The sequence below is a fragment of the Pinus tabuliformis genome, chromosome X, assembly GCF_031772625.1.
Source record: "Pinus tabuliformis cultivar Carrire ecotype Pingquan chromosome X, CPIR1, whole genome shotgun sequence".
In the NCBI taxonomy this organism is placed as follows: Eukaryota; Viridiplantae; Streptophyta; class Pinopsida; order Pinales; family Pinaceae; genus Pinus; species Pinus tabuliformis.
The window spans coordinates 778,295,145-778,439,323 of NC_142308.1; positions in this window are offsets into that span (position 1 = coordinate 778,295,145).

Consider the following 144,179-nt stretch of genomic DNA (forward strand, 5'->3'; position numbering starts at 1 on the left):
TGAAGACAAAAGGGAAGAGTTGTTCACTATTAGAGTCATCTCAAATCATACCAAGATTGATGCACTCTTTGATAGTGGATCACAAGCCAACCTGATTTCAGAAGACTTAGTTAAAGAGCTTAAACTTGAAACCATACCACATCATAAACCATACCCTTTGGGTTGGATAGTTAAGGATGCCAATTTACAGGTTTCAAGGAAATGCATTTTTAGATATGCTATTACTACAAACTTTGTTGATAAAGTCGAGTTAGACATTCTCCCACTTCACATTTCTAGAATTATCTTGGGAATTCCATATTTTTATGGCAGCAAAATTGTGTTTCATCACTGTGAGAAAAAATATCATTTTCCTAAAGATGGGGTGAAGTATATTGTGAGAGCTCATTGCAAGAAACTCAACATTTCTTTAGTTAATGCAGGGCAAATGAAGAGGCTAGTGAATGCAATTAGAACTTGAAATTCGTTATGATCAAACAAAGATATGTTTTGAATCATACTTTTCATAAATATGCTTATATTTGTAATGAGTTTTTTCAGAATGATAATAGATTGCCTTTGAAAGAAGGTGAAAAACATTTGCAGCGGCCAACATTGGTGTTGAGTGGTATTGAAAACAACATGTCGGTGCAAGAAGTTGCAAAGGGCAAAGAGAAGAGGACAAAGCAGCTTAGCAAAGAAGGCATGGGTTTCACAAATGCTCATTTTTGGTTTCCAAAAGGCACATTACAATGGCAAAGAACCTTGGGCAAGAGTCGACTCAAGTACAAGGCAAAAGCAGCTAAAAATCGCCATACAGACAAACTGCAAGGTGAGAAATATTCCAAGTTTCCTTTTATTGTTGACCAAGGTAGGAACAAGATGTTTTCTAAAAAATTAGATTGTTGTTCTGCAAATTCAGAAATACTGCAGCATGACGGTGTCAAAGAGAGCAATAGGTCATCGGAATCAAGGAAAAATTTGACTTTTTATGAAAAGCTCCAAATGATGAAATTAGGAAAATATCAATGGATAAAGAATTGAAGGATGAGGGAATAGTCCCCTCATCAACATAATCAGTGATTAAGAGAGATTTTGAGGTCCAAAAGGCTTCTAGTGGGGAGGAATGATCAGGGATCAATATTTTAGCTCAAAATTCAAAGTTCTCAGATTGGCTCAAAAATTGTATGGATGTGTTTGTTTCATTAAGACGATCGCAATGCAATTCATTTCAACGAAAATGGAGTCTGGATGAAGGAGAAAAGGCATGTTGTTCATTTTCCTAAATAGCTAAAAAAATTGCAGAATGGGACAAAATGATGACATGGCAATCTAGTCAGCAAGGGGAATCTTCTTCAGTTTTCACCCAATGGGGTTGTGACAAGTGTCGCCTCCAGATTCACCAGTTTGTCTCAGGGAAGGTGAAATTGGCTTATTGGCCTTTAAGGTGGAATTTGATATATATATATATATATATATATATTATGTATATATCATTATTATGTTATATTATATGATTTTTTAAAATTATATATGATAATATGATTAATATATATATTATATATTATATATTAATTTGAATATTAAATATTAAACCAAAGGTATATGTGCATTTCCTGAATTAAATGCCAAATTTTATGGCTGCATTAACCAAAGTTCGGAGGCATGTATTAAATGGTAAGTTTCGGTTGGAAAATTAAAATAGGAGCAAAGGGATGGGGAATGGAACCCACAACCTCCCCTTCCCCATGCCAAAGTATTACCATTAAGCCATGAGCACACAATTGAAAGGAGGGGCCGTGCGCATTTATTTAAAGCCTTAATTGTTGATCAACAGGGAGAGGAGGGAGCCAACCCCCTCTCCATGCGACCTCAAACACATGACCGAGTGCCAACTGTTAAGTGTGATTAGTGCCATTAACTTTGTTTAGCCTTAATTAACTAGAGTTTAGTCTGGTGGCAGTTTTGGCGACACCTCCAACTATGGTGGAATTCCTATTTTTGGAAATTTAATTGCCAATTCTTCCAGATTTGGTGGAGTAAATGTAGGAAAAAATGGCTTTGCCATAACTGAGGCAATTCTAAGCCAAATTTCGAAAATGAATAGTCTTTTTTGGCTAATTGGCATGCTAAGAACTCATTAGAAAAGGTTGCAGAGGCAAAAGAGGTCATCTACAAGTGTGTTTGGTCACTTGAATATTTTTTAAGCCTAGGGCCACCACGTGTTGGAGGCCATTCCCAAAGTAGTTCATAACCAAATTAAGTAAACAAATAGTCATTTCTGGTAGATTTGAATGTTCTAAACTCATTGTAATGGGTTCGAAGAGAAATGGATGAATGTAACAACAATTTTAGGACTATTGAAGCTCATACAAAGACCCACACTATTAAGCTGGACCAAGGAGATGTAGCCGAGGAGGGGTGAACTCCTTCAAAACAAAATTGTGTATTGAGCTCTGTTATTTGTGCTTGCTGTGTTTTTATATGTTGTTGTTCAACCATTTAAATTCATGCTTTTAAGTTCATGAAAAACACTAAATTTCACCAAGCTAGATGAATTGACAATCACATGCTCATGCATAAACTATTTATGGATAAGCAAACCAAAGTAAAGAAAATTTTATATCTAGAAATGATACTAGCACAACACTAACTAGCAATCAATTTAAGATCACAGATTAAAGATATAATTTCAATAATACACACAGGCATATTCATAAACAACGTTGAGACAAATGAATCTCTGAAACGGTTATAGGAATTTGCATTAACATGTAGACACTAATGAATATGTGAGGGAGCTTGAAATATTTCTAGCAACTATAATTGCATGAATTCAGGGAAGAAGCATGAGCATAAAAATGAGTTTGACAAAGATAAAACATACTGTAATACTTGAAGGGCAAATCACCATTGTTTTCTTGATATTCTAAAAAAGATTTGTATTACAAAGAGATACAGTCTAAAAATAGCATGCAGTGTTTTCTATAGAATTTATGAACCTTTTCTAAGTCTTACTTTCCCGTATTTATCTGGAGAGGGGAGAAAGAACATACATTACAACAAAAATATCTATGGTCCAGATTTAGCTGTCAGGTCGACTAGCTGTATTAGTAACGAATGGCTATGTAGCACAAAAGTATTACAAAATTAAATGCCTCCTTGGAAGGAAGAGATGTTACAAGAAAAAAAATAAGTAAATAACCAGATAGAAAAGTAAATGAAAGTATTTGTGTCCATCCTGTGATTGCCTCTGCCTCAGGCTGTCATTTGTTCACGGTATGGCATCCTGCATTGCTCAACTAACCCCGCTACTTCTGCCTTTACTGCTAGGATGCCTTGTTCTATGAAGTGGGGGTTGGGTCAACTGTAAGTGCCCACCGTGGTGGTATTTTGTTGTGTAGAGGGATGGGGTTCCATGCTGAGCCATTAATCTTCCTGAGTCCCATTATTGCTCCAATGCTACACCATGCTCCATGTTAGTGTCGGTCTTGAAGCCCTCCATCAGCGATCAAAACTCTTTGCATTTGCATAGGTAGGTGTCTCATCAGTGTCAAGTTTCGCATCCCGTTAGGCATGCCATAACCCTGATGGAGGAGCTAGTGTAATTATACCCCTCTTGGCTTTGCTGGATCAGTCATATCAGTCATTAAGCTCTTTCAAGCTTGTCTTGTTTTGTCTTGAGGTCAAAGTCCTAGGTCTAGGGTTTTGGTCATTTATCTCTGCAAGGTCATGTCTTTGAAAGTCCATGAGTGCTCAGCAAGCCAAAGGGAGGATTGTAAACATGTTGCTTTGATATTTTTATCTTGTACAGTGAATTTTCACCTTGGATTTAAAAACTTTGTTTTTTAAAGCCAAGGTCATTTTTTTTGAATTTTTGTAAAAAGTGATGAAATTTTCAAAAGACTGCAACAAACATCATGAAATCCTGGCCCCCTTGCCAAGATCCCTCAGATGATCTACCTGCAAAAAGAATCAAGAAAAAGCACTAAAAGAGTCAATTTCAGGACAAAGGAAGCCAAAAAGTCAGTTTTATAAAGTGTCAAAGATAAACTTTAGAAAGTGGGTTTGAGCATGAAATTTTTTCAAATGGAGGTTACAAAAGCTCAATTTCCCTCCTATTATTCTTATTATGCATCCAAGGCATCGTTGAGAGAGAGTGAGCAAGCATCAAGAGTGTTAGGCGAAAACTGGTCGAATTTCGGGCTCAGCACAGGCGCGCGACCCGTCAGGAGGGCGCGACCCGTCAGAGGCCATCCAACAGTTCAGTTTTTGAACGGGCGCGACCCGTTGGGCGTGGCGCGCGACCCGTCAAGGTTTCCCCTGCAAACTCGAAATAAAATCGCTCAAACTCCCTCAAATCTTCAAGATTGTTCGAGGTAGGCCCTCTACACTTCAGTTTGATGGTTGCTTATGATTGATGACCCTCATGCTTGTGTTTAAAAGTTAAATTGTGCAAGTGGATGAAATTTCAAATGACTGTAATGTTAATGTTTAAATGTGCTAGGGTTTGTGTTGTTTCAAGATATTTCCCTTGGTAAATTGTTTCCCTCCTTCCCTTTGTACTCATATTTGCATTCATATCTATTTTCCCCATGCTATGTTGTAAATAATTGCAAACCCTCCCCTCTCCCTAATCACCAAAAATACAAACCCTACCCCCCTCCCAAAGCATCAAAACTCAAACCCTACTCTTGCTTCACCATATGCATGCTATAAACATAAAAAATTCTTGGTGAATATGTGAAAGGTTTTGTAAATAAGTCTCCAAATGTTCCCTTGTTACATACATGTATTCCCTTATGTTCACTGTTTATACATGTATTCCTATATGCAGTGATTTTGTAAATGATTCCCTATATCCTTGTTATGTACATGTATGCCTGTATATATGCAAATATTTGTTTGCAATGTATTCCCAAAATTCCCTGTTATTCATATATTCCCAATTCCTTGTGCAAGAGGTCCCTCCCCTAACATTTCCCTCATGTCATTGTCCCCTTGAAACAACATAGAATTCAACACTTTTAAAGGCAGAAACAGCAGTACATTTTGTCCATTTTGCTCCTCAAACATGTCAGACACTGAAACATATGAGCAGAGTGATGACGATTCGTCATCTCCAGAGATTGAGGTACAGAGGAGGCCACATAGGGGTGGAAAAGGTGGCCATCACAGGAGAGAGGAACCTACTTCTTTGGCAGGTCTACAAGCTTGTCCTATGGCAGTTTCTTGCTTTCAGTACATGTCCTGTTATGAGTTTTGTGAGAGGATCTCTCGGATTCAGCATCACCGAGAATTGGCCCACCTCTTTGTCTTGCACTTGCATGAGGGTCATGTTAACCTTGCTGGGGTGGATTTCATTTTGACACCCGAGACCATTGCACAGGCTACAGGGATTCCAAATGTCAGGGAGATTTGGAATAAACACAAGGTATTGGATACAGTTCACTTTGAGCCTTTTGTCTGGCCACCATTCATGAGACATTTGGCTGGTGTGTTTCCTTTCAGGTTCCTCCGGAGTCAATATACCCCCATGATGAGACTCATTATGCTTTATTTCACCTGTGAGGGCAGATTTTCCCAGGTATACTCATATCACATTTGCCTCTTGATGCACTTCACTCGAGTGCGGATGATGAACATCCCGGTCTTCTTTTATCAGAACATTGAGAAGATGGTGTCCATGATGCAAAGGAAGAGCCTGGCACAGCAGTACATGAGCCTTTATCATTATGGTTTGATTCAGCTAGTGGTATTGCATCAGTTGACTCAGCAGGGCATCTCTTGGGATGAGTTCATCTCTCGAGATTTGTTCACAGCACCACCTTCACCACATCATGGGGTTATTCACGAGGAGGGAGGACCATCACAGCAGCATGACATCCCTGTCACTAGACATGTCAGCTCCTCACCTCTGGTTACATATCAGAAAGGCCCGAGGGTCTTATTTGCAGCAGCTAGGCGAGTACTATCTCCACAGCAGGTGGAAGGGGTCTCGCCTTCATCATCGACTCAGCGAGTGTTATATCCACATCAGGTGGAAGGGGCCTCGCTTTCTTCACCAGCACAGGTACCAGAGAGGGGCAAACAGCCCATGATTGATGAGGGTCCATCCGGAGTTCCAGATATTGAGCTTGTTGATCTAGAGGCTAGTTCTCCGAGCCAAGAAGCAAAGGAGACCATTCAGCATCTCAGAGCTGAAAATGATGCCTTGCAGAGGAGATTAGAGGGGGCACAATGGACCATCACTTACCTTGAGCAGCGCAACAAACAGTTAGAAGATGAGCAGGCACTTGATGAGTTATGGAGGATTCGTAGTGACCGAGTCTTGAACCGAAGAAGATCCGGTGATCCATTGCCCACTGACCGAGAGTCCATGCTCATCAAGGAGAACGCACACTTGGAGAGGTTGTTGGCTAAGGCCAACCAAGAGAAGAAATTGTTGAGGAACATGAAAAACCATTACTGGGCGAGAATGCATGTGTGCAAGGCCAAGATGAAAATGTTTCAAAGGCGGTTGTCCGAGGCCCTAAAACGGAAAAAGAAGACCAATCCACTCTGTATCTTGGCTGAGGCTTCCCTCAAAGATCAAGGCACTAATTAGCTCAGCCACAACACAAATCCCAAAATTTTTTGAGAATTTTGGGTGAATTTTGGCAATTTTTAGCAATTTGCAGGTTTTTCCCATTAACGGGTCTCACCCCGCGCGCGACCCTACATCATGGCAACTCAGTTTGGTAAAAACTCAGAATTTCTAGATTTTTCATGCAAATTTACATATGCCCATGGATGGACTTGAGATTTTGTGTAGTTTTGGTCCCCCAAAAGGTCAAAAAACTACCAAAAAATGACTTTCTGGCCCTTTTTTGAGTTGCAGAAACCAGTCTTGGGAGAATTACGTTTTGACAGGGAAAATGACCTCCAAATTCAAAAGTTCTAGTTGGGTTGGAAAGTAGACTCACAGACCTTTCCAACAAGCCAACGTTTGCTCAATTTGGACACTTGCAAGTGCTTCAAAAATCGCTCCAAAGGCGCGCGACCCGTCAGGCAGGGGCGTGCGACCCGTCAAGCAGTTTTTGCCAGATTGCATTGTACAGCCCAGAAAATGCAGTTTTGACCCAGTTTGACTTTTTGGGGTGGAAGATGATTATCTTTGATGTAATTATTGTAACTATAAGACACTTTTACTCTTGTTTAACACTTCTAGAAGATTCATTCATGTAAAGGGTAAATATTTAATGAATGGATTGGTTTCCTAGCTTATAGAGGCAAGTTGTTTTTACTACCTAGTTTGTAGTGCTTAGTTTAGAAGTGGTTGAAACAACTCCTAGGATAGTGATCTCGACCCATGGAGGCAGGGAAAGAGGTTAGATCATATATATTATGTACTTTCTTGCTCATTTTCATGGTTGGACTCTTGAGGGAGAAGCTATCATTGTATTATTCACTGTATCTCTGCAATTTTTGGCTAAGGAAGACCAGGGTTTTGCAGTCCTCTTTGGGATTATTGTGGACTCATGTGTTGATGGTGTGTTTCTCAATGTACTTGTAAGCTTGTTATGTGATTCATTTCCTTTCTTTTACTTCTGCACATTAAACAAATGAAGTGTTAAAGTATGAATTCATGCTTGCCATGCTCTGCTTTTAAGTTTGTTTAATTTCAATGTTTTCTTCTGTCTAAAGAGAATTCAAAGTGATTTTTTGCTCTCTTTAGCTCCTCATATTTCATTCCTGACCATTCACCTTAGTTAAAGGCATCAACTCTGTCTCCTACCTCGCCCCAAAGAACCACTTGTAGAAACTGTGTCCAAATCCCCGCACCCAAAATTGCCATCCCCTCAATCTGCCACCAAAAACCCAAAAAAAACCCCAAATCAACCTTTTTTATCAGTTTACTAGCCTAATATCAGTGTTACCCTATTGGTCATCTCATCTATTGAAAATTTTACGAGATAGACCGGAGAGAGCCTTCTCCTGCCCCGTAGGGCTAGCTACGAGGCTAAATGGTTTGATGTTGCCTTAAGGTTTACCTTTCTCAGCCTGAGGTGAAATTTCAAGCGCTAACACTCCATTTATGTCTTCTAGCTACCGTCCCATCTACCCATTAAACCTCTGTACTACACTATTGGTGTCTTGATGTATTGGGTGATATTCATTCCAGTCTAACAACGCAGTCTTGCAGGCATGGGATTTTTTTCCTCTAAAATAGGTGAAACTAGCATTTTTGATTTCCCCCTTAGCCCCCTTTATTATATCCCCGCATGTGGCTTTCCTCATATGACCAGGGGCTGGAACCAGGGGCTTAGTCCTCAGGCACTAAGGCCTTTAGATCCATGTCTAGAGCCTTTTCCTTTGTATTAGAAAATCCCACATATTGGCACTTTACCATGCTTTTGCCTTAAATTCTTCCCCAGACACTTGCGATCTCTAACCTGTGAGATCAAGCCCACCTAAGACATCGCAATTGCACTATAGGAGAGGGGGACCCTTTACGCTTTTCCTTAGCGTGGGCTGACAGTCTAGATGTGAGATCCTTATATATCATGTCGTAATAACTTATCGCATCTCGGGGGGACCTTTTCCCTTTGTTACTTGGAATATCACATCCTGATGCTTGATGTCCTTTTAACTTCAGATTTTCCCCTTAACATATGCGATCGTCGATCTGTGGGGTAATGTCATCACTGCCATGTGTCACCCTATGAGTTGTGACATGTGGCACCAGGGAATGACCCCATTTCACCCGTGAAAATGTTAAAACTCAGTGACACGTATCTCCTGTACACCCACGTCACTCTTTGTACTGCCATGTGGAGGAGAGAGAAAGGGGGCCATCTACCTTGGTTTGGCAAGCATTTCATTTTTTAATGAATTTCGTCCTTTCCCAGAACTTTTACACTATATTGTAGAATCAGCCCCTGCATGGTCTTGGAATGAAAACCCCATCGATTCATCGATATTGAGCAATGTGGGATGATGGGTGTGCAAGATTGTGCCACTTGGAGGAGAGAGAAGGGTGGTGGCCTGACCTTTGTTTCTCCATGCCTTCCTTTGCTAACTCTTTTCAGCCCTTCCCTGACTATGCAACACTATATCACAAATTAGCTCCTGCATGGTCTTTGGAGTTTATTGTTACTGCGGGACTGAGGAGTTGTTGGGATGCAGGGTTGTGGGAGTGCGGGGTTACGCCATGTGGAGGAGAAAGAAAGGGGGGGTGGTCTGCTCTTCTTTTGTTCAACATTCCATTTGTTAAAAAAAAATTGCCTCCCCTGACGATGTTACATTATACCGCAGAATTGGCCCTCGCAAGGTCTTTTAAGTTTAGAACCTGCTGATTCGCCAATATACTGAACTGCGGGACTGTGGGGTCGTCGAGATGCAAGATGTGGGATTGCAAGAGTGCAGGATTGTACCATGTGGAGGAGACAAAGAGGGGGCTGCTCACCTTGGTTTTTTCATGCTTTCCTTTGTTAACCTTTATCAGCCCTCCCCCGACGATTTCACATTGTATCGCAAGATTGGCCCCCACAAGTTTTGGATTTTTCTATGACTGAGGAACTGCTGCGATAGCTGATTTGCGGTATGCGAGATAGCCAAGTGAGCTCAAGAAGCCTATTTTAAGAGAGTTTCATGCAAAACCATATTCAAGTCATCGAGGATACCATAAGACATTGATAGTAGTGAATAATTTTTATCATTGACCGAATCTAAAGAAGGAGATGGTAGAGTTTGTGGCAGGACATTTGGACTATTAGTAGGTGAAATTAGAATGTAAGCATCCAAGTGAGCTATTATAACCAATTCTAATTCTAGAGTGGAAGTGGGAGGTCATTTCCATGGATTTCATCATAGGTTTATTGAGGACATCTAGGAAGCATGATTCCATCATGGTCGCCTTGGACGGGTTGACTAAGGTAGTGTACTTTATTCTAGTGAAGTCTACTTATTTAGCTATTGATGTGGCACATGTATTCATCAAAGATGTCATGAGGTTATATGGTGTTCCAAGAAATTTTGTCTTAGAAAATGATGCTAAGTTCACTTCCAAGCTTTGGAAGGAGTTTTTTTTACAAGTTTGGGGACAGACTGTGGCCTTCAGCACAACATATCATCCACAGAAATATGGACAGACATAGAGGGTCAACAAGATATTGGAGGACATGTTGAGGATGTATGTGATGCATCAGCATATGAGAATGGAGGAGTACCTTCTGTTGGTTGAGTTTTCTTATATCAATGGTTATGAGGAGTCAATGAGGATGAGTGTGTTTAAGGAACTCTACAGACAGAGTTGTAATACTCCCATTAGTTGGAGTGATCTAGTGAATAGGGTATTGAATGGACTGGATATGTTGGAAAAGATAGAACATGAAATGCAGGTAATCAAGAAGAATCTAGAGGAAGCACATGACAAATATAAAATATATGCATATCGGAACATGTTGTTTGAGTTTTAGGTTGGGGAACAAGTGTATTTTTGCATCAATCCCATGAAGAGCTCCATGAGGATTGGATCATGTGCCAAGTTGGCACCTTGGTTTTGTGGACCTTTCAATATCCTTGAGAGGATTGAACGAGTAGCCTATTGACTTGCACTGACTCTAACAGTGAAAGTCCATGATGTTTTCCATGTGCCATTACTTAAGAATTATGTTACATATATTAATCATGTGATTGGTATGTATTGCAGGTTGATCCAGATGGAAAATTCCATCTAGAACCTCAGTGTATATTGTAGAGAAAGATGCTCATCCTCTAGAACCAAGCAACCAAACAAGTTGAAATGCAGTGGAATCACTTTGGGCCCAACGAAGCTACATGGGATATGGTGGATCAGATGCAAGTTATGTATCCTTCTCTATTTATTGGTTGAGTGAATTGTTTGGGTATATGTTTTGGTGTGATGTTTTGGTATACGTACATATGTATATGGATGTAAATACCACTATGAGTTGTGTTATAAAGCTCAAATACGCAGTATGGGTGTCATGTTTTTATGGTTGTTATGTTTGTATGTGTCTTGTTGGTTTGCTTCTTAGCAGGTTGATCATTGTAAATACTACATCGAGCTATGTTCTAAAGCTTCATGGGCACTATGTTTTTCTTTTAACAGTATTGTTGGTTGTAGGTGTTATTGAACATAGAGAATGGTGTTCCCCCAAGGGGGAGGGTTCTGTAATAGTCCTGGTCAAAATTCCTTGTAAATAAAGTTAATAAAGGCAAAATCATAACCAAGGTCATGGGACATGTATTCCAAGCTGAATTTTGGGAAAAACGTCCTCGTTTTGGTGTTCATTTGGCTTATTATGGCTAATGAAATTGGCACAAGCAATGTAAAAGGCATTAGAAAGGAATGCGACATTAATTCACATTTTATTTCTGCAAATAATGGAAATTAGGAGAAAATGAAGGTGAAATGTCACAAGTTGTGTGTGAGGAGGAAAATGAAGGAAAATAATGTAAAATGAAGAAAATAAAGGCCTCATTAATAAAAAGGCTTCTAAGGATCAGTTGATACCTTTTTTCCAGTTCAATTTTAGAGCTCTCTCTCTATTCTCTCTCTCTCTCACCCTTGGACACTTAAGATTTTTCTTGGAGCACTCTAGTATTGCATTAAGAAAGAAAAGACCAATCAAGGAAGAGAACTATCTAATAGCTATAATAGGATTATTGTAGGTATCAATTTACATGTGTGATTTCCTTGCTAGTTTTGGCTTGCATGGTAAATTCATGTGTGTATTTGGTTCTCTTGTTGTCATTGGCATGGGTTTTTCCAGGTGTGACAATGTTCTTCAACCTTTCCTTTCCATTTCCAGATAGCCATGGTGTGATGGTTCTCTTGTATTTTTTTGATCTAGATTGTTGGTTGGTTTTTAATCTAAGTGGGGTGGTCTCTAAAAGAAAGAACACAATGCCTAGGAATCCCTAGGCTGGACTAGGATTGTGGTAAAGCCATATTCTGTGTGCCTATGTGGTCCTAGGAATCCTTGATTGGTGAATGGTGGGATATATGGTAAATCCTAGAGGCTTGTACCCTTGATCAAGCCTAGGAATCCTTAACCGGTGAATGGCAAGTTATACGGTAAATCCTAGACGGTGGAGTCTTGATTAGGCCTAAGAATCCTTGACTTTTGTATGGCAGGATATATGGTAAAGCCTAGAGACTAGGGGACAGGGAAATTCCTCATGGTGTAGGTGGAGAAATCGGTGGCATCCATGTTGTTTAGGACCTAGTGATCCACTGGGGATTGTGATAAAGCATGAGGAAATTTGGTTTGGTTTGGTTTGGTTTTGAGTCCCACATTCATGATTGGAATGTGGCACAGGGGTGATTGGCTGAAAGAAGGATTTGGTTAATCCAATCTATGGTCAAGTGGTTCGTGGAAGTCCCAAAGCTAGTTCGATTTGGAATTCATTAATAATAGTTCCTTCTACTTGATATTTCATGTGTAAATGTACTGGCTTATATGTGGATTATATGGTTGTCATATCCTTGTTATTTATGTTTGTTATATGTTGGTTGTGAGTATGTTTTATGAAAGACTTGAGGTATGGCTCTGTTGTAGTGGCTGCAACAGCCTCCAAAGTTTTGGTCTATACTCAAATTTCGGAGCCTATTATGGATCCTGTGATCATTTTTTCCTTAGTAACTTATTGGTAAGTTGATGATCTCAAGATCCCCTGATGATCCCAAGCTCCCCTTTCTCTCATCCATCCAGCTGATAGAATACTTACTTGTAGTTGGATGGATGAGAGAAGCATGTCCAAGAGCAAGCAAAAGGAACACATGCACATAACCATATTGCAAGACCAAGACCATTGAGAACCCCACAACATCAAGTCAAGTGGAGGAGAAGACAAAGCACACCCAAGAGTACATCCATCACTTAGCAGTGAAGAAGCTTAACATGGATACCACAGCTAGGCAGTACATGTCAACAATGTTATGTCAAGTTGTGTGGTGAGTTGTCAAGGCCACATCACTACTATGGGCCATATCTGTTGTAACCGAATGTAACTTAAAGTGTATGTCTAATGGACACACACATGAAGATGAAGAGTCATGTCAGTTGAAAAGTCATAGGAAGTTGAATAGTCATGAGGGTAGTCCAAGAGTCACACGGGTCAAGCATCACCCTTGGCTATATATACCCCTCCCATTTTATGAGCAAGGAATCTTCACCTTGGCTCCTCCCACATAGCCTTGAGAGTAAACAGTTAGTTCTTTGAGGAGCGAGGAGTGGCTCCAACATCCCACTACTGGGACTAGTGATGTATGGTGTACATATGTGTCTTGGGACTTTTTCTTAAATCAGGAGCCTGTTAAGGCCAACACGTTTTCATGCATGTTTTGTAGATATTTGTAAGAATATTCTTTCGACATTTGTAATGCATGTTTGTTTCACCTATACCAAGATAGCTGAACTACTTTAACTGTTTTAGTACTTAAATTATTGGGAATGTATTGTACTAGTTATTACCTTTGTCTCATCCCTGTGGAATAATCTGCGGGATACTAGGTAGACCACCTTTATGTATTGATTATCACTTCTGTCACATTCTTGTGGACTAATCCATAGGATACTTGGCATACCATCTTTGTTTTCTGGTTATAATGACCATCACATCCCTGTGGACTACTCTGCTCGGTGGTGTACATGTTGTCCCCTTCACTTCAGTTTTAACGAATATCGAATCCGTTGTGGACTATTATGTTAGATTCCAGATAGACCTTTCCAGTTCATGTGTGTCTCTTCCTGGGTGGTACTATTACCTCTCACTTAGAGGCTCACTTTACTCTTCCCCTTTGGAGTAAGAGAACTAAGACACAACTTACATTACACACTTAACAAGCACACTTACCTTGTTGTTTGAAGATACCACTGCAACACTCTCATGTGTTGATAGCTAGAGACAAGGCATATCTCTAAGTATATGTCAACTGGGCCTTTATACCAGATGGGAATCATACACCAAATGGTGTGAACTCTAGGTGTGACTTCATATCGAGAGGATACCTTGAATGTTGGTGGGTCTAGCACCATCAACATTTCTAGAGCTAGAAGAAGGGACAAACGATAGGTTGTGCCCATTGAGTTTGGTTTGAATCTCTTAATTTTAAAATGGATCTTCCCAAAATCATAATCCCTAGATGTTTTTCCAAAAATCTTAATTGTGCAATCCCTGTGAAACTCATGCATGAACTTAATTTTTATGGTGAGGATGAATCAAATTTTCATGAACATATATTTGAAGTTGTATGTTGTTGCTTTTGTAAAAAGGTATGTTCTGAAGATGTGATCACTAGATTAATGAAGAAATGGTGTCATACATTACCTGTTGCTTCTATCCATTTTCTCGCTCAACTTGCCAAGATTTTTTGTAAATCTTTTGATAAGAACAACCACCAAGATGTATGTAAAAGAATCTATTGTTTAAGAATGGATCCTGATGAATCAGCTGAGGACTTGTCTGAGTGGCTCCTTCACCTCTATTGTAAAATTCCTGACCAATTTTTGAACTCAGATTTCATGAGACAAGAGTTCAAATGCTTGGTTCACATTTCCAAATAAGGTGAACCTCCTGATTTACCTTCTTCCCCAACTCTTGCAGGTCATGAGGCACCTTAGGCTATAGAGGAGGGGCCCACTATCCCATTTGTTCCTTGTCCTCCTCCTTTTCTGATCCCGATGTGGGTGCCCCCTTGCAATGAACATGAAGCTGAGAAATTTGTGCATCAAGTCCCCATTTCGTCTTCTCATATGCCTCTCGCTTCAATGGAGGACATTCCAGAATGGCTCAGTAAGCCTAGTGTTTTGGAGTAGCATGATCTGGATTATCCACAATATTGTCTTTATTCTATCGACATTTCAAACCCCAAAGGAGGTCCATCATCAAGGAAATATCATTCATATTCTATCTTAATCCTGATGATGGACCTCCTTTGGGGTTTGAAACATTGACAGAATAAAGACAATACTGTGGATAATCTGGATCATGCTACTCCAGAAAACTACCACAGAAGCTTGAAATCTAACAAGCCTAGTGTTAGTGTCCAATAGTCACAGTGATCAAATGTACTCTTTCCATGTGGTTGATAGGGTCATTAGGTCACATTTTTATATTTTCAAATAAAATTTGATACCTCCTAGTTATCAAATGGTCATTAGTTAATGTCTAGGTCATTTCTACTCCCTCCACCTATTCAAGGTCGCCATCACCCATCATGGTAATGTCATCATCCCCTATTCTAGGTCATCAAAAGAGTTAATGTGTCATCATATAGGTCATGGTCTAGGGAACAAAATAAATCAAAGTAACATTTCCTTTTGAAGAAATAATGATGCATGTCAAATCAGTCAATTGTCATTTTCTCAAAAGCACACATGATGTCAAGTTTTCATCAAGCCAAAATCGAGTTTTTGAATTATAAAAGAGAAATGAATAATTTCAATCCTTCATTATGTTATCACCCTAAAATCTTTGTCTCTAAGCTTTGGAAAGATGCCTTGTTTCTAGTCATAGTCTTATAATTTTTGAGTCATCTCATCACAATTAGTGTCATTCTCATTTACAAACCCTTCTTCTAGTCATGGTGTTAAAGGGTCTCTAGGTCATTTCATAAGGGTTAGGTCATAAGGTTAGAAGTCTTTTAAGATCATATCTCTTTTCCAAATAATGTTTGACAGCCTCATTCCATGTTTTAGAAGTCTTACCAGGTGTTTATAAGTCATATCTCACATCATTTTGGAGAAATTTTTAAAGTAGCTACGAAATCACTGAACTAGGAGTTTTCGCAGCGCGCTACGAAACCCGTGTAGCAGCCTGTTTTAGCAGAAAAATTGTGTTTACTAGTTAACTTCCAGAAGCTTTCCTGAGAAAATGAGAACTGAATTTTGAAACATAAAAGAGGCTTTTCTTCCTAACATACCAAACTACAAAAACCCCTTTCAGTTTCTTCAAATTCGTTCTGAGGTGGGAGAAATTTATGGTTAAACTTGCGCTATGAAACTGCTGAAAGTCAAGCTTTGTCTTCTGGTTTTAGCAGCCTTTTTCAAGATCAGTTTCTAGTCACATGAAAGGGTATTTTGGAGTTCTGAAGGAGGTTTATCTTCATAAACTCTGCTACTACAATAACCTATCTCAATTTCTTCATAAGTGTTTTCAGTTGGGAGATAATAATCTTTCCTTGAAACCCTAATTTCAGAAAACGGATTTTTCCTGTTTGCCTTGTGTTTTTCAAGGACAGTTTCTGGACAGCTGGAGAAATTTTTTCAAAAACCAGGGGAGGTTTTTGTTCTGGAAAACATGGGCTACAAAAACCTCCTTCAGTTTTATAAAATGTGTCATGGATGAAGAGATAAAGGCTCTGTCCCACGTGCCAATTTTCAAGGATCTAAACCTAAAAACAGGGAAACATGTTCCCTAATTTCTAGGGTTTTGTCTTCAGCAATCAGATGACCACGTGGGAGGCTTCATCAAATTCGACTTCTTGTGGTTGCAAGTTTTCAAATAATGCTTTAAATGCTTAGATAATGTTGTTGAATCATGATAAGGAGTTACACTCCTAGTTGTATTAGGTCTCTAGGACTGCTAGTTAGGTGTCATTTGCATTTAATAATTAGTTTTATGTATCAATAGGTGTCATAGTAGGATGAATTCGAATTCCCCTCATGCTGGAGGAGGAATCTCATTTATGTAAAGAGCTCTCTATATAGAAGAAGATCTATTGTACAAAGGGTTGGAAATTTTATACAAAAGCTTGTATTTGGCTTATGTAAGACTCATTTTCAGTAATATATGCTTGACTTTACTTCTCAGGATTCATGAAGGATTTTTTATGTTTTAGAATATGTGATGTTGTCCTTTTCTTAATTCTTACAATGGTATGGATGTATAATCACTCAGAATTCACTGAATGTGCTCTGACTTCCTGTATACATCTATAAACTGTGTGGTCCCATATGAGTTTATGTTCTGAATGTTTAAATGCTGAATGCCCTGACTTCCATGTAAGGTTGATTTCATTGTTATATTGAGGTGTTGTTGACTCCATAAGCCCAATGGATGTTTACTGATCATGTTCAACCATTCATATTTTTCACTTGTTTCATAGAGTTAGCCATCTAATCTTTATCAAAATCATTAACCTTTGAGAGAGCCCTCTCAGGTTGAGGAGGCTAAGCCTCAGCCAAAAGTTGGTTTGAAAGAGTTACATAAGGTCTTCCTGATCAGCAGCCTATCAGGGGCATTATTTTGTGATAACATTTTGGTGCGTCTATCGGGAGCCTGAAGATTATTCATTCCCGAAATCAAGAGACTGAACTTCTGAAGGTAGGAGGAGCTCAGAAGAATTTTCGAGGCTGCAATCTACCTTGGCGACTCCATTGTTGAAGAATTCGAAATTCATACATTCATGGTGATTCCACTGGAGTTATGAAGGACCCAGATGCTACCATTCTTATTTCAAGGTATGCATGCATAGATTTTTCAGGAATTCATGGTTTCCCAAATCATTTTCCCAAGGATGCATATTTTCTAAGGAATGGTCCAAAATTCAACGGAGAAGATTTGAGTTTAACTTTGAAGCATATATCAGATTTTTGTGATTTTACATAGCTTCTTAGAGTTAAACATGAAGATGTTTGCATTATGTTGTTCTATGATTCATTTCAAGGGAAATGTAAACAATGGATTGAAAGCTTTCCTACCAAATCCATTAAGTCATTTGAAGACTTTTGGCTTATGTTTTTGGAGGAATGGATGGATAGATCAGATGCGGTGGCAAACTCTCCTTCAATTCAAGGTTTCAAACAGTGGAATGATCATCATATTAATGAAGAAATAGTCGAAAATTTTTCTTTGTCCTTGTCTTCTTATCTAAAATCATCTGACTACAAGGCAGAGGATAAGATGAAATTTTTGGATGAAGTTGCTAAAGACATTGAAGGTTTACAAGGTCAAATTCAGGCATATAGTCTTCATAATCATGGTCATTATTTTCAGAAGCTTTCTATGGCAGAACACAAGGAGAGAGTGTTGCTTCCTTTCTCTTTCATGATTGAGGAACTGTACACTGTTGTTGAAGATCAGTTTGCACAACCAGAAAGTTATGAGAATCATCAAACTAACCATGTGTTTTTTGACCCTATAGCTGACTACATGGAAAAGATTTACTGTTCAGGCTTCCAATTATATGTTCATCTTGAAGAACAGTTACACCTCATGCTTCCTTGGTTATTTCAGTATCTGGTTTATTTATGCTTCAAGCACAGTAAGGAGATCCAAGTTTCAGATCAGATTGATGATTGGCTTCATTGGAAGTTTCATGTTCCTTGAGCTACAATTGGAGAATGCAGCTGATAGGGTAGGTAGGAATGTGCAAATAAGCTCAGGGTAGGTTGACTAAGCATCTATTTCAGTAGGTGCAGTTTGAGTTCTTCGTTCAGAAATCATTAAAGGCTTGGGGAGAAAATTGGGCAGAGGTTTAGAGTTTTATTCTAGAGGATGGATAGTGGCACTGGAGCTACAAGTTCTTAGTATACCACAAGGGCACACTATCCCTAGTGGAGCCACTGTTATCACCCTAAAATCTTTGTCTCTAAGCTGTGGAAAGTTGCCTTGTTTCTAGTCATAGTCTTATAATTTTTGAGTCATCTCATCATAATTAGTGTCATTCTCATTTACAAACCCTTCTTCTAGTCATGGTGTTAAAGGGTCTCTAGGTCATTTCATGCTTTAAGGGTTAGGTCATAAGGTTAGAAGTCTTTTAAGATCATATCTCTTTTCCAAATAATGTTTGACAGCCTCATTCCATGTTTTAGAAGTCTTACCAGGTGTTTATAAGTCATATCTCACATAATTTTGGAGAAATTTTGAAAGTAGCTACGAAATCACTGAACTAGGAGTTTTCGCAGCGCGCTACGAAACCCCTGTAGCAGCCTGTTTTAGCAGAAAAATTGTGTTTACTAGTTAACTTCCAGAAGCTTTCCTGAGCCGCTGAGAACTGAATTTTGAAAAATAAAAGAGGCTTTTCTTCCTAACATACCAAACTACAAAAACCTCTTTAAGTTTCTTCAAATTCGTTCTGAGGTGGGAGAAATTTATGGTTACACTTGCGCTATGAAACTGCTGAAAGTCAAGCTTTGTCTTCTGGTTTTAGCAGCCTTTTTCAAGATCCTTTTCTGGTCACATGAAAGGATAATTTGGAATTATGAAGGAGGTTTATCTTCATCCACTCTCCTGCTACAATAACCTATCTCAATTTATTCATAAGTGTTTTCAGTTGGGAGATAATAAGCTTTCTTTGAAACCCTAATTTCAGAAAACGGATTTTTCCTGTTTGCCACGTGTTTTTCAAGGACAGTTTTTGGACAGCTGGAGAAATTTTTTCAAAAAAAGGAGAGGTTTTTTTTTTGGAAAACATGGGCTACAAAAACCTCCTTCAGTTTCGTAAAATGTGTCACGGATGAAGAGATAAAGGCTTTGTACCACGTGCCAATTTTCAAGGATCTAAACCTAAAAACAGGGAAACATGTTCCCTAATTTCTAGGGTTTTGTCTTCAGCAGTCAGATGACCACGTGGGAGGCTTCATCAAATTCGACTTCTTGAGGTTACAAGTTGTCAAATAATTCTTTAAATGCTTAGATAAGGTTGTTGAATCATGATAAGGAGTTACACTCCTAGTTGTATTAGGTCTCTAGGACTGCTAGTTAGGTGTCATTTGCATTTAATAACTAGTTTTATGTATCAATAGGTGTCATAGTAGGATGAATTGGAATTCCCCTCATGCTGGAGGAGGAATCTCAGTTATGTAAAGAGCTCTATATATAGAAGAAGATCTATTGTACAAAGGGTTGGAAATTTTATACAAAAACTTGTATTTGGCTTATGTAAGACTCATTTTCAGTAATATATGCTTGACTTTACTTCTCAGGATTCATGAAGGATTTTTTATGTTTCAGAATATGTGATGTTGTCCTTTTCTTAATTCTTACAGTGGTATGGATGTATAATCACTCAGAATTCACTGAATGTGCTCTGACTTCCTGTATACATCTATAAACTGTGTGGTCCCATATGAGTTTATGTTCTGAATGTTTAAATGTTGAATGCCCTGACTTCCATGTAAGGTTGAGTTCATTGTTATATTGAGGTGTTGTTGACTCCATAAGCCCAATGGATGTTTACTGATCATGTTCAACCATTCATATTTTTCACTTGTTTCATAGAGTTAGCCATCTAATCTTTATCAAAATCATTAACCTTTGAGAGAGCCCTCTCAGGTTGAGGAGGTTAAGCCTCAGCCAAAAGTTGGTTTGAAAGAGTTACATAAGGTCTTCCTGATCAGCAGCCTATCAGGGGCATGATTTTGTGATAACATATTATATCCTTCCAAAGCTTAAACATCTCCTCTCAGCCATTGTAACACTTTCCACAACCATCAAAAGTTCGAATTTGATCACCAATTGCTTAGTTTGTCAATCTGCTACGTTTTTGGAAGAGTTGTTGTGCTTTTGGTTTGAAGGTCGAAGGGAGAAAAGAAAGGGCTCATTCGTCACTCTACAAAATACAAAGACTCTTAAGCAAGTAATTAAAGCTTTCATCAACCCTCTGATGCAGTGTTTTCCCCCTGAAAGTTATAAAATCCCCTCTCCTAAGGTTTCTGGTGCATTTTTGCTGTGTTTTCAAGTTTTAATGGTGTTTGCTTCATTCCAAGGAGAAGATCCCTATTTTTCTTCCCATATACACGTGTATACACTTATTAAACCCTTTCTAACCATTTCCCATACCTATTTCTCTCATCCCATCATTTTTCCCCAAAAACCCAAGCCCTCGTTATGCTTTTGCTGTGTTTCTTGGTGTTCACTGTGTTTTTCATTTTTCTCCTTCTTCCCTCGCACATTCTAAGAAATTTCATTGCAAAAGTATCCCTAACATCTACCCTTACCCCTTAAATTTTCCCTAACTCCTATCCCCTCCATTTCCCTCCCTAAAATAGTTGCTTTGTTTCCCCTATTTGGCAGCCCTAGATCCCTAACCTTTCTCCTCTCAAACTAGGATTTTCAGTCAAGCAAAGCCAACAACATGGCCAGTGAAAAGAAGAAATACAACATGGGGGGACAGATCTCAACATATGATCCAACTCATATGCAAGATACCAATGCTTCAGAGTTCATCAAGGGGTCCTTCGAACAAGTAGGCTACCTAGGGTTTTGTGAGAAAGTACAAGAGGTTGGCTACCATTGTGAGCTGACTAGTCTATTTGCCACCAATTTCAAGAGGAACAAGACTGCCATATCAGGGATGCACTTCCTAGTCTTAGCATAGGTTATAGCTTCAACCACTAGTATCCTCAATCAAGGAGAAATTTGGTTTAATTGGATGGATTTGGACATTGAAAACTAAGAAGTGTTCCCGAAACCACAGTATAAGGAAACCTAATCTCGTATCTTTCCTAGCATGCAATTATTGGATAAATATACTCCTTTGATGAAGATGATTCTGAAATATTTTACTTTTGAAGGCAGGTTAAGTAGTTTGAATCAGTATCACATCAAGTTGTTGATGCATTTCACATCCATCAAACCACTAAACCTACCCAATTACTTGTTTAGAAGCCTGGTTAATATGACTGAAATGGTGTAGACTAAAGGGAGAGATCATCAAGAAAGCTTATTTCATCATGATTTGATCAAATTCATAGTTCTCCACCATCTCACATAGGTAAATATGTCATGGGAAAGATTCTTGGAGGTAGTTTCTCTCTTGCCTATCTCTCATCTATCCAAAAGACTCAATACTCCTACATCTTCTGGGCCACAAAGACCTAAGCCATCTAGTATACCATCAGTGACAAAAAGATAGCCTAGGGTAGACGTTTCAAAAGCATACAAGAAGGGTAAGAGGTTGGTTTTTTCCCCTAAGATAGAAAGATACATGCCCACTCCTAAGCCTATGACTAGGGCTCAAGCAAAAAGAGTGCCTAAGGAGGTTATTATTGAAGAAGTTCAAGTTGAAGCAATGAGAGATAAATCACCTAGGGATAGAGGTGATTCACTATTGTAGCACCATGAAGAGGTACCTCCTCGGGTAGATATGACTGATCATGGAGATAAGGAAGTGGAAGACATCATTAAAGAGTAGTAGGCGCAGATCAAAGAGTTATAAGATGGCCTTTCTAAATCCAATTTCATGATGGCTTTCTTGAAACAAGAGAATATGCAACTGAAGATAAGCCTAATGTAGCAAGGTAAATCACATGAAGATTCTATCTCATCTAACAGAGTAGATATTTTGACACCCAAGGACAAGGGAAAGGTTTTCATTGATGTAAAACAATAGGATGAGGACACATAGGTACATCCTAGGAGGCCTACAACTAAAGCCATGGTCAGACAGGGACAAAAAGCAGAAAATCCTTCTCCTCCTCAAACCCAAAACACCATTGATGACTCCATAGCTACTGAACTTGAGAAGGACAAGGAATATTGGCTTGAAAGGGTTAATGAGCATTTGGAGAATTTTTTGAAAGGGGAAAACAGGGATGTCACCATGCAGAGGAATATGGTTAGACGTTATTATGCAAGGAACATGGTTTCTAGGGTTAAGGTCATAAACATGAAGGGAACACTCAAGAAAGCCCTTAAGAAGCTCAAGGAGAGGGATATCCTTGACCTTCTAGTTGATGTATCCTTAGTGGCCTAAATGCAACTCAGAAAACAAGAAAAAGCAACAATTGTTTGAAATTTTGAAGATTTTTTGCACACAGTTAAAGGGTACTCTACAAAAACGTAGTGTGTGCTTGTTGTGCTTTTTCCCAAAGGATCCAAATGAAGATTGGAAAGAATATGGAGGTGGATTTTGATTAATACCTTCCATAAATCTACTTGGGTTCACTTTTCAACTCATGAATTTTCAAAAAAAGGCCAAAAACCACCTATTTTTCACCCTTCTACCATTGTTTTGGGTCACTCGTTGTGCTTCTAGAGTAGTTGTATTCTAATCAGTTTTGAGGTATCTTAGAGATGTATTTTTGGTGACCTAAAGATTCACAAGTGTACTAGATATCCTAAGGTACCTGTACCAGCCTTCAGAAAATTTTAAAGATCCCTCAAATTCATCAAAACATCTTGCCAAAGTTCGTTGTGCTTTTGCTAAATTTCCGTGTTTTTGTGAAATTCACTATTTTTTTTTGTTAGTGATGGTCAAAGGTCAAAATTGAGTGATTGAAATAGTTACTTCACGAAATCATTTGATGTAATTAGGCTTGTTAGGATTTAAATAGTAAAATAATTTTGTAATTAAGGCTTTGAAAAACAAACTCAATCAGTGAGTGTAAAGGAGGGAAGTGATTTGTAACTCCTCATGATGTGGCATGTTAGGTAGGATTAGGAAATCAGTTCCTAGGAAGCAGGATTGAAACCCTGAGAGGGGGAATTTGGTTTTGTATCTATATGTAGTCATAATGAACTCATAGAGAGGGTTGGATAGTGGAAACTCATGCTCTTGAACTAGTGTACTTGATATTGGCAGAAATATATGCAGTTGCAACTATTTTTATGGGATTCCTGTGTTGTGGTAGTGGCTTTCTTTTTCTCATGTATGATTTTATATTTGATTAGTAGACCTATTTAGAAACCATTTAAATTTAATCTTATGCTTTATCTCATGATTTTTAAACAGAAATCATCACCTGAATGCTTTGATTTGTTTGGGATTGGCATTTCAATGTGTTCCTCTAGATAAGTGAATTCATCATTTTGCTCACTTAACTCCTAATATATTATCCTCACTACACTACAATGAAAAATTTCTTTGAGTCAATGATTGCATCTACATTTCCCCATCTTATGACTGGAACTGACCTTTAGGAATACTTCAACTAGTTCTCGGATCTAGTGCTTTTATCTAGCAAACCCTAAATCAAACCCTACTATGCCAAATACCTAGCCTAAAATCCACATATTCTCTAGTCACTTCCATTGAATGTGAGGTTTTTTTATAGATATTCCTCTGTGATTTGGCAGGGCTAGCTTCCAAGTCCAAAGTTGGTCTAATGTTACCTTCTTGGTTTCCTTTCTTAGCCTTGGGAAACTGAGTGCTAACACCTACAATGAAGACTCGCTCCTCCATTCTGCAAGAGGACGTCACACGTTCATAACTCAAGTCTTGAATTTGATCTACATCTCTTCCATCCTCTATCATCTACATGCCATGACTCCTTGTACCATGTCTTGCTTGATCATTTTTCTTCACCAGCCATTTGTTTTCATTCTCTTGATTCTTGAGATGATGGCTCAACTTGCGATCAGGCACAAGGTAGTCACATTACACAGGAAAAGGAGAAAAGAGGTGATGACAATATCAATATTCCCTCTCTATTTCAAAATTGTCTGCATCAAAACAATAAGCTTCCATTCGTGAACGATTCTCAATCTGCTAATCTCGGTGGAACATTACAATCAATTCTTTCGATCAACCCCCAGTCTTGGGAGTTCATCACTCCCATGCTTCCATACATCGTGACAAATTCCCAAGCACATCATGTGATATTTCATTTTCTCATGAAGACTCTAACTCAGATCTAGAATGTGCTCCAGTTAAATAAGACGTCCAAATCGAAACTTCCTCCCCACCTCACTTTCCCTTCTGTCCTACCATTCTCAATGCATATACATGCCACAGAGATGTTCCATGTTCTTTTTCATCTTCATCCGATGAGATATCTCCTCAATTGACACAAGACGGTCAATTTGTCCATGATAAAATAAAAAACAATCTAATCACATAGGACCCTTTCCACCCCTCATCATCTCTTATGTTGCATGAAGACAACTCGTCAAATCATCCTGCTCATGCGAGCTCACCAATTCATTTATCTTTGGACGTACCATCAAAGGAACCTCCTCAATTGAGAAATTTGATTGTTGTTGAAACTTGTGACAAATGTGGCTACCATCTGGAAATTAGTTTTGAAATTAGCAGCAGCAACCAACCTCAAGCCATGCATGATCTGGTCCAAGCTTCAAAATGTGGTTCTGCAATTCTAGAAAGTTTCGGTACGTGCCAAGGAGTCAAGGCACTTCAACATTCCTTGATGGTTATGTCAAGACCTCATAAATCTCATAAACCCCCCGAACCAAATTAGATAAGGTTTCTCATGCACAATCCATCTATCTGCATGGTTGCACTCAATTTGAATTCCCATGTGAAAAATGTTTGGTATTCTGAGTGTGATCTCTCAAATTTTCAAAATTCCACTTATATCCAAATTCATGAATCTGTTACATCGTCGCTGTCTTCATGCACATCTCTCACATCAAATTCGAGTTGGGAATGTGTGTCTCTAGCGAAGTCATGGAACTGTGAAGTTGATCATTTCAAAGGCTATATTTTCCCGCAATCATACTTATCAAATTTTCCCCTTCATGGTTAGCTCGTCGGTCTTCTTGCAAACCTTGTACTAAAAATATGTCCTATCGTTACACCAGAAATCTCCCTCGGTGATGATGAACACACAAGTTATCACATGAATCAAGTTCCACTCCATTCACCATGCCTCAACTGGTTTCATGCATTCATAGTGCTAGAATCCTTTTTAAATTCTTGTGATGGCTATGATGCTTTCACAATTGGTAACTAGTTGAAGGAAGGTGGTCCGTCAAATATAGCTCATAGTGAACTTGATTTGATTTTTTATATCATTCACAACATTTTTCAAATGAATTTTTCTTTGTTCATTGCAAACTAGGAATCTGACGTCTCAACTAGATCATCTAATTATTCCTCTATCTTGGATGACTATCATTCGGCTTATTATTTTCCCATCAGCACATCCGATGACGGTGGCTTCTCACTCTCTAATATTCACAATTTAACATCTCTCTCTTCAGACTTTTGTTAAGCAGGTGAGGCACTTCCTACTTCGTTGATGGCTATGACATGTCCGCACTGTCTCAGCATGACCACCGAGAATTATTAGATCTATTTTTCTTTATAATATTCTCAGTGTGATCTTGTCTCTCCAATCGAAAATTTATCTTTTTAAATATCACGAGGCTTTCGAGACAACCATTATGAATTCTACGATCCAATAGTTGAATGGCTAGAACAATCTTAATTGGAAAGATCTTCTACAGACAAAAAGTTTCAATCCTTCCTTGCACTTGTTAAGAAGTTTGATGCAGACAAGGACGCACCCGCAAGAGGCTTCCGAGGTTTGTTGAAAAGAGGTATCCATCGAAAAGGTAAGCATGTGCATTGGTAAAAGTAGAGATTCCGATATGTATTTCTACCCACAGGAAAGGCCTTCCTTCCCATGTGCAACATTTTCAAGTTTATGTATTTTCTGTTGCACATCAGTTTTTATTTTTTTAATTGTTCATATCTTTATGGATGGAATTTAGGAATGAATACGGTGGATTCACTAGAAATTTCACTAAACGTAACCCCAACTGTCTAGATGTTAGGATAGGAGTAGGATTAGGTGCATCTTATTTTTCTTTTCCTTGTACTCATCTTGCACTCCTTCTCGGTATTTCATTATGGTTTTCTTATTCTGATCTTTCATCATGTTTGCTTTAGTCATTTTTTTGTCTTGTCTTTTTATTTTGGTTTCCTGGTTCTGTGTTTTCTTTCTTTTTGCTTTGTTTCCTTCCTTGTTCATTTTTCCATTTGTTTTCACTACACGAATAAGTTATGTGCCTGGACTTGCGTCCTAGCTTCTGAATGTGTAAGTGGTTGACATTCAAAGAGTCTTGTGACATTGCAACCCTTGGCTAGTCTTGTGTTCATCTTCCTTGTATTTTGTTGTAACTTTTGGTCGATGAAGTCTTGACAGAAAATATGATCCATCCATAAGGAGAGATTTGGCTAACCATGAGCATGTTTCTAGTCTAGGAACCTCATGCCTGTACTCAGTGTTTTGTTTTGGTTTGTTCAATCTTATCCAACTAGTAAAAATGGAGAAGGGGACAATTATAAATGAGAAAACCTAAATCATAGGTATTTACATGATTCTTTGAAGTAAAAACCTCTCCTTATCACAATAAGTCGGGATCCTCTTCCACCCCAAAAATAAACAAGTGCCTATGCGTAATTCTATTTCAAAAATAAAAAATGTGAAAGAAGAGAAAGGTTTCCTATGCAGAGAGGTGAAGCAAGCAACTCCATCGGGGTATTGTCCAGGCTCGCTGGTAGTGGATAAATTCTTGTGTTCCTGTGTGACTCTGCTGGGGTACTTTCTAGGCATGTTGGCAGAGGAGAAACACTGGAGATGAAAATTTATACTCTAAAAATATTAATCTTGCAAGCTAAACTACCCTTCTCAATTCAAAACACTGTGATCTGGATGAATATTGTGTTGTGTTCAACTGAGTTGGTACAAGGCAAACCATGTATGTCCATTGGGTAAGTGGGGAAGCCAAATTAATCTACATGATGAATGAATACTCCCTAATGGACCAAGGCCCTACACTAAATGAACCAAGACAAAGGAGCTAGAATTCAACCAATGTGTCACCAAGTGTTGTAGTCATTGCAACACCCTCCAAAATTTTGTCATGTGTTCAAATTTAGGAGCCTACCATGGATCCTGCGATTAATCATTCCTTAGTCAATTATTGGTAAGTTGATGATCTCAAGCTCCCCTTTCTGATCTTAAGAGTCCTTCATGCTTTTATTTTTCTCCAATTCGTGTCATCATTGGGGATGGTGATTATCACTTGTTATGCAAAGGGAAGTTTTTTTTTTCTTCAAGGGGAAATCTTCCCAGCCTCCCTTATCATTTGAAATTGTACAGTGGTTTCATCCAATGTCCTTCCCTTAGTTGGAACCCATTGTCTCTAGAAACTGCATAGTTTTGTCCCTCAGTTGCCTAGTCTAACTTGCATCCTAAAACTGTGTAGATGTGTCCTCTCAAGGCCTCATCCTGTAGCAATTTCTTGCATCTTAAAACTATGCAGTTGTTTCCCTCAACTGTCCTGGGGATGTCATCCCGCATTATTGCCTTGCATCCAAAAACTACAGAGTTTGTTCCCCAAATGTTCAGTCTGCCTTGCATCCTGAAACTACGTAGATATGTCCTCCCAGGGCCTCATCTCGCAACAATCATTGCCCACTAAAACTACGCAAATGTGTCTCTCAGTGATCACACAAAGGATGACATGCTAGAGGACTCTCAAGGAGCTGAGGAGGAAGAAAAGTAGACCAAGGAACCCAAGCTATGATGGAATATTAGGACCGCATGAAGACTGCATCTGATGCATAACCCTTTGGAGGGTAGTTATGGAAAACAAAGCACATCTTTTGAAATACACCTATTAGTGTAGATTGAAGGACTTCTTATCATTTTCATATCATTCTGTCTTCAATGTCATGCATGGTTGCAATCACTAAAAGTTATTCCATGTGTTGCCTCTATTTGTCTTGCACCCTTTCGCCTGTTGGATCAATTGTCATATTTTGACATGTCTGGTTGTTATGTCATGTTTGCAAATTGTTCTTGTGGCCATGAAGGTTTGTCTTTGTGCATACAAGTTTTCCTAACCATGTGAACACCTATCGCACTCATACACAAAGTTGTAAGCACTGTCACGCAAGTTTCACCATGGACGTCCAAAGGTCTATCCCAAGTGTCACACATATCACTTTCAGCACTAGAAAATCTCACAAAGGGTCATGCTTTGCTATGTTGTCCCAGTGGTCAGTGTGGTCATGTTGTCGAAGTATGCTAAACATGTGATCACAATGTTTAAGTTATCACAAGTTCACTTGCTTCTCACAGTTAGCCATTTTCTTAAAAATCTCTCTGACTGAACAACCCCACTTCACTGGACCCCAACTGAGCTACACTACCTAATCTCATCCCTCACTAGTGCTACTTTTCTACCTGGAACTGCGTAGTGCTTAAGGTTGTCATGTGAGTCAATTGCACTGTGAAATCCCAGAAGTGAGTAGCTTGTCTTCCTTCACAGAACTACACAGAAACTACCTCAAAGCCCAACCTGAACTGCGCACTTCACAAGATCAGTTATCAAGCCTCCTTCCTGCTTATTGGAACCCCACATCCCGTAGAGACATGAGCCTGCACTACTCCTATAAAATGTGTAGAGGTGTCCTTCTAGTGACCTCCCTCAGCCAGGACTTACTACTCTCAAAACTACACAGAACTATCCTCTGGTCCCTCTGTTATCCTTCCTTTCCTTCCCTCTGGAAACTGCGCAAAGGTGTCCCTCAAGGTCCCACCTTGCAAGTTTCCACTAGTGTCCTCAATTGTGCAATCCTGCCTCCAAGTGAACTCTACATAGTTTTCCTCGAAAATGAAGATTACACCTCGAAGTTCCTTAGCCAAGCCTTAGCTACGCTCTACACAATATTAGTGACCAGTCCACCTCCCTGTCACCTAGAACTGCGCATTGCATAGTTGCTTGGCCCTCTTCCTAGCCTATCATATGTCCCGAGCTTGGAACACAGAAGACAATGCATGCATCTTAGACTAGGAGGTTTTGGATTTGATGTTGTCTCGTCATGAGTGAATTGCATGAACATGTACACTAATGGATCACGGTGAGATCACGAAAGAGATGAAGAGGGATCGCACATGCTAGAAGACTTACTTGCATCTGGACAGACAAGAGAAGCGCATCCAAGAGCAAGTGAAAGGAACACATGCACACAATCGTCTTGCAAGATCAAGACCATTGGGCACCCCACAACATCAAGCCATGCAGAGGGGAAGACAAAGCACACCCGAGAGTACATCCATCACTTAGCAATGTAGAGCTTGACATGAACACCACAACCAGCTAGTACATGTCAACAATGTCATGTCAAGATGTGTCATGAGTTGTCAAGGCCACATCACTACTATGGGCCATATTTGTTGTACCCTAATGTAATGTAAAGTGGACATCTAATGGACACACACATGAAGATGAAGAGGCATGTCAATTGAAAATTAATAAGAAGTTGAAAAGGCATGAGGATAGTCCAACAGTCACAAGGGTCAAGCATCACCCTTGTCTATATATACCCCTCCCATTGTATGAGCAAGGAATTTTCAACTTGGCTCCTCCCACATAGCCTTAAGAGTAGATAGTCAATTCTTGGAGGAGCGAGGAGTGGCTTCACGTCCGACTACTGGGAATAATGACGTATGGTGTACAAATGTGTTGTGGGACTTTTTCTTAATTCATAAGCATGTTAAGGGAAACACATTTTCATTCATGTCTTGTAGATATTTGTAAGACTATTCTTTTAGCATTTGTTATGCATGTTTGTTTCACTTGTACTAATATAGTTGAACTAATTTGGTTGTTTTAGTACTTACATTGTTGGTAATCTGTTGTACTAGTTATCACCATTGTCTCATCCCTATGGACTACTCTGTGGGATACTAGGTAGACCACATTTGTGTATTGGTTATCACCATTGTCACATCCTTGTGGACTACTCCGCAGGATACTCGACACACCATCTTTGCTTTTTGGTTATAACAACAGTCACATCCATGTGGACTACTCCACTAGGTGGTGTATGTGTTGTCCCCTTCACTTCGATTTTAGTTACTGCCACATCCACTGTGGACTATTCTGCTGGATTTTAGATAGACCTTTATGGTTCATGTGTGTCTCTTCCAGGGTGTTACTATTACCTCTCACTTAGAGGCTCACTTTACTCTTCCCTTTTGTAATAAGAGAATTGAAACACAAGTTACATTAAGCACTCACTAGGCACACTTACCTTGTTGTTGGAAGACACCACCACAATGCTCCCATGTACTGACAGCTAGAGCGAAGGCATATCTCTAAGTATATGGAAATTGGGCCTTTATACCAGATGGGACTCCTACACCAAATGATGTGAGGTCTAGTTTGGACTTCATACTGGGGAGATACCCTAAATGTTGGTGGGTCCAACACTATCAACAAGCTCTCATCATCTTTTGATTAGGAATTGAAATTACGATGAATATATGACCTGATTGATGATAATGCAGTTACTGTGATATGGAAAATATGCTTCTTTACTAATCTCAGATAAGTATGAGACACCTATGCTTAGTTATGATGTTATGACCTGTAGATTGCATATTTGTGACATGTTTGATGAAATGGTTGTTTGTAATGTTCCAAGCTTAAACAAACAGTGATATGAAAAAGAAAAAATGATTTATACATAGAAAAAAATTAAACAATCAGCAAATGCTCAATACACTCCAAAAATGAGAACCGACTGAGCCATTTTATTAATGGAATGGAGCAGGTACAATAGTATGGAGATATGCACCTGGGCTTACCTCAAGGGAAAGCTTGACAGAACCTAGGTGATAAACAATAATCTCAAAGCTAGAAAATAATTTCTCCTCTACTACTCTACATTGTCCCCTAGAAACTACATTGTTGGCTGAAAAGGAACTATGTGAAAGATCATCTCTGGTCCTCAAAAAATGTTGAAACATTATATCTAGGGTCCTTGTTAAATACCTAGAAAAACCCAGAAATGGTTTGGCTGGATTTTGACCTCCAAAATTCGGCCTCCAATACGCCCTCCAAACTTCTTAAGGAATACGGCCTGCAAGGAACACCAATGAAATCTTCCTCAAAGCTTCAAAAATGCAGAAATCACCTCTCCAAATATTTCGCTTAACCTCCAAGGTAAATTTCATCCTCAAAGACTGATACTCTACCCTCCCACATGAGCACCCAGTCTTGCCTCTACGCTAGCCCAGGAAGTGCAAAAGTCACCTTGCAAGGTAGCACACTCCTCCAGCTCCAAAACTCTCCCAAATTCCAACAATCCTCCTATGCTTCCTCTTTGGAAAATATCTCACCCAAACTCCACTGCAAGACACCACAAGAAAGCTCGGCCTCCTCTTCACTACGTGCCCCAGTAATATACACCACCTAGAGATGAATGTAATTGCTGGAAATCAAATTGAGATCCTCCTCCTAATGAAATGAAGAAAAAACTTCCTACAGTAGCACTCAAAGTGCCCCAAAGAAAGGGTGAGTTCTTCGCTTGAATAACTCATGTTGAATAGTGAGTGACTCAGCTAAGGAGCTTGAGAAACCAAAGAGAAATCGATATGCCAAAAAGATGATGAAATGAGGAGATTTTTATTCCTTACATAGATCTCGTGGAGCACTTTTCCCTCCAATTTTTCCCTCCATCATGGGCCCTCACTTAACCATCAACTTTTCCCCTCCAAGAAATTTGAACTAGGGAGTTTGTATTCCCTAGTGTGGGTGGCCCCCACATAGAACTTAACCACAACAAAATAACTTCTCCTAAGTCTAATCTCATAATAAAATATAATGGGCCTTTCTATCTCCAAAATTGGCCCAAAATGAAATAATTAATCTTGTTCCAAATTAATTTAGGAAGGGACATGAGATTCCTCCCCTCCAAATGTTTCTTTTCCCAAAGCAACTTCAGTGTTGGATGCTTAATTATTTTCTCATGCTCCCAAGTAGAATCCTCATCTAGAAATCTCCTCCAATGAACCAAACATTGCTTGTCCTCAAGCAGTGCCTAAACAAGCTCCCTCTCTGATGATGGATCCCCATTGTCGCTACAAACTTCACCAGGGTCCCAAATATTCCATTGGATCATCCCTGATCATTGTACTAACCTATAGTTAATGAGTCCATCGATACCAGGATCCCAAGCCAACCTAATCAACGTGGAGCACCCCTTGATCCACTCACTATCCTTCCAACTAGGGGCATTAGAACCCCTCTCTCTACTGCCAATAAGTAGAGCATTCTGATTATGTAAAACACAGTCCAAATCCTCATGAAGCTTCCCTACCAAATAGTGTAGGTTTTAACCCCATACAGAAATTACCTGCATATGAATTCTAAAACACATAAAATAAATAGAGCATGACACATAAAACACATATACACAGAGATTTTCCCCTGGATCCCAAAACTGAGACTACCAGCTTGATTTTTCATTATGTTCATGTTATAATACATATTTATACATGCCGAAGCATCCAATACCATGGACCGAAAACCATCGTGTCCAAAAACATGTGCGAAAAACATGCACAAAACCATAGTTGGGTCTGCCCATCCTAACATAGGATCCAAAACCAAAAAAATTTAGGGCGCTGCCCCGAACCCCATAAAGTGGGGTTATGGGTACACCTCAAACCCCCTGTGATTCCCCCCTACTACACAATCGGCACAATGAAAGGGGCTCCGCCCCCCCCTCTAACCCCCTAGTTAACTACATGGGCTAGTTGTGGAAAGAATATAACACAACCCAACAAATAGTCCACCCCATGCACTCTGATTGTATGCCCTTGAAGATACAACTCAATCTCCATGTGAATGAAGCCTCTCTTGCATGAGCTCCTCCTAAAATCCTCTTGCTGGCCATTCTTCCATGTAGATGAAGTCTCCCACTGTTAGGCCCCTACACTAGTAGTATAGGGGCCTAACAGTGGGAGACTTCATCAGCCCCTCTGATACCAAATGTTATGAAACTAGCTTAAGAAGAAGATAGAATAGATAGATCAACGCCTTAGAATTCAGCCTCTCTAAGGGGGCAACCCCCTTTACATTACATAAATGAAAAATTCTTCAATGATAAAAATGAAAAGACCTCCTTTCTATATATAGGAGTCTAAGGGGTCATAACATAATCAGAGCCGACATAACAATAATAATGTAAGGGCACAATAATAACAATAGTGGGCTTCTATGGGGCACAATAGTAACAATATGGGCACTACATGGGTGCATCAATATAATAAGTGGGTTGTACTAATAACAATAAGGGGTTACACTAGTAGTATAGGGGCCTAACACCCACACCATCAACGAATCAAGGAAACATAGTGGAAAATCTGGATGAACCTATCTTGTAGGGACCAGATATGGGTAGTTGAACTGCTAAGTACTTTGATGTTAGAGCCCCCTTCCCAACATAACAAGAAACTATCATGTTGACCTCGTCACGATCTGATCATTATTAATTTTCTAGCATGCTCATATCATAACCTCCTCTCACATAAATCTTGGCCACAATTTATGCGATGATCGAGGTTAGGACCAACCTACCAAAGAGCCTCAATAGAGTTAGCGCCTGTCATCCCATGGCTAGCCCCAATCCTAAGCAACAATCTACCTCACCCTATGGTGAGGGCTTTGGTGATTCCCCATGTGTCTACCTGTGAATGAATCAGTTTGCATGTTATTCTGACTAGGCTCACTGAGGAGTGGAGTATTCCATCAATCCACTAGATCCATGGATCCCATAAGCATATTAGAGGTCTACAACCCCAAATCCTCTATGCCTGTTGTTGTGTTATGCTACTAGTTGTTGGGAGCCCTCTGGCCCCATCTCTATATCCTATAGGTATCTAAGAGGTAGACACCGAGCATCAATAACTTATGCCATGAATATCCATTTGCTTTTTGCCTGCCAAATCACATAGCGAGATATGTTATCCCAGCTCCTGCTGATGTGCTTGGGTACCGCGGGAAGCCTAGGCATCATCCTACCAATAAGGACTACTGTCCTCTGCACCTCATGCTCACCTAACACCCCGAGCTTGCCAATTGAAAAAGCACCATGTAACTCCCTCTCATTCACCTCCCCAAGTGTAATCCTAAGAGTGGAACATATGCTAACTCAAAAATCAGCCATGACATCCCTAAGCATGTATTCCTCAACTTGCGAACCTACCAAGTGTCTCAACTAGAGAGTCTCCACCTGGCTCATGACACGAGGTGTCTCATTCAACTGCCTAGGGTGAGCCTCCCAAGCCCTGTTGCATGAATGGAAAGTGTCAATGGGCAACAAACAAACACTCTACAACTGTAAACAACATCGAATGAGGATGTGTATTGTGCTCAATAGTAATCCTACGAACAACCCCATATTTGTCTCAAATCTATTGATAACCCCCTCAAAGCCCTGTCTTCACTAAACATGGTGTTCCCATATGCTCAATAGTGTCGTCATCGATCCCAGGTGGGATGCATCCAATGGTACACATATTACCCCTGCTCATAAGTCTCCTAGGAGGAAACACTCCAAATTCCCATTACGCCGCATCATCTGCCACTTCATACCACCCAGTGTGTTCACACTCCTCGACCTACCACTGTACACCGTAACCTATCCCGGTACATCACTAGATACTCCAGACTATGACTATACCATCATATACTATCCTATGTCCCACATGTATCACTGCACCTATCACTCCCTGTATGTACGCAATAGGATGTGAGGAACTCCCACTCCATAATGTATTCCAACATACTACGACACACCCCCATACATCTCCATGCCCATCTGCAGACCACTGCTCCATGTTAGATTCTCCTGCCCATCCTTGGATGTGATGGCCTAAAGTTGTGTCCATATGCGTTGGCCTACACCCAACCTGTATCATCACCTCCACCATCACATCACTATGCTCTCCGATGAGGGGATCTCCCCTCCAAATCCTCCCTGAGGGACCCAAGAAGTGAATCTCCCTAGGTACCAGTAACAATTACACCACTTCCTTTCTCCTCCATGTCCTCCATGCCCTACACAAATATGAAGAATCCCCAAGTCCATACAAGGCACTTTCAGGTGGCCTATCCGTGCCACCTCCTCCGACAAACTCCCACCAGAGTGTGACGATCATCGTGTGATCCCACACACAACTATCATACCAAGACAACCTAAGGAGTCTACCCGCAAGTTGGTTGGCTACTAGTACTGGCAAAAACTCTCCTAGAAAATGTGTGTTCTCAACCACTAGGACAACTACTACACCACCATAGTTGTAGTCAACTGGTATATTAGGAGAATGATAGGTAGTCCCACCTGGATCCAAATGCCAGTTTGGGCTTCCAGTATCCCCAATGCATGAAATCTCTTACTGAGCTTCATGTCAGTCCACTACCATATCCATAGCTCACTACACCTCTGAATCTCTTGCCATCCAACCCCAAGAGAGGGAACGAATATGTGAACTCTTATATGTAGGACAAGCTCTCCATCCGACGAACACTTGCACCCTGCACCACTCATATCAGCTCATCTCATTGGCCTAGTCAACACATAAAATATGTCAAAGTGGATTTGCCTCTATCCCTCCAAGGTGTAGAGGCAAACTACTAGCACTAGAAGACACATCTATGTATGTCTGAAGAGGGTTGCTTTGATGTTCTTAAGTGCACTCTGGTGATACCATTAGGGAATCCAATTTTCCCTAATGCGAGTTAGTTTTGTCATTGAATTGGAACAAACCACTCTCATGCCCTCCAACTCCTTGTTTTGTTGTAGAATGGCCTCTCATACTGTGGTGGCCTTCTCTCTCAATGCTAGAAGGTCAGCATGGAACTGAGGAAACTGTCATGTGTATTTATCACCTACAAACTCAATCAAAGCCCTTGATACCTCAAAAGCTACCAACATCTCATCCGTGGTTGGCTCTTCCTCAACATATGGCTCTACTTGTGTAGGCTCTATCCTCTCCACCAAGGTGTCAACTAGGGATATCAAAGAGGTCTCGAATAATGGCAGCTCTTGTGCCACACCAAGTAAATTGATGTGCTCATCACCATCATGTGGTCTCTCAGCATCATGCTCAACCTCCTCCTCAAGCTCCTGATATCTAAAGCCAGGCCTCCACCAGTAAAAGTTCCCCCTTGTCCCACCCTCTAATTGTCCCTGTCCTACTTACTCCTTTTAAGGATATCTGGTGCCTAGATTCTGTCGGCTTTCCCCACATGGTGTAGGTGGTTGTACTCCCATGGCTTGTGCACTTCTAGTGTCTAGTGGGCCCTCACTTAACCATCAACTTTTCCCCTCTAAGAAATTCGAACTAGGCAGTGTGTATTCCCTAGTTTGGGTGGCCCCCACGTAGAAATTAACCACAACAAAATAACTTCTCCTAATAAAATCGAATGGGCCCCATTATCTCCAAAAGTGGCCCCAAAATTCAATAGTTATTCTTGTTCCAAATTAATTTAGGAAGGGACATGACATTGTCATGGCTAATAGTGGTCCATTCAAGTCATAGATCAAGTGTTTTCATTATTACCTTTTTCCCATTGTCATTTATCATTTCTGAAAGTTTCATGAAGTTCTAGGCAGTGGCCTGAGTCCTGACCCTAAAAAAGTGGCACAAAATCTAGGGTCGTTGGCTTAAAACTAGCTTAAAAAAGTCCACAGTTGCTAGCATGCCCTTGCTATGGGAGTGACTAGAAGGCCTCAGTCGTATGCATGGCTTTTCATGGGAGTGGTTAGGGGTCTAGATCAATTAAATGTCAAGTTGTCTCAGGGATTGGTCACCTGGAAGGGTTGGTTGGCTCCTGAAGGTTCTATAGCATGTGTGGAAGGTAAAATTAATTTGGTTTTGTCAGTTCCACTCCCTTAACTGTACATGGGGAGTTGAATAACGTAAAAGTAGCCTTTCATCACATGTTTACCCCAATGGAACATTTGACTTGGGTAAATCTTGGAGGAAGGTGTTACACATTAATAGGTCGCATTACATACCGAAGGTATGAAAACCCAACCATGCATTTTTATTGTGATATATTAGAAAGTGGTGACTAGAAGGGAGTCACATTCAGGTCTAGTTTCAAAAACAAATTATTACAGAACTCTTGACAGAACAAGTGATGGTCTAAAGCATTTGACATATAGGGTGTATTTCATTAACAAGACTTACCTTTGTTGTTGTAGTCTTAACACTACACAGTTCACCCTATAGGTCCCATGATTTCTAGGCTCGTGCTTCTCCCTCCTTGCAACAATGCCCCTGACCTTTTCTTCCAATACCCTTCTTCTTGTCTCCATTGTGGCTTGTTCCTCCCTTCTTTTCTCTCCCATAGGCCCACGTCTTCTTCCTCCCCCCTCCTATTGTCTCCCTTCTCTTTTCTACAATTCCACTGCTCATAAAGGTTAGTTATATTCCATCCTCTCTAGACCAACAAAAATGTCACACCTATCCCTCCTAGCCTGTCCATTACTAATCAACCTTGTAGGAAAATAAATGTTGTTCCATTTTCCCCCCACCATTTGTCGTCTTCTCAAAACAGGTACTCGAGCTAACAAAATTTAAGAAAAGAAGAGAAACAAAATATGATCTGCTACCTTCTAATTGCTCTCGTAGGTGTTCTAAGTTTTCATGGCTATGCGGTTCAACCCAAATGAGGAAAAGAATGCACCCTCATTTTGGATGCTTTTCCTTTTTTAGTTTTACAATTTACCCATCGTTTGTTTATTAGTATAATCTTTTATTTGGGTTAAGGTAAGAGAATTCCAATAGAATAGTAAGGTTACTATCATAAGGTAAGACAACTCGACCTTAGTTAGCAGATTTTCGAAACAATCAAGGGTTATACAGATAGGTATAGTTTTATTAGTGTTCATAAACACTAGTGTGTATCACAATAGCCAATTAAGGTCCTCAATAGCCCAATGTGCATACTTCTTTTAATTTTTACAATATCCACACATGTTTATGTATTTATATATACTCATAAAGTCTAAAATAGCTAATGCAAAAATTTACACTAGCCATAAACATGCCTTTCACATTATTTTCAAATAATGATTACACATTTAAATCATGTTTCCATACACATATATGCATAGGTAAATTTATTATCTTCAACATGTACATGGTGTTGGGAACAGATTCCTCCGAGGATAGATTTTGGGGCTAAAAGCGCATATTTTGGGTCAATTTTGTAATAAAGTTGTAAAGTCTTAACATTTTTTGGTCGCAGGGCGCAAAGGTGTCAAGAGTCATAAAGGGTTGTCTACCCTTAGTTTGTAAAGTGTAAAGTCAGCTGTAAATATCCACCCATGGTCCGTGAACCATGGGATTGTATAAAAAGGAGATAATTTGTTGGGTGTGGAGCTTGATTATCTTCTGTATTCAAAGGTATTGCTGCATTGGACCCCAGTTCGTAATGGGGCGGCAACGCCACCGGTAAAATATTCGCTACAGGGGGTGTCGAGGGGGGGGAAGCTGTGACCTTTGGGAGCCTCCCCTGGTGGGGGGATTGGGGGCAGCGCCCCTAAAGCTAAGAATAGATGTAAAATTTCCTTGTAAAATGTTGTAATTTCATAATCAATCTGGGTCGTTCATTAGGTGTAGATCTGACGATAGAAGTTATGTTTAATTTAGGGTATTTTGCCCTAAAAGTAAACCACGAGCTATATATAAGGGAATTGTATTTCGTCTATGTATATCTGTATTCTGAGTGAGGAAGAGAGAGGAGATTGAGAGCAAAGAGGGAATTACAGCGGATCTACTATAGGTTGTATCTCTTCAGTTTGCTGGATAATATAAAAAGAAGGACTGGTTGTTTCTCCATGGATGTAGCCCAAACTAGGTGAACCATGTATATCTGTGTCTCTCTTGTTTTATGCATCTTATGTGTTTATATTTCTGCAATATTTTATGTGTTCCATTGCTTTGTAATATATAATTCTCTAACAACTGGTATTAGAGCCGAAGGTCTTTTTGGCTGATAAACTCGCAAGAGAGAAGGGTTCCTGGTTAGAGTGGGAGAAATGGTGGAAGATGGTAGGTTTAGGGTAGAAAAATTTAACAACCAAAACTACCAGCTGTGGAAGATGTAGTTGGAAGATTATTTGTACCAGAGAGATCTATGCCAAACATTGAGTGGAAAGACAAATAACCCGATGAGTATGACAGACATAGAATGGGATATTCTCGACAGAAAAGCACTTGGAACAATACGGCTATGCCTAGCGGCGTCAATAGTGTTTGATATTTCAATGGAAACGACAACAGAGGGTTTAATGTAGACATTGTCCAAACTATATGAAAAACCTCTCAGCTGCAAATAAGGTATTTCTTATGAAGTGTTTATTTAATATGAAGATGTTAGAAGCTAGATCTGTTTCTGATAATTTAAATGAGCTTAATACAGTTACCAGTCAGTTAAGTTTTGTAGGGGTAACTTTTGATGATGAAGTTAGGGCTCTGTTATTTCTGTGCTTATTTCCAAAAAGTTGGAATGGTTTAGTTATGTCCATTAGTAACTCTATCTCTAGATCTAGTACTTTAAAGTTTGATGATGTTGTTGGTGCAATCCTTAGCAAGGAAATGCGACGGAAAAACTCCGGTGAGACATTAGGTAATGCTTTGACCGCAGAGACTAGGGGGAGAAAATGGAAAGAGGAAAGAGCCCTGGATATCGCAGTAAGTCAAGAAAAGATAGATCCAAGTCCAAATTGGGGATAGTGTGCTAGAAATGCGGGAAGAAAGGAGACCTAAAGAAAGACTGCAAGTCTCGAAAGGGAAAAGATGGAGACATGCAGCAAGAAAATAATCATGAAGCGAATGTAACAGGTGATGTGTTGTAAGATGATTTTATTCTTTCATTAAAAAATATTATTGATGCCTGGGTGGTAGATTTAGGGGCCTCATTCCATGCCACACCTGATAGGAAATTTTTTTGTGATTATGTTCAAGGAGATTTTGGACAGGTTTGATTGGGTGATGATAAGCCCTATAAAATCATTGGAATGGGTACGATTTTCATAAAATATCAAAATGGAAATCAGTAGCTATTGAAGGAGTAAAGGCATGTTCCAGATCTAAAGAAAAATTTGATTTCAACAGGGTAGTTGGGAGGTGAAAGTTGCGTAACTACTTTCACAGATAAAACCTGGAAGGTCACTAAAGGATCCCTGGTTATAGTGAAAGGAGGAAAGGTTGGTACATTGTATTTATGCAATGCTATTTCTAATTCTGTTAATGCTTTAACATCTACAGGAGAAGATACGGCATTGTGGCATCATAGGCTTGGGCACATGAGTGAGAAGGGGATGCAGATTCTTCACTCAAGAAATTTGTTGCCAGGCTTGAAGCATGTTGATTTAAAATTCTGTGAGAATTGTGTTTATGGAAAACAGAAGAGAGTGAGATTCCTTAGAGTTGGGAAAGAAAAGAAAAGTGAAAAATTAGAGCTTGTGCATACAGATGTATGGGGACGTGCTCAGGTATCATCTCTTGGTGGCTCTCATTATTATGTTACTTTTATTGATGATGCAACCAGAAAAACCTGGATTTATTGTATTCGAAATAAATCTGATGTATTTGATATTTTCAAGAAATGGAAAGCTTTGGTTGAAAATGAGACAGGAAAAAGTTTGAAGTGTCTCAGATCAGACAATGGAGGTGAATATTGCAGAAAAGATTTTGATAGGTACTATTCAGAGAATGGAATTCACAGAGAAAAGACAGTTCCAAGAACACCACAAGAAAATGGTGTGTTAGAAAGGATGAACAGGACAATCATGGAGCATGCAAGGTGCATGAGATTGCATGCAGGATTGCCTTTACAATTTTGGGCAGATGCTGTAGATACTGTTGTTTATCTAATAGATAAAGGGCTTTCAATTTCCTTGGATGGTGGTATTCCAAAGGAGGCATGGACAGGTAAAAAGGTAAACTACTCTTTTTTAAAGACTTTTGGTTGTGAAGCCTTTGTCCACATTAATAAAGAAAATAGAACAAAGCTTGAGGAAAAATCAAAGAATGTACCTTTATTGGATATGGTGTTAATGATTTTGGTTATCGCTTTTATGATTGTGAAAAAACACAAAATCATTAGGAGCAGAGATGTCATATTCAATGAAAAGGTTTTGTATAAGGATCAACTGTAGGAAAAGAAACAGGAAAAAGGAAACAGAGAATACATAGTGCTTGACGAGATCATAGAAAAAGTGATGGTGCCCGAAAATCATAATGATGTGACACATCTCTACAATCTGAACTATGGCACCGAAGGTTTTCCCATCTTCATTATAAGGCTCTTCCCAATGTGAGACAGATGGTGAGAGGTATGCCAAAGTTCAAAGTAGAGCATGCAGGTATATGTCCGGGATGTGTCGAAGGAAAACTTACAAGGGGATCATTCCCCTCAAGTAATCACAAGACCACTGATATATTGTAGTTGATCCACTCATAATTTCTCCACCAATATAATAATATAACCGTCAAAATATAATGAAGCTCCCAAGGAAGAAGGTTTAGGTCCATCTAGTTCCTTAGAACATCCTGCAGATCATTAATAAGAGGGGCTTATAGATTCATTGGACCCAGTTGTTGTTCCTGAAATGGGAAAAGGCTAGCTTGGCTTAGATCTACTTTCAAGAAACATAAGGACATGCACCACCACATGGCAACAGCTAGAACAACCACCACAACAGCAACAAGCACCTCAAACACATGAAATTGGTGTTAGAATATCTACCAGGATAAGTAGACCCCCTGAATGATACTCTCCTTCATTATATTATGTATTGTTGACTAATTCTAGTGAACCAGAATGTTATGAAGAAGCAGTACAAGAAGAAACTAGGAAGAAGTGGGAGAAAGACATGAAAGAAGAGATGGACTCCTTAGCACATAACCATACTTGGGACTTAGTCAGGTTTCCTGTAGGGAAAACAACATTGCAGAATAAATGGGTTTACAAGTTGAAGGAAGAAGATGGAGGTAGAAAAAGGTATAAATCTAGACTTGTGGTGAAAGGGTTTGCACAGAAAAAGGGTATAGACTTTGATGAGATATTTTCTCCTATTGTTAAAATGACTTCAATTAGAACTATTTTAAGTCTAGTACCAGCTGAAGATTTGCATCTTGAGCAGTTAGATGTAAAGACAACCTTTCTCCATGGGGATTTGGAGGAAGAGATATATATACAGTAGTCACAAGGATATGAGGTAAAAGGGAAGGAGAAACTAGTGTGGAGGTTGAAGAAGAGCTTGTATGGCTTAAAATAGGCTCCAAGGTAGTGATATCTAAAATTTGAGAGGTTTATGTTTAAACAAGGTTATACTAGATGTCACTCTGATCATTGTGTTTATCTCAAAAGGCAAAATGATGGCAACTATATTATATTGTTATTGTATGTAGATGACATGCTTGTTGCGAGTTCTAACATGCAGGAAATAAATGTTCTCAAAAGAAAATTGGCAAACTCATTTGCAATGAAGGATTTGGGTGCTGCAAAAAAAATCCTTGGTATGAGAATAACTAGAGACAAGAATAATCGCAAACTAACATTGTCTCAAAGTGAGTACATAGAAAAGGTGTTGAAAAGGTTTAATATGTAGAATGAAAAACCAGTTAGTATACCTTTGGCTAGCCATTTCAAATTAAGTAAGGAGGAATGTCCCAAGACTCAAGAGGAAATGGCTCATATGTCTAAAGTTCCATATGCATCAGTAGTTGGAAGCTTAATGTATGAAATGGTCTACACAAGGCCTAATATTGCACATGCAGTGGGAGTTGTAAGCAAGTACATGAACAATCCAGGAAAAGAACATTGGATGATGGTGAAGTGTATTCTCAGGTATTTGAAAAGTACCACAAATCAAGCATTATGCTTTGGTGGTTCAAACATATCTCTACAGGGATATGTTGATGCATATATGGTGGGTGATAGAGATAATATGAGGAGCACAACAGGGTATGTGTTTACTCTAGGTGGAACAATTGCTAGTTGGGTCTCAAAACTGCAAAGTGTTGTTGTACTCTCAACAACAGAATCAAAGTATGTTTCTGCTACAAAGTCTAGTAAAGAAATGATTTGGTTACAAAGGTTTCTGGATGAATTGGGTAAGAAGCAGGAGTTGGGAAAGTTATACAGTGACAGCTAGAGTACTATACATCTTGCAAAGAACTCTGCATTTCATTCCAAAACTAAAAATATATAGCTCAACTACCATTTCATCTGGTCAACGTTGGAAGATGGACAATTGAAGCTGGAAAAGATACACACTAGCCAAGATCCTGCAGATATGTTAACAAAAGTTTTAACTAGGGAGAAACTAAGAATTTCTTAGTTTCAATTGGTCTTCAAGTATGATGAAGAGGATGAGAAACAACCAGGTCCAAAGTGGAGTCATTGTCCAGCAAATGAAGCAGCAGTGGAGTTGCTATAATCAGTCTCCAAGTGCGAGATTGTTGGGTGTGGAGCCTGATTATCTTCTGTATTCAAAGGTATCGGTGCATTGGACCCAAATTTGTAATGGGGTGGCAATGTTGCCCGTAAAATATTCACTACAGAGGGGGTCCAAGGGGGGTGGCTGCGACCTTCAGGAGCCCCCCCTAGTGGGGGGATTGGGGGCAACGCCCCCAAAGCTAAGAATAGATGTAAAATTGCCTTGTAAAATGTTGCAATTTCATAGTCAATCTAGGCCCTTCATTAGGTAGAGATCTGACAATAGAAGTTATGTTTAATTTAGGGTTTTTGCCCTAGAAGGTAACCCCTTGCTATATATGAAGGAATTGTATTGCATCTATGTATATCTGTATTCTGAGTGAGGAAGAGAGAGGAGATTGAGAGCGAAGAGGGAATTACAACAGATTTGTTGTAGGTTGTATCTCTTTAGTTTGCTGGATAATGTAAAAAGAAGGACTGGCTATTTCTCTGTGGACATAGCCCAAACTAGGTGAACCACGTATATCTGTGTCTCTCTTCTTTTATGTGTTTTATGTGTTTATATTTATACAATATTTTATGTGTTCCATTGCTCTATAATATATAATTCTATAACATAAGTAAGTAAGCTCTAAGTAGTTTTGAAGACTTAAGTCTTTAGTGAAGAACGAGTGAAGAGCCTTGGTATATAAGTCTAAGTTTTTTAGGTCTTAGTGTAGGTAGAGGCTCTATAGCTGAGTGCGCAGAGGTCTAGGGTGGAAGTCTGCAGCTGTGTACGCAGGGCAGATAGAGTTTGTAATAGTATGAAGCTATCAATAAAGAGAAGTATTCTACAAGTTCTGTGTATTTATTTCATGTTAATGCATCTGGTTATATTTCGTTTTGGGTTTGATTTACAATGCTTATGTGATGTGCGAATATATGTGATTATATTGGTTAATTGAACGCAAGTAAGAATAACAGTTTACGCGATGCTAACTGCGATTGTTTAGTAAGATAAGTAAAACACTTAAGATAACATGGGAACCTATACAATACACTATCATAAAAAGCACGAAAGTACCTGGATCGCGGATTAGGCTGCGCGAAGGTCAATCAAACACCTTCTCGAAGGTACTAAAGGGTGAAATAAAGGGCTAGACTGAAAGAGCCATAAAGCTTAGTGACTTGTGTGAAAGTAAGAATACAGGGTATAAAACAAGATCATGACCATATTAGGGTGTGGAAACTTGGTTCCAGCGTCTCCCCATACTGCTTAGGTTGAGACTTCGGTCCATGCTCCACAGGCTAATGTCGAAAGGGCTAGTAGTGTAGGGATTTGTTTGGCTAACTAACACTGAACCTAGGTCAAGCCTAACACAACCAAAAAATGGTTCTGTTGCTAGGATCATAATTTTCATGAGAGATGTGTGATGTCGTATCACTAGAATCCAACTAAGAAAGAGATCGAAGACTGGTTGGACAGGAAGATCCATGAATTTGAGGCATAGGAGAACAGAAATCCGCCACTGAAAAAGGAATAGTGGTTAGATAAGTACCTATATAAAGAAATCCATGAGATCTTTTTTAGTTACTTTTCGGTTGAGTTATACGAGTGAATTACAAAGCTAGAAGATAGCCAAGGAAGGTGGAGACTTTACGGTCCTATTGTTTGGACCCCGGAGTTAGTATAGTGTTAAAATTGGAAACTAGGGCCAAACTCCATGTGGGTCATCTTATTTATGGAAACTGATATTTTTATTGGATCCCTCTCATTGAGAGGTGTAGGATTGATCTAAATATCATCCGATTCTGATAAGTATTTATGAAGATATGAATTTGTTTAGATTATGGACAAATTGTCAAGTCGGCCAGCAACTTATGCAGGCTCAGAAACCCAACCATCATGTCTATTCAACCTCTACATTTTTAGTATAAATAGAAAAGGAATTGAAGTCATTTTATAGACACTTACTCTTCAAGTGATCTCCTCCTCTCCACGTATTTGGGTTTTGGTGAAGGAGAGACAACAAGAGAATATGTTGGCCTACAAATGATGCCCTAAATGTAGTGAAGGTGAAGGCCTTATACGTAGCCCTAAATTACAATCATGGAGCAGACACCAAGAGGTAGTTGAAGGGAGAGGATCCTAGCCATAGTTGAGGGAGATCTTGCCATACCCTAGCCACAGTAAAGCAAAGATTCTAGACACATATTGAATGCCCTAATCTGCTGTCCTAGAAGGCTTCCTTAAGAAGTCCTAAAAAAAAGTAAGATGTAGTCATTTGAAAGCTCTCATACACAGTCCTAGAGGAGAGACTTAGCCACATTTAAGGGTTCCCTATCCGCAGCAAATAAGGGTTCCCTAGGACATAGTCAACAAAGGTTTTTATGCAGAAAAAGAGGCATGTATACACAGTAAAGGAAGAGGCCTTATCCACTGTTATGAAGAGGCCTTATCCACAGTAAAGGAAGGGTTGATCAGTAGCCCTATACACGGTAATAAGGAGGCCCTGATACATTGGTAAGAAGGAGACCAGATCTGTTGTTCAAGATGTAGTCCAACTATGATTCTGTTGTGCCCTAGCCGGAGTAGAAGGAACCATAATACAACAATATTAAGGGAATGTTTTGAGCATCCCTGTTACAACTGTGTGAGGGTGGTTTCTTCTTGTTAAAAGGCTGATTTAAAATAAGCAGTGGAACAAACCTGTTGGGGTATCATTAGAAGAACAAGTATAACATTTATGTTTCTACAGGAAAACTGTGTGTTAGGTCGCAGGCCATAACACCACAATCAAGCATTTCGTATGGGTATTTGAGGGCTCATATTATTAGCATAATATATGGAGCTATAATGTATAATACTATTGAGATCTCAAGCTATTAGAGGAATGTATGATGTTTCTGTAACATGAGATGGACAAAGATATTGTCATGGGTTAGTATTACTATGTTGAGGATAAGTTAGATAACAAGGATGCAACAAAGAGATAATGGATGTTGTATGATGAAGTCATTGAGTGTAGATCATCCTCAATAATTGGAGCAGCTTAGTGACAGGAGCAACAACATGAAGTAAATAGAATGGTCATGATAAGTGCAGCATGGTGCCACACAGAAGGGTGCAACAAGTGGATGAGATGCAGCACTGTGAATGGTGAAGGAGTCATCTTGGAGAATTAGTTGAAGCAACATGTCTTCAACTGATCTCATATAGATATAGAAAATCAAAGTGTTGACCTCTGTTGTAAATGTACTATCTCTCTCTCTTTCTCTGCTGAACTATTGAAGAACATAAAAGAAGAATTGATCAAGGGTTTCCCCACATTGGGTTTTGTCCCTGGCTGGAACCACATCTTGTGTCCTCTTGTCTTGGCTTGTCTTCTGCGATTTATGTTTATGTTCTATCTATATTTTACTTTAATGTTGATGTGATTGCTAACTGTGAAAATTAAAATAAATTTCTCTAGCATAAAACATACCAAAATTAACATGGTATCAGAGTTGAGGTGAAGACAATGCCCAAGCAAGAGTGAAAGAGCAATCACCGAAGATAGTTGGGAAAGGACAAAAGGATCCGTGGATTCCTCATCCCTCTTCAAATTCACCAAGGGTGAAGTCAAAGTAGATTATATTATCAGAATGGTGCAACAGAAGTTTCTGATGGCCTACCTAAAGATCACTTCATCGAGAAGTTTAGATCTAAGGGTGGAAGGAAAGGTAGATGCCTTGGTTGCAATAAGTTCGGCCATTATGCGAAGGAGTGTCCATCTCTTGATGAAGATAGCAATCGTTCCAGGGACATCTTCAATGATCGAAGGAATGACAAGTAATGTAGGTCATCAAGGAAATGGTTGACTCTTCAAAGAAAGCAAGGAACCCTAGGTATGAAGAATCAAATGTTGTTTCTCATAAGATGAAGAAGAATTCTTGTATTGGCCCTGATTGTAGTGCTTCAAGGAACTTCATCAGATAGATGGGTGCACTCTCTAATTTGGTAGAGATGGAAATAATCATGGGATTATACTTGGAGTCGATGCCAAGTATCCGGGAAAGGGTGTAGGGAATGATACCCCTCAATTGAATAAGAGTAACTCGATTCATTTACAAAATCTCTTTCATGTACCTGATCGCAAGAAAAAACTGGTGTCCATTTTGGCAATGGAAGTCAAAGGTTATAGGGTGGTACTCATCGATGGAAAGGTAAAAATTTTTAAATATGTATTTGATTTTAGGTTTGTATCAAGTTGTAGGAAGTCCACTGGGACCATGTCCATTGACACATAACACCAGAGATCTATGAGTCAGATGGTGGCAGGGATGCCTGAATTCAAAAAGAGCATGAAAGTACATGTCTGAGATGTACCGAAGGAAAATCTTACAAGGGGACCATTCCCCTCATGTAGCAGGTCCACAGGTCTGGAACAATCCAAGGGGTTTGAGATTCATGATCAGGAATCTCACGTATGCAGGTGGAAGAAAGCCCTCAATGGCTTGAAGAAAAATTCCTCAGGTGTAGTATCAAAGGATTGATAGCTGTCAGATGAAGTTGAAATTCATTGAGAGTGAAGTTGATCCAAACCATTGTTTGAAGGTCATGGATGATAGACCTCTCTGTCAGGCGGAAAGAGTCGATAGTGCGGACACAACCAACCTCCCTAGGAGCCTAAGACTCTCTAGTGACAAACAAGACAAACAAGAGCAATCCTTCTCTAAACATGCATTTACTATACGAGAAATCAAGTGTTTAGATCCTACCTGTAGTCCAACGCTGTTGTAGCAGTCCAGCCTCGCCGATCCGGATGAGCTCCTCCTTCACTTCGCAACCTGCATTCACTAACAATCAAACGATTAAATAGCACTTGATAATCTCATAAAATAAAACATATTTAACATATAGACCAAGGAGTACATGAAACAACTCATAAATAACAAGTTATTGAGAAGAATGGACTCATTTGCATTAATAGGAAACAAAAGGAACAATTACAACCTGAGCCTTGATGTTGTGCAAGTCCCTCCCAGGGTCCATCAAGAGTTCTCCTTTACTTTGACAAAGATCACCCACTTCCAAATGAAACAAGAAAGGATGGGAATCTCTCCTCACCAGCTTCTAAATGGGAGTCCTAATTCCAGCAACATCTACCCTTAGAAATGTTTAGCTTTCAACCTCCCCTCCTTCTGGCCCAATGCCTGTATTTATAGTGCTCTAGAGGAAGTTATTCAGGTCCACCATCAATGGGATAAGTCCCTCTTTGGATGGGATAGCTCCCTTATTGATGGGATAAGTTCCTCTTTGGTAGGGATACATGAACCATCTGGAGGCGCTTCATACACGTCAAACATACTTCTAGAAGCCTCTAGAAATGACCACAAGTAACTTTTTTGGAGTGAAACTTGCGCCTTTTGACCTTTACAGGGGTACGCACCTGCCCCTTTACATACAGAGCGTAGAAGTACGCAAGTTTTGTGAACGTTAGGTGCGTATACGCAGGTAAGGCCGAGAGAATCTACGTACCCAGAGATAAACACATTTACTAAGACTTTCTCTCTTTTTGGAGTTTGACATGGAGAGCAGAGGCACAAGACTTGCCCAGGAGGATAGCATGACTGTTGATAGAGCCATACTAACTGTAAATAGCCATGGTGACATTTTTTAGTGTAACAGATTGCCCCCTAAAGTGCGAAGCCTGTAGTAGATTAGGGTTTTGTATTATCTAGGAAGGGTGAAGCGCTTTATCATTTCAAGGATTATCTTGTGGAAAGCCTGGTCAGAACCTATAATTTTCAACACAAAATACATGTATAAGATTATATCATCGCTGAGGTAGGCATTCCCATACTCAGATCAAAACTTTAACTAACAGACTAACTACTCTGATACACGAATGATCTTGCATTACATCATAATCATAGACTTGCGTAGACACAGTATGGACGTAGCCATCTGTTTATAATTGGTCTACTATATAATGAATAAAAAACTCCTCACAGCCTGGATGGTGGGCAATAGATCCAGGGTCTTCATTTCTACTTCCCGAATTGGTACGATTCTAGCCATGTGAATAAATGAGTTGATGTCGAGCATGGTAGAAACCACTTGATTACCAGTCAATGATGTAAACCGTTAACAAGTGTGAGAGAGACCACCAGTGATGTCAATGGTTCTCAAAGTACCCAGTACAATCCATGAAATGTGAATGAATGAATTGATGTCAAACACGTCACGGAGTCCTCTGATCGAAAGTCAATGATGTAAACTGTCGTCAAAGGCGAGAAACCTGCCATTGATGCATGCAGACTTCAAGGTATTGTCGATTTCTAAGTCATCTTTCCAGATAATGTGCTGATGTCGATAGAAAGTGACCCGTTGTAGGCAAGCCCACAACACGAAATCATTGTTCAAGTTGAAGAAATGTTGCTGTAAGGACTGACTCAGGGATGGTCAAATGGACGACAAGTATTTTGCATATGAATGGTTTATTTGCAGAGACCTCTTGAACACATAACGACATGACAGATGGTTTGGTGACAATTGACCCAAAGTTAATACCCGGAAATGGTTGAAGACTTTCAAAGTGGTTTGATCAACTTTTAAGGCAAAGGATTTCCCAACCCAGGTGAACGGAAAGTGTCGTGTTCAAGAGCGGTGATAAGGTTCTTCTGTAACAAAGGATGACAAATTGGTTCATTCTTCTCTCTTTTCCCCCACCATTTCTGGCAAGTACCTCTTTATTTTTAACAAGCTTGAGGAGGATAACATATGCTTGATTATAAGCTCATCCTTCGGATGAGTCCAACCTAGTTTTGATTCAAACCCTAGGAAGGAGTGGTTCGTTCCTGTTTGCAATTGAACAGGTCCTTTACTGTGAAATTTTAAAGAGCCTAGTATAGGAGAAACTCGGCGTTTTTCAATTTTAGAGAGTCTGAAAAACTTAAGAAGACTTCAGGTTGAACTTTTTCATAAATTTGTGTCCCCCAAGCCCGAAAAAGTATAAAATAATACCTGGGAGAACCGCTTGATCTTGCGACCAAGGAGTACTTTCATGATTAGTGTCTCTGACCTGAAAAGTAAAAAGCGATCAAGGACACGACGTTTTATTTCCGTATCGAGTTTGAAACGACAAAAACCCAGCAATCTTTTCCTGTTTTTACGGTCAGAAAGAGCTATAAGGGGACCGTCTTTTAATTCCGTTTTAACGAGTGTAAAAGAAACGCTCGGAAATCTTTTCATGTTTTAGGAGTCATAAAAGGGCTTAAAAGATGACTCTGATGTTTTGGTTCCTGAAAAATGACAATTTACCCTAAAGTCCCCTTGTCCTGCACAAAAACAACACTTTACTCATACCTGTTTAAGATGGGCAAAAATATCCTTTCATGGTGAAAAATAAACAAACTTAGCATTCATTCATCCAAAAAACCTATAAAAAGACCTTTTACCATGTCATTTTACCATTTTACTGTTGAGGTTGAGAAAAGGGCTTTTGACAAGAAAACTTCCTGTGGACATTGCGGAGAATCTGACCGTTAGAATCGAGCGCCGTCTCTTTCAGGTATTCCACAACATCCTCCTCTTCAATTTCATCCGTTTAAAATTCATTTTTAGGTTTTAGTTTGATTTTTTAGGGTGTTTAGGGTCTTAGGATATGTTTCTTGGGGTACGCAGGTGCCCTATGGGCGACCTGCGTACCCTGACCTTTTTTGTATATAGGAAAAAGGTCGGGGTACGCAGCCCGCCTTCAGACCAGCTGCGTACCGCCGCTCTGTGTTCTGAACGCGGGGTGCGTACCCCGTGAAACACGCATTTTGAAACCCCAAACTCCAATTTCAACCAACCAAAATTTTTTTAAATGAATTCTAACTATTGTTTTTTGGTGTGTAGGGCATTCACCATGCTAGATTGGAGAGAAAGAGAACACGAGGACGTTGATTTGGCCGCAATTGGTCATCAACCTTCTATTGATGCGTTAAAAGCATGCGGTTTGTACAAATACTGGGCCATACCTGGCATGAGGGGCCAGGTGCCATTCCTTGAGTGGCTGGTTGAAAGGTGGAACATTCAGGATCAATGCTTCTACATCAGAGAGAACCAGCTCGAGATAGAGCCCTCCGACATATATTTTCTCTCTGGCTTGCCAAATAGGGGCGAGCAACTGACTCTGTCCGGGACTAGGCCGGGTGGCCAATCCCTTGCTAGCCTCCAGCTAGAGTGGTGCAACAATCAGAACCAGGAGAAAGGGATAGAAATCAAGTACATATCCCTGCCCGAACTTATGGTGATAGCCTTTACTGTTACCAGACTCTGCGGCGCAGCCGCCTTACACATTGCCACCGGGTCCCAAATGCGGATGGCAATAGATTGCTACCGAGGCACCATTTTCAACTCGTGCGATGCTGTGTTGGCCAATATGAAGGGCCAACTAACCAGGGCAAAGAACGAACAACTGAAGACCTTTGGTTATGGGCCTTTAGTTGTGAGCTTTGCCTTAGAGAGAGTTCCAATGCTGATCCCCCAGCATCTTACTGTTCCAGTTGGGGCTCCTCGGGAGCCTAAGCTGACGAGATGGGTTGCGGTAATGGACCGACATCCTGATGAGGGCGTGACAGTTGTTCGATTTTCTGATGGTTACTTTCACTGGCTAGAGGGCCAGGTCTTTGCTATACAGGATTTTCCCTATGCCGGAATGGATTTTCGGAATGATCCAAACATGGTTCTTCCATAGGGAGAACAGTGGGACGACAGAGGTATTTCATTCTTCACAAGTTTTTAAATTATGTATTTTTTTTTGTTTTTATATATATCGCCTCAAAACTGACAGCACAAATTTTCAAAATGCAGATGTAGGTCCACAACGTCCGGCCAACCTCCGAGCTTTTGAGAGGAGAGTACCAGCTGTACCAGCACCAGCCCCACAGGATGCAGCCACAGAGACCTTAGCCGAGCTGGAACAGGATCTAGAGCATCTGACGGCGGGTATACCAGAGACCACCATAGATGACATTCCTATTCAACTTCAGCGCTATGTGGTCGCAGTCCCAGGACCTTTTAGGAGGTTCCTGTGTAGGGTAGCGCGGGCAGTGGTCTCATATAGAGAGCACCACCAGTGATTGGCTAGTCACTTTTGTAGACACATATGACATTTTTGGTTTTTTGTACTTATCATTTTTGCCGATCATGAGGTGTTTTTCAACCTATGATCAAAGACGATGTATATTTTTGACACACTCCTATCTATATATATATATATATCATTATTACCGGCTTATCGTGTTTTAACATATGTGATGAAATGTTTTTAAATTTACATGCATGATTATCGCAAATATCTATCCAACATTCGAGAAGCAATTGCATCTGCTAATGTATTTAAAGACCTTGGAATATGCTGATATTCAATGTAATCAAATTCACGTTCCAAGAGGCGCACTCTCAAAAACAACCTTAATAACATAGGATTTCTAATGGCATATACTCTATTAAGCTGTAATATAACGAGTTCAGAATCTAACCTCACTATCAAACGTCGAATTCCAAATGAAATAGATTCAGACAATAATTCAACCACTGCACTGTATTCTGCAATGTTGTTCGTCGTTTGATCGAGGCTCACCCCATGCATAGAAACTAACTCGTCAGAGGGCGAATAGATAACCCAAGCTGCGGAAGAGATATTCCGTGTACTACGACAAGCACCATCGGCAAATCCAATGTACGTTTGGAGAGGCGTCGACATCTGCAATATCGAGAGTAAAACCAAGATAAGCCAGAATAACGACGAAAAACACACTTTCTAAGCTAAGCACACTATCTAAACTAACAAACATACTAGCTAGAAAGAGAACCTAACCTAACTAAAAATTCTCCATACCCATCATTTAAGCATAATACCTCTTTAGGTAAAGTCCATTTCTGGGTTTACCCAAAGAGTCCCCATCAAAATCTACCAGCTCATAGGCCCCTTTTGCTAGCTTTCGCTTTACAATGTAGGGTCCATGTCACATAGGAACGAATTTTCCAACACCTAGCTTATCGTTAACTTGATCATATAATAGCACTAGGTCTCCCTCTGAAAAACTTCGAGGGGTCACATTTCTATCATACTGAGCTTTCATTCGCTTCGCGTGAGTCTCGATTGCCAATGCAGCGTCACGTCGAGTCTCTTCTAATTGAGCTAAGTATAATAAATGTTTCTCCTCTTCAGAAGTAGCTGGGAGTAATTCGACAGCCATTTGAAGTGATGGGATTTCGCATTCAAGGGGTAACACAGCTTCCAAGCCATAAACTAGCTGGAAAGGAGTGAACCCTGTTGAAGTTTTCATTGAAGTTTGATATGCCCATAGCGCTGAAAATAACATGTTGTGCCAATTCGACCGATGAATACCAATGATTCGTCGGATCATGATAACCATAACTTTGTTGATAGACTCAACCAAACCGTTGGCTTGCGGATAATAAGGAGTAGAGCTATCGTGGCGTAAACCAAGCTGGCTTGTAAGCTCAGTCATCATGATGTTTCGAAAATGGCTCCCATGGTTAGTGATGATTGCTTGCGGGACACCAAACCTAGTTATAATGTGATTGAATACGAAAACTACAGTTGTTTTGTCGCTTGCGTCGAATGTAGGCATCGCCTCGGCCATTTAGTAAAATAATCAACCGCGAGGATGATATATACGCATGCCCCCTGGCCGAGTGAGGGTTACAAGTAATAAAATCGATGCCCCATTTGGCGAAAGGACCAACGGCAATTATAGGATGGAGAGGAGCAGGTGGTGCGCGCATCTTGCGATCAAAAACTTGACAGTTGTGGCATTTTCGGACCGCAATGATACAATCTTTAAACATGGACAGCCAGAAATAGCCAGCGCGCAACACCTTCTGAGCTGTGTCATACCCAGACATATGACCGCCACATGCTCCAGAGTGACAATCATTCAAAACCCTCTCAGCCTCTTCGTGAGTTAAACAACGTCGAAAAACTAAGTCTGCCCCCCGGCGATAAAGTGTATCTCCAATAATTCTGTATTGTTGGGATTGAAACCGATTTTTTCGACGTTCTGACTTTAAAGCTTCAGGCCGAAAGGTTTGGGTTTGGAGATAAATGATTATATCCCCATACCACGGATCTAAAGTACTGATAAGAAACAAAGATTCGTCCGCAATGGACTCCTCTGCCACAGTTTCTGTGTCAGCATGCAGGAAATCACACATCAATTCCGCAAAAACTAAGGATTTCTTAGACTTGGACTTCTTGAACTCCAAGTCGAACTCTTGCAGGATAACGATCCATTTAGAGTATTTTCCCCCTAGCAGTTGTTTAGTCAAAATATAAATCATAGGGTTGCAATCTGAAATAACTGTAGTTTTACGGAGAAGAATGTAGTGACGAAAACGCTGGACAGCTTGAACGGCTGCCAGGGCCAATTTCTCCACATGCGAATATTTTAGCTCAGTGGGGTTTAACGTCCTACTAAGATAATATATCACATGTTCCGTTCCGAATTCATCTTCTTGGACTAACACCATTCCAATAGTGGAATGCGAAGCTGCGAGGTATAAGAAGTAGTCCTGGTTGTAGTTGGGAGGATGCAACAACGGTGGATGGGTCAACGCGTGCTTAAGTGCATCAAAAGATTGTTGGGCAATCTCGTCCCAAAAGAATTGAGCATTCTGTTTCAACAACCGTGTAAAACCTTTAGTGACCTCGGCGTAGTTTGGAATGAATCGGCGTAAAAAGTTTGCTTTCCCTTGCAAACTTTGGAGTTGGCGCAAACTCGAAGGAGGAGGCAATTTGATGATAGCTTCGACCTTCGAGGGATCGACGCGAATGCCGACTTTTGAAACAACAAATCCCAGCAATCGACCCGTTTCTATACAGAAGACACACTTGTGGGGATTCAACCGAATACGATAATGCCTACACCTCATAAAGATTGCTCGTAAGTGGACAAGGTGATCAGCTCGATGTAAAGAATGAGCAGGCAAATCATCGAGGTACGGTTGCACAATGTGCTTGATGTCATGAAATGCATAAGACATCGCCCGTTGAAAAGTGGCTCCGGCATTCTTAAGCCCAAAAGGTAATTTGCAGTAAGCAAATGTCCCCCATGGACAAATAAATGCCGTTTTTGGTTGATCGGCAGGTAGAATATTGATTTGATTATAGCCCGAAAAACCATCCATAAAGGAAAACATTTCACTTCCGACACAATCATCAATGATTTGATCGATATAAGGCGTAGGATAGTTGTCTTTTGGACAAGCTCGATTTATATCCCTATAGTCGATACATATTCTTATTGTTCCTTGTTTCTTGTTAACCGGAACAATATTCGATACCCAATCCGTTAACGGGATTGGATAAATGAAACCTGCTTTCAACAGCTTCTCGACTTCTGCTTTAATCGCAGCCGCTTTTCTAGGGTGAATCTGACGCAACCATTGCCGGATGGGTTTAGCATCCGGGTAGGTCTTTATTTCATGAACAACAATGGCAGGATCGATTCCTGGCATTTCCTCGTAAGACCAGGCGAACACATCGCGGAATTCTTGGAATAGGGCCTTGTAAGTTTGAATTTCATCTTCTGTACATGAGGCACCTATATGAATGTTTTCTTCAATTCCGGGCTTCACTGAAATGTCAATGGGAATAGTGCGAGAAATATTCCCTAAATTCAACTCTGAATCAGAATGTTTCGTTGGATTCTGAGCGTCTTTGACATATTCAGCGGTAAAAATAGATGAAAAATCGTTTTCAAAAGCATCATCCTCAGGTAAAAACGAAGATCTATGATGAAGATCTTCCCATGGTAGATCGTCTACACTTAGGATTTCGCGAAGTTGCTCGTCAGATGACACGACTTCGGGAAACGTTATCCGTTCTGAGGTTGATGTGAGAAGTGATTCCTCACTGACCACATTCATTTGGTCGATTTGGGTTGAACGCGAGTTGGTAACAGACACGACGGCTTCATAAGCAATTTCATATGGACTCAAAGGCATAACATCACCGAATGAGTCTATCTCAGATTCAGATGGGACAATCCAAGGATCGTCGTAAATAATGGTGTTTGATGTAATCATATGAATTGATGCAAATGAAGGGTCTGCGTTGATTGGAGGGAAAGGAAAAGTTCCCAGTAAACCGGAATCTTTAACTAAACCTACGCCAACGTCCCTATAAGGGATTTTCGTCTTACCGACATGCTGGATACTCTCTAAAGAGGCTGGGTCGGATGAAAAGTATGTTAGCTGATCAATTGTCACGATCTTACCGTTATGTGGAAACTTTATTACTCTGAAGACCGATGAAACAACCGCTGTCATAGCATATGACCAACTTCGACCCAAAAGAAGGTTGTAGTCTAGAAGGGCATCAACCACCTCCACATCCAGACTAACGGTTTTACCTTCTACCCCTATAGGCAATTCCTGTAGAATACCAAACGGACGGAACCCACGGCCATCAAAGGCCTTAAGGATGGTCGGGGATTGGTTCAGTGAAGGAGAACCAAGCGATCTCCAACACTGAATCGACATAATACACATGGAAGCTCCCTCATCAATTACAGTCCGATGAATAGGCCTGTTTTTGACTATCACTGGAATATGGAAAGCCATTTGATGGGGAAGGCACGGTGTACTATTTTCTAGATCGAAGATTATCAGATTCGGATCCTGAACATCAACAAGCTCTGATAGCCGACAAAAGTAATTTTCGTTGTGCTGGGCATGATTGCAGCACTTCTAAAGCCGACATTGCTGAGGGTGAAACAGCTAAGTCCTCAACAATGTTGTAATTCTGGGCCGCTCTCGCATGTGGATTGAAAGCAGACCTTCGAAGAACACCCTTGGCGGGCGGTTTGATTACTAAGTCCGGGTTAGGTTTTTCGATCTGTAGTGGATCGGAACCAGGAGCTGAGGTTGATGGATTAGAATGAGAAGATTCTGCTTCCTTACCATCAACAGGATTCTTACTACCATAATCTTGCGACCGAGTCGCAATCCTCACATGAGACATCATCAAAATGGGTTCTTCACTGGCAGTCGAGGAAGAACCTATCATCTTACTCTCCTGCTTTGGAAATGGATCTTTCAACACAGCAGGAGTGGGAGAACCTTTGACTATTTTCGCAACCTAGGCCCGATGAGGGCAATCTCTTGTAAAATGATCCTCTTCACAAATAAGACAAGGATATCGAGGTTTGCGCTTTTCGTCATTGGTTTCCGACTTTTATGTTTTCTCCTTCGGAGCCTTGTCTGCTTTAGCCTTCTTCTTTCCTTTCTTCTTTCCACCGTTTTTTGATTTGGCCGTAGATGACTCTACAGCATGAATATCGGCGGAAAGTTCAGGAGAAGACTCTCCTGTCGGGGAATCAGGCAAGGTGATTATAGGAGTAGTAGAATTCTTGGAAGATTTCTTCTTGCTATTTGTGTTCACCGTACCAATCATACCATCAGCGACATGAGATCCCGAAGGAGCAGCAGCGATTTGATTCGATTTTGGAAGATCTGGGATCTTCTCGTGTAACGTACCTGACTGAGTATAAACTAAGTCAAGGTACTGCGCCTGAGCAATGACTTGCTCCTTAGTAACTACTCCGGCCTTAGCTACATCTTCAGTAATCTTTGGTAATAATGATTTAATAAACCATTCAGCTAAGATTTGGTCTGGAATAAAAACTTTCACTAACCTTCTTCGATGTCTCCACTCATGAATGTGGTCAGAAATATACGTGGACATCGATTGTTTTAGTGAAGTTAATAACTCCGTGCCGTTATCGTATCTGACTGGCAACTGAAAATGAGTTAAGAACGAGGTAGCTAACTGGCTAAAATTGTAAAAAGAGGCCCGTGGTAACTCAATGTACCACTTGGCCGTGAGACCAATGAGTGTACGCTGGAAAAGACGTAAGCGGATCGAATCATCCGAGATAGAATTTGAAGCACACCAGAGGTGGTAAGTCATCACGTGATTGGACGGATCCTCTCCAGACTTACCTTCGAACTTGGGTATATCACTGGGCAACTTATTTGGCATTGGCGGCCAGAACGGAAGATATTGAATTGGATCGTTCATTAGGCGCGTCAAGTCTGGTAAATCCAAAGTTGCGATAAACGGTAATTGCCGGTTAGGATCTCTAAAACTCTGGGTGACAAGACCAGTCCCAGGAGGAGGATATCCAGGATAACTAGGAACAGGAATCACATTAGGGATATTATATCCTCCTGGAAAACCAGGATTAACCGGACCGTACTGGGGTTGTTGAGGTTGTTGATAAGTGTACCCAGGATACGATTGATACTGGTAAACCGGCTGCTGGACAGCTTGCCCATATTGGTACTGTACCTGGTACGGTTGATGAACAAATTGTGGTTGAGTAGTGACAACCGTACATATACCAGGCTGACCTACAGGCATAACAACCGTAGTTTGAATCGTAGATCCAGATAAGGGTAAAGATGTCTGAGGAGTAGTTACAGAGACAGTAGAAACAGGAGCTGTCGATACTCCAAAAGTAAGTGCGGCAGATGTTGCGGTAGTTGCAGCAGCCGTTTGAGATGGAGTACTAGGTGCAATTGGCGGCTGAGTAACTACCAAAGTTACAGAAGTTTGAACATTTGACTGGACAAGTTGCGGTTGCTGGGGTGGACCAGAAACTACGGGTTGTCCAGCTTGAGGTAACAACTGTATACTTGGCTGCAACACCTGTTGACCTTGTGATGGATCCCACACTATCATTCCAGGGTATTGACCCGTAACAGGTTGAGGATACTGAGATCCATAACCGGATTGAGGATAGGATTGATAACTGAAAGGTACAGTTCCCATACCTTGAACATATGACTGACCTTGAGGTGGTTGATAACCTTGACTCGAGTATTGACCTTGAGGTTGATAACCTTGGGGTAAATATTGATACTGGGGTTGACCTTGACCTTGAGGTTGATACCCTTGAGGTAAATATTGATACTGAGGTTGACCCTGGGGTACATATTGAGGCTGGGGTTGACCTTGAGGCATGTATTGTACCATAGGTACATACTGACCTTGAGGCTGCCCCCCAGACACAATTTGTGTACCTTGAGGTTGCCCCCCAGGCGTTAATTGAGGCTACCCCCCAGGCGGTAATTGACCACCTTGAGGTTGAGAAACGGGAACTGAACCTGACATCATGTAAATGTCCCCTACACCCAACGGTTTATTACCATTGTTTCTAGCTAATAACCCATGATCAATGGGTTGAGGAGATGCCCCCGCAAAGATACTAGAAAGTGACCGATACCCAGTGGGAACAGAAGGTCCGCCGTGTAAGAAAGATTCAGGAGATTGAGTGAACACAGACGACTGACCAGACATATTTACAGGAGTATAAATACCTCCAGGTGGAAAAGGAGTACGAGGTGGAGAAAAACCTACCCCGGAGTTGTCTAAATAATTGGTTAACGAGAGGTACCAAGTAGTACTTCTAGGAGGACTGTAAAAGATAGATTCACGCTCCCTTAGATCAATAGTAGGTCGATCTTCAAGGTTAGAGACGCCTATTTCTTCCTCTGGAGCAAGTTCTTCAATAGCAATCAAACCAGTAGGAAGATTTTCAGTGATAACGCGTTCTACTCTTGGTGAATCTGGAACCCTAGAAGTTGGAGTAACAGGTTCAGATATTTCAGGTTCTTCACCTATATCACTAGTAGATGAAAAGCTACCAGCAAGCTCGGAAACTGTAACAGCTTCGGGATTATAACCTGTCTCTAGACTTTGGTAATCTGGATGGACTACCAAGGAAGACTCTCCTTCTTCAGGTGAACCTACTCTACTGCCACTAGGAGGAGTTACAAGGACCTTCAATCCTTCGTACTGACCCGGGACGTCTTCAGGAGGTCCACCCCGTGATCTACGGAGTTTCCTCAACAAATCAGTTCCGGTAACAATCTCAGGTGACTTGCCCCGAAGTCTACGGGACTGTCTCGGTAATTCCACCACAGCTAAAAACTTTTAACTACTACACATGAAAACAAAGTAAAATCTCAAAACAAACCACCTAAAGTCTCTAAAGAACCAAACAAATTTGAATCATATGCCTAAAGAATCTAGGGCGTCAAACCAAACACAAACAGTAGCCTTCCAGACCGAAAATGCTAGTTGGAGATGAAACCCAACATCGCTGGATTCAGTACAGGAGTGGCGGGTGGAACAGTTACCCCGGCAACCTGCTTAATGAATAGACCGGCACAAGTTCCTCCACTTTAACCGTCTCGAGTGAAGTGAACCCCCCGGAAAATCCAAGTGAGTCTAGCCGACGTCTGCTCTAGGTATAGTGGGATCTTCCCTCCACCGTCACCTCGGTAGAATCCTAAAGATAATGGTCACTAAGGTTACCAATCGCAACAAATGCACCTGGGGGAACAGTCTACACTCCGACAGCACGCAAGGGCAGAGTATCAAGCTCAATCCCCTTATCGGTTCCTTGACAATAATCCAAGGTTTACTGATAAGTGACCCCTGGCTCCTCGACAATGGTTAATCTGAGGTTTACCGTTTGTAATACATGCGTGTCTAGCGTCATTCCCAACGAGGGAGGATTGATCCCCTCACTGGTTCGGACACGAGCTCATGCTTCTCCTTTAAGAGGAGCTTTCCCAGAGTACAAATGAGACAATTGGATTTATTCTATCACAAGATAAGCTACTTGTTTGGTTTTGTTGTCTTGGAGAGTTAATTACTCTCCTACTCCAAGACACTAGCCTGATCTAAATTGGTGTTTCAGAGCCCTAGTAAATAAAAGTTACTAAGTTGATTTTACTTTAAGCGTTAATTTTATGGTTTTTCTTAAAGACAAAAGGTAGCGGAAATGAAACCAATGGTGTGTAGACTCGACTCGCAACCACTACAAAGATGCACCTAAGATAATTTACGCTACTTTTCTTTTTCAATGAAATTCTTAGCTAAGAAAGTTTAGAGAATGCAAATTTATATAAAAACAATTCTCTTGGCAACGAAAATCAAAGAAATAAAACTCTTTATCTTTCCAAGCATATAAACATGACCACTCATTACGTGCACGAAAAATCCTTTCTCTTTCAAAACAAAACTTTTCAAAGGAGATGTTTTTGTATTTTTTTCTTATTTAATAAAGCATATAAATCTATTTTAACGAAAATCAATCTCAAAATCTATAAAGTCTATGAAAAATTGACTCACAAGCAAATCAAAAGGAAATTTACTCTAAAGCAAACCTAACGAGGCAAAAGCCTACAAGGATGATTCTAGGTTGTTTTACTTGACCACAATCAAGCCAAGGACCAGCTAATGCAGAATCAAAAAACCAGTCAAAACAAAACTCAAATCTTTTTGTTCTTTTTGTAAAATGGAATTCAATACTCAATCAACAAGCACTTCGAAATTTGCCAAAGAGACAACTCAAAGGTAAGTTGCTCTCACAGGTAGACTTTATGACAGGTCCGACTCCTAAGAAGGCTGACAAAACCAGAGAGATCTAAGGCTTGACAACTTCTACCGCCAAAGTCACTACAGGACCTACTCAAAAATCAAACCCTAGGGCTTAAACTTCTATGAAATCCACTAAAACACTCAATGCTATCGAAACAAGTTCAGGTGAAGATCTTTGACAGGAGACTAATGGATCTGGGCAGTAAAAACTAAGAAAAAGCAAAATCTAAGAGGAAAAATGTAAAAACTGGAAATTTCTTAATTTTTAGCAGAGTACGCAGGCAACCTGTTAAGACAGGTGCAGACCCGCTCTGTGCACACAGCAACAATGCGTACAGGTACACACTATGCAATACTCAGAGGGTGCGTACTACTGGAAAAACCAAGAAAAACTAAATCTAATTTAACCCTAAGCTAGCCCACCCAAATACAAAGTCACAGAGCCAAAAACCAGAAAATAAATGACTTTTCTCAGATCAAAGTTGCATACAAAGGAAAAAACTTTCACATCAATGGAGTCCCCAGCCAAGTCGCCATTTTGTCAGGCGGAAAGAGTCGATAGTGCGGACACAACCAACCTCCCTAGGAGCCTAACACTCTCTAGTGACAAACAAGACAAACAAGAGCAATCCTTCCCTAAACATGCATTTACCATACGAGAAATCAAGTGTTTAGATCCTACCTGTAGTCCAACGGTGTTGTAGCAGTCCAGCCTCACCAATCCGAATGAGCTCCTCCTTCACTTCGCAACCTGCATTCACTAACAACCAAACGATTAAATAGCACTTGATAATCTCATAAAATAAAACATATTTAACATATAGACCAAGGAGTACATGAAACAACTCATAAATAACAAGTTATTGAGAAGAATGGACTCATTTGCATTAATAGGAAACAAAAGGAAAAATTACAACCTGAGCCTTGGTGTTGTGCAAGTCCCTCCCAGGGTCCATCAAGAGTTCTCCTTTACTTTGACAAAGATCACCCACTTCCAAATGAAATAAGAAAGGATGGGAATCTCTCCTCACCAGCTTCTAAATGGGAGTCCTAATTCCAGCAACATCTACCCTTAGAAATGTTTAGCTTTCAACCTCCCCTCCTTCTGGCCCAATGCCTGTATTTATAGTGCTCTAGAGGAAGTTATTCAGGTCCACCATCAATGGGATAAGTCCCTCTTTGGATGGGATAGCTCCCTTATTGATGGGATAAGTTCCTCTTTGGTAGGGATACATGAACCATCTGGAGGCGCTTCATACACATCAAACATACTTCTAGAAGCCTCTAGAAATGACCACAAGTAACTTTTTTGGAGCGAAACTTGCGCCTTTTGACCTTTACAAGGGTACGCACCTGCCCCTTTACATACAGAGAGTACAAGTACGCAGTTTTTGTGAACGTTAGGTGCGTATACGCAGGTAAGGCTGAGAGAATCTGCGTACCCAGAGATAAGCACATTTACTAAGACTTTCTCTCTTTTTGGAGTTTGACATGGAGAGAAGAGGCATAAGACTTGCCCAGGAGGATAGCATGACTGTTGATAGAGCCATACTAACTGTAAATAGCCATGGTGACATTTTTTAGTGTAACACTCTCATACCAGCACCTTCTGAGGGCGACCTATTTCAAACAGGTGCAGACCCTCTCACTTGCAAAAGTAAGAGGGAGTTGGATTCCGGATGTGGAATGGTGAACTGCAAGCCCATGACTACCTCGAGGATCTTAACTTTCAGAAGTTATATGATGATGATGTCTGACTAGATTTTGGAAATGCCTCTAAGATTCATAAACTCATTCGCATTGATGTTCTTGGTGAACTTTCGACAGAACATATGTTTTGTAGTTAGCACAGTGAGCTCATATTTGGTTAAGCCTCAATGTATTGGTGCCAAGAATCTTCTAATATATCTTCGGGGCACAATCTCTCATGGATTGAGATACACTGCCAAAAATATGAAACTGCATGATTATTCGAATGCTGACTGGGCAGGCAGTGTGGAGGAACACTAGAGCACTTCTTAGTGCCAGTTCTCTTTGGATTTTGCTTCGATATCATGAATGAGCAGGAAGTAGAAGTTGGTTGTTATAAGCACCGCCAAGACCAAATACATATCTATGAGTATGATCTCGTATGAAGTTGCCTGGTTGAGGAAGCTCTTCAGTGAGCTGTTTGTGCATACGATGAATACCACTATGATTCTCTGTGACAACCAGAGGTGGCATTCGATTATTGAGGAATCTCATATTCGATGATTGCTCTAGTAGATAGACATCAGATGCTACCTTATCTAGGATATGGTAAGTCAATGAGCAAGGAAGCTCCATCGCTGTGAGATGATGTACAGGTTGCTACACTTTGTCAAAGCCCCGAGGGAAAGATCAAATCTGTGATTTTCCCAAAAGACTTGGAGTCATCGAGAGACCCTTGTAAAAGGGTCCTACATGTTGTATACATTGAGCTCTGGGAGCTCTGGGGGCTTGGCATACTTACTGGAGCAACATACAACGACAGGGTGACTCACCCTCCCCTAGTGGTGTGCTATGAACAGGATGATTCATTCTCCTGTGGGCCAGGATGATTTGCTCTCTATGGTGATTGTGGAACAGGATGATTCATTCTCCTGTGGGCTAGGATGATTCGTTCTCCGTGGTGATTGTGGAACATGATGATTCATTCTCCTGTAGACCAATATGATTATTTCTCTGTGGCATCCACTAGATAGGATGATTCGTTTTCCTGTGGATAGGATGATTAGTTATCCTGTCGATGCATCCTACCCATGCAGTGTGGGACTCATGGGAAGTACCTCTCATATGATCAATGAGAAGGGAAATGAGGATAGGGACCATAGTAGTACCTATGGATGCATTGATGTATCTACTGTACTCCCTAGGCTAGGATGACCTTCATTGATCTGGGATCAATGATACTGTTCTGGGACCAGTGAGAGTGGTACACACTCTGAAACTGACTTCGGGTCAGTATAGGACTGGTCTAGGACCAGTGAAAGTGGTACACACTCCAGACTAACTTTGGGTCAATGGAGGATGGTATGAGACATTCTCGATTTATTCTTCTTCTTCATGATTCAGCAGAGCAGAGCTAAGCAGATCTAACAGCACTGAGCAGAGCTAGCAGATCTCAGTAGAGCTAACAGAGCTAAGCAGAGCTAGTAGAGCTAAGTAGAACTAGCCGAGCAGAGCTAAGCAAAGCTGCGCAGAGCTGAGCAAAGCAGAGCAGAGTAGTGCAGGGCACTGATGGTAGAGATAGTACAGTCACACATATGGATTAGCGGATGGAGTTCTCCCTAGTTGAGAGGGAGTATTAAAATTGGCAACTAGGGCCAAACTACATGTGGGTCATGTTATTTATGGCAATTGATATTTTCATTAGATCCCTCTCATTGAGAGGTGTAGGATTGATCTAAAGATCATCCGATTCTGATAATTATTTATGAACATATGAATTTATTTAGATTATGGACAAAATGTCAAGTCGGCCAACAACTTATGTAGGCTCAGAAGCCCAACCATCATGTCTATTCAACCTCTATTTTTTTAGTATAAAGAGAAGAGGACTTGAAGTCATTTGACACACACATACTCTTCAAGTGATCTCCTCCTTGTTGAAGACATTTTTGGGCACTGCAACCCCAAGCATAAAATGTCCATAAACCAAGGGCTCCTATGTCCCTAAAAGTGTTGTTCTAAATCCTAAAGGAACAAGGTCAGCTGATTACAGCTTCTCCCAGAAGTTCTCCATGAAAAACTACTCAGAACTGGTCAAAACAAGATCATTTCAGCTGCTCCATAGTCAAAGTGCGTTGCATCTCACCTAAGTACACTCTGTGGGTGTGTTGCATTTCAAAAAGCCCTTCTGTGGGGTGCGATGGGTGAGAAATGACAAATGGCAGTGTCAATCCTTGAGGTGGAGAGGCATGGAATATTCCAGAAACTTCTCCTGTGACACTTGCCTCTCTGAATTCGACCAAGGATGAGTAATAGATCATCAATCTCCAAGTGGAAGCAAGAACTATCAGAGGGAAGACACTAATCAAATCACAAGCTGACTCATCTCCCTTACAAATATCTATATGGGGATCCCTCATCCCAGAGATCTAGAGGCTGGAATTTTGCATCTTGTAAGGAATTGTTGTTGGTTTCTTGAGACAACATCATAGTGTTGGGTGATCTAAGCTTTGTATGAGGTGAAGAAGGGCTTACTTGCTAAGAGGATGATGCTGGGTCAGAACAACTGGTTGTAACTCCCTTGGCTCTTTCTTGATTATCAATAAAAGCTATTCAAGTTTTCCTCCATACTCTTGTGTCATTTATGTTTTATGCATTTGTATGGTCAATCTACATCTGATCCTAGATTTTTTATGATTATAGATCCATGTTCTTGTATAGTGTTATGCTACTTTGATCCTACAGGTACTCTATGAAGTTGGGCATACAAGGAAGCAAGTAGCGAAGGACTATCAGGAGAGAGAAGCATCGAACTAGGAGATAAGCGCAAGATAGAGGTTGGTCTCTTTTGTTCTTCTCTCATCTATATTTCATAAAGGAAAAATGAAAGTAGCTTTGCTTTGTTTGTTTCTAAGGTAGCTACCACACCTTAGTGGGATAAGCAGTTCTGTGTAGACACTTTTCCCTGTAACAAAATGGCGACTCCACTGGGGAGCGACTAGGTTGTTTGTTTATCTTCCTTGTTGTTTATTTTATAAACTTACAGACGGAGCCAGAAGTCAAGCCAGGTAGCTTTTGAGCTGCATTTGCTATGCAAATGCAAAGTAGATAAATGCCGCTTCAATCAATCTCTGGGATTTGTTTATGAATTAAACAACTGATTTACAAACTCTCTAATTGCTCCTGTGGTAGCTCCAGTAACCTCCTTAGATCTACCCCTGATTGTTGATTTACTGATTACCATTTTCTCGGCCAAAACCCCTGAACTGAACTGCAAACTATGACCCGAAACCCAAGAAAAGTCTCGTCTCTGGCCCAGCGTAGGCTCTGTTCTGTGAATCTGAAATTCGGCGCACTTCCCAAGTGTAGTAGGTGTGATGCATTTCAAGTTCACTGTGTTACAGGTGCACTGATCAGACTAGACATTGTTCCTCATTTTTGGTTTCTGTGTTGATTCTTTTCAGTTCTATTCATGAGTTTTGCTGTTTGTAATCAATATATCTCTATTTGAAACCCCTTTCCTTGCTAATATTCTGCCTCCATTGTGCAAAAGAACTGTAAATGTTTTTGTGTATTTGTTGAGTCATTTTCAGTTTTCCTTTGCAAAAAGTAACGTAATTCTACTGTCGTTTCTTGATTTGAAAGTGTCGCAAGTGTTGTTTTCAGTCATAGGAGAGAGTTTGGTTGCTCTTGATAGTCGATTACCCTGTTACTATTGTATTTGGTCTGAATTTGTAGTTTTTCTAGTGTCGAAAGAAAGTATTCATTTCTGAATCATAAAGTGTTATGATTGTCTTCATTTTTTATTTTGAAAAGAAACTTGTTAGTAATTGTCGCTTGAAAAGTAATTCAGATTTGCGCATTAGCTTTCTTTTTATCATTCACATACTAAGAAAACCGAAAACAAATACATGCATGTGCATTTTCATTTAGACTGTTTGATTGGTTTGATTTAGGACAGTGCATTTAGTGTGTGCTCTTTGCTCTTTGTGAAAGAATATTGTCTCTCTTTCCTTAGTAGCTAGGATTTTCATTGCAAAAAGAAGATAAAAGATTGTTTATCATCTTAGATTGCATTTTAGGAATTGTATATCTACATCTCGCGGTGAACCTGAAAGGAAAATTTCTTAAGAAAGATCAACTATAAAATAAATTTAATGAATCTAACAACGCTTTGGAACCTAACGCACAACATCTAGAAGTCTAGGCTAGAGATGTATTCCGACGTCGTAAAGCTTGGTAACTGTTGTTCTCACTGATGGTTGGGTGATTCCTCCACTTTGAGATGATAAGTGCCAGTACAGACTTGTGCTCCCATGTACCGTCGAGTATATTTTGAGAGACCACAATAGGCTTAATCCTTTATCCATAGGAAGCCATGTCTGCCGCCCTATCGATCACAATGCACTGAACACAGCATTCAGGAAGATTGACTGTCGTACCATAAAAAGTATTCTGCAGTTTTGCGATTGGTTTGGTAATCCCTCTGCCTAGATTTCTAGAGCAGTCTCTTTCGTTCCTTTTCAGACTCCTTAACGGAAAAGGTCCATCTGAGCACTTGTCACTCTAGGCTCATTAAAAATCGAAGGCGACTAGAGTCATATTTTGTTTTTTCTCGACTCTTTAAAATTGAAAAAACAAGTTGTGTCAAAGCGTCTAAAATTTATTTTAAACGGAATAATCATCACCCTTTCCTACGTTGATCTTAGGTTGAGAAAATGGAATCCACCAACCAAGGAATTCCCCTTGGAGGAAATACTAGTCCCTTCTCCTCTTGGGGAGATGTTGGTGCGCCCCATATGGCCACATTGTCGCTTCCAGGATTGACAATCGGCTTGCCTGCATGGCTCTTCTCAACCTCTTTCGTTCAGAACACTGCAATTCCTGAACAATCAAGTCAGCAATTAGACGAATCCAGAGTTACCCACCAACCTTCTACTTCCTCCAATTCCTCCTCTCCTCCTTCCTCTTCGCTTGATGGGGCTGGTAAAGCCAAAAATCAAGTACTTGAGAAGAAGAAGGAAAAGAAGAAGAAGAAGGAGCCAAAAGCGAAAGGGGGCAACCAAGTGTCGTCTAATGAAAATCCACACACTGCACCGACCAGGCCTAAGTCGCCATGTGTCATTTTCAAAGGAGACCACTATCATTGAGATTGTCCCTGCATCCCTCAGATCTTAAGGGACTGGTGTCCTCGTTTTCACAACTTGGTTTCATCAACCTCTGATGATCATGTTGAAAACACATCGTCGACTAGTGAAAGTGAAGCCCCAGGACAAAAAGGAAAATATAGATTTCCTTGTAAACTGTGTGAAGGCGATCATGTCGTCCACCATTGTCCCTTCTTAGACGAGGCTAAAAGAGTTCTGGACGATCGTCTGGTTTCACTGTTACGACTTCCTCCTGGATATAAAAAACTCTTGCCGAGTCCATCATTAGTTGAAAATTCGACTGACCCACCAAGGTGGTCAGCCAAAGTGTCTATCATTGAAGACAAACCATCTGAACCCCTACCAGACGAAAGTCAAAAGGTCGAGGCAGCAGTTGACCAGGTCTTGCCTTCAGAGGTTCCGTCTTCAGATGATACAGTCACAAAAGAGGATAAGGATGACACCGTCCAAATTCTTTTCGTAAGCACAGACTTCGATGAACATGGGGGAAATTTACCCATTCCTTTACCGCAGGAAGGAAGTTCGTCAGAGTCGTACCCGACCGTCTATTCGGTCCCACCTCCAAGCAACCTAGTTATCTCCTTTGACTGGAATCAACTAGGCAGACCCCGTTTACCGGCTAGTGTACCATTCTGAATCATTGCTCAAATATATAGAATGGTTATGGCTGGTACCATCATAGATGAAAGGGCTTCTATGAGTATTTTTTCCTCAACTGCTTGGAAAGCGCTTGGTTCGCCATCGCTTTTGCCTGAGATGAGAAATCTAACAGGCTTTGACAAAGGAACTAGTCGACCGTTAGGGATCCTTCCCAATGTGCCCATAACATTGAGAGGGAAAACTATTCATATGAACGTAATGGTAGTCCAAGGACCCCTGGATTATAATCTACTCCTTGGATGAGACTATATTTATTGCATGGGAGCCATTGTCTCATCACTCTTTAGAGTAATGTGTTTTCCGTATGAAGGAAGAATGGTCAAGCTCATAGACCAGCTTTCATTTACCGGATCACGCATGGCAAATAGTCATATACCATCCCTAAATGGTCTTTTCACACAAATAATGTCTCATCAATCTCTAGTCCGTGCACCTGATGAGCGCGAGTGATTCGGGGGACATGATTGAAACCCAAGGGGCATGCACCCAGGTCTGCTTCAGCAGGAAAAATTTGTGTATAGGGTAGGTTTCTGCGAGAGATATATGACTAGTTTGTACTCCTATCCGTGATTGGAAAAGGGGGTTAGACTGGAATAAGATTCCCTCGTCAAAGTTATGTGAGTGGATTGCCTCACCTTTGTCTATTTCGGTAGACATCGCCGAAGAAGTGTTTTGTTTGCGGTGTGAATAGAACAATCTTTGGTAACCTGAAAGAGGTAGAACTTTCTTGATAAAACAAATGTTTTTTCGGTAGAATGAAAGGTGACCTTGAAGCTTTATTTTATACCTGGGGGCATGCAAACCTATTGGCGTGCAAGCGAAGAGCGACCATTTATTTTTCTAAATTTGTAGGTCCTCTAACCCTTTAAACTCGTAGGATTGGTCGTTTCCTAACTTGCATAAAGAAAGGATGTGGGGAAAAACTCAAAAAATTGTCGTTTTCATATATGAGACATTCTTATTTTACGACTGGATTTATTGAGCAGTTTTAGCACATAGTTCAAGCTCGTTAAAAAATAAACATAAGTCATGAGCAAATGTTTCTCCCCGCATTTAAGCTCATTAAAAAATGAACTATTTCCCGGTAAATAACCATCGTGAATGTAGTACTTCAGCCTTTAAAGCCTTTGTCGTGTTCTCATCATCACCTCCACTCTGTATTGGCCGATCATTCACCTCCATTTGATTGTTTACCCCATTTGAGGAACAACTGCGAAGAGTGATCCCACTAGCCATCCTTGTAACACTGCCGTGATTGAAAATTTCCAAACCTTACCTGGAATCAGCTGCTACCCAATTTTATCACTCGTTCCTCAAAAGATGAGTCTCCTTTAAGCTCTTTTCAACTGACTCGTAAAATATGAAAATATTGCCGAGCCATTGGCCTCTCCAGCTCGTTAAAGGGACCGGAAGTGCTATCCCTCCTTTAGATTTTAATCTTTTTGGACCTGAGGGATTATTACACAAAAAGATCGAGCGCTTGTTTTGTTCGACTCGTTAAAAGTATCGAAAATTCATTCCTTCTGTATTGTTTTATACTTTTTCGGACTTAAGGGATTAGATGACGAAAAAGGAATTTTGGAGTTTCCTTTATGTCCCTTTTCAGACTCTCTAAAATTGAAAAGGACCAAGTTATCTTTGTCGTTAAACTCGTTAAAACTTAATAGCGACAAACTTGTCCATAGCTGACAAGAACAAGTTTCACTATCGCTAGGCTCGTTAAAACATAACGATGGGTTTGCCCGAAGGGAAAATTATAGAACAAGCACATGTTATCCTCCTCAAGCTTGACAAAAATAAAGAGGTACTGGTCAGCAATGACTGGGGAAAAATTGGGAAGAAAACTTGAAGAAACTTTGTTGGTAGCAAGTTGCTCTTGAACATGACACTTTCACTCCACATCCAAGTCGGGTTGGGTTGTTTCAGTCACCGGTCACATCACCATGGTCCCATCACACCATCCACATTTGGGGTTAATGCTACCAATCCATCACGTCAGTGTCACCGATATGTTCAAGAGAAGTCATTCAGATAATTCACCTGTGTCTCACCCGCTACAATACATTTACACTCCATTCTTTCATGACCGCCACCCTGAACCTTATATCACCAGATCGTTTTCACCTCCATTAAAATCATTTGCTCTGTTCTGTGTCATTGATGTGGGATTCATTAAGGCCCTCCTATGACGGATCTCTTCTTGTCGACATCAGCTCATTATCCAAGAAGTCGATCTAGGAACACCCCGTTCAGTACTTTGAAGCTTGCACGCCTCAATGGCAAGTTTCTCACTTCCAGCTACAGGTTTACATCAATGACCTTCGACCGAAAGATTATGCGTGGTGTTCGATGCCAAGTCCTTTATTCACACCATGTGAATTGTACTGCAGTACCTTGAGGGTCATTATCATTGTCGGTGATTCCTCTCGCGCCTGTTAACAACTTACATCATTGGCTGGTAATCAGGCGATGTCTTTCCATGTTCGACTCCAGAACATCTCTCACATGGATAGACTTGTACTTCGAGTGAAGATCGAACGAGATTGAAGACCTCAGATCTAGTTTCATCCATTCGAGCTGTGATATATATTAAGGGAAATAAAGACATCAAATGTACAGCATTGATGCATAGATAATCATCCAATCAAAGGGATGATGACTCTACCAAAATCATCAGTCTACACTCAGACGATTGTCTGTCCTATGTACATGAAAATGAATTTATAAAGCTGAGCATGGGAATGCCTGCCTCAGCTAGATCATGAAAATATTATGAATAATGTATTGTATTGTATCTTATTATAGGTCCTCCCAGCTTGAAAGAACTTCGGCCCTCATAATAAAGCATTTCACCCGACATCAAAAGATTAACGACCTCATGCTTTAGGGGGAAACTGTTATAGACATTTATGGGCACTACAACCCCAAGCATAAAATGTCCATAAACCAAGGCCTCCTAAGTCCCTAAAAGTGTTTTTCTAACTCCTAAAGGAACAAGGTCAACTGATTACAGCTTCTCCCAGAAGTTCTCCATGAAAAACTACTCAGAACTGGTCAAAACAGGATCATTTCAGCTGCTCCATAGGCAAAGTGCGTTGCATCGCACCTAAGTACATTTTGTGGGTGCGTTGCATTTCAGAAAGCCCTTCTGTGAGGTGCGATGGGCGAGAATTGACAAATGGCAGTGTCAATCCGCGAGGTGGAGAGGCATGGAATCTTCCAGAAGCTTCTCCTGTGACACTTGCCTCTCTGAATTCGACCAAGGATGAGTAAGAGATCATCAATCTCTAAGTGGAAGCAAGAACTATCAGAGGGAAGACACTAATAAAATCACAAGCTGACTCATCTCACTTACAGATATCTATATATGGATCCCTCATCCCAGAGATCCAGAGGCTGGAATTTTGCATCTTGTAAGGAATTGCTATTGGTTTCTTGAGACAACATCATAGTGTTGGGTGATCTAAGCTTTGTATGAGGTGAAGAAGGGCTTACTTGCTGAGAGGATGATGCTGGGTGAGAACAACTGGTTGTAACTCCCTTGGCTCTTTCTTGATTATCAATAAAAGCTATTCAAGTTTTCCTCCATACTCTTGTGTCATTTATGTTTTATGCATTTGTATGGTCAATCTACATTTGGTCCTAGATTGTTTATGATTATAGATCCATGTTCTTGTATAGTGTTATGCTACTTTGATCCTACAGGTACTCTGTGAAGCTGGGCATACAAGGAAGCAAGTAGCGAAGGACTATCAGGAGAGAGAAGCATCAAACTAGGAGATAAGCGCAAGACAGAGGTTGGTCTCTTTTGTTCTTCTCTCATCTATATTTCATAAAGGAAAAATGAAAGTAGCTTTACTTTGTTTGTTTCTAAGGTAGCTACCACACCTTAGTGGGATAAGCAGTTCTGTGTAGACACTTTTCCCTATAACACTCCTCTCCACGTCTTTGGGTTTTGGTGAAGGAGAGACACCAAGAGAATACGTTGGCCTACAAATTATGCCCTGAACGCAGTGAAGGTGAAGGCCTTATACGCAGCCCTAAATTACAGTCATGGAGGAGACATCAAGACACAGTTGAAGGGAGAGGATCCTAGCTGCAGTTGAGGGAGATATTGCCATACCCTAGCCGCAGTAAAGGAAAGATTCTAGACATAGATTGAATGTCCTAATCTACTATCCTAGAAGGCTCGCATAAGCAGTCCTACAAGAAAGTAAGACATAGTCATCTGAAGGCTCTCATATGTAGTCCTAAAGGAGAGACTTAGCAACATTTAAGGGTTCCCTACGCCACAGTAAACAAATGTTTTTATGCAGCAAAGGAGGCATGTATACACAATAAAGGAAGAGGCCTTATCCGTTGTTATGAAGAGGCCTTATCTGCAGCAAAATAAGGGCTAATCAGTAGCCCTATACATAGTAATAAGGAGGCCCTAATATGTTGGTAAGAAGGAGACTAGATCTACTATTCAAGCCGCAGTCCAACCGTGATTCTATTATGCCCTAGCTGCAGTAGAAGTAACCATAATATAGCAAGGTTAAGGGATTGTTTGACCATCCCTGTTACAACTGTGTGAGGGTGGTTTCTTATCGTTAGAAGGCTAAGTTAAAAGGAGCAGTGGAAAAAACCTGTTGGGGTATCATTGGAAGAACAAGTATAATGTTTATGCTGCTACAGGAAAATTATGTGTTAGGACACAAGCCATAACACCACAGTCAAGTATTTCGTATGGGTATTTGAGGGCTCAGATTATTAGCATAATATATGGAGCTACCATGTATAATACCATCGAGACCTCAAGCTATTAGAGGGCTATATGATTCTGTTGTAACATGAGATGGACAAAGCTATTGTCATGGGTTAGCATTACTATGTTGAGGATAAGTCAGATAACAAGGATGCAACAAAGAGGTAATGGATGTTGTATGATGAAGTCATTGAGTGCATATCAGCCTCAATAATTGGAGCATCTCAGTGACGGGAGTAGCAGCATGAAGTGCATAGCATGGTAATGATAAGTGCAGCATGGTGCAACACAAAAAGGTGTAGCAAGTGGATGAGATGCAGCACTGTGAATGGTGAAGAAATCACCTTGGAGAATCAGTTAGTTGAAGCAAGATGTCTTCAACTGATATCATATAGATATAGAACGTCAAAGTGTTGACTTCTATTGTAAATGTACTATCTCTCCCTTTCTCTGTTGAACTATTAAAGAACATAAAAGAAGAATTGATCAAGGTGTTACACAAAAATATCGTCACCATGATTATTTGTAGTCAGTATGGGTCTATCATCACTTGTACTATCCTCCTAAGCAAGTCTCAGACCTTAGCTCTTCAAGTCAAGCCTTGAAAATGAGAGAAAGACATTAAAAATCAATGAAACTCTGGTTTCGCACTTTCTCTCACTGTCACCTGTGGTCCCACACCTTCTGTTTACAAAAACTGCGGACCTGCCCGCTCTGTCCCTAAAGGTGTGGGTGCGGACCCCTGTGAAAGTCAAAAAGGCACAAGTTTATTCTAAAAAACTCACTTTGGGTTAATTCTAGATGATTCTAGAAGGAATTTTGATGTGTATTTGCCGCTCTTAGGTGGTTCATGCATCCCAAAAGAGAAGGAGCTAATCCCTTGATGAGAGGAGCTATCCCTTTGAAGGAGGGCTTTATCCCTTTGAAGGAGGACCTAGTAACTTCCCTCCATTGCACTATAAATTCAGGCATTGGGCTGGTTGCTAAGGAGGTTAGAAGCTGAACATTTTTGAGGGTAAATGCTGGTGAAATTAAGACTTCCTAGTTGAGCTTAAGAGGAGAGATCACATACGTTTTTGGCTTCATTGGGAAGTGAGTGAAACTTGTCAAAGTAGAGGAGACTTCTTGCTGGACCCTGCGAGGATCTTGTACAGCGTCAATGCACAGGTTGTAAAGTTCTTCTTCTTTTGAATTAATACAATCAAACTCATTTTTCTCAACAAGTATCTCATGTTATTTGTTTCATGAACTCCTTGAATTTCATGTTAAATATGTTTTATGATATTGGCTTTTGAGGTGCTATTTAATTTGTTTGGTTGTTTGTGTTTTCAGATTCGTGACAAAGGAACTCATTTGGATCGAAGAAGCGAGGGCATCCACAAATTTGCGTTAGACCTAAGGTAGGCCCTAAAAACACTTGTTTGCCTTTGTTTATTAAAGAATATTTAGAGAAAGATAGTATCTGGTTGGTTTGCTTGTCATTAGGTCTTCTTTAGATTCTAGAAAGGTCTATCTTATCCACAAGATCGACTTATTCCGTGTGACAAAATGGCGACTCCGCTGGGGACTTGATTGTTTTCCTTGTTTTACTTTGAACTGAGAAACTGTGTTTTTGTTTCTGTTTTTGGCTTGTTGTGTGTAACATTGGGTAGAGTTTGTAGATCCAGGGTTATTTTTTGTTTTTCATAGCTTTGGGGGAGGGCCGCACCCTAACCCTTTGACACAGTGCGTACCTATCCGCACCTTTGCCTTTAGCACAGAGCGGGACCGCACCTGTGTTAACTGTGGGCCTGCGGACCCTGTCAAAATTTTGAAAAACCTAAGATTTCCTCTGTTAGTCAGCTTAGTTTTTGTTTAGAAGTTGTTATCCACTGCCCAGACCTACATATAAGTTGTCAGAAGCTTTCCTTAGGTTTATTTCATTAGTGTTCGGGTTTTAGGTGAAATTCCTAGGAGTTTTGCTTGTTGGGCTTGTTTTTCATTTTGGCTGTGTAGTGGCTCTGAGCTTAGAAGCTGTAGGGACTTCAGATCACCTTCGTGTCTACCAGCTTTCTTATGAGTCCAAACATTTATGAAATCTCCCCTTGTTGAGGAATCCGCTTTGAGTTTTCTCTTTACAAAACTTCGAAAAGCTTGTGTTTAAAAGTTTGGATTTTCATTTTCAAAAAGAAAACAAAATTGGTTGTTCTTGACTGATTTGTGATTCTGCATAAATTGGTCCTTAGCTTACATCTAGCTGAGTAAAACATCCTTAAAAAAGACATCTTGTAGGCTTTGACTTCAAATAGGTTTTTATAATTTATAGATCTCAAAGTTAGTCGTTTCCATAGTTTTGAGTGTTTTATAAAAATAAAAAATCTCTTTTGGAAAAAGTTTGTTTTTGTAGTGGTTGAGCGCTTTGAAACGAAAAAGGGAAATTTTTGTGAAATAACTAGTTGTATCGTTTTGAGTGCATTGGAAAGGACAAAAGCTCTTCTTTTAATCTGTTTCTTAAGAAGGATTTGTGTTTACAAAGTATTTGCATTCTCAAATTCTTTCTTAGTCTAAAAGTTCATCGAAGAGAAAAACATTGTTTAAATCCTCTTAGGTGCATTTTTAGTGATTTTGAGTTGAGTCTTCATACCACGAGTTTCATCTCCGCACCTTTTGACTTAAACAAAAACCAATAAAAATTAATGCTTAAAGTAAAATTCATCTATTAACATTTTTATTTCTAGGGCTCTGATACACCAACTTAGCTTAGGCTAGTGTCTTGGAGTAGGAGAGTAATTAACTCTCCAAGACAGTAAAAACAAACAAGTAGTTGTATCTTGTGGTAGGGAAGAAATCCAATTGTTGCATTTATGCTCTGGGAAAGCTCCTCTTAAAGGAGAAGCACGAGATCGTGTCTGAATCAGTGTGGGAATCAATCCTTCCTCATTGGGAACGACGCCAGATATTCACATATTAAAAACGGTAAACCTCGGATTAACCATTGTCGAGGAGCCTGGGGTCACTCGTTGGTAAACCTTGGATTATGTCAAGGACCCTTCAAGGGGATTGCGCTTGCTACTCTGCCCTTGCGTGCGTATCGGATCATAGACTGTTCCCCCAGGTATATTTGTTTCAGTTGGTAACCTTAGTGGCCATATTCTTTAGGATTCTTCCTGAGGTGATAGTGGTGGGAAGATCCCACTGTACCTGGAGCAGATGTCGGCTAGACGCACTTGGATTTTCTGGGGGGTTTTCTTCACTCGAGACGGTTAATTGGAGGAACTTGTGCCAGTCTATTCATTAAGAAGGTTGCCGGGGTAACTATTCCAACCGCCATTTCTGTATTGAACTCTGCGACGTTGGATTTCATCACCAACTAGTGTTTTCAGTACGAAAAGTTATTGTTTGTGTGTGTTTGATCTCCTAGATTCTTTAGGCATGTGTTATAGACATTTTTGTGCCTTACAGCATAGAGCATGAAATGTCAATAATCTGAGGGATCCAAAGTCCCTAAACATGTTGTTCCTACCCCTAGAGGAACAAGGTCAGCAAACCACAGCACTACAAATCAGTTCTCCACTGAAAAACACTCAAAAACAGGTCAGTTTTGGATCAAAGCAGCTGCTCCACTAGGCATCTGCGCTGCATAGCAGGTACAACAAAGGCTACCTGCATTGCATAGCAGGTAGGACAAAGGCTACCTGCGTTGGGCGTACTTGGACATGTGGAGGAATCTTTTTCTCAAAGTGCCAGTGCTCAGGAAGCTTCTAAAAAGACACTTGATGATAAGATTCGCCTAATGATGAGTTAAGAGCTTCTAAAACTCCAAGTGGAAGGCAGAAACTCCAAGTGAAGAACTGAAGAACAACTGGAGTTGAAGAGGACAACAAGTCACACATCAAGCTGACTTATCTTCACTCCAAAACTCTATATAAGGATCTCATCCGATGGGATCTGGAGGCCGGAATTTAGTGCAAAGAATTGCTGTTGGTTTACAGTTGTGAGCATTGGGTGATTTCTTGAGGGAGGTGAAGAAGAGATTTCTCTCCGTCGGGAAGGTGATGCTGGATTGGACCTCTCATGGTTGTATCACCGCCTGAACCTTACTTCCATATATTAATAAAGCATTTGAGGTTCTTCTATTCGCATGTGTTTCAATGGTGAATTGTCTTACTTGCGTCTTTGATTTATGCTAATCCTTGAATCATTTATGTATGCATGCTTCTTGTAGTTTCCTTTTCTTGTCTTATTTGCAGGATCTCGTGTAGTTGGGCTCGTGAAAAGACTTGGAGCTGGGAGAAAGCGGCAAGCAAAGGAGATAGGATCGACCATTTGCGCAAGACATCGGTAAGTGGATCTCTCCCTTTTATCTCTTGCATGTCATAAAGAAGAAACTTTAGATAGCTTTGCTTTCAGTTGTTGCTAAGGAACTGTCACCCTTAGAGTGGGTTAGGGTCATTTCGAGTTGGATACTTTCCCCCACAACAGACTGGCGACTCCGCTGGGGATCGTGTCTTGTTGGTAGCTTGTGTTTATTGCTATTCATTTCTTAAACAAAAGAGTACCGAATCGAACTGCATGCGAGTCCTTCGAATGCAAAGTAGAGGGCAGCTACTCTAGCCCAGTGCTGGGCATGTTTGTGATCTGAAGAGCTGATCCACAAGGACTCTTTTTAGCTCTTTGTGATAGTGTTCGTCCTCCTTTAATCATCCTCTAGAGTATACTTGACTGATAGCAACTGATTTAGCCAAAAACCGTTCATTTTTGAGCAAACTGTGACCCGGAATCTGAGAGAGACGTAACTTGTCTCATCAGTGCAGCTGCCACAAAGGCTACCTGCACTACAACGCAGGTCCTGAAGGGGCTACCTGCGCTGCATCTCAGATTGACAGTGCAGCACCTACGCTGATCCAGTTTTGCCTTGTGCAGCTGAGATTCCCCACTGTCTGTTACCCAGTTTTCAGTATTGTTTTTGCAGCCTGTTGTCAACCTGTATACCCAGCTGAAACCACTTCTCTTTGCCTTCATTTCGCCTTAGTTGTATGAAGAAACCGTGATTGTTCTTATTGTATTTCTTGCTGTCATTCACAGTTTCCCATACCGAAAGTGAACTAGTCTTGCTGTGACCTCTTGGATCTAGACCTGTGAGAAAGTGTCGTTGTGATTCTAAGAGCTAGTTTATTGCTGTTCATAGCTACTTGAGCATTTGCTTTCGTTATATGGCTCGAATTTCAGTATTTCTTGTGTTTGAAACGAGTGAATCTTAAGGTGTTCTTTTGATTATTGGACAAGTACTTGTTTGCTTTCGCTTGAAATTGGATTCGAAATCGTACAACAGCTTTCTTTTTGTCATACACCAAAAATTAAGGAAGAAGAAAAGAAATACTTGCATTGTGCATGTGCATTTTGACAGTTTGCATGTCGATTTAGGAAAAGTGCATCAGTGTGTGCTCTATGATCTGTTTGAAAAGATGATGTCTTTCTTTTCCTTCAGTAGTTAAGGTTTTCATAAGTTGAAAGAATTGAAAAAGCTTGCTTATCATTCTTAGACTGCATTTAGGAGTTGTCTCATACATCACGTGGTGATCCATAAAGGCAAACTGCTAAGCAAGATCAACCTAAAAAGAACTGAATTTATCTAACAACGCTTTGAAACATAACGAAACACAGTAGAGGTCTAGGTAGAGACGTGAACCGGCGTCGTTAAACATAGTGACTGTCGATCTCTACGAAGGTGGGTGATTCCTCCTGAGGGACGATAGCACTAATACGGACTTGTGCCCCCGCGTACCGTCGCGTATATTGGGGGACCCCTATAGGAACAAAGCCTTTATCCATAGGAAACCGTGTCGGCCGCCCTACTGATCGTGATGCAGTGAACACAGCATTCACGAAGATCGACCACTCGTACCGTAAAACGTATTCTGTGGTTTCGCGAAAGGTTTGGCACACCCTTGCCTAGAACTCCAGAGTAGTTTATTTTGGCCTTTTTCAAACTCTATAACTGAAAAAGTCCATCCGAGCATTTGTCACTTCGGGCTCGTTAATACATCGAAGGAGACTAGAGTCATCTTTAGCTTTTTCTCGACTCTTAAAACATGAAAAAGCAAGTTGTGTCTTAAAAGCGTCTAAAATTAATTCATTTCGAAAACACATTTTACCCTGCGCATTGTTGGTTGATCAAGTAATCCGCAACCGTGGAAGAAAGTCAATCGATGAACCGTCGTTTGCGGAGGAATACGAGACAACCGTCTTTGTCTCCGGAATCGAAAACAACCCGGGCAAAGCGATCTCGTTCAACTGGTTCCAAATCTCCTGTCAAAGTTAGAACAAGTGTTCCAACGACATCTGAGGTCCCAGTTACTCCAAACATTTCTGGAAACCCTACCCCTATTGAAGAAGTTCAACAGCCCCAGAAGGACAGTAACATTGATCCTAGTCTGAAAGAAAATACTTGTGTTACTGAATCAGGTCCGTCAGTGATCGGTTCAGAGAGTCTTGCTCCTCAAACAACTGTCGCTGTCGAAACAACCCCTTCTTCGGCACCAGAAATCTTCTACGGACCTGACGGTCTTCCTCTTCCACCCGGTCTGATCGCAATAGAAGAGATTGTAGAAGATCCGCAAGCAACTACTCCAACACATCTTGGAGCAGGGATCACTCTACTTCCTACTGCATCAGAAGCTAGCCTATCACCCAGAGAAGTTCCTGAAGAATCACTAGGCAACCTACTGGATAGACTAAAAATGTCTGAACAACCGTCGACATCTAGGACTGTGCCAAATGACACAGCGACCGCAGAACTCCCTGCGGTCATTCCGACAATGTTCGCCGGCATACCATCTGTCCCTAACTCTCAACAGCTTGAGGGGGTCCCTTCGGGGGCCATGACGACAATGTGGTATGTTCCTGTTTGTTCTCCTGGGATAATACCCGGTAACTCCTATGTTGGAACTCAACAAATCGATCCTTTCGGGAATCCATTTGGGCAATCCGGTCCTCGAGGTGTAATAAATCCTCTCAGTGCCGGACCACCACCGTATGGGGGGCAATATGCTTTTTCATTACCCCCTCCTGGAGGGTACCCATACAGGAGTTCACAACGATACCCAAATTATACTGGAATAACTACAAGTGGTTGGATACCTATGCTACCCCAGCAACCAAGAGTTGTGTATTCTATGCAACAACAAATGCCTGTGACGAACATCCCGACGACACCAGCAATTGTGACTGTGTCGCAAGTTCAAACGATACCTGTTGCATGTCAACCTCAGTTTTCTCAGGTTGTAATGCAACAACCCTTTGACCCTGCAACCCAACCACAATCGCCGACTGGCGGGGCGACACAAGCACAAACGGGTACCCTTACCCCTCATCTTGGCCCAGTGGTAAGCATCGCACAACAACCAATGGTATCACAACCATGGTTGGTGCAGTATCAACAACCGCAGTTCCAGCAAGTGTACCAAGGTACCGAGCAGCAAATTTTTGCGAACAATGGACAACCGTACCTACAATACGGTCAGAACCAACCACTCTATGGTGGAGTAGTCCATCAACCGTATCAATCATATCAACATCAATTACATTATGCTGGTATGCAAAGACCAACTGCTCAGGCGATTCCATCGTATCCTGGGTACGCTTCACCTAACTTGAGTCAGCAGCTGCCATTCGTGGCAACTCTGGAGTTACCCGATTTACATCGGTTGACAAACGATCCTATCGCCTACGCCCCTTGGTGGCCCATGATTCCTCACAAACTTCCATCGGACATTCCTAAATTCAATGGAAACCCGGGCGAAGACCCGTCGAATCACGTCATGACCTTTCATCTATGGTGTTCATCGAACACCCTGAACGATGATTCGATAAGACTTCGCCTCTTCCAGAGGACATTGACAGGTCCGGCGGCCAAATGGTATATAGAATTGCCAAGAGCCTCTTTCGACAATTTCAGCTCCTTAGCCACGACTTTCTTAACCCACTTTCAATTACCTATCAGGTATGAAACAGGAACCGAGATACTGACCAACTTCAAACAGACGACAGCTACTCACATATCTTATCATATACATGAGTGGCATCGTCGTCGAAGGATGGTGAAAACATACGTTCCTGATCAGCTATTAGCTGAATGGTTTATAAAGTCTCTACTTCCGGCTATAACGGAAGATGTGGCCAAGGGGGGAGTCGTAACAGAGGAGCAGGTCATTGCTCATGCTCAATATTTAGACTTGGTATATACTCAGTCTGGCACGCTCTATGACAAAATACCTGATGCCCCCAGACCTGAATTTTCAATTCCTCCACCTCCTAAATCGAATATTGACTCTCATGCTGGAGATGGCGTGATTGGCACTGCAAGCGCAAAGTCGAAAAAGGCTTCACCTCAGAAAGCCCATAAGACTTCAGATCAAAATGCCCGTGAAGAGATTCTTGCTTCGGAAGTAAATGCCATATCAGCAGATAAAGGCAAAGAAACCAATCAACCAGGAAGCAAGAAGAAGCAAAACAAAGGGAAGAAGAAGCAACAGGATGGTCCGTCACCTGAAAAAGCTTCTTCAAGCTCTCCTAGGAAAGGGAAACAGAAAGGGAAGCGACCTCATCCATGTTTTATATGTGACGAGGATCATTGGACACAAGATTGTCCATACAAAGCTGAGCTCAAGAGATTCTTTAAGAGTCCAAAGAACCCAGCTGTGTTGACTGACCCATTTCCCAACCCAGGTCAAAATATGGTTGATAGTGGAAATGCTTCCCCGTTGCAAGTGCTGATGTTGTCGATCTCTAAGCAGCAAAATGATGCTTTGATTTCGACAAGGAGCAAATATTACGGGAATCCGCAACTGTCAAGCGAAAAAGGTAAAGATCAACCTAGTAGTTCGACAACGACTTCGTCAGAAGTTGTCCCACCCATAATGCCAGAATTAACGATAAAACCACCTAAGGGTGTAGTACACAAGTCGACGTTTAATCCTCGTGCCAGAGTGGCGCAGCATTATAACATAGTAGAAGATTTGGCTCAATCGCCATCCGCTATGTCGACTCTAGAAGTACTACAAAATTGTCCATCCCAGAGGCAGGCATTGTTATCAGCAATAGGGGGGGTTGATCCTAAGGATTCCAATCTTGTGTCCTTTGATCACAAAGGGTATGACCCTCAGTTACCAGCTCAGCTAGCTTTCCTGATTCAAGTAAAGGCCCTCAACAAAATTGTTCACAGAACAATTATTGACGAGGGAGCATCGACATGTATTATGTCGATGAGCTGCTGGAAAACACTAGGGTCACCAACCTTGTCGAGATCTTCGACAACACTAAAGGCTTTCGACGGTAGGACATATACCCCTTACGGTATCCTAAGTAACTTGAAAGTTGAACTAGGTGGAAAAACAGTAGAGATTGATGTTGAAGTCATAGATGGAAATCTAGATTACAACATCCTACTGGGAAGACCATGGATTTATGCCATGGCAGCTGTCGTGTCGACTTATTTTAGGAAGATCGCTTTCCCGTTTGAAGGAGGGATTACGGTCGTCGACCAACAGAACTTCCTCCTTAATGGTTCACAAGTTACGGGAAGCATTCCCATGATCCATGAAAGCGACCATTCAATTCAAGATATAGGAGTAGGACTGTTGAAAGACCCCACGATGATGGGGACTTTCTCGCTACCAAATAATATGTACATAGGAAATGTACCATTGGTGGCCACCTGCAACATGATATCTTCCACGAAGGTCGCAAAAGACAAAGTCATCATGGATCGGGCAATGGTGTTACACCCGAGCCCAATCGAAATATTGTAGCAATCAATGTTTCATGCATGGGAGGCGAGCCCAAATCAGTGCTCGTCAAGCGTCTGGGTAGATAGGTCAGGAGAATGCGGTACCCCTTTGGATCCTTGGTCGCGAGTGCATGCAAGTGACGAAGGAATCCTGCAATCAATGATGATTGAGGGGGCACCATGGGATGATAACAAATACTGTATCACCCTTCAGTATTTGAATTCCTAACAAATACTGTAAATACGGTGGATTCCGAGAGAAACCTATCCAATATAGAAGAGACTATAGCCATAAATATCTCGACCAGAACAGACATTGTAGAGAATATTTATGTTGGCAAAGGTTGTTCCCCTTCAGAACAAGAAATATATAAAGCTCTTTTCCACGAATTTAGAGATGTCTTTGCTTGGTCCTATGATGAAATGCTAGGCATCGACTCGAGTATAGTTGAACATGAAATTAAGATGTATCCTGATGTCAAACCAGTAAGACAACGGCTTCGGCAGGTGCACCCCAAGAAAGCCGCTGCCATTAAGGCGGAAGTTGAAAAGCTCCTCCATGCTGGTTTCATCTACCCGGTTCCTCTAACCGATTGGGTATCGAATATTGTCCCTGTTATGAAAAAACAAGGAACAATACGAGTGTGCGTCGATTATAGGGATGTAAATCAAGCCTGTCCAAAGGACAACTACCCTACACCCTTCATCGACCAGATAATTGATGAATGCGCCGGATGTGAAATCTTTTCGTTTATGGACGGATTTTCTGGGTATAATCAAATTAATATCCGCCCACAGGACCAGTCAAAGACTGCATTTATTTGTCCATGGGGCACCTTCGCTTATCGAAAATTACCCTTCGGTCTAAAGAACGCAGGGGCGACATTTCAGAGAGCAATGAATTATGCTTTCCATGACATCAAGAACATCGTTCAACCTTATCTCGACGATCTTCCGGCTCATTCGCAAAAGCGGACTGATCATCCGCATCATTTAAGAGCAATATTTCTACGTTGCCGACACTACAAGATAAGACTCAATCCACACAAATGTGTGTTTTGCGTCGGTTCTGGTCGTTTACTTGGCTTTATAGTCTCCAAGGATGGGATTCGTCTCGACCCTTGCAAGGTGCAGGCAATCATTAATTTGCCTCCACCTTCGAACTTGCTTCAGATTTAGAAAGCAAACTTTCTGAGGAGGTTCATTCCAAATTACGCAGAACTTGCTAAAGGTTATACCCGTCTCCTGAAAAAGGATGTACCTTTCGTCTGGGACCAGGTTGCACAAGCTTCCTTTGATGCTTTGAAAGAAGCGCTAGTCAAAGCATCATTAATGTACGCCCCAGACTATCTAAGGGATTTTAACCTGTATCTGGCTGCAGCAGATACGACCATTGCAATGGTTTTGGTTCAAGAAGTCGATGGAATTGAACACCCTATATATTATTTAAGCAAAAACTTAAATGATACGGAAAGTAGATATTCTCATGTTGAAAAGTTGGCATTAGCAGCTGTTCAAGTGATTCAAAGATTTCGGCATTATGTCCTCTTTAGGAAGACCACCGTATTGTCAGATTGCAACCCCATGACTTATATACTGTCGCGACAGTTGCTTGGGGGCAAATATTCAAAGTGGATAGCTATCCTTCAAGAGTTTGATCTGGAATTTGTGAAATCCAAATCAAAGAAAGCCTTAGTTTTCGCAGAATTATTATGCGATCTCCCGTCATCGTACAACGATGAAACGTCCGAAGAATCGATCGTGGACGAAAGTTTGTTTCTGATATCAGCAAGTGACGAGTGGTATGGAGATATAATAGTTTATCTCCAAACCCAAAAGTTTCGGCCAGACACCTCTCACTCAGAACGAAAACGCATTCGATACCAAGCAAAAGACTACATGATCGTCGGTGATACGCTTTACCGTCGTGGTGTCGATACGGTCCTGAGAAGGTGTCTAACCCATGAGGAAGCCAAAAAAGCCCTGAATGAATGTCATTCAGACACCTGTGGGGGGCATCAATCTGGATATGCTACAGCACAAAGAATCTTACGAGCAGGATACTTCTGGCCAACCATGTTCAAAGATTGCATAACCGCAGTTAGAAGTTGCCATGCATGTCAGATTTTTGATAGCAAAACCAGAAGACCCCCCGCTCCTTTACAGCCAATAATAGCTGTGGGGCCTTTTGCCAAGTGGGGCATCGATTTCATGCAATGTAACCCCACCTCGACCGGGGGGCATGGGTATATTATAGTCGCAGTTGACTATTTTACCAAATGGGCCGAGGCGATGCCTACATTGGATAACACTGGTGAAATAGCAGCCCTATTCTTTTTTAATCATGTGGTCGCTAGATTCGGCGTGCCACAAGCCATAGTAACAGATCATGGATCGCATTTTCGCAATCACATGATGGTTGAATTAACTGCCAAACTAGGATTGTCTCACGACAGCTCCACTCCGTACTATCCGCAAGCTAACGGACAAGTTGAAGCGATCAACAAAGTCCTGAAGCGCATGCTGCAAAGGATGGTGGGGGTTCACAAAAAAGGATGGCATTTGATCCTGTACTCGGCTCTGTGGGCCTACCGAACATCGGTAAGGAATGCCACTGGGTTCACACCGTTTCAACTGGTGTATGGCCTGGAAGCGATCCTACCAATCCAGTGCGAAATCTCGTCCCTTAAACTCGCAATTGATCTCCTCCCCGGAACCTCAGAAGAAGAAGCTTGTTTCTTAGAGTTAATCCAGTTGGATGAAACTCGTTGTGACGCCGCCTTGGCCAACGAAGCCCATAAGAAACGAGTCAAAGCGCAGTTCGACAAAAATGTCAAACCCCGTGTCTTCTCGGAAGGTGATTTGGTCTTGCTTTATGACCAAGAATCCGATAAATTGGGAGCTGGGAAATTCAAGTCCTTATGGATGGGCCCTTATATTGTTAAAAGTGTATTAGCAAAAGGTGCCTACGAGTTAGTAGATTATGACGGAATTCCACTGGCGCAACCCCGCAACGGGTTGTACCTTAAGCGTTACTATGCCTAATAGTAACCTGTATGCTTTTGTTACATTTTTGTTTTCGCTAAAGCATTTGTTCCGGTTTAAGTAATCCGCTTTTACACTTATTGCAGATGTCAAATCCATTGGAACCATGGGTTGGATATGCTGACGGAGTGAGTCGTAGTTCGAGGAACCTATCCTCAGCAGCATGGGCCATTTTTAACCCAAGCGGCGAGTTAGTGAGTTTCAGGGGGGTATGTATTGGTTAATCAACAAATAATATCGCTGAGTATAGCGCGTTGATAGAACTCTCCTCTGATGCCATCACACGTGGCATACGCCGGCTAGTCGTCAGGCTAGACTCACAGCTCGTGGTACTACAGCTCAAAGGTACCTACTCTGTCCGAAATCCAGCTATTTATCGCAAGTTCCTAGGAGTTAAAATCTTGGAAAGACAGTTTGATTTTATCCAATATCAACACATTTCCAGAAACTTAAACACATTAACCGACTCATTAGCGAATTATGTGTTAGATAGACATTTGCAAATTTGATAAAAAGAGGAGCATCATCGATTTTTCATACATGGATCACATAAAAAACTGGAATAAACCCCGAAAATCAAAAATATATATAACTGTTTACGGTTTACATATAATGTTCTGTAACCAAGACAAAATCGGTCATATGACCCCAAAACTCAAAAGTGGCTGGGGGGCACCCTAGCCTAGTGATGCTCATGATAACATGCCACGGCCTGTGCAATCATGCGCAGAAGACGAGACCATCGTCTGGGAACATCAACAGTATGTCGCTGCAATCGTAGAGGCAACTCGTCGATCCGTACATCCGGAATCCCAAGGGTAAGACCCTCGACATGTTCCTGCACAGCTGTAAGAGTCTCGGCCAAGTCAAGGTCACGGAGAATAGCTCTCCCAGGAGCCTCCCCTGCGGGGGCAGCGGCCGGAGCTCTCGGACGAACTGCTGGACGGACAGGGCCCACATCTGCATGCACACATGAGTTTGATTAGAGTCTTGATAGAGTAAAGCACAAGGACATTATAAATAAAAAACAGTAAACAGTGATAAGGTCAAAAGATTTACCAAGATGACCCCACTGCTCGCCATCCGGTAGTACCAAATCCGGATCACCTCAGAAGTCCATGCCAATATATGGATACTCGGAAAAAGCCATATCCTGCTGCTCAAACCACCTAAAGAAGGCATCAGTAAAAGTAATCTTAGATTGACCTGCAGGTCTAGCCATGTGGTTAACCCACCTCTGCATGCGTGGCTCAGTAGGAGATGGCAAGTCGAGAATAATGTACTGAGGTTGCATCAGGGGTATCTTCTCCAAAGCGAAGGCAGTCAAAACTGAAGCGAAGCCAAAATTCTTCAGTTTCCCGTCCTTTACTTTGGTCAACTGGTTTTTCATCTGAACTAGTACTGCATCACACCAGTTAAAAACTTTCGGCTGAAGACACTCCAGGGCATGCTGCACATATGACCTGTTGGCAACATGAGGGGATGCACTACCGGCCATCCTACAAATCGTGTACAGAATAGACCTGAGAGACCTGTCAGTGACATCACAGATAGAAATCTTGCCGTCTCTGCTCGGCTGAGATCCCTCCCTGCAATACTGACGGATATAATCTTTCACGGAATCACTCCCTCGAGCCGAACCGGACAAGGAAATGGGGGCACCCCGCCTTGACAACCCAGTCAAGAAGTACATGTCCACTATGGTCAAAGGGATGGACTTGCCCCTAATCTGGAACACTTGGTTAACAGGATCCCAAGCATCAAGCAGGTACTGCAGTAAACGTATCTGTGCCCTCATGCTAGATATGCGGAAGAATTTTAGCAAGCCACAGTTCCACAACGCGCTCACGGTAACAGGATCATGGAGGGCAATCATGTCCTCCTCTTCAAGCTCTCGTTCTCGCCACGTAAGAGTCATTCTGCTCCAATAAACTCTGCAAAACAAACAAGAGGAGGAGTAAGATCCCTGACTCAGTGAAGAAAATGGCAAAAATCTCATGAAAAATTGTGCAACCAAGAAGTTTTCTGCGCCCAACGCAGATAGAGAAGGGTCTACCTGCGTTGGGGGACAAACTGCCTTTGAAAATGAAGGCCCCAACGCAGGTTTCGATATAGGGCACCTGCGCTGATGGCAGAGCGCCCTGGAGAAACCCCAGGGGCTCATGGGGGCAGGAAAACAGGCATGAAGCTGAGAAATAAGACCATGAAAAGATAGAGCTAGGGTTTAGCTCCTACCTGGTGAAAACGGCGCTGAAAATCGTCCACAGAATCTCCCGAAATCAGCTGGTGAAAAATCAAGAGGAAGAGGCACCTCCAAAGCTCCAACAAACCAAATGCACATGAAATGGTAAAATGAGAGGTAAAAACATCTTTTAATTGCTTTTTACGTAGTTCGAAGTGAAATATTAGTATTTTTACTTCATGTTATCCGTTTCTAACAAAGTTTGTTGCAGCAATTGATGATACAGTACTATCTATGAAAAAGAAAAAACTAGTCATGGTAAAATATGAATTTGATCTTATCAAACGAGCAGTTTTGGCAAAGTTCATGCTCGTTAAAAAATAAACGCAAGATCCGAGCAGTTTTAGCGCATAGTTCATGCTCTTTAAAAAATAAACATAAGATTGAGCAGTGTTTTGGCGCATTCAAGCTCTTTAAAAAATGAACCCAGTACCGGTAAATAACCATCTGAGACCGTAAATTCATCAGCCATAAAAGCCTTGGTCGTGTTTGTGCACCATCACCTCCACTTGTCATTTGGCCGATCATTCACATCCACTTGATTGTTTACCTATTTTGAGGAACAGCTGCGAAGAGTGATTTCACCTAGCCATCCTTGTAATACTGCCGTGATTGGAAAATTCCAACCTATACCTGGAATCTGCTGCTATCCCTGTTTATCACTCGTTCCTCAAAACACGAGTCTTCTTTGAGCTCTTTTCAATTGACTCGTAAAATATGAAAAGTTTGCCGAGTTTTGGCCTTCCAGCTCGTTAAAAGGACCGGAAGAGCTATCCCTCCTCTAGATTTTAATCTTTTTGGACCTCAGGGATTATTGCACAAAAAGATCGAGCGCTTGTCTAGTTCGGCTCGATAAAGATATCGAACATTCATCCCTTCTGTATTGTTTTATACTTTTTCAGACTTAAGGGATTAGATGACGAAAAAGGGACCCCTGGAGTCTACTTTATGTACACTTTTCAGACTCTCTAAAAATGAAAAGGACCGAGTTGTCTTTGTCGCTGGGCTCGTTAAAAATATTAGATAGCGACAAACTTGTCTTTGGACGAGAACGAGTTTCCCTATCGCTAGGCTCATTAAAAACATAGCGATGGGCTTGCCCGAAGGGCAAGTTATAGAACAAGCATATGTTATCCTCCTCAAGCTTGACAAAAATAAAGAGGTACTGGTCAGAAATGACTGGGGAAAAATTGGGAAGAACCTCAAAGCTTTAATGGTAGCAAGTCGCTCTTGAACATGACACTTTTGCCTCCATAAATATCGGGTTGGGTTATTATCATTCACCGGTCCCTTCACCATGGTCTCGCCATACCATCCAAATGGGGTAATGCTACCGATCCATCACATCAGTGTCGAGATATGTTCAAGAGATGTCATTCAGAAAGTGTCAACCGGGTCCCATCCACTACCATACATCATCTTTCATCCTTCCATGACCGCCACCCTGAATCATATTTCACAAATCGTTTTCACCATCATCACTAGTTCCATTCCGTGTCACTGATGTGGGATTCATTAAGGCCCTCCTTTGACGGATTGCTTCTTGTCGACATCAGCTCACTATCCAAGAAGTTGATCTAGGAACACCCCCTCAGTACTTTGAAGCTTGCATGCCTCAATGGCAAGTTTCTCACTTCCGGCGATAGGTATACATTAATGACCTTCGACCGGGAGACTTTGCGTGGTGTTCGACGTCAGATCCTATATTCACGCCACGTGAATTGTGCTGCAGTACCTTGAGGGTCATCATCATTATCGGTGATTCCTCTCGCGCTTGTTAACAGTTTACATTATTGATTGGTAATCAAGTGATGTCTTTCCATGTTCGACTCCAAGAAATTCTCACATGGATCGACTTGTACTTAGTGTGAAGATCGGAAGTTTGAAGACCCCGGATCTAGTTTCATCCATCCGGGCTGCGATATATATTCAGGAGATAAAAACATAGACATGTGCAGCAGATGATCATCCTACTAAAAGGATGATAATTAAAAGCAGAGAATTATCAGTCTATTATCAGATGATCGTCTGTTTATGTACAGCAAATGTATTTATAAAGCTGAGCATGGGAAATGCCCGCATCAGCTAGATCATGAAAAGAAAGTATGAAAAGATAATGTATTGTATTGTATTTTGTTACAGGTCACCTCCCGGCGATTGAATGAACTTCGGATCCTCCTAATAAAGTATTTCACCCGATAAACGACCTCATACTTTAGGGGGCAACTGTTATAGACATTTTTGTGTCTTACAGCATAGAGCATGAAATGTCAATAATCTGAGGGATCCAAAGTCCCTAAACATGTTGTTCCTACCCCTAGAGGAACAAGGTCAGCAAACCACAGCACTACAAATCAGTTCTCCACTGAAAAACACTCAAAAAAAGGTCAGTTTTGGATCAAAGCAGCTGCTCCACTAGGCATCTGTGCTGCATAGCAGGTACAACAAAGGCTACCTGCGTTGCATAGCAGGTAGGACAAAGGCTACCTGCGTTGGGCGTACTTGGACATGTGGAGGAATCTTTTTCTCAAAGTGCCAGTGCCCAGGAAGCTTCTAAAAAGACACTTGATGATAAGATTCGCCTAATGATGAGTTAAGAGCTTCTAAAACTCCAAGTGGAAGGCAGAAACTCCAAGTGAAGAACTGAAGAACAACTGGAGTTGAAGAGGACAACAAGTCACACATCAAGCTGACTTATCTTCACTCCAAAACTCTATATAAGGATCTCATCCCATGGGATCTGGAGGCCGGAATTTAGTGCAAAGAATTGCTGTTGGTTTACAGTTGTGAGCATTGGGTGATTGCTTGAGGGAGGTGAAGAAGAGATTTCTCTCCGTCGGGAAGGTGATGCTGGATTGGACCTCTCATGGTTGTATCACCGCCTGAACCTTACTTCCATATATTAATAAAGCATTTGAGGTTCTTCTATTCGCATGTGTTTCAATGGTGAATTGTCTTACTTGCGTCTTTGATTTATGCTAATCCTTGAATCATTTATGTATGCATGCTTCTTGTAGTTTCCTTTTCTTGTCTTATTTGCAGGATCTCGTGTAGCTGGGCCCGTGAAAAGACTTGGAGCTGGGAGCAAGCGGCAAACAAAGGAGATAGGATCGACCATTTGTGCAAGACATCGGTAAGTGGATCTCTCCCTTTTATCTCTTGCATGTCATAAAGAAGAAACTTTAGATAGCTTTGCTTTCAGCTGTTGCTAAGGAACTGTCACCCTTAGAGTGGGTTAGGGTCATTCCGAGTTGGATACTTTCCCCCACAATAGCATGTGATTCAAATTTGTTTGGTTCTTTAGAGGCTTTAGGTGGTTTTCATTGAGATTTTACTTTGTTTGCGTGTGAAGTAGTTAAAAGTTTTTAATTGTGGCTGAATTACCAAGGAAGTCCCGTAGACTTCGGGGCCAACATCTTGAGTTTTCACCGAGCCAGCTTGAAGGCTTGAAAGTCCTCGTAACTCTTAGAGACAGTAGAGTTGGCTCACCTGAAGAAGGAGAGTTTTCTTTGATAGTACATCCTGATTTTCAATCATTAGTAGCAGATTATAATCCACATTCAGTGTCTGTTTCCGAAGTTACTGGTAGTTTTTCATCTACTAGTGATATAGGTGAGGAACCTGAAATATCCGAGCCTGAAAGTGAATTTGCTGCTACTCTGACATCAGGGTTTGCTTCTCCAGCTTCTAGTGGTCCTGGTTCACCTAGGGTAGAAAGAGTAATCACCCAAGATCTTCCTTCTGGACTTATTGCTATTGAAGAACTTGCTACTTCGAAAGAGGAAGTAGGCATCCCTATCCCTGAAAATCAACCTGTTATTGAGCTAAGGGAGCGTGAATCAATTTTTTACAGTCCGCCTAGGAGCAGTACTTGGTATCTTTCTTTGACTAATTTTTTAGAAAACCCAGGGTTAAGTTTTTCACCACCTCGCTTTCCTTATCACCCAACACCTAGAGGTTATTATCCTCCGTTAAATATGTCAAGGCAGTCGTCCATGTTTACTCAATCGCCCGAATCTTTATTGTACAACAGTCCTTCTGTTCCCTCTAGGTATCAGTCACTTTTTGGTACTTTTTCGGGAGCATCTCCTCAACCCATTGAGCAAGGGTTATTAACTAGAAGAAATGGTACTAAGCTGTTGAGCGTAGAAGACATTCTCATGATTTCAGGTTCTATTCCCAATCCTCAACCTCAAGGTGGCCAGTTACCGCCTGGGGGGCAGCCTCAATTATCGCCTGGGGGGCAACCTCAAGGTACCCAATTTGCATCTGGGGGGCAACCTCAAGGACAATACATACCTACGGGACAGTACGTTCCTCAAGGTCAACCCCAGACTCAATATGTACCCCAAGGTCAACCCCAGTATCAATTTATACCTCAAGGTCAACCCCAGTATTAGTACGTGCCTCAAGGGTATCAACCCCAAGGTCAGTACTTGAACCAAGGTTTCCAACCACCCTCCGGTCAAACGTATGTTCAAGGAATGGGAAATGTACCTTTAAATTATCAATCCTACCCTCAACCCGGTTATGGTCCTCAATATTCTCAACCTGTTATGGGTCAATACCCTGGAATGAATATAGTGTGAGATCCATCACAAACTCAACAGGTGTTGCAGCCAAATGTACAGTTGTCATCTCAAACTGGACAACCCTTAGTTTCTGGTACACCCCAGCAACCAGTCCAGTCTAACATTCAAACTTTTGTGCCTTCGGTAGTTTCTCAGCCTGGGCCTAGTATGCCTCATACTCCGCCTCAAACGACTGCTACAACTACCGCAACATCTGTTCAATCTACCCCACCTACTTTCGGAGTATCGACAGCTCCTGTTCCTGTATCTACTCCTCAGACATCTTTACCACCTTCTGGATCTACGGTTCAAACTTCGGTTCAGATGCCTGTAGGACAACCTGGTTCAAGTACGGTTGTCACAAATCAACCACAATTTACTTATCAACCGTACCAGGGACAGTACCAATTCGGTCATGTTGTGCAGTAGCCAGTCTATCAGTATCAACCATACCCTAGGTACACTTATCAACAACCTCAACAACCTCAGTACGGTCCGGTTAATCCTGGTTTTCTGGGAGGATACAATGTCCCAAATGCAATTCCTATTCCTAGTTATCCTAGATATCCTCCTCCTGGGGCTGGTCTCATGACCCAGAGTTTTAGGGACCCTAATCGTCAATTATCATTTATCACAACTCTAGACTTACCTGACTTGTCGTGCCTAACAAATGATACCATTAATTATCTTCCGTTTTGGCTGCCAATGCTGAATAAGTTGCCCAGTGACATTCCTAAGTTCGAAGGTAAATCAGGAGAGGATCCGTCGAACCATGTGATGACTTACCACCTCAGGTGTGTGTCTAACTCCATTTCAGATGATTCAATCTGTCTTAGACTTTTCCAACGCACTCTAATTGGTCTCACGGCCAAGTGGTACATTGAGTTACCGCGATGCACTTTTTATAATTTTAGTCAGCTAGCTACCTCATTTTTAACTCATTTTCAGTTGCCAGTCCGATATGACAATGGCATGGAATTATTAACTTCGTTAAAACAATCGACATCCACTTACATTTCAGATCATATTCATGAGTGGAGACGTCGACGGCATTTAGTGAAGGTTTTTATTCCGGATCAGATTTTGGCTGAGTGGTTTGTAAAATATTTGTTGCCAAAGATCACTGAAGATGTAGCTAAAGCCAGAGTTGTTACTGAGGAGCAAGTAATTGCTCAAGCACAGTACCTTGACTTGGTCTATACTCAGTCAGGTATGTTACACGAGAAAATCCCCAATCTTCCCAAGCAAAATCAAATCGGTGCAGCTCCTTCAGGATCTCATGCCGCCGATGGTATGATTGGTATGGTTAACACTAAAAGTAAGAAGAAATCATCCAAGAATTCTTCTCCTATCATAACCTTGCCTGATTCCCCAACAGGAAATTTCCGTCGATATTCACGTTGTAGAGTCATCTACAGCCAAATCAAAATCCGGTGGAAAGAAGAAGAATAAAACGGACAAAAATTCAAAGGAGAAACCTGAAAAATTAGAATCCAATGATGAAAAGTGCAAACCTCATTATCCTTGTCTCATTTGTGATGATGAACATTTTACAAGAGACTGCCCTCATCGTGCAGAGGTTGCGAAGATTATCAAAGGTTCCCGAATTCCTGCTGTTTTGAAGGATCCTTTTCCAGCTCAAGACATTAAGATGATAGGTTCTTCCTCGAGTGCCAATGAAGAACCCATACTGATGATGTCCCATGTTAAGATTGCGACTCGATCGCAAGATTATGGTAGTAAAAGTCCTGTTGATGGTAAAGAAGCAGAATCTTATCATTCTAATCCATCAACCTCAACCCCCGGTTCCGATCCACTACAGATCGAGAAACCTAATCCAGACTTGGTAATCAAACCGCCCACCAAGGGTATACTTCGAAAGTCAACTTCCAATCCACATGCGAGAGTGGTTCAGAACTATAACATTGTTGAGGATTTAGCTGTTTCACCCTCAACAATGTCGGCTTTGGAAGTGTTGCAATCATGTCCAGCACAACGTAAATTACTTTTGTCGGCTATAGGAGTTGTTGATGTTCAGGACTCGAACCTAATAATTTTCGATCTAGAAAATAGTACACCGCGTTTGCCTCATCAAATGGCTTTCCAAATCCCAGTGATAGTCAAAAATAGGCCTATTCATCGGACTGTGATTGATGAGGGAGCCTCAATGTGTATTATGTCGATACAATGTTGGAGATCGCTTGGTTCTCCTTCGCTAAACCAATCCCCGACGATTCTAAAGGCCTTTGATGGCCGTGGGTTTCATCATTTTGGCATTCTACAGGATTTGCCTATAGGGGTTGAAGGAAAAACCGTTAATCTAGATGTGGAGGTGGTTGATGCCCCTCTAGATTACAACCTTCTCTTGGGTCGAAGTTGGTCTTATGCTATGACAGGGTCATTTCATCGGTCTTTCGGGTTATAAAGTTTCCTCATAATGGAAAGATCGTAACAGTAAACCAGTTGGCTTACTTTTCATCCGACCTAGCCTCTTCGGAAAGTATTCAGCATGTCGGTAAAATGACTATCCCATATAAGGATGTTGGAGTAGGACTAGTTAAAGATGTTGGTTTACTGGGAACTTTTCCCTTTCCTTCGATCAACGCGTCGTCTTAATTTGCAACTGTTACACTAAAATTTGTCACCATGACTATTTGCAGTTAGTATGGCTCCATCAACTGTCATACTATCCTCCTTGGTAAGCCTCATACCTCTGCTCTCCATGTCAAACTCCAAGAAAGAGAGAAAGTCATTAAAAATATATATATCTCTGGGTACGCAGTTTCTCTTAGCCTTACCTGCGTGTACGCACCCCAAGTTCACAATACCTGCGTACTTGTACGCTGTGTCTGTAAAGAAATGGGTGCGTACTCCTGTAAAGGTCAAAAGGTGCAAGTTTCACTCCAAAAAAGTTACTTGTAGTCATTTCTAGAGCATTCTAGAAGCTTGTTTGACGTGTATGGAGCGCCTCCAGATGGTTCATGTATCCCTATCAAAGAGGAACTTATCCCATCAAGAGGGGAACTATCCCATCCAAAGAGGGGGTTATCCCATTGATGGTGGACCTGAATAACTTCCTCTAGAGCACTATAAATACAGGCATTGGGCCAGAGGGAGGGGAGGTTGAAAGCTGAACATTCCTAAGGGTAGATGCTGCTGGAATTAGGACTCCCTTGTAAAGCTTGAGAGGAGAGATTCCCAACCTTTCCTAGCCTTATTTGAGAGTGGGTGAGTTGATCAAAGTAAAGGAAAACTCTTGCTGGACCCTAGGAGGGACTTGCAAAACACCAAGGCTCAGGTTGTAATGGTTCCTTTTGTTTCCTCTTAATACAAATGAACTCATTTTTCTCAACAGATTGTTATTCATGATTTGTTTCATATACTCCTTGGTCTGTATGATGGATATGTATTGTTTTATGAGTTTATCAGGTGCTATTTAATCTTTTGGCTTGTTAGTGAATGCAGGTTTCGAAGAGAAGGAGGAGCTCATCCGGATCGGCGAGGCTAGACTACTACAAAGCGTTGGACTAAAGGTATGTTAAGATCCCCTGATTACTTGTATTCTCAATGCATGTTTAGAGAAAGTTAGTGTTTATTTGTCTTGATTGTCACTAGAAAGCTTTTGCTTCTAGGGAGGTTGGTTGTGTCCGCACTATCGACTCTTTCCGCATGACAAAATGGCGACTCCGCTGGGGAACTCCATTGACGTGAATGTTTTTTCCTTTGTATGAAATTTTGATCTGAGAAAAGTCGTTTGTTTTCTGGTTTTTGGCTGTCTGACTGTGTTTTTGGGTGGGCTAGCTTAGGGTTAAATTAGATTTTAGCTTTTCTTAGTTTTGCTAGAAGTACGCAGCCTCTGAGTTGAGCACAGTGCGTACCTGTACGCACTGTAGCTTTGTGCACAGAGCGTACCCGCACCTGTGCAAACAGGTCGCCTGCGTACCCTGTCAAAATTAAGAAAATTTCAATTTTCTTCTTTTTGCCTTTTAGATTTTAGTTTTAATTTGTTTTTTCTGCCCAGATCCACTGGTTTTCTGCCATAAATCTTCACCTAAGCTTGTTTCGTCAGTGTCGAGAGTTTTAGTGAAATTCATAGAGGTTTTGCCTTAGGGTTTGATTTTTAACTGGTCCTGTAGTGACTTTGGCGTTAGAGGTTGTCAAACTTTGGATCTCCCTGGTTTTGTTCAATCCTCTTAGGAGTCGGGCCTGTCATAGAATTCACCCTTGTGAGAGACCTACCTTTGCGTCTTCTCTTTGCGAATCTCGAAAAAGTTTGTTGTTTGAACTTTGAATTTTATTCTTGAGAAAAAGAACAAAAGATTTTGATTTTTGTTTTTGACTAGTTTTTGGTTCTGCATTAACTAGTCCTTAGTTACATTTTGACTGAGTAAAACATCCAGGAATCATCTTTAGTAGGCTTTTGCCTCGTTAGATTTACTTTTAGGTGCTTTTCTCTTAGATTTGCTTTTGAGTGAAATTGAGTTGATTTGATTGCCATAGCTTTTTTAACTTTGCTTTTTGTTAAAGTAAGTTTTACATGCTTCATTAATTAGGAAAAAATATAAAAAATATCTTTTGAAGGAAAGTTTGCTTTGGTAGCATTTGAGTCTTTGAAAGAAAAAGGAATTTTCGTGAAGTGATTAGTGGTCATGTGTTGTGTGTTTTGAAAAGATAAAGAGTTTGTTTCTTTGATTTTCATTGCCAAGAAAGTTGTCTTTTTATCAATTTTGCATTCTACAACTCTCTTAGCTAGGGAATTCATTGAAAAAGGAAAAATTAGTTTAAATCATCCTAAGTGCATCTTTTTAGTGGATTTTGGTCGAGTCTACACACCATCAGTTTCATCTCCGCTACCTTTTGTCTTAAAGAAAAGCCATAAAAAATTAACGCTTAAAGTAAAATCAATTTAGTAACTTTTTATTTACTAGGGCTCTTGAACACCAATATAGATTAGGCTAGTGTCTTGGAGTAGGAGAGTAATTAACTCTCCAAGACAGCAAAACCAAACAAGTAGCTCATCTTGTGGTAGGATAAATCCAACTGTTTCATTTGTACTCTGGGAAAGCTCCTCTTAAAGGAGAAGCACGAGACCGTGTCCGAACTAGTGAGGGGATCAATCCTCCTTCATTGGGAAAGACGCCAGATACGCACGTACTACAAACGGTAAACCTTAGATTATTGTCGAGGAGCCTGGGGTCAATTGTCGGTAAACCTTGGATTATTGTCAAGGAGCCGGCAAGGGGATTGAGCTTGTTACTCTGCCCTTGCATGCTATCGGGTCGTAGACTATTCCCCCAGGTGCATTTGTTGTTTTTGGTAACCTTAGTGACCATTATCTTTAGGATTCTACCGAGGTGACGGTGGATGGAATATCTCACTGTACCTGGAGCAGACGTCGGCTAGACTCACTTGGATTTTCCGGGGGGTTCACTTCACTCGAGATGGTTAAAGTGGAGGAACTTGTGCCGGTCTATTCATTAAGCAGGTTGCCGGGGTAACTGTTCCGTCCACCACTTCTGTACTGAATTCGACGATGTTGGGTTTCATCTCCAACTAGTGTTTTCGGTCCGGAAGGCTACTGTTTGTGTATGGTTTGACACCCTAGATTCTTTAGGCGTGTGATTCAAATTTGTTTGGTTCTTTAGAGACTTTAGGTGGTTTGCTTTGAGATTTTAATTTGCTTGTGTGTGCAGTAGTTAAAAGTTTTTAAATGTGGCTGAATTACTGAGACAGTCCCGTAGACTTCGGGGCAAGTCTCCTGAGATTGTTACCGTGGCCGATTTGTTGAGGAAGTCCCGTAGATTGCGGGGCGAACCTCCTGAAGAGGTCCCGAGTCATTACGAAGGTTTGAAAGTCCTTGTAACTCCTAGTGGCAGTAAAGTAGGTTCACCTGAAGAAGGAGAATGATCGTTGGTAGTCCATCCAGATTACCAAGGTCTAGAAACAGGTTATAATCCCGAAGCTGTTGCAGTTTCCGAGCTTGCTGGTAGTTTTTCATCTACTAGTGATATAGGCGAAGAACCTGAAATATCTGAACCTGTTACTCCAACTTATAGTGCACCTGATTCACCTAGGGTAGAAAGAGTCATCACCGAAAATCTTCCTGTTGGTTTGATAGCTATTGAAGAACTTTCTCCAGAGGAAGAATTTGGCGTATCTATCCTTGAAGATCAACCTACTATTGATCTAAGGGAGCGTGAATCTATCTTTTACAGTCCTCCTAGAAGTACTACTTGGTACCTTTCGTTAACCAATTATTTAGAAAACTCAGGGATAAGTTTTTCTCCACCTCGTACTCCTTTTCCACCTGGAGGTATTTATACTCCTGTAAATATGTCTGGTCAGTCGTCCGTGTTCACTCAATCTCCTGAATCTTTCTTTTATGGCGGTCCTTCTGTTCCCTCTGGGTATCAGTCACTTTCTGGTACTTTTGCGGGAGCATCTCCTCAACCCATTGAACATGGGTTATTAGCTGGAAACAATGGTAATAAACCGTTGGGTGTAGGAGACATTTACATGATGTGAGGTTCAGTTCCTGGTTCTCAACCTCAAGGTGGCAAATTACCGCCTGGGGGGCAGCCTCAATTAACGCCTGGGGGGCAACCTCACGGTACACAAATTGCGTCTGGGGGGAAACCTCAAGGACAGTATGTACCCATAGTACAATACATTCCTCAAGGTCAACCCCAGCCTCAATATGTACCCCAGGGTCAACCTCAGTATCAGTATTTACCTCAAGGGTATCAACCTTAAGGTCAAGGTCAACCCCAGTATCAGTATTTACCTCAAGGTTATCAACATCAAGGTCAATACTCGAGTCAAGGTTATCAACCACCTCAAGGTCAATCATATGTTGAAGGTACGGGAACTGTGCCTTTCAGTTATCAATCCTACCCTCAATCCGGTTATGGATCTCAATATCCTCAACCTGTCATGGGTCAATACCCCGGAATGAACATAGTGTGGGATCCATCGCAAGTTCAACAGGTGTTGCAACCAAGTGTACAGTTGTCATCTCAAGCTGGACAACCCTTAGTTGCTGGTCCATCCCAGCAACCAGTCCAGTCTAATGTTCAAACTTTTGTACCTTCGGTAGTTACTCAGCCGCCAATTGCACCTAGTACTCCATCTCAAACGACTGCTGCAACTACCGCAACATCTGCTCCTTCCACCACACTTGCTTCTGGAGTATCGACAGCTCCGGTTTCTACTGTCTCTACAACTACTCCTCAGACATCTTCACCATTTCCTGGATCTACGATTCAAATTACGGTTCAGATGCCTGTAGGACAACCTGGTTTAAGTACGGTTGTCACTAGTCAACCACAATTCGCTTATCAACCGTACCAGGGACAGTACCAATACGGGCCTGCTGTCCAACAGCCGGTTTACCAGTATCAACCGTATCCTTGGTACACTTATCAACAGCCTCAGCAACCCCAGTACGGTCCGGTTAATCCTGGTTTTCCAGGAGGATACAATATCCCGAATGCGATTCCTATTCCAAGTTATCCTGGATATCCTCCTCCTGGGACTGGTCTTGTGACCCAGAGTTTTAGAGATCCTAATCGGAAGTTACCGTTTATCACAACTTTGGATTTACCAAACTTGTTGCGCCTAACGAACGATCCAATAAATTATCTTCCGCTTTGGCCACCAATGCCAAATAAGTTGCCCAGTGATATACCCAAGTTCGAAGGTAAGTCTAGAGAGGATCCGTCCAATCATGTGATGACTTACCACCTCTGGTGTCCTTCAAATTCCATCTCGGATGATTCGATCCGCTTACGTCTTTTCCAGCGTACGCTCATTGGTCTCGCGGCCAAGTGGTACATTGAGTTACCACGGGCCTCTTTTTACAATTTTAGTCAGTTAGCTACCTCGTTCCGAACTCATTTTCAGTTTCCGGTCAGATATGATAATGGCACGGAGCTACTAACTTCATTAAAAAAGTCGACGTCCACTTATATTTCCGATCATATACATGAATGGAGACGTCGACGGCGATTAGTGAAAGTTTTTATCCCGGACCAAATCTTAGCTGAATGGTTTGTTAAATCATTATTACCGAAGATTACTGAAGACGTAGCTAAGGCCGGAGTAGTTACTGAGGAGCAAGTAATTGCTCAAGCGCAGTACCTTGACTTAGTTTACACTCAGTCAGGTACGTTACACGAAAAGATCCCAGATCTTCCAAAGTCAAACAAATCGCTACTGCTCCTTCGGGATCTCATGCTGCTGATGGCATGATTGGTACGGTAAATACTAAAAGCAAGAAGAAATCTTCAAAGAATTCTTCGCCCATTATAACCTTACCAGATTCCCCGACAGGAGAGTCTTCTCCTGAAATTTCTGCTGATATTCACGTTGTAGATTCATCTACGGCTAAATCAAAAAACGGTGGGAAGAAGAAGGGTAAGAAGAAGGGTAAAGCAGACAAGACTCCAAAGGAGAAAACTGAAAAGTCGGAAACCAATGACGAAAAGCACAAACCTCGATATCCTTGTCTTATTTGTGAAGAGGATCATTTTACAAGAGATTGCCCCCATCGGGCCGAGGTTGTCAAAATCGTCAAAGGTTCCTCAACTCCTGTTGTTTTGAAAGATCCATTTCCAAAGCAGGAGAGTAAGATGATAGGTTCTTCCTCGGGTGCCACTGAAGAACCCATATTGACGATGTCTCATGTAAGGATTGCGACTCGATCACACGATTATGGTAGTAAAAGTCCTGTTGATGGATCGAAAGAAGCAGAATCTTCTCATTCAAATCCATCAACCTCAGCTCCCGGTTCCGATCCACTACAGATCGAGAAACCTAACCCTGACTTAGTAATAAAACCACCCGCCAAGGGTGTACTTCGAAGGTCTGCTTTCAATCCACATGCGAGAGTGGCCCAGAATTACAACATTGTTGAGGATTTAGTTGTTTCACCCTCAGCAATGTCAGCTTTAGAAGTGCTGCAATCATGCCCAGCACAACGAAAATTACTTTTGTCGGCTATAGGAGCTGTTGATGTTCAGGACCCGAACCTGATAATCTTTGATCTAGAAAATAGTACACCGCGTCTCCCTCATCAGATGGCTTTCCAGATTCCAGTGATAGTCAAAAACAGGCCTATTCATCGGATTGTAATTGATGAGGGAGCTTCCACGTGTATTATGTCGATTCAATGTTGGAGATTGCTTGGTTCTCCTTCGCTGAACCAATCCCCGACAATTCTTAAGGCCTTTGATGGCCGTGGGTTCCATCCATTTGGAATTTTACAGGATTTGCCTATAGGGGTTGAAGGAAAAACCGTTAGTCTGGATGTGGAGGTGGTTGATGCCCCTCTAGACTACAACCTTCTCTTGGGTCGAAGTTGGTCTTACGCTATGACAGTGGTCGTCTCATCGGTCTTCAGAGTTATAAAGTTTCCACATAATGGCAAGATCGTGACAATAGACCAGCTGGCTTTCTTTTCATCTGACCTAGCCTCTTCAGAGAGTATCCATCATGTCGGTAAAACGACTATCCCTTATAAGGATGTTGGTGTAGGATTAGTTAAAGATTCCGGTTTACTGGGAACTTTTCCTTTTCCTCCAATCAACGCAGACCCTTCATTCACATTCATTCATATGATTACATCAGATACTATTATTTACGATGATCCTTGGATTGTCCCATCTGAATCTGAGATAGACTCATTTGGTGATGTTATGCCTTTGAGTCCATATGAAATTGCTTTTGAAGCCGTGCAGTCTTTTACCGACCCGCGTTCAACCCAAATCGACCAAATGAATGTGGTCCGTGAGGAATCCCTTTTCACGTCAACCTCGGAGTTAATAACGTTTCCCGAAGTTGTGTCATCTGACAAACAACTTTGTGAAGTCCTGTGTGTAAACGATTTACCATGGGAAGATCTCCATCATAGATCTTCGTTTTTACCTGAGGATGATCGTTTTGAAAACGATTTCTCATCAATCTTTACAGCTGAATATGTCAAAAACGCTTAGAGTCCAATGAAACATCCTGATTCAGAGTTGAATTTGGGAAACATTTCTCGCACTATTCCCATTGACATTTCAGTGAAGCTCGGAATTGTTGAACACATTCATATAGGTGCCTCATGTTCAGATGACGAAATTCAAACATACAAGGCCCTATTTCAAGAATTTCGCGACGTGTTTGCCTGGTCCTATGAGGAAATGCCAGGAATTGATCCCTCCATTGTTGTTCATGAAATCAAGACTTACCCGGACGCTAAACCCGTTCGGCAACGTCTGCGTCAGATAAACCCTCGGAAAGTGGCTGCAATTAAAGCAGAAGCTGAGAAGCTGTTGAAAGTAGGTTTCATTTATCCAACCCCGTTGACGGATTGGGTATCGAATATTGTTCTAGTTAACAAGAAACAGGGAACAATAAGAATATGTATCGACTATAGGGATATCAATCGCGCTTGTCCCAAGGACAACTATCCAACACCCTATATCGATCAAATAATTGATGATTGTGCCGGCAGTGAAATATTTTCCTTTATGGACGGTTTTTCCGGTTACAACCAAATCAATATTCTACCTGCCGATCAACCAAAAACGGCTTTCATTTGTCCATGGGGTACATTTGCTTATTTCAAATTACCTTTTGGGCTTAAGAATGCTGGAGCCACTTTTCAAAGGGCGATGTCTTATGCATTTCATGACATCAAGCACATTGTGCAACCATATCTCGATGATTTGCCCACTCACTCCTTACATCGAGCTGATCACCTTGTCCATTTACGAGCAATTTTTATGAGGTGTAGGCATTATCGTATATGGTTGAATCCACACAAATGTGTCTTCTGCATAGAAGTGGGATGATTGTTGGGGTTTGTAGTTTCAAAAGTCGGCATTCGCGTCGATCCCTTGAAGGTAGAGGCTATCATCAAATTTCCTCCTCCTTCGAGTCTTCGCCAACTCCAGAGTTTGCAAGGGAAAGCAAACTTTTTACGCCGGTTCATTCCTAACTACGCCAAGGTCACAAAAGGTTTTACGCGGTTGTTGAAACAGAACGTTCAATTCTATTGGGATTATATAGCTCAGTAATCGTTTGATGCACTTAAACATGCGTTGACCCATGCACCGTTGTTGCACCCTCCCAACTACAACCAAGATTACTTTTTGTACCTCGCTGCCTCTCATTCCACTATTGGAATGGTGTTAGTTCAGGAAGACGAATTTGCAATGGAACATGTGATATATTATCTTAGTAGGATGTTAAATCCCACTGAGCTAAAATATTCGCATGTGGAGAAATTGGCCCTGGCAGTCGTTCAGGCTGTCCAACGTTTTCGTCATTACATTCTTCTCCGTAAAACTACAGTCATTTCGGATTGCAACCCTATGATCTACATTTTGACTAAACAATTGCTAGGGGGCAATTACTCTAAATGGATTTTTATCTTGCAAGAGTTCGACTTAGAGTTTGAAAAATCTAAGTCTAAGAAATCTTTAGTTTTTGCAGAGTTGATGTGTGACTTCCCGCGTGCTGACACGGAAACTGTGGCAGAGGAACCCATTGTGGACGAATCTTTGTTTCTAATCAGCACTTTAGATCCACGGTATGGGGATATAATCGTCTATCTCCAAACCCAATCCTTTCAGCCCGAAGCTTCAAAGTCAGAACATCAGAAAATTCGATTCCAGTCCCAACAGTACAAAATTATTGGAGATACTCTTTATCGCCGTGGGGCAGACTTGGTTTTCCGACGTTGCTTAACTCATGAAGAGGCAGAAAGGGTTTTGAATGACTGTCACTCTGGAGCATGTGGCGGTCATATGTCTGGGTATGCCACAGCTCAGAAGGTGTTGCGTGCTGGCTACTTCTGGCTGTCCATGTTTAAAGATTGTATCATTGCGGTCCGAAAATACCACAATTGTCAAGTGTTTGATCGCAAGATGCGCGCACCACCTGCTCCTCTCCACCCTATAATTTCCGTTGGTCCTTTTGCTAAATGGGGAATCGATTTTATTACATGTAACCCTCACTCGGCCGGGGGGCATGCGTATATCATCCTTGCGGTTGATTATTTTACTAAGTGGGCCGAGGCGATGCCTACATTCGAGGCAGACGGCAAGACAGCTACGATTTTCGTATTCAATCATATTATTGCTAGGTTTGGTGTCCCACAAGCGATAATCACTGACCATGGGCGCCATTTTCGAAACATTATGATGACAGAACTTACAGGCCAGCTTGGTTTACGTCATGATAGTTCTACTCCTTATTATCCCCAAGCAAACGGTTTGGTTGAGTCCATCAACAAAGTTCTAGTTATCATGATCCGATGAATCATTGGTATTCATCGATCGAATTGGCACAACATGTTATTTTCAGCGCTTTGGGCGTACCGGACCTCAGTGAAAACATCAACAGGGTTCACTCCTTTCCAACTAGTTTATGGTTTGGAAGCTGTGCTGCCTATTGAATGCGAAATCCCATCACTTCAAATGGTTTTCGAATTACTTCCAGCTACTTCCGAAGAGGAGAAGCATTTATTATACTTAGCTCAATTAGATGAGACTCGACGCGATGCTGCACTGGCAATCGAGACTCATGAAAAAAGGATGAAAGCTCAGTATGATCGCAACGTGACCCCTCGTAATTTTTCAGAAGGAGACCTAGTGCTATTATATGATGAAGCTAACGATAAATTAGGTGCTAGAAAATTCGTTCCTATGTGGCATGGGCCCTACATTGTCAAGCGAAAGCTAGCAAAAGGGGCCTATGAGCTGGTAGATTTTGATGGGGACTCTTTGGGTAAGCCCAGAAATGGAATTTACCTAAAGAGGTATTATGCTTAAATGATGGGTATGGAGATTTAGTTAGGTTAGTTTTTCTTTCTAGTTGGTGTGTTTGTTAGTATAGATAGTGTGCTTAGCTTAGAGAGTGTGTTTTTAGTCGTTATTCTAGCTTATCTTGGTTTTACTCTTGATATTGCAGATGTCGACGCCTCTCCAAACATACATTGGATTCGCTGATGGTGCTTGTCGTAGTACACGGAATATCTCTTCCGCAGCTTGGGTTATCTATTCTCCCTCTGACGAGTTAGTTTCTATGCATGGGGTGAACCTCGGTCAAACAACAAACAACATTGCAGAATAGAGTGCAGTGATTGAGTTATTATCTGAATCTATTTCATTTGGGATTCGGAGTTTGATAGTGAGGTTAGATTCTGAACTCGTTGTATTACAGCTTAATAGAGTATATGCCATTAGAAATCCAGTGTTATTAAGGTTATTTTTGAGAGTGCGCCTCTTGGAACGTGAATTTGATTACATTGAATATCAACATATTCCAAGGTCATTAAATACATTAGTAGATGCAATTGCTTCTCGAATGTTAGACAGACATTTGCGATAATCATAAATGTAAATTTAAAAACATTTCATCATACATGTTTAACAAGATAAGCCGGTAATAATGATATATATATAGATAGGAGTGTGTCAAAAAAAAAATATACATCGTCCTCGATCATAGGTTGAAAAACACCTTATGATCAGCAAAATGATAAGTACAAAAAACCAAAATGTCACATGTGTCTACAAAAAGTGACTAGCCAATCACTGGTGGTGCTCTCTATATGACACCACTGCCCGCACTACCCTACACAGGAACCTCCTGAAAGGTCCTGGGACTGCGACCACATAGCGCTGAAGTCGGATACGAATATCGTCTATAGTCGTCTCTGGTATGTCCGCCGTGAGACGCTCTAGGTCCTGTTCCAACTCGGCTAAGGTCTTTGCGGCCACATCCTGTGGGGCCGGTGCTGGTGCAACTGGTACTCTTCTCTCGAATGGCCGGAGATTGGCCAGACGCTGTGGACCTACATCTGCATTTTGAAAATTGTCACTGTCAGTTTTGAGACGATATAAAAAACAAAAAAAAAGTAAATAATTTAAAAACTTGTGAAAAATGAACTACCTCTGTCGTCCCATTGTTCTCCCTGTGGAAGAACCATGTCCGGATCACCGCGAAAATCCACTCCGGCATAAGGAAAATCCTGGATCGCAAAGACCTGGTCCTCCAACCAGTGAAAGTAATGCGCAGGAAATCGGACAACTCCCGCTCCCTCATCAGGATGCCGGGCCATCACCGCAACCCATCGCATCAACTTTGGCTCCCGAGGAGGCCCAACTGCAACAGTGAGATGTTGTGGGATCAGCATCAGAACCCTCTCTAGGGCAAAGCTCACAACTAGAGGCCCATACCCAAAGGTCTTTAATTGACCATTCTTTGCCCTAGTCAGTTGGCCCTTCATATTGGCCAACACAGCGTCGCACCAGTTGAAAATGGTGCCTCGGAAGCAATCAATCGCCATCTGCATTTGGGACCTGGTGGCAATATGCAAAGCGGCTGTGCCGCAGAGTCTGGTAACTGTAAAGGCAATTACCATAAGTTCAGGCAGGGATATGTATTTGATTTCTATCCCCTTCTCCTGGTGCTGATTATTGCACCACTCTAGCCGGAGACTAGCAAGGGATTGGCCACCCGGCCTAGTCCCAGACTGTTATAGACAATTTTGTGCCTTACAGCAACAAGCATGAATTGTCAATAATCCAAGGGATCCAAAGTTCCCTAAACATGATGTTCCTACCCCTAGAGGAACAAGGTCAGCAAACCAACAGCTCTCAGATCAGTTCTCCACCTGAAAACACTCAAAAACAAGCAATCCTGAAATCAAAGCAGGTGCTCCACTAGGCTTCTGTGCTGAAACACAACTGCTCCATGGTGTACCTGTGTTGCAAAGCAGGCAGAACAAAGCCCACCTGCGTTGGGCGAGTTTGGACATGTGGCACAGTGAGTCATTGCTTTGGAATCTTCCAAAAATGACACTTGGATCAGGTATTTCGCCTTGTGATGAGTCAGAGGCTTTGTTTCTCCAAGTGGAAGCAAGGTTCACCAAGTGGACTTAAGAACTGAAGATCAACTAAAGATTAACTGAAGAGAGAAAGGACACAAGGCAGCTACACATCAGTTGCAAGCTGACTCATCCTTTCTCAATTCATCTATATATTGAGCTCTCTCCTATGAGCTCAGGAGGCTGGAATTTTGTGCAAAGTAATGATATGTTGTTGGTTTCACTATTGAGTTATTGGGTGATTGTTTGAGAGAGGTGAAGAAGAGCAATTCTTTCTGCTGGGAGGTGTTGCTGGGTTGGAGCCTGCAATGGTTGTAATCCTCTCAGAACCTTTATTTCTTCATTAATAAAAGCTATTGAGGTTCTTCTATGTGCTCTTGTTTCACTTATGTATTGTGATGATTGCATGTTTGGTTTACACTAATCCATGAACCAGTTATGATTGCATGCCTCTTGTAGTTTCCTTCTTTTTCATTGTGCAGGATCTCATTGCAGCTGGGCGAGCAGAAGGACAAAGAGCTAGGAGCAAGCGGCCAAAGAGGAGAGTTTGGATTCGACATTAAGCGCAAGGCAACAGTTAGTGCTTTCTCCATCCTCTTTTGCTTTCATAAAGAAGTAAACCTTCAGTAGTTTGTTTTACAGTTGTTGCTAAGGAACTGTCACCCTTAGAGTGGGTTAGGGTCATCCGAGTCGGATACTTTTCCCTACAACAAACTGGCGACTCTGCTGGGGATCGTATCCGTTTGATTGTGTTTGTAGTATTTTGCTATTCATTTCCTGAACAAAAGAGTACCAAATCGAAAAGCTTTTGACTATATCAAAAGTGAAGTAGAGGGGCTGCTACTCTTGCTCATTGTCTGAGCAGATTCATGATTTGAAGAGCTGATCTACAAAGATCCTTGTAAGCTCTTAGTGATAGCTTTGCACCTTCTAAATCATCTCTTTGATTGTGCTTGACTGATTGCTTCTGATTTGAGCAAAAACCGTGCATTTTTGAGAAAATTATGACCCGGAAACTGTGAAAACGCAACTCTCGTTTTCCAAAGCAGGTAGTACACAGGCTACTTGCTTTGCAACGCAGGTCCCGAACTGGCTACCTGCACTGAGAGCCAGTTTGACTGTGCAGAGCCTGCGTTGACCCAAATTTGCTTAGTGCATTTGGGGTTTCCTCCTTTCTCTTGCCTGTTTTCACTTAGTTTTGCTGCTAGGTGTCAGTCTTGTGCCTGTTTTGAAACCAATATTACTTGCCATCATTCTGCCTCTGTTATATAACGAAATTGTACTTGTTCTTTGTATTTCTTGCTCATTTACAATTTCCCATAACGAAAAGTAAACTAGTCATGCTTTTGGCCTCTTAGATCTGAACCTGTGTTAGGCGTTTTGCTGGTCTAAAGAGTTAGCTTGTTTGCTGTCCATAGCTGGTTAGTCGTTTTACTTTCGTTCGTATGGTTTGATTTCATGTATTTCCAGTGATTAAGCAAGTGAATCTTAAGGTGTCTTTTGATTTTGGACAAGCTTGTTTACTTTTGCTTTAAATCGAAATCAAAGTTATATAACCACTTTCTTTTTGTATCCATCCACATTAAGAAAGGGAAAAGAAAATACATGCATTGTGCATTTTGCATTTGACTGTGTGCTTGACGATTTAGAAAAATTTGCATTTTAGTGTGTGCTCTATGATCTGTGTGAAAAGATTTGCCTTTCTTTTCCCTCAGTAGTTAAGGTTTTCAAAGTTGAAAGATTGAAAAGTTTGCTTCTCATCTTAGACTGCATTCAGGAATTTGTTATATACATCTCGTGGTGATCCTTAAAGGCAAACTGATAAGCAAGATCAACATTAAAATAAATCCAATTTACATAACAATGCTTTGTAACATAACGCAAACATCTAGAGGTCTAGGTAGAGACGTGTTCCGGCGTCGTTAAACATAGTGACTGTCGATCTCTACGAAGGTGGGTGATTCCTCCTGAGAGTCGGTGGCACTAATACGGACTTGTGCTCCCACGTACCGTCACGTATATATTGGGAGACCCCTATAGGCAATTATCCTTTATCCATAGGAAGCCATGTCGACCGCCCTACTGATCGCGATGCAGTGAACACAGCATTCACGAAGATCGACCACCCGTACCGTAAAACGTATTCTGTGGTTTCGCGAAAAGTTTGGCACACCCTCTGCCTAGAACTCCAGAGCAGTTTCTTTTGGCCTTTTTCAAACTCTATAACTGAAAAAGTCCATCCGAGCATTAGTCACTTCGGGCTCGTTAAAACATCGAAGGCGACTAGAGTCATCTTTAGCTTTTTCTCGACTCTTAAAACATGAAAAAGCAAGTTTGTGTCTAAAAGCGTCGTTAATAAAATTTATTTTAAGCGGAACAAAATCACCTGTTATTCCCACGTTGATCTTTCAGTTGAAAAGTATGGAGCCCACCAACCAAGGAGGCAACCTTGGCGGAAGTCCAAATCCCTTATCCTCTTGGGGAGATGTTGGTGCGCCTCATATGGCAACATTGTCACTTCCAAGATTGACAATTGGCCTACCTGTATGGCTCTTTTCAACTAATGTAGTCCAGATCGCCACTAATCCTGAGCAGTCGAATCAACAGTCAGACCAGTCTAGGACTACCCACCAGCCTTCCACTTCTTACAATACTTCCTCTGATCCTTCATCTTCGCAAGGTAGAGCTGGCAAAAGTCAGCCTCCCAAGGAGAAGAAGGAAAGGAAGAAGAGAGAAAAGAAGCAGAAGGAGCCTATGGCGAAGGCGACTGGGGGCAAGCAAAAGACAGCTGACAAAAACCCACACACTGCACCGACCAGGCCTAAATCGCCGTGTGTCATTTGCCAAGGGGCCCACTTCCATCGTGATTGTCCTTGTATTCCCCGGATACTAAGGGACTGGTCCCCAAGATTGCACAATCCGGTAGCATCAACCTCTGGCAGTCATGTTGATTGCAGTCCGTCAACTAGCGAGAGTGAAGGATGAAGAGGGAGACCAAGATCACCCTGTATATTGTGTGAAGGCGAGCATGCCATCCACAGATGTCCATTCTTAGATGAGGCAAAGAGAGTTTTGGAAGATCGTCCGGTTTCGCCGTTACGACTTCCTCCTGGATACCAAAAATTCGCGCCTAATCCCCCGATAGTTGAAAATCCAGCTGACCCGCCCAAGTGGTCAGCTGAAGTGTCGGTCATTGAGAATGAACCTACTGAATCCAGACCAGACGAAAGTTTAAAGGTCGAAACGGCAGTTGACCCGGTTCTTCCTTCAGAGGTTTCATCGTCCAATGACTCCGTCATTGAAGACCCATCTTCAAATGACACCCTCACTGAAGAGGATAAGGATGACACTGTCCATATTCTTTTCATCAACACAGACTCTGATGAGCATCAGGGCAATGCGCCCATTCCTTTATCGCAGGAAGGAACATCGTCAGGGCCGTATCCGGCCGTATATTCGGTCCCACCACCAAGCAACCTAGTTGTATCCTTTGATTGGAATCAACTAGGCAGACCCCGGTTACCAGCCAGTATCCCATTCAAAATCATAGTCCAAATCTACAGAATGGTGATGGCTGGAACTATCATTGATGAAGGGGCATCTGTGAGTATCCTTTCCTCTGTTGCTTGGAAAGCACTGGGTTGCCCAGCGCTTTTACCTGAGATGAGAAATCTATCAAGTTTTGATAAAGGAACCAGTCACCCGTTAGGGATTCTCTCCAATGTTCCGGTTACATTGAAAGGGAAAACAGTTCACATGAACATCATGGTCGTCCAGGGACCCTTGGCATATAACTTACTCCTTGGACGAGACTATATATATTGCATGGAGGCAATAGTGTCCTCACTCTTTAGAGTCATGTGTTTTCCGCACGAAGGAAGAATGGTCCAGCTAGTAGACCAACTTTCATTTCTAGGATCACGCATTGCAAATAGTCAAATACCATCCCTTAACGGTTTATTCGCTCAAGGAATGCCACCGCCCCCGGTTCTACTTCCCGATGAATGCGAGTAATTCGGAAAGAAAGAACTGGGACCCAGGGGGCATGCACCCTGGCCTGCCTCGGGCAGAGAAAACCTTAGGTATAAAGTTAATTTCCGCAGAAGGATGGACTAGTCCGTACCCCGTCCGGCAGAGGAAGAGAGGGTTGTTCTAGGATAAAATTATTTTGTCAAAGTTATGTGAGCGAAGAAATCGCTCCCTTTGTCTAAAGAAGTGGGCTCTCCTAAGGAGGGGGTCTATTTGTGGCAGCAAGAAGCCACCATCTTTGAATGTCAAGCCTCACCCATTAAAACAAGCTGTTTTGAAGGATAAGTAGGGGCAGTCTTCAAAGAAAGAGATGAAATTGCTGCAACAAGTAGTCACCATCCTTCGCAACCCAATGATAGACATCGCCGAAAAGAGAGTTTAGTTTGTGGCAACAAACAAAACCATTTTTCGGATAATAAGTAAGAGATGGCGGAATCTCGAAATTATACTTTATACCTGGGGGCATGCAAACCTTTTGGAGTGCAAGCACGGGACGACTATTTATTTTTTAAATTTTTAGGTCCTCCCTCTAAACCTGTAGGTCTAACCCATTAAACTCGTAGGATTAGCCGTTTCTAGCTTGCATAAAGAAAGGATGAAGGGCAAAAGTTAAAACCTGCCAATTTGGAGTAATCAGTGAGGTATCGCTCCTTAAATAAGATTACCTCACCTAAAGCATTCCTTGTATTAAGACTGGTATAATTCGAGCAGTTTTTGTGCAGAAGTTCATGCTCGTTAAAAAATAAACGTAAATCGAGCAGTGTTTGTGCAGAAGTTCATGCTCGTTAAAAAATAAACGTAAATTGTGAGCAATCTTTCCCTAGCAGTTCAAGCTCATCCAGAAAAATGAATCGGTAAACAACCTCGAGAAATGTAACCTTTGAAAGCCATATTAAAAGCCCTTGGTCGTGTTTATATGCCATCACCTCCATCTATTCATTTGGCCAATCGTTCACCTCCATATGTTTGTTTACCCATTTTGAGGAACAGCTGCGAAGAGTGATTTCACTTAGCCATCCTTGTGACACTGCCGTGATTGGAGAATTCCAACCTGTACCTGGAATCTGCTGCTATCCCTATTCATCACTCGTTCCTCAAAAGACGAGTCTTCTTTGAGCTCTTTTCACTGACTCGTAAAATATGAAAAGTTTGCCGAGTTTTGGCCTTCCAGCTCGTTAAAGCGACCGGAAAGCTATCCCTCCTCTAGATTTTAATCTTTTTGGACCTGAGGGATTATTGCACAAAAAGATTGAGCGCTTGTTTGTTCGGCTCGTTAAAGCAACCGAAAATTCATCCCTTCTGTATTGTTTTAAACTTTTTCGGACTTAAGGGATTAGATGACGCAAAAAAAAAATTGGAGTTAACTTTTTGTACCTTTTCAGACTCTCTAAAAATGAAAAGGACCGAGTTTTCCTTGTCGTTAGACTCGTTAAAATGATTAAATAGCGACAAACTTGTCTTTAGACGAGAACGAGTTTCCCTATCGCTAGGCTCGTTAAAACATAGCGATGGGCTTGCCCGAAGGGCAGGTTATAGAACAAGCATATGTTATCCTCCTCAAGCTTGACAAAAATAAAGAGGTACTGGTCAGCAATGACTGGGGAAAAATTGGGAGAACCTCATAGTATTAATGGTAGCAAGTCGCTCTTGAACATGACACTTTGTCCTCCGTACCGCATCGGGTTGGGTTGTTTCATTCACCGGTCGCAGAACCATGGTCCTCGCCACACCGTCCACAATTGGGGTAATGCTACCAATCCATCACATCAGTGTCGTTATATGTTCAAGAGATGTGGTTCTGTAAAGAGTCAACCGTGTTCCACCCACTACCATACATTATCCTTCATCCACTTCATGACCGCCACCCTGAATCATACATCACAGTTCGTTTTCACCTCATCATAATCACTAGCTCCGTTCCGTGTCACTGATGTGGGATTCATTAAGGCCCTCCTTTGACGGATCGCTCCTTGTCGACATCAGCTCATTATCCAAGGAGTTGATCTAGGAACACCCCCCTCAGTACTTTGAAGCTTGCATGCCTCAATGGCAAGTTTCTCACTTCCGGCGACAGGTATACATCAATGACCTTCGACCAGAAGATTTTGCATGGTGGTCGACGCCAAGTCATTTATTCCCACCATGTAGATTGTACTGTCGTACCTTGAGGGTCATCATCCTTATCGGTGATTCCTCTCGCGCTTGTTAACGGTTTACATCATTGACCGGTAATCAAGCGATGTCTTTCCATGTTCGACTTCAAGAAATTCTCACATGGATCGACTTGTACATCGAGTGAAGATCGGAAGAGACTGAAGACCCCGGATCTAGTTTCATCCATCCGGGCTGCGATATATATTCAGGACATAAAGACATTTGATATGTACATCATTGCAACAGATGATCATCCTTTTCAAAGGATGATAAATTTGGCAGAGAATTATCAGTCTAGCATCAGACGATCGTCTGTTCTATGTACCAAAATGTAGTTATAAAGTTGAGCATGGGAATGCCCGCCTCAGCTAGATCATGAAAAATGTATGAAAAATAATGTATTGTATTGTATCTTATTACAGGACACTTCTCAGCAGATTGAATGAACTTCGGATCCTCTCAATAAAGCATTTCACCCGGTAAACGACCTCATACTTTAGGGGGCATCTGTTATAGACAATTTTGTGCCTTACAGCAACAAGCATGAATTGTCAATAATCCAAGGGATCCAAAGTTCCCTAAACATGATGTTCCTACCCCTAGAGGAACAAGGTCAGCAAACCAACAGCTCTCAGATCAGTTCTCCACCTGAAAACACTCAAAAACAAGCAATCCTGAAATCAAAGCAGGTGCTCCACTAGGCTTCTGCGCTGAAACACAACTGCTCCATGGTGTACCTGCGTTGCAAAGCAGGCAGAACAAAGCCCACCTGCGTTGGGCGAGTTTGGACATGTGGCACAGTGAGTCATTGCTTTGGAATCTTCCAAAAATGACACTTGGATCAGGTATTTCGCCTTGTGATGAGTCAGAGGCTTTGTTTCTCCAAGTGGAAGCAAGGTTCACCAAGTGGACTCAAGAACTGAAGATCAACTAAAAATTAACTGAAGAGAGAAAGGACACAAGGCAGCTACACATCAGTTGCAAGCTGACTCATCCTTTCTCAATTCATCTATATATTGAGCTCTCTCCTATGAGCTCAGGAGGCTGGAATTTTGTGCAAAGTAATGATATGCTGTTGGTTTCACTATTGAGTTATTGGGTGATTATTTGAGAGAGGTGAAGAAGAGCAATTCTTTCTGCTGGGAGGTGTTGCTGGGTTGGAGCCTGCAATGGTTGTAATCCTCTCAGAACCTTTATTTCTTCATTAATAAAAGCTATTGAGGTTCTTCTATGTGCTCTTGTTTCACTTATGTATTGTGATGATTGCATGTTTGGTTTACACTAATCCATGAACCAGTTATGATTGCATGCCTCTTGTAGTTTCCTTCTTTGTCATTGTGCAGGATCTCATTGCAGTTGGGCGAGCAGAAGGACAAAGAGCTAGGAGCAAGCGGCCAAAGAGGAGAGTTTGGATTCGACATTAAGCGCAAGGCAACGGTTAGTGCTTTCTCCATCCTCTTTTGCTTTCATAAAGAAGTAAACCTTCAGTAGTTTGTTTTACAGTTGTTGCTAAGGAACTGTCACCCTTAGAGTGGGTTAGGGTCATCCGAGTCGGATACTTTTCCCTACAACACGGACAGAGTCAGTTGCTCGCCGCTATTAGGCAAACCAATGAGAAAGTATATGTCTGAGGGCTCTATCTCGAGCTGGTGCCCTTCGATGTAAAAACATTGATCCTGAACGTTCCACCTTTCAACCAGCCATTCTAAGAATTGCACCTGGGCCCTCATGCCAGGTATGGCCCAGTATTTGTAGAGACCGCATGCCTTCAAAGCATCAATGGAAGGTTGATGATCTATTGCGGCCAAATCGACATCTTCGTGTTCTCTTTCGCGCCAATCAAGCATGGTGGGAAATCTACACACCAGAAAACATTCATTAGAATTCATTAAATAAAAAATTAATGGTTTAGTTTTGAGATTTGGGGTTTTAAATTTACTTTGTGCGGAGTACGCACCCCGCTTTCAGAAAACAGAGCGTGGGTACGCAGCTGTTCTGAAGGTAGGCTGCGTACTCCTGCCATTTTCCCATTAACGAAAATGTCGAGGTACGCAGGTCGCCCATGGGGCACCTGCGTACCCCGAAAAGCGGATCTTGAAACCCCAAAGCCCCCAAAAAATCAAACTAGGGCTTAAAATGAAATTCTAAACGGATGAAAACAAAGAAGAGGATGTTGTGAAATATCTGAAAGAGACGGCGCTCGATTCCGACGGTCGGATTCTCCGCAAATTCCACGGTAAGTTTCTTGCCAAAAGCCCTTTTCTCTCCCTCAGCAGTAAAATGGTAAAAATGACATGGTAAAAGGTCTTTTTATAGGTTTTTTGGATAAATGAATGCTAAGTTTGTTTATTTTTCACCATGGAAGGATATTTTTCAATGTATTTTTGCCTATCTTAAACAGGTATGAGTAATGTGTCGTTTTTGTGCAGGACAAAAAGACTTTTAGGGAAAATTATCGTTTTTCACGAACCAAAACATCAGAGTCATCTTTTAAGCCCTTTTCTGACTCCTAAAACATGAAAAGATTTCCGAGCGTTTCTTTTACACTCATTAAAACGGAATTAAAAGACGGTCCCCTTATAGCTCTTTTCTGACCATAAAAACAGGAAACGATTGCCAGGTTTTTGTCGTTTCAAACTCGATACTAGAAATAAAACGACGTGTCCTTGATCGCTTTTTACTTTTCAGGTCAGAGGCACTAATCATGAAAGTACTCCTTGGTCGTAAGATCAAGCGGTTCTCTCAAGTATTATTTTATACTTTTTCGGGCTTGGGAGACACAACTTTACGAAAAAGTTCAACCTGGAGTCTTCTTAAGTTTTTTCAGACTCTTTAAAAATGAAAAACGCCGAGTTTCTCCTATACTGGACTCGTTAAAATTTCACAGTAAAGGACCTGTTCGATTACAAACAGGAACGGACCACTCCTTCTTAGGGTTCGAATCAAAACTAAGTTGGACTCATCCGAAGGATGAGCTTATAATCAAGCATATGTTATCCTCCTCGAGCTTGTTAAAAATAAAGAGGTACTTGCCAGAAATGGTGGGGGAAAAGAGAGAAAAATGAGCCTATTTGTTATCCTTTGTCTCAGAAGAAGCCTTATTACCACTCTTGAACACGATACTTTTCATTCACCTGGGTTGGGAAATCCTTTGCCTCACAGTTGATCAAACCACATTGAAAGTCTTCAGCCGGGCATTAACTTTGGGTCAAATGTCACCAAGCCATATGTCATGTCGTTATGTGTTCAAGAGGTCTCTGCATATAAACCATTCATCTGCAAAATACCCGTCATCCATTTTGACCATCCCTGAGTCAGTCCTTACAGCTACATTTCTTCAACTTGATCTATGATTTCGTGTTGTGGGCTTGCCTGCAATGGGTCGCTTTCTATCGACATCAGCACATTATCTAGAAAGATGACCTAGGAATCGTCAGTACCTTGAAATCTGCATGCATCAATGGCAGGTTTCACGCCTTTGACAACGGTTTACATCATTGACTTTCGATTGAAGGATTCCGTGAAATGTTCGACATCAACTCATTTATTCACATCTCATGGATTGTACTGGGTACTTTGAGAACCATTGACATCACTGGTGGTCTCTCTCACACTTGTTAACAGTTTACATCATCGACTCGTAATCAAGTGGTTTCTACCATGTTCGACATCAACTCATTTATTCGCATGGATAGAATCGTACATTTTCGGGAAGTAGAAATGAAGACCTTGGATCTAGTTTCCACCATCCAGGCTGCGAGGAGTTTTTTATTCATTGTATAGTAGACCAACTATAAACAGATGGCTACGTCCATACTGTGTCTACAAGAGTCTATGATTATGATGTACTGCGAAATCATTCCTGTGTCAGAGCAGTAGTTAGTTTGTTAGTTAAAGTTTTCAATCTGAGTATGGGAATGCCTACCTCAGCGATGATATGATCTTATATATGTATTTTGTGTTGAATATTTGCAGGTTCCGACTGGGCTCTCCACAAGATAATCCTTGAAATGATAAAGTACTTCACCCTTCCTAGATTATATGAAACCCTAATCTACTACAGGCTTCGCACTTTAGGGGGCAATCTGTTACACTAAAATTTGTCACCATGACTATTTGCAGTTAGTATGGCTCCATCAACTGTCATACTATCCTCCTTGGCAAGCCTCATACCTCTACTCTCCATGTCAAACTCCAAGAAAGAGAGAAAGTCATTAAAAATCTATATATCTCTGGGTACGCAGTTTCTCTTAGCCTTACCTGCGTGTACGCACCCCAAGTTCACAATACCTGCGTACTTGTACGCTCTGTCTGTAAAACAATGGGTGCGTACTCCTGTAAAGGTCAAAAGGCGCAAGTTTCACTCCAAAAAAGTTACTTGTATTCATTTCTAGAGCATTCTAGAAGCTTGTTTGACATGTATGGAGCGCCTCCAGATGGTTCATGTATCCCTATCAAAGAGGAACTTATCCCATCAAGAGGGGAACTATCCCATCCAAAGAGGGGGTTATCCCATTGATGGTGGACCTGAATAACTTCCTCTAGAGCACTATAAATACAGGCATTGGGCCAGAGGGAGGGGAGGTTGAAAGCTAAACATTCCTAAGGGTAGATGCTGCTGGAATTAGGACTCCCTTGTAAAGCTTGAGAGGAGAGATTCCCATCCTTTCCTAGCCTTATTTGAGAGTGGGTGAGCTGATCAAAGTAAAGGAAAACTCTTGCTGGACCCTAGGAGGGACTTGCACAACACCAAGGCTCAGGTTGTAATGGTTCCTTTTGTTTCCTCTTAATACAAATGAACTCATTTTTCTCAACAGATTGTTATTCATGATTTGTTTCATATACTCCTTGGTCTGTATGATGGATATGTATTGTTTTATGAGTTTATTAGGTGCTATTTAATCTTTTGGCTTGTTAGTGAATGCAGGTTTCAAAGAGAAGGAGGAGCTCATCCGGATCGGCGAGGCTGGACTACTACAAAGCGTTGGACTAAAGGTATGTTAAGATCCCTTGATTACTTGTATTCTCAATGCATGTTTAGAGAAAGGTAGTGTTTATTTGTCTTGTTTTTCACTAGAAATCTTTTGATTCTAGGGAGGTCGGTTGTGTCCGCACTATCGACTCTTTCCGCATGACAGCAACCATACATAAGATTACATCAGACACCACTGTTTATGATGATCCTTGGATCATTCCTTCTGAATATGAGATAGACTCATTTGGTAATGTCATGCCTTTGAGTCCATATGAAATTACGTATGAGGCCGTGCAATCGTTTACCGACCCATTTTCAACCGAAAATGACTTCATGAATGTGGTCCATGAGGAATCACTTTTCACATCAAGCTCGGATTTAATCACATTTTCTGAACTTGTTCACTCTGATGAGCAAATTTGTGAAATCCCATGTGTAGATGATTTACCATGGGAAGATCTCCATCACAGATCTTCGTTTCTACCTTAGAATGATCATTTTGAAAATGATTTCTCATCAATTTTTACGACTAAATATGTCAAGGAACCTCAGAATCCAATGAAACATCCTGATTCAGAGTTAAATTTGGGAAACATCTCTCGAACTATTCCTATTGACATTCCGGTTAAGCCCGGAATTGTTGAGAACATTCATATAGGTGCCTCGTGTACAGATGATGAAATTCAAATATATAAGGCCTTATTTCAACAATTCCGCGACGTGTTTGCCTGGTCCTATGAGGAAATGCCAGGAATTGATCCTATGATTGTTGTTCATGAGATCAAGACTTACCCGAACGCTAAACTCGTCCGGCAACGTTTGCGTCAGATTTTCCCAGGAAAAGTTGCTGCAATTAAAGCAGAAGTTGAAAAATTACTAAAAGTAGGTTTCATTTATCCGATCCCCTTAACAGATTGGGTATCAAATATTGTTCTGGTTAACAAAAAGCAGGGAACAATAAGAATATGCATCGACTATAGGGACATTAATCGAGCCTGTCCAAAGGACAATTACCCAACTCCCTATATCGATCAAATCATTGATGATTGTGCCGACAACGAAATATTCTCCTTCATGGATGGTTTTTCCGGATACAATCAAATCAACATTCTACCTGCCGATCAACCAAAAATGGCTTTCATTTGTCCATGGGGGACATTTTCTTATTGCAAGTTACCTTTTGGGCTCAAGAATGCTGGAGCAACTTTTCAAAGGGCCATGTCTTATGCGTTTCATGACATCAAGCACAATGTGCAACCATATCTCGATGACTTGCCTGCTCATTCATTACATTGAGCTGATCACCTCGTCCATTTACGAGCAATCTTTATGAGGTGTAGGCATTATCGGATTTGGTTGAACCCACACAAATGTGTCTTCTGTATAGAAACGGGTCGATTGCTGGGGTTTGTAGTTTCGAAAGCCAGCATTCGCGTCGATCCCTCGAAGGTCGAAGCTATCGTCAAATTGCCTCCTCCTTCGAGTCTTCGCCAACTCCAAAGTTTGCAAGAGAAAGCAAACTTTTTACGACAATTCATTCCTAACTATGCCGAGGTTACAAAGGGTTTTACCCGGTTGTTGAAATAGAATACTCCATTCTATTGGGATGAGATAGCTTAGAAATCTTTTGATGCACTCAAACACGCGTTGACCCATGCACCGTTATTGCATCCTCCCAACTACAACCAAGATTACTTCTTGTATCTCGTCGCCTCTCATTCCACCATTGGAATGGTCTTAGTTCAGGAAGATAAATTTAGAACTGAGCATGTGGTATATTACCTTAGTCGAACTTTAAATCCAACTGAGCTAAAATACTCACATGTGGAGAAATTCGCAGTTGTTCAAGTTGTCCAACGTTTTCGTCACTACATTTTACTACGTAAAACTACAGTAATTTCGGATTGCAACCCTATGATCTACAATTTGACCAAGCAATTGCTAGGGGGCAAGTAATCTAAATGGATTATTATCCTACAGGAGTTCGACTTGGAATTTGAGAAATCTAAGTCTAAGAAATCTTTAGTCTTTGCGGAGTTAATGTGTGATTCCCCGCGTACTGATACGGAAACTGTGGCGGAGGAGCCCATTGCAGACGAATCCTTGTTTCTAATCAGTACTTTAGATCCGTGGTATGGGGATATCATCGTTTATCTCCAGACGCAATCCTTTTGGCCAGAAATTTCAAGGTCAGAATGTCAGAAAATACGATTCCAGTCCCAACAATACAGGATTATTGGAGATACTCTTTATCGCCATGGGGCGGACTCTGTTTTTCGACGTTGCTTAACTCACGAAGAAGCTGAAAGGGTTCTAAATAACTGTCACTCTGGAGCGTGTGGCAGTCATATGTTTGGGTATGCCACAACCCAAAAGATATTGCGCGCTGGCTACTTCTGGTCGTCTTTATTTAAAGATTGTATTACGATGGTCCGAAAATGCCACAACTGCCAAACTTTTGATCGAAAGATGCGCGCTCCACCTGCTCCTCTCCACCCTATAATTGTCGTTGGTCCTTTTGCCAAATGGGGTATCGATTTTATTACATGTAACCCTCACTCGGCCGAGGGGCATGCGTATATCATCCTTGAGGTAGATTATTTTACCAAGTGGGACGAGGCGATGCCTACATTTGAGGCAGACAGCAAGACAACTGCAATTTTTGTGTTCAATCATATAATTTCTAGGTTTGGTGTCCCGCAAGCGATAATCACTGATCATGGGCGTCATTTTTGAAACGTTATGATGACCAAACTTACAAGCCAGCTTGGTTTGCGTCACGATAGTTCAACTCCTTATTATCCACAAGCTAATGGTCTGGTTGAGTCCATAAACAAATTTTTAGTCATCATGATCCGACGAATCATTGGGATTCATCGGTCGAATTGGCATAACATGCTATTTTCAGTGCTTTGGGCGTACCGAACTTCAGTAAAAACATCAACAGGGTTCACTCCTTTCCAACTAGTTTATGGTTTGGAAGCTGTGTTACCCATTGAATGCGAAATCCCGTCACTGCAAATGGCCATGGAGTTACTTCCAACCACTTCCGAAGAGGAAAAGAATTTGTTATACTTGGCTCAATTAGATGAGAATCGACGTGATGCTGCATTGGCAATCGAGACTCACGAAAAACACATGAAAGCTCAGTATGATCGAAATGTGACCCCTCAAAATTTTTCAGAAGGCGATCTAGTCTTAGTTTACGATCAAGCTAATGATAAATTAGGCACTGAAAAATTCATTCCTATGTGGCATGGTCCCTATGTTGTCAAGCGAAAGCTAGCAAAAGGGGCCTATGAATTGGTAGACTTCGACGGGGACTCTTTGGGTAAACCCAGAAATGGTCTTTACTTAAAAGGGTATTATGCTTAAAGAATGGGTATGGAGATTTTTAGTTAGGATAGTTTTTCTTTCTAGCTGGTGTGTTTTAGTTTAAACAGTGTGCTTAGCTTAGAGAGTGTTTTTTTTGTCATTATTCCTGCTTATCTTGGTTTTACTCTTGATATTGCAGATGTCGATGCCTCTCCAAACATACATTGGTTTCGCTGATGGTGCTTGTCGTAATACACGAAACATTTCTTCCGCAGCTTGGGTTATCTATTCGCCCTCTGACGAGTTAGTATCTATGCATGGGGTAAGCCTCGGTCAAACAGTGAACAACATTGCCGGGTATAGTGCAGTGATTGAGTTATTATCTGAATCTATTTCATTTGGGATTCAGAGTTTGATAGTGAGGTTAGATTCTAAACTCGTTGTATTACAGCTTAATAGAGTGTACGCCATTAGAAATCCAGTGTTATTAAGATTATTTTTTAGAGTGCGTCTCTTGGAATGTGAATTTGATTATATTGAATATCAGCATATTCCAAGATCTTTAAATACATTAGCAGATGCAATTGCTTCTCGAATGTTAAATAGACAATTGTAATAATCATACATGTAAATTTAAAACCATTCCATAACATGATTTACAAGATAAGCCGGTAATAGTGATATATATAAGAGTGTGTCAAAAAATACATCGTCCTCGATCATAGGTTGAAAAACACCTTATGATCGGCAAAAATGATAAGTAAAAAAAACAAAAATGTCATATGTGCCCACAATAGGCAATCATCCTATCACTGGTGATGATCTCGATAAGAAACCACTGCATAGGCCATCTTGCAAAGGAACCTCCTAAAAGGTCCTGGGACCCCAATCACATAGTGCTGAAGTCGACGAGGAATGTCATCTATAGTGGTCTCCGGAATATCTCCTCTCAAGCGCTCGAGATGACCCTCCAACTCGGCCAAAACCTCTGCTGATTCGTCCTGTGGGGTTGGCGCGGCCGCAACTGGTTGTTTCCTCTCGTAAGGCTGGAGAGCGGTTGGTCGCTGTGGACCCACATCTTCATTTGAAACTTTTGCTATCAGTTTTGGGACGATAGAAAAATAATAAAAAATTAAATAAGAAAAATGTTGAAAATGATTTTACCTGAGTCATGCCACTGCTCTCCTGGTGGAAGAGCCATGTCTGGGTCACCACGAAAATCTACCCCAGTGTAAGGGAAGTCGTGAATAGAAAAGACCTGGTTTTCCAACCATTGGAAATACTCAGGTTTGAATCGAGCAACCTCTGTCCTCTCGTCCGGGTGACGGGCCATAATTGCGACCCATCGCATCAGTTTGGGCTCTCGAGGAAGCCCAGCTCCAACAGTAAGGTGCTGTGGGATCAACATGGGAACCCTCTCCAGGCCAAAACTCATAACCAAAGCCCTATAACCAAAGGTCTTTAGTTGTCCGTTTTTGGCCCTGGTCAGTTGGCCTTTCAGATTGGCCAACACAGCATCGCACCAGTTGAAGATGGTGCCGACGGTCGAAAGTAATCAACTGCCATACGCATCTAGGATTATGTAAATTTTCATTCTTTGGTGGCAATATGTAATGCGGCAGCCCTGCAAAGTCTGGTGATAGTAAATGCAATCACCATGAGTTCAGGACGGGATATGGTCTTTATGTCTATCCCTTTGTCTCTAGCCTGGCTGTTGCAGAACTCTAGCCGGAGGCTATCGACAGACTGGCCACCTGGCCTAGCCCCAAACAGAGTCAAGTCTTCACCTCTCTTAGGCAAACCAGTCAAGAAATATATGTCCTCTGGCTCGATTTCGAGCTGGTGGCCACCAATGAAGAAGCATTGGTCCTGTATGCTCCATCTGTCAACCAACCACTGTAAGAAATCCACCTGAGCCCTCATGCCAGGAATGGCCCAGAATTTGTACAAGACGCACGCCCTCAAAGCATCGCGTGAAGGCTGATGGTTCCATGCGGCAGCATCCACGTCCTCATGCTCTCGTTCACGCCAATCTAGCATGATGTACTCTCTACATCAAGTATAAAGATAAGTTAAAATGCTAGAAATTATTTTGTTTGGTCCAATTTTGAGAATTTTTGGGTTAAAAACCCTTGCGATGGGGACCACACCCTCCGGGTTAGACACAGTGCGTGGGACCACACTTTGTCTACATGGAAGGTGCGGACCCCTGACATTTTCCCAATGGAGAAAAAGTCGGGGTCTGTAGGCTAGTAGTGGTACACCTGCGGGCCCCCGCGCGCGTGTTTTAAGCCTAAAAACCCTCTAATAAATGAAATGAAAGACTAAAACAAAAAATGAAACGATTGAAAATGAAGAGTAGGATGATGTGGATTACCTGGAGAAGACGACGTTCGATTCCGACGGTTGGATTTTCTGCAATCTTCACGGGAAGTTTTCTGAACAAAAGCACTATTCTCTCACCCAAAACTCAAACGGTAAAAATGAATTGACAAAGGCTCTTTTTATAAGTTTTTTGAGTAAATAAACTGCAAATTTGTTTATGTTTCACTTTGAAAAGGTATTTTTGCAACATTTTTATCCATTTCAAACATGTATGAGTAATGTTTGCGTTTTGTTCAAGATAACGGATTATTCAGGCGAAATCTATCATTTTCGACGGAAATACATTTAGAGTCACCTTTAAGCTCTTTTCTGACTCCTGAAACATGAAAAGATTGCCGAGCTTTTCTTTTAAACTCATTAAAATGGAATTAAAAGATGGTCCACTTACAGCTCTTTTCCGACCATAAAAACATGAAAAGATTGCCGGATTTTTGTCATTTCAAATTCGATATTGGTTATAAAACGACGTGTCATTGATCACTTTTTTACGTTTTCGGGTCAAGGGCACTAATGAAGAAAATTAATCCTTGGTCGTAAAAGATCAAGTGGTTCTCATTACATGAAGAAGGAAACATTGGTTAGTGCTTTGCAGGATCATACGCTAACCTGGTACATCAAGTACTCTAGTGATAACTCGAATGCCGGGTTGGCAGACGTCTAGGCTGCGCTGAATAAAGAATTCAGTAGGCCTAAATCCGAGGCACAGTCGATTATGAGGTTCAAGGAAATCGTGATGAAACCAGGTGAGACACCTTGGGAATTGGATCAGAGGTTGAAGTGTAAAATTCACAAAGCTAATATGAACTTAACAGATGGACAACACCGCGAGTGGTTCATGGCTTCACTCCTACCACACCTAAGGGTTGCACTGTCACAACAGAAGATTAGGACTCAGGTAGAGGCCTTGGAGATTGCAATGAGACTGCACAAAACACTAATGCAAGATCCTAATCTGGAGTTTCAGTAGATCCGTGCGCAGTTGCAAAATATTTGCCTTGAAATGAAAATTTTGAAGCAAGACAAAACAGTTCGACCAGAGGTGCGCGAAGAGATATGGTTCCTTAAATGTAAGGATTAGGGGCATGACAAAGACCATTGCCTAGTCTTTGCAAACTATACTGCAGGAGGAGGACCAATTCCTTTGAGGCCAAACCCCAAGAAGGACAGAGCATGGGGCCTGCGTTGTGGTGTTCTATATGTCAGGTAGCAGGAAAACATACAACGAATAACTGTCATTTGCTGCAAAAGTTTGTACAAACACCACAACAACTGTTCCACAACTTCTGCAGGTCGGTAGGGCATGATGAGCACAACTACCAAAGTTATGAATTAATGATGGACAGAACACCCATCTATAGAGTCTAGGTAGAAGCATGACCTCCTGACCAAAGCGTAGGGATGGCGCGAACCAGCTTTTAGGGACGCGAACAAGGCCAAGGAGGAGAAGGACCTAGCAGAGGTTGACGATAGCTAATCTGCTAATGCACTAACCCAACGCGACTGTCATGTAAATATTGTACTCAATTTAATCATGAGACAAAATATTGTCCTACACTGATAGCGATGATATGCAATAAAGGGGTGCTACCACCTCAACCAATTCAGAACCTGCAGATGATGAGGTTTGAGCCTCGCAAAGAGGATCTGAATGTGAATATAATGCTCTAAAGTGGAATTGCAATGGGCGATGATAAGGGGAAACAACCCAAAGAGAGTTCATGGGTTTGCAAATCTTTGGTAAAGGAAGTTGAATTTGATTTGGAGCACACACGTGAAACGTTCATGGTAGCAAAGAAGAGCTTCACTGAGGCCTCTACCTCAGGGATCAAGGATAATCCTGATCAAGAAATGGACCCCTCTATGCTTACGACCTTTCTAGAAACCTTCATGAAGCTTTTGCGCAATAACAAGGCTGTGAAGGGATTACAGGAGCTTATAAATAGATGCACCAGAAACACTTTGGGTGATCTGCGGGATGTACTAAATATTGGTAAGCATAAGGCGAGGACAGAGTGAGAGATGAGATTGATTGCGTAGATAGGAGAAAATGAAATGGATCATGTTATTCTGGATCTGGGGTCAGAAGCGAAAGTCTTACCAAAGTAGACTTGGGAGCGGATGGGAAGACCTGCGCTACAGTGGTCTCTGATTCAGTGAAGGATGGCAAATCAGCAGAAGATCATCCCCATGGGATGACTGCAAGGAGTAATTGTAGATATTGAAGGCATGAGCACATTGGCTGACTTTGAAGGGATAGAAATTATGGATGACAACAACCCCTACCCTGCACTCCTTGGCATTGATTGGGCTACTCACATTAATGGGGTAATCAACCTAAAGAAGTGAAAGATGATATTTCAAAAGAAATCGCTCTGCATAAAAGTACCCCTAGATCTTGTTGAAGGATCGCGCTATACTAAACTAGTCCATGATTACGAAAGTGATGACAATTTGGACTGCATATATAAGATAATAGTGCGAGACCAATATTGGGTGAATCCAACAATGGATGGACGAATTACATGGGATCGTGAGAGTTCGTGCACCTTAGACTCTGATGAATAATTAGAGTGCTGGAAGAATTGGCTACATGAAGTAACCACATTGAGCTGTAACATGATGATCCGGAGGCTGCGCTGTGTATCGTCAAAGGTAAGAAATATGCCCACTTATGATGGCTTGAATGATGTAAATGTGTTTTTGGATGCATTTGAGAGGGAAGTACTAGAGAAGCAGCACTTCTAGGCTTTGGATTGGGCACTACGCACTACACCCGCTAGATGGTGGGGTACGCACAAGGGTAGCTTCGATGATTGGCACGAGTGTGGGAGGATGATGAGAACATGATTTGGGAAATTGAAGATATGAATGAAAGACAAATATGATGGGAAGGATGATCTACATGCACACTTGGCCAAATGGGCTAAGGCTTATGGAGCGAAGCCCCAACCTGAATGGGTGCACGTGTTTTGTCACACCTTGGATGTCATCCCGATGAACTGGTACTTGGAAACAAAGCTCAACCATGGTACAAGTGAATGGGATATTCTCGACAAAGGATTCATAATGACGTTCAGCTTCAAAGATGGGTTTGACTATATTGACGAAGCGCTACAAGAAGTTAAAGCAATAATCTTTAGGATACCACAGGATCCTTTGGATCTGATTCAACCCGATTGGACTACTCAGTTGAGCCATGGGCTGGAATGCTATAACGTAACTACTGAAGAAGAAGACAAGGACCCACAAAAATTTAATATCCCTCAAACAGAGGGTCACCGCGAGGTCGAGGGACCACAAATTGAAAATCCTGATATAACTGCACCACTGAAAATGAAACAGGTAAATATTGGTATGGAGGCGAAGCCCAAATTCGTGAAGATTGGAGATTACTGGGATGACGCGATGGTAGATAAGGTCACTGAATTTCTCTGCAAATACCCTGACTTGTTCCCTACCAAGCTTACGGAGCTAAAGGGGATAATAGGAGACTTGGGTGTTATGAAGATCACGTTAAAACCTGACATGAAGCCGGTTAAGCAAATACCTTACCATCTCAATCTGAAGTATAAGGAGAAGGTCTTCTTAGAGCTAGACAAGATGCTCGCGGCAGGCATCATTGAGCCCATAGAAGAATCTGATTGGGTAAGCCCAATGGTGGTACAGGAAAAGAAGCAAAAAGGATGAAATAAGGATATGCGTAGATCTCAGGAAGCTGAATGATGCTTGCATACATGATCCCTTCCCAACTCTGTTCAATGATGAGGTATTGGATAATGTCAGTGGCCAGGAAGCGTACTCCTTCACTGATGGGTTCTCTAGGTGTTGTAGCATTTTTTGATTTTGATAAGATAGAATATTTGAAAAAATGTTAAGTTAGGATATGGACATAACAATAGTGAATAAAATGTTAGTTGAAAAATAAATCTTGATGATGATGTCCATATCAAAGAAAATGTTATGTTAGATGCTCTAAAAAGTCAAGGAAAAAAGAGAAGAAAACAAATAAATTCTGAAAGTGAGAAAGTCTAAGTGCCATTATTTTTTTCTACAAAATAATGGTTGTGTGCAACTTGTCTAAATTCCACAACCCATGACAGTCAAACAGTTTAATCTTGACTGCTTCATGCTTTAAATTTGATGTTATACTTAGTGAATAAAGATTTGGCCAAACTGTTTAATCTTGGCAGATCAGTAGTTAGGTAGTGAATAATAAGGTGATCATTAGTTTAATCTGAGCCCATGGATTGATATAAGGTTAGAACTAGATAGTTTCCTGCTTTAAAAGAATATGAATAAGGGTTTGCTAGCTTAAATTCACCCATTAAGTGAAGAAAAAAATGATAGGGTAAGCAAAGGGTAGATAGAAGAAAGGTTGTAGAAGATGATGATTGATTGGAAAAAGTATACATTTATCATGTTTTACCATATTTCCTATGTCCATGAGGCAGTTACACAAAGCAAACAAAGGTTTACAAAGTCAATTAATTAAATTCCACATTCATTTTACCCCTTTACTTTACTAATTTCCCAGTACTTAAATCCTTTAAGTCAAAAGGCTCAGATCATTTCTCTGACTTCTAGAGGGACTAGACCCTTGCCTTAATGACTTAAGGACAACAGTACTAGATTCCCCCTCATCAAGATTCATCCCCATTTATCCTGATATTTATACTATTTCCCCTTCCTACCCTCGTACAGTTCATATTCACTCATTTTCCATAAAAACCCCTTTTCCTAAGGTCAAAACCCTTTTTACCTATGAAAAGTGAAAATACCATGTAAAATCCCTTTTTCCCTGAAAACCCACAAAAGGATTTTTCCCCTAAGTATTAATGCATATATGAAAAGTAAATAACTCATAAAAAACATAATACTTAGTCTTTTTCCCTTTTCCGCTTATATTTCATATATTTTCCCTTTTCCAGCTTATATTCCATATTAACACTAACTATAGTATTAAATCCTTAATATTTTTCCTTTCCCGTATATATTAATCCCTTATTAAAATACCCCGAAAACCCTTTAGTTTTATTAAAAACTATGTATTTTCATATCGCATCGCATCGGTGGGATCACAAGCCTTTTTACATGCATTACTCCCCGCATTGCAAACTCCAATTGTGATATGTGATGGGAAGCCTGGACCCGACGTTATATATATATATATATATATATATATATATATATATATATATATATATATATATATATATATATATATATATATATATATATATATATATATATATATATATATATATATATCATAATCTATTCCCATATCGCGTCCACCTCCATCACAAAGTCCTAGCTATTACATATATCCTTCGCATTGCAATAAGCGATGCGTGACAAACCCGACTCATTGTATATCATCATTGTTCATAACACATCGCATCCACCCACATCGCAAGTCCCATCCAATGTATACACCCTCCGCCTTTGTGATATCCGATGGACTCGGACCTGACGACATTCATCCACCCGATTCCATAAAGTTTCAAATCCACCGTACATTGTTTTGCAAAGGATTTCTTCATTAAATCCTTTTTATCATTTTTAACGAAGAACCAACTCCGATTGTGATAAGTGATAAGCCCAGACCTGATGCCGATATCCATCCGAATTAATAAAGTTTCAAGTCTTCCATATATGTTTTTTTGAAGGTTTTCTTTGTTAAATCATTTTTATGATTTTAACAAAGAATTAACCTTAACTTTCATTTAAACTGAAAATCTCTATTTTAACCCATGATAAAGTTCATTTAGCCATAATTAACCACTGAAACCCTTTGTTCTTCTCCTTCACTCCACCACCATCCAATCTAATCCATCCAAATCCAACGACCCTTGGAAAATTTTGGGTTGACTCCCTATACGGGCATTACCCACCCAAAAAGTTGTATTCCACCATCCTTCCTTGCTACGTGTCAAGCTCATATAATTTCTAGTAACCCCTTCCCAAAAACCACCGATGCCTTATAAGCAGTACGATGAAAACCAATTTTCGCAAAAAAACAAATGGTTACTTTTCACTATCGCACCATATTTCAAATGAAAACTGTTTTCCCGTTTAAACGCCAAAATGACTGTTTTTCCTTTGTTTTTCCTGTTTTCACAATGAAGCCTGCATAACCTTTGTGGCCAAAAACCCTAATTTTGCCTTACAAATACGCCCTAGACTCCTTCCGATATCCTTTAAATCTCATCAAAGCCATGAACGACCTCCTATGTCACCATGTTTTTCTTAATAAGTTTCTGTGTTTTGCAGGTAAAGACTATTGTTCTAGGTTTGTAAACAAAAAGCCTATGTAACAGTTAGAAGACAAATATGAGGATTTTACTGTTGAAAAACATAGTAATAAAACTGGAATGCACAGTAAAGGTAGAAAAGATCACAGTAAAGGTCACTTAGCCAGGTCAAAGTATATTAAATAGAGTTTAAAGCATTATCAAGTAAAAAGGTTAAATGAAGCAATCTACTAGCATAAAGGATACCAACAATCGATCAACCAAAAGGGAAAAATATCATACAAAAAGCTAGCACAACCTGAATAAACGGGACAACAATAAATAGTTCAAACAGCTGCCCCTATCTTCTTGCCACAAAGATCTTTCTTTTCCTAGAAACCTTAATATGTTTTAGGATATTTTCCTAAATTTTATTATTGTATAAATAACTCTTTTCTTGAGTTGTAAATGGTTCGGAGTTGAAGATTCATAGTTCATTGCTTGTAAAGTCTTGACTGTTAGTTCTACTTTGAACCTGGAAGTCACCTTTGAAGGAAGCTTTTGTAGGCGCTTGATGTACTCAATCTTTCTGGAACCTTAATACAAAGTACATGATTTTGAATCTGGTTTTACACAGTTTTGTGTTATCCTGTAAGTTTTTCCAGTTTTCAATCATTATGTCATTTATTCATATGCTTGTGACTTACAAAGATATCTAGGTAGGAACAATTTGTGTTTCAATTGATTCCTATAAGCTCTTGAAGTGATCATCTATTAAGAGAATGGATTAATGCAACTGTCTGTGTAGCTAATCCCCTCTAATTAATAAATCATCAACATCTTTTGTAAGCTTAAGTATACTTCCTTGAACCTTTAGAATGTAGTTTAGAAGGTTTTCCTACTTATGATTGTTCTGTTTTACAATCTGGAAACTGTGATAATCATATTTTTTTTTGCTGTCCTCTACTCACCACTATTTTGATCTATATCACTATGTAAAGTCTTATAGCAGCCCTCCGCTGAGATATTAATATACCCCAAAGGATTAATTACTTAAATTCTACATCTGTTTTCATTCATTGGCCTTCCAAAACTAAAACCAAAAACCCCAAAACAATTATTTTAGATGCTCTAGCATTGGTAGCTGACCTACTACTATCTTAGAGGTACAAAATCATACTGGTGCCGCTTTTGGGGATTCGAATTTCATTTATGTTTCCTTTGGGATAACGATATTCATTCATTCTTATACTTTAAAGGTGATTAAAGTATTTATAAAGGTTAAAATCATACACCTAGGCGACTCCACACTCCCAAGCTGGCAACTTATAAACATACCCGATCTCATTCAGAAGCTAACATAGTTAAACCTCTGTCAGATCCTGAAAGGCTTATGAGAAAATCCAGTTCTAAAATGGGACACCAACCATCTTCTTATTCCTCTTAATTCCTGTAGTCTGAATAATTAGAATCATTTGACCCCTATAGTAATATCCCAGTTGATCCTGATTACTCCCATTTATCACCTAGGGTTGTTGAACTTCTAGATAGAGGAGTTGATTTTAAGTCTGCCTACCTTATTCATTCATTAGAATCTCATCCAATACCCACACTACCATCAAGATCACCTAAAACTAAATCTGATTTGGGTGTCAATCTACTAGATTATAAACCCACAGATTCCATATCCCCTACCACCTATCATTTTCCTTCCATTTTTGACCAACCTGAAGCTTCTTCTTCCAAACAATCTGAGGAGACCTTTTCTATATATTCCAATCCTCTCTTTGAAACAAAAGAAGCTATTCCTTTACAGGTCCCTAAGTTAGTTCTTAGGACTCCTTTGAAGTCTTTCAGGAAATATCCTCCTCCTTCACCTCCAACTAGCCCATCAACCCCTGAATCACCATCTTCTTCCTTTACTTCTTCTTCATCTTCTACATCCACACAAACACCTCATACTCCACCTGGACAACCTCATACGCCACCTGGACAACCTCAAGCACCTCGTACACCACCTGCTGTCATGGCTTTTTGACCTATTATACAGGCTAGATATGCTACCTTAGTCTTACCTAATAACCTTGATGCATTCCCACTTGGATACTTAAAATACCTTCCCAAGTACAATGGAGAAATGGGTCCCTCAGTTGAGGACCATCTTCAAGCTTTCCTTGACTTTTTAGACAACATGAATATTAAGAAAGAAAATGTTTATATGAGATTGTTTGTACAGTCACTTGAAGGAAATGTGAGGATTTGGTTTAGGCATTTACCAGCAGCTACCATTAGAAATTGGGAAGAGCTTACAACCATATTTAAAAATAAATGGAGTGTGAAAAAGGATCCTATTTATTTCCTCATAGAATTTGAGAGCTTAAAAGGAACTTCGGTGAACCAATATCAAATTTTATCAAAAGATTCAACAAACTCTATCACAAAATGCCTGTTGATTGTAAGCCCCCTGTAGTTGCAGCTAAGTCTAGATTTTCTAAAGAATTTGATGATGACTTTGTTGTTATGCTACGAGAGATAACTTCAAGAGCTCTTTAATATATGCAAACAAATGCTATAGAAGTAGAAGCAAATAGAGCAGCCTCAACTTCTTTAAAACTTAAGGAAGAAAAGGCCCAAAGAAAACTCAAAACTGTTCAAGAGGCCTCTAGTTCCTCTAAGACTAAATCAGAAGACTCAAAACTAGATGAAATAACATCTCTTCTTAGAAACCTATCAAATAGGATTTCAAATATTGAGACTCAACCTAGAACAATACAACAAATAGTTACTAGACCTCAAAACAAAAATCAAGGTTAGTACAAAAGAAACAAACCACTACAAATTCTTCAGAGACCTAGCAATGAACAACAGGTTCCTACTCCTCTTTTGATAGATGACCAACAACCTGATGATAATAATATGACAATTACTAAAGATATTAATAGTATGGATTCTTCTTCCAATCAAACAACCATCATTCCTCTCTCACATCAAAATCAGGTTCAAGAAGATCAGGAAGCTTCACAGGTCTCTAAATATCATGCTTTTTCTGAATTTTTAAGTGCAGAATTAAACAAGAGGTGTGATCTTAGGCCTAGGCTTGGTCCTGGGAGACCTCCAAAGGAAACTCCAATAATTGAACCACGTACCAAAACTATTGAAGCTCAAACAACTCTTATTCAACCCTTAGATCAGTCAATTGATACTACACAAACTGGTAAAAACATTTTTACTACATTTAGTGTTGAAAAAGAATTAGAGAGGGTTAAGATCCCAATTCCACTGTCAGAACTTTCTAAAAACCCTGGTTACAAAAGCAAAGTGACAAAATGGATTCAAAATACTTTGGTTGATGTAGAAGTGATGTCTTAAGTCTACAAGATGAAAAACCAGCAGTAGTTTTTGGCCCTATCTTAGACATGATCGATGAGATAATGCCTCCTTTCTATGTAACTCTCAAAACAAATGACTCCATGTTATGCAATTGTATGCTTGATTCAGGAGCATCACACAATCTTATGCCGAAATCTATCATGGACCATTTGAAACTCGAAATAACTAAATCCTATCACGACCTGTACACCTTCGATTCCAAAAGGGTGCCCTGGTTGGGATTGATTAAGGATCTAGTGGTTACCCTAGCCCAAATTCCAGTGAAAAGTGTAGTGCTTGATATTTTTGTAACAGATATCCCTCCCAAGTTTGGAATGCTCCTTTCTAGGTTTTTTTGTGCCAAACTAGGGGGAACTCTACAAATGGACATGTCATATGCTATTATTCCTGTTTTTGGAGGACAACAATTAAGATTATATAGAAAGGTAAGATTTGTACATACTGCTTATAAAACTTACCAGCCAAGAAACCATCCAGTTTATGCAATAGATCAAGACTTTGGTTGTTTTCAGCTCACTTCAAACCAACATAAAACGCAAGTCAAAATTGAAGAGGTAGTTGAAAGTCTTGAACCAAACCAAACTGATATTTGGAAACTGTTCTTTGATGGCTCATGCACGAAAGATGGGGCAGGAGCTGGTGTAGTTTTAATTTCATCTTAAAAAGAAAATATAACCCAATCATGTAAATTAGATTTCAAAGTTACCAATAATGTTGCTGAATACGAAGCTTTCCTTTTAGGATTGCAGTTAGCCAAAAGCTTGAAAGTTCAGAACTTAAGTGTTTTTACTGATTTTGAACTTATTTTTAAGCAAGTAAAGAATGTTTTCCAAACCAAGCACCCTATACTTAGTTCCTACCAAAATGAGGTATGGGATTCAGTTGAAAATCTTTTTGATGCTTTTAATTTGACTTAGATTCCCAGAGATCAGAATATTCATGCAGATGCCTTAGCTGTCTCTACCAAATCTTTTAAAATTCCTGATCATACTGATGTACTCTATCAAATCCAAGTCAAATATAGGCCATCTATCCCAGATAATCTAAAACATTGGCGAATATTCAAAGATGATGAATAATTGAAATCATTTCTACGAGTAATAGATGATTTTTCATTTCTACAAATTGATGAAGACAGAACTGAAATAAATGAAAATGCAGATGGAAATGATACTTCATATTTTAAAACCCAATTTTCTAATCATGACATTATTCAATTATCAAATAATTTTATTCCAAAAGGACTCATTCCTTTAGAAAGGTTGTTTGATCAAAATGATGTCCTCTGAAACCCTCAGTCCATTTCTTTAGAAGATGACATAGAGAGATTAACATTGGAAATAATGAAGATATCAAAAACATCAAATTATGTGCATTTCTAGATCCTGAGATCAAAGCTCAATATCTTAAGTTACTGTAAAATAATAAGGATGTGTTTTCTTGGACTTATGCTGATTTAGAGACCTATGATACTTCATTAATACAACATAAGATTCCTTTGAGGCCAGAAGCAAAACCTTATCAACAGAAGCTTAGAAGGATAAATCTAGCTCTTCTACCAACTGTAGAAATGGAGATTAAGAAAATGCTAGATGCCCAGATCATCCTCCCTCTTAGATATTCTAATTGGGTTGCAAATCTAGTTCTTGTTAGAAATAAAAATGGAGAAAGAAGACTCTGCGTGGATTTTAGAAATCTGAACAAGGCTTCATTAAAAGATAATTATCCTTTGCCCAAAATGGACGAGTTACTGCAAATGGTTTTAGGTGCACAAAGACTTTCTATGCTTGATGGTTTTTCAAGTTATAATCAGGTGAACATTGATACAACAGACAGAAAGAAGACAGTTTTTACTACACCCTGGGGTACATTCATGTACGCAAGGATGCCATTTGGCTTGACCAATGCTAGAGAAACATTTCAGAGAGCTATGGACATTTATTTTGTGGATGAGGTAAATAAATTTATTGTTATTTATCTTGATGACATAACTGTTTTTTCTAAATCTGATAAGAAACATCTAAAGCACTTGATGAAGGTTTATGACAAGTGTAGAAAATTTGGAATATCATTGAACACAATGAAGTCCTTATTTGTTATCAAAGAAGGAAAATTGATGGGCCATATTATTTCAAAGGAGGGAGTAGTAATTGATCCCAAACAAGTATCTACCATTGAAACATTGACCTTACCTAGAAATAGGAAGGAGATTCAAGCTTTTCTAGGCAAGATTAATTTTCTAAGGAGGTTTATTCCAAATTATGCAGAGATTGTAAAAGATATAACTGATATTCTCTGAAAGGACCATGAAGTCAAATGGACTCCCTCTTCTAAGCATTCATTTGAACAAATAAAAAGGGAAATCTCTAAAGCTCCCACCTTAGCCAGCTCTGATTATACTAAGCCATTTAGTATTTTATCTTTTTCCTCCGAAACAACCCTTACTATTGTTTTATTATAGAAAAATGAAGATTTCCATGACCAACCCATAGCCTTTTTCAGCAAGGTTATGAGATATGTTGAGCTTAAGTATGACATCATTTAGAAGCAAGCCTATGCCCTCATTCAAGCCCTGAAGTCATTCAAGATGTATGTCTTACATTCACCTATTATTTCTTATGTTCCTAATAGTGCTGTGAAAATTGTCCTAACCCAACCAGACACTAATGGGAAAAGAGGTAGATGGATCACTCAAATTCTGGAGTTTGATCTAACTATCAAGGCTACCAAGCTAGTAAAAGTTCAAGGATTAGCCAAGCTTCTAGTTGAATCCAATTGCAAAGTACTTGGGATCAATTTTGTTCTAGAAATGCAAGGGAAAAATACACAAGAACCTTCCCTTCATCCTCAAGGGAAGAATACACAAGAACCTTCTCTCCTTGCAGAAGGGGAGAATCCACAAGAATCTTCCTTTCCTCTTAAAGGGGAGAATCCACAAGAACCTCTACCTTCAGAGCAGATTAGTCCTATACACATTGATGAAAAATTCTTGTTGTCAAACTAGTATCAAGATATTGTAAATTTCTTGATTCATTTTGAATGTCCAACATCATTCTCCAAAACCCAGTGTAAAACCCTTAAGTTGAAATCAGTCAAGTATTTTATTATAAATGCAAATTTATACTAGAAAGATCCACTAAATATTTTGTTATTATGTTTAACAGAATCAGAAATTGAAGGAATCATTGATCAGTTTCATACAGGATTTTGTGGGGGACATTATGCTTGGAGAGCAACAACATACAAGATTCTGAGGGGAGGATTTTACTGGCCCACATTGTTCTTACAAGTAGGGGAAAATGTCAGAGGTTGTGTTCCATGCCAAATGTTTGTTGGTAAACAAAATTTAGCAACTCTGCCACTTGTTCCATCAATAGTTTCAGAACCTTTTTCTCAATGGGGATTAGATTTTATTGGAGAAATTCACCCCACTTCAAGTAATCAGCATAAATGGATTCTCACTGCAACAGACTACTTTACTAAATGGGTGGAAGTAGTTCTAGTCAGAAATGCTATTGATGTAGTAGTAATTAAGTTTATTGAGGAGAATATCTTATCTACATTTGGTTGCCCAACTCATATTGTCACTGATAAGGAAACAACCTTTTCTAGTGTTAAATTGATTAACTTTTGCCAGAATTATTAGATTTTGTTACATCATTCAACTCCATACTACCCTCAAGGTAATGGCCTTGTAGAATCATCCAACAAAATCCTGGTAAAGTTAATAAAAAAGATTCTAGTTGACCATAAGAAGGGTTGGGCTTCACATTTGATTTATGAAGTATGGGAAAACAGAATTACTCCAAAGAGATCAACTGGAAAGTCTCCATTTCAATTAATATATGGTAAAGATGCAATATTCCCTATCAATTTGGCTTTCCCTGTTTTAAAATTCCCACAGGATGCAATAAATGAACCTAATGATTTTTCTAAAAGAATAAATCAGATTATTGAACTTAATGAAAACAGAGATGAATTTCAATACAAATTGATGAAATATTAGAATAAGATGAAAACCCTGTTTGAAAGTAGAGCTAAGGAAAGGGACTTTAAGGAAGGTGATCTAGTTCTAAGATGGGATGCCAGGAGAGAAAAGAAAGGAAAGCATGGCAAATTGACAATCTATGGTTTGGAACTTTAGCAATTGTTGAAGTGAAGGGTAACAACAATTTTGTGCTGCAGAATCTTGAGGGGCTATATTCCACTTATCCTATAAATGGAAGGTTTCTCAAAAATTACATTCAGTACTGAGAAGTTGAAATATTTTTCATTGTAAAGACTCTAGATTTATTTTCCTTTCCAATATGTCAGTGTGAATTTTTACATCAAGGACTCCATAGCCCAAGGAGAAGGCACATGGATTTGTAGGTTCTCTGCATTCTATAGAAGAAAGTAGTGCCCAGATGGAGCCAATTTTGTAGCATTTTTTGACTTTGATAAGACAGAATATTTGAAAAAATGTTAAGTTAGGATATGGACATAACGATAATGAATAAAATGTTAGTTGAAAAAAAAATCTTGATGATGATGTCCATATCAAAGAGAATTTTAGGTTAGATTCTCTAAAAATTCAAGGAAAAAATAAAATGTTAGGTTAGAAAGAGAAGAAAACAAATAAATTCTGAAAGTGAGCAAGTCTAAATGCCACAATGTTTTTCTACAAAATAATGGTTGTGTGCAACTTATCTAAATGCCACAACCCATGACAATCAAAAATTTAATCTTGACTGCTTCATGCTTTAAATTTGATGTTATAATTAGTGAATAAATATCTGGCCAAACCGTTTAATCTTGGCAGATCAGGAGCTAGGTAGAGAATAGTAAGGTTCTCATCAGTTTAATCTGAGCCCTTGGATTGATATAAGGTTAGAACTAGATAGTTTCTTTCTTTAAAAGAAAATGAATAAGGGTTTGCTAGCTTAAATGCACCCATTAAGTGAAGAAAAGAATGATAGGGTAAGGAAAGGGTAGATAGAAGAAAGGTTGCAGAAGATGATGATTGATTGGACAAAGTATACATTTATCATGTTTTACCATATTTCCTATGTCCATGAGGCAGTTACACAAAGCAAATAAAGGTTTACAAAGTCAATTAATTAACTTCCACATTCATTTTACCCCTTTACTTTACTAATTTCCCAGTACTTAAATCCTTTAAGTCAAAAGGCTTAGAGCATTTCTCTGACTTCTGGAGGGATCGAACCCTCGCCTTAATGACTTAAGGACAACAGTACTAGATTCCCCCTCATCAAAATTCATCCCCATTTATCCTTATATTTATACTATTTCCCCTTCCTACCTTCATACAGTTCATATTCACTCATTTTCCATAAAACCCCTTTTCCTAAGGTCAAAACCCTTTTTACCTATGAAAAGTGAAAATATCATATAAAATCCTTTTTTTCCTGAAAAACCCACAAAAGGATGTTTTCCCTAAGTATTAATGCATATATGAAAATCAAATAACTCATAAAAAATATAATACTTAGTATTTTTCACTTTTCCACTTTCCGTTTTCCCACTTATATTCCATATTAACACTAACTATAGTATTAAATCCTTAATATTTTTCATTTCCCGTATATATTAATCCCTTATTAAAATACCCCTAAAACCCTTTAGTTTTATTATAAACTATGTATTTTCATATAGCATTGCATCGACGAGATCACAAGCCTTTTTACATGCATTACTCCCCACATTGTGAACTCCGATTGCGATATGCAATGGGAAGCCCGGACCCGACGCTATATATATATATATATATATATATATATATATATATATATATATATATATATATATATATATATATATATATATATATATATATATATATATATATATATATATATATATATATATATATCACAGCCTATTCCCATATCGCGTCTACCTCCATCGCAAAGTCCCAGCTATTACATATATCCTCTGCATTGTGATAAGCGATGTGCGACGGACCCGACTCATTATATATCATAGTTCATACCACATCGCATCCACCCTCATCGCAAGTCCCATCCAATGTATACACCCTCTACCTTTGTGATATCCGATATCTGATGGACCTAGACCCGACGACATTCATCCACCTGATTCCATAAAGTTTCAAATACGCCATACATTTTTTTGCAAAGGATTTCTTCATTAAATTGTTTTTATGATTTTTAACGAAGAACCAACTCTGATTGCGATAAGCGATAAGCTCAGACCCGATGCCAATATCTTCCCAAATTAATAAAGTTTCAAGTCCGCGATATATGTTTTTGTGAAGGTTTCCTTTGTTAAATCATTTTTATGATTTTAACAAAGAATTAACCTTAACTTTCATTTAAACTAAAAATCTATGTTTTAACCCATGATAAAGTTCATTTCGCCATAATTAACCACTGAAACCCTCCGTGTTGCTCCTTCAATCCACCACCATCCGATCTAATCCATCCAAATCTAACGGCCCTTGGCAAATTTCGAGTTGACTCCCTATATGGGCATTACCCACCTAAAAAGTGGTATTTCACCGTCCTTCCTTGCTACATATCAAGATCATATCATTTCGGGTAACCCCTTCCCAAAAACCACCCGTGCCTTATAAGCGGTGTGATGAAAACCGATTTCCACAAAAAAACAAATGGTTATTGTTCAATATCGCGCCATATTTCAAAGGAAAGTTGTTTTCCCGTTTAAACGCCAAAATGACCGCTTTTCCTTTGTTTTGCATATTTTCACAATGAAGCCTACATAAGCCTCTGCAACCAAAAACCATCATTTTTCCTTCCGAATACGCCTTGGACTCCTCCCGATATCCTTTAAAGCTTAAAAAAGCCATGAACGACCTCCTCTCTCACCATGTTTTTCTTAATAAGTTTATGTGTTTTGCAGGTAAAGAATGTTGTTCCAGGTTTGTAAACAAAAAAAATGTGTAACAATTGGAAGACAAATATGAGGATTTTACTATTGAAAAACACAGTAATACAACTAGAATGTGCAGTAAAGGTAGAAAATATCACAGTAAATGTCACTCAGCTAGGTCAAAGTATATTAAACAGAGTTTAAAGAATTATTAGGTAAAAAGGTTAAATGAAGCAATCTACCAGCATGAAGGATACCACCAATCGATAAGCCAAAATGGAAAAATATCATACAAAAAGCCAGCACATTTTGAATAAAGGGGACAACAAGAAATAGGTCAAACAGCTGCCCCTATCTTCTAGCCATGAAGATATTTCTTTTCCTAAAAATCTTAATCTGTTTTAGGATCTTTTCCTAAATTTAATTATTGTATAAATAACTCTTTTCTTGAGTTGTAAATGGTTCGGAGTTGAAGATTCATAGTTCATTTCTTGTAAAGTCTTGACTATTAGTTCTACATTGAACCTGGAAGTCACCTTTGAAGGAAGCTTTTGCAGACACTTGATGTACTCAGTCTTTCTGGAACCTTAATACAAAGCAGAGGATTTTGAATCTGGATTTACATTGTTTTGTGTTATCCTGTAAGTTTTTCTAGTTTTCAATCATTATGTCATTTCTTCATATGCTTATGACTTACAGAGATATCTAGGTAGGAACAATTTGTGTTTCAAATGATTCCTATAAGCTCCTGAAGTGATCATCTATTAAGAGAATGGATTAATGCAACTGTCTATGTAGTTAATCCCCTCTAATCAATAAATCATCAACATCTTGTGTAAGCTTAAGTATACTGCCTTGAACCTTTGGAACGTAGTTTAGAAGGTTTTCCTACTTATGATTATTCTATTTTATAGTCTAGAAACTATGATAATCATTTTTTTTTTGTTGTCTTCTACTCACCACTATTTTTATCTATATCACTGTGTAAAGTCTTATAGCAGCCCTCCGCTGAGATATTAATATACCCCAAAGGATTAATTACTTCAATTCTACATCTGTCTTCATTCATTGTCCTTCCAAAACTAAAACCAAAAACCCCAAAACAATTATTTTGGATGCTCTGGCATTGGTAGCTGACCTACACTATCTCAGAGGTACAACACTAGGTAGCATCATATCAAAATTACACCGGGGGATAGAAGCGAGACAATATTCGCGACTGAGTGGGGACGTTTTCAGTACATTGTAATGCCCTTCGGATTGAAGAATGCGCTTGTGATTTTTTTGCACGTAGTCATTGCTGCATTCAAGGAATTTATTCATAAGTTTCTGGAGGTGTACTTTGATGACTAGACTGTGTTTGGGTTGGTAAAGCGCCATGTAGCAAGTTTGTGCCTGATGCTAGATACTTGTTGAATGTACCAGATTGCGCTCAATTTGAATAAATGCCTATTTTGTGTTCCTTTTGGGACTTTACTGGGTCATGTAGTTTGTAGATAGGGACTGATGGTAGATCTCATGAAGATCACAGTGATACTTAACTTGGAGGCGCCGAGGAGTGTGAAATAACTATGTGCAACCTTAGGGCATATGGGTATTACAAGAAGTTTATCAAAGACTATGCCTGAATCACCGCACATATGGATAAGTTGTTGAAAAAGGATGTCACGTTCTGTTGGAACGAGGACTGTCAAAAGAG